General features: G+C 53.2%; 3 protein-coding genes across 7 annotated transcripts; all 3 read left to right on the plus strand.

The window, feature by feature from the left end:
- The first annotated feature begins 14,703 nt into the window (after nt 1-14,703).
- Nucleotides 14,704-57,405, plus strand: IREB2 (iron responsive element binding protein 2). The gene is made up of 22 exons (XM_044231650.1): nt 14,704-14,799; nt 16,280-16,369; nt 29,657-29,822; nt 31,117-31,254; nt 32,088-32,306; nt 34,703-34,772; nt 35,468-35,651; nt 36,423-36,562; nt 38,756-38,927; nt 40,720-40,820; nt 42,660-42,776; nt 44,164-44,323; nt 44,977-45,112; nt 46,145-46,229; nt 46,567-46,723; nt 47,226-47,350; nt 49,235-49,339; nt 49,436-49,578; nt 51,663-51,810; nt 51,897-52,019; nt 53,735-53,920; nt 54,628-57,405. The coding sequence occupies exons 1-22, from the start codon at nt 14,781-14,783 to the stop codon at nt 54,736-54,738; spliced, it is 2,895 nt and encodes a 964-aa protein (XP_044087585.1). The 5' UTR covers nt 14,704-14,780; the 3' UTR covers nt 54,739-57,405.
- Nucleotides 57,406-58,542: 1,137 nt separating this feature from the next.
- HYKK (hydroxylysine kinase) lies at nt 58,543-77,885 on the plus strand. 5 transcript variants are annotated; one of them, XM_044229656.1, is made up of 6 exons: nt 58,543-58,645; nt 59,781-59,911; nt 65,024-65,392; nt 65,879-66,018; nt 70,296-70,479; nt 77,392-77,885. In XM_044229656.1, the coding sequence occupies exons 3-6, from the start codon at nt 65,047-65,049 to the stop codon at nt 77,850-77,852; spliced, it is 1,131 nt and encodes a 376-aa protein (XP_044085591.1). In that variant the 5' UTR covers nt 58,543-58,645; nt 59,781-59,911; nt 65,024-65,046; the 3' UTR covers nt 77,853-77,885. The 5 variants fall into 5 exon arrangements, with proteins under 5 accessions (XP_044085591.1, XP_044085592.1, XP_044085590.1 ...); XM_044229657.1 differs by lacking the exon at nt 59,781-59,911; XM_044229655.1 differs by lacking the exons at nt 58,543-58,645; nt 59,781-59,911 and adding an exon at nt 61,094-61,205.
- A 3,874-nt stretch (nt 77,886-81,759) lies between these two features.
- PSMA4 (proteasome 20S subunit alpha 4) lies at nt 81,760-88,987 on the plus strand. The gene is made up of 9 exons (XM_044230453.1): nt 81,760-81,855; nt 83,423-83,448; nt 83,674-83,716; nt 84,512-84,674; nt 85,832-85,909; nt 86,217-86,305; nt 86,769-86,899; nt 87,386-87,509; nt 88,601-88,987. The coding sequence occupies exons 2-9, from the start codon at nt 83,446-83,448 to the stop codon at nt 88,753-88,755; spliced, it is 786 nt and encodes a 261-aa protein (XP_044086388.1). The 5' UTR covers nt 81,760-81,855; nt 83,423-83,445; the 3' UTR covers nt 88,756-88,987.
- Nucleotides 88,988-102,017: the final 13,030 nt, after the last annotated feature.

Raw genomic sequence — 102,017 nt, forward strand, 5'->3', positions numbered from 1 at the left:
TGGAGGGGAGCAACTCCAACCCTCCGTGCACAGAGGCCCAGGGAGGGCAAGGGATGTTCTCGGAGTCTTACAGTGACTGATGGCAGCTGGGGTGCCCCCACGTCTGGAAAGCCCAGGGCGGGGAATCAGGAGATGAGGGGCTGTGTATGGGCTCCAACGGCCGGGATTTAAGCCCAGTGTTGCCCCGGCTCGCCGTCTTCTGCTTCCTTACCCACGGAAACGGGCATCGTTACAACCACGTCAGGGGCTATGGGCGCCCGGCACGATGATGACGTGAAGCTCGCGCTGTCTCAGGCTTCCGCCCAGCACAGACCCAGTGATGAGTGTTGGGGTTTCACTGGGGACAGTGTCAGGCCCCCACAAACGCAGAACGCGACTCCTTCTGTCTGAGGGACCTTAAGATTGTCCCATCATTTAAACATCTTAAGTAGAGGCTCCCTGGTCAAAGGCAGAGGTTCGAGTCCGACGACCCTGAGAATCCTGGGTAAATTACACTCAAGAAAGCTGCTTTCCTAAAGACGGCCCGAGACGGGCGAGGTTGGAGACTCCTGCTGACAGACGGGCCTCACGCTGTGTGGGGAAGCTGGAGCCGCAGCACGCGGTGCGGAGGGCAGTTTGGACGAGTCATGAAACTTAGTGATGCAGCTGCCCCTGGGTCAGGCCATCGCTGCAGCAGTGGCCGGCGGTGCACTGGGGCCTCCAAGTGTGGCAGCCACCCTGGGCCGGGAGGGCGGGTCCTGTGCTACAAAACCTGCCGTGTGCCCCCGAGGGTGGGGTGTGGGTGAGGTGACCTCATAACCACTTCAGTACCTTCAGGGGAGACTCCCCCAGGCCTGCGGGGGCCGGGGGCTGGCAGCCAGTGTGCTCCAGGCTCGGGCTCCGGGTCCGGCAGACCCCCATGTCCGTCCCAGCTGTGCCACCGACTAGCTGCGTGGACACAAGTCATGTTGCTTCTTTGAGCTGCCGTTCCCTGGAGTTCACTGCAGAGGAGGCCTCCCGCCCTGAAGCACCGGTGAGAGGGGCCGTGAGGTCCCAGGAGGCGCCCGGCTCCGTGTCTGGTGCCCGGCTAGAGAGCACGGCCTGTGAGCAGCAAAGGTTTCCTCTTCTCCCATTTCTCTGTGACTCACTGTCCCTGTCTTTGTCCCTTCAGCCCTCCCCGCTTGCCGTCGTGGGTGCCGCACACTGGATGCCACGCCCCGCGCTGGTAGGAGCAAACCTCAGACACGGGACCGGAGGCATTGCTCACATCTCCACCGGAAGCTCCTGCCTGCCCGGCCCCCAGCCCTGCCTCCCTCCCTCCCTGCCTCCCAGGGCCTGCGGGGCTGCCTTGATTCTTGCCTTTGGCTCCTGGATTTCCCCCCCTTCCCTCCACGGCCCCCAGCCAACCCCCCAGTATGGCTTGGGTCTAACTCACAGCCGTGGTGTTGGCTTCTTTTCCCGGCTGGGGATGCGCCCCACACGGCCTCCCGTGTCGCCTCCAGAGAGGAGAGGGTAAATCACTCGCTACCTCCTCTAGGAGTATCAACGGCAATGAGCTTCTGACAAACAAAACGAAAAAAGCCCCAAACAAACCCCAACCAAAAACTGTTGCAAGAGAATTACAGATGCGCAGAAGGTTGGGAAAACAACACAGGGAGACTGTCTCCCCACCACCCAGCTTCTTCCTAGGGGCTGCTTGGCACCATGGCAGGACTCTTCCAATGTGTGACTCTCAGGGCGAGGACCTGGTAGGAAAGGGATGTTTAGAGGTTCATACTTGTCCTTGCAAATCTGCTCAATTTCCCCGAAAGGCCTGGTCTTTCTCTTCTCCTGGCTCAGTCACGGTCCAGAAAGTGCCCTTCACCAGCCACGACCCAGGCGAGCTCCAGTCAAGGCGGACTTTACCAGGAAGATCCTGGCTGTGCCCGCGTCCTCAGAAAGGCTGGAGAGAAGAGCCAGGACGAGGACCGGGGCGCCCAGACTCCCGGCCGGCCACTCAGGCGTTTCCCACGGTAAGGACGGGATGCTCGTGCCTTCTTTTCCTGTCTCTCCCCTCGTCTTGCAAGCGTTAGCCCGTTGTCCTGGCAAGAGCGGCTCCTCGCCCTCTGGCCAACACACGTGGCCATGCCCCACTGGACGGTCTGTTTCTCGGGGTCAAGCTCTCGGTGTCTGTATAGTTCATAATATTTACTCAGGGTAGGAGACCAAGATGTATTATGGATAAACAAATTCTGGGGCCAAAGGCAGTTAATTTATTTCACCAAACTCTCTGACAGTCCCACAAAACCAGAACGAGGGGGACCTGCCTCTTCTTTTCTGTCTGACTCCTCTTCTTAATGGCAGCGTCAACGTGGCTGCTGAGTGAATTGAGCTTTTAAAATCACGCACAGGGCTTTTAAGGACCCATGAACTTACAAATAACAGCTACACAAGGTTTTAATTAGCATGATGTGAGAAAAGTCATTGACCTGCAGGTGCCCTTCTCTGAAAGGTGGGTAATGAGCGGCCACCTGCTAGCTCCCTGGGCTGCTGGCTCCTTGATGAGGCGGCGGTGGGCGGCGGCCCAGTGCCGGGAGGACGGAGGAGGAAGCTGTCGAGATGCTGCCGGTCCTCACCAAGACCGAGACCCGCTTACCTCGACGCCCTCTGGCGACCAGATTCAAGCACTGTTTACCGTGGGTTCCAAGGGACTGGGCCTATGCTAAGACGCAGGAGAAGAGTGGCTATACTCTTCTCCCGTGGGAGGTGACGGTGGTCCCTGCCACTCCCTCTGCCCCGGCTTCTACGGCTGGATTTTGGGGCCAGGCAGTCCTCGGGGGTGACCGTCTGAAAGCCAAGTCGGTCACCCACCCTAAGACCTCTGACGTACGCCCGCAGGAGCTGGCTCATGCTGTTTGCCTCTGGAAAGCAGAGCGTGGAGGGGCGAGAGCCAGACGAGCACAGGTTTCAGCTCAACGGACAAGTGGACGTGCCCGTCCATGGTCGGGTAGCCACGTGCTGGACAGGTAGACGGGCCCGTGGTCGGGTGCACGTGCCGTGGTTGGGCGGCCGTGGGCTGGGCAGGCGTCTTCCCGAGGCAGAGCGCCCCGCCAGCAGAGAAAGCAGGTGTCGGTCTGGGTTCTTGGCTTACGGACCCGGAGTGTATCCCAGAAAAGAGCTGGTGGCGGCAGATGGGGCTTCGCCTCGGTTCCCCCTCTTCCTCGACGGTTGGGGATGGGGCCCTGGAGCCAGCTTAGCAGGGCTCAGATGGGCGTCCCCCCCATCGGAGGTGAGGAGGAGCCCGGTCTGCTGATCTTGCAGAAACGCCGGCGTCCAACCTCCACCTTCATGCATGTTAGGAAGCGAGCACATGGCAGTCGCTGGGGTGGACGGCAGCAGGCCCAGCACGGCTCTGGGTGTAGCTGCGGCTGCATCTTCTGACTGTGGTGGCATCCTGATTGTGAGGCTTGGACCATCATAGAAGCTTCCGGAGGGTAGCAGCCTCGGTGAGGTGCTGGAGCTGTGGCAGCTCCCCTGGGTCTCGGGCAGTCATTCCCGCTTCCACTGGAGCCTCCCTGGCTGGTCGGGAGGGGCGCGGAGACCCTCGAGAATCAGCTCACAGAACCGGGCCACCAGGGGAGCTGAAGGCGCGTGACCCCCAGGAGGCTGTACTCGCCACTAGCCCCCACTCCATTCTGTTCCAGCAAAACACACGCCCGTTTCTCCACAGAATCCAGTTCTGAGTCAGAGCTTCAGAGCTCAAATCACAGCCAAATACTGACCCGCCAGGGCGTCGTGTGAATGTGGTCATCGTGAGGCAGCCTCTGTGGTCCAGCCTCTGTGAGAGCCAGGCCACGGGGTTTACCACAGAATCGCTGACTTTCAGGTCGGGGAGATATGAGAGTGTGGACTAGTTCAGCCTTCAAAGATGGATGAACTTGGCTTGTTCGAGTCAGAGCCCAGATCACATCTGGTTAGAGGCAAACCCCAGGCGTACAGAAGTCTAGCTGGAGCCTGTGGGCCCGAGAGACTCCGCCGAAGGAATCCCTGCACTTGCCAGGAGCTCAGACCACACAGCCTGGTGTCCGGGGGTCCCTGATGCTTCCCTGAAAGGAAGGCATCTCGGGATTTGGAAAACCTCCTTCCTTTGAGTTCAGCTAACCAGGGTTCAAGTCCTAAGTCTGCCACCCGCGATCTGTGTGGCCTTGGGCGAGTCGTTCACCCTCTCTGAGCTGCAATTTCCTCCTGTGCGAACGTGGGAATCATGATGCCTGCCCAAGGGGTTTTCGTAGGGAGCAAGGAGTCCGAAGGGCTTAGCGCGGAGTGGGTATTCCGCAGGTCACGCCCTGTCTTCCCCGACACTTCGGCAGATGGCAGGCGGCGTTATTTCTGTGCCATATGAAGGTCGTGTTTCCTAAAAGAGCAAGAGGATGTGAGGCACGTGCGCGTTTGCTCGGAACACCACCCAGAGCTGCGCAGAAGCTCACACACGTCCCAGGGCCCTTCTCACCGCAGCCGCCTTCCAGCCAGATGTCCCGGATCAGCCAAGTCTGAGTGAGTCCCTCCAGCACGTGGGCTCTCTCCATGAAGAAGCAGGAGGAGGCCCGTCGGGACCTGTTGCAGGAGGCGCGCACTGGCTGAGACCCTCCCTGAGGGGTGTGGTCTCCAGCCCACCTGAAGCAGCCCACCGTTCTGAGGCTTTCTGGGGAGCAGGAGTTCTGCATGCTCTGTTCCCCCTTATTCTCTCAAGGGCGACAGGTGGTGGGGCTCTAAGGAGAGCGTTCGGCCGCGGGAATCCCTGGGGAGGTGGTGCTCCCCTATGCCCTTCCCTCTCTCTGGGCCTCAGCTGCTTTATCCAACCGGAGGGGCAGAAGCCAGCCAGCTCCCCCTCCCTCCCAGGGGGCTCAGACTGGGATCCTGAGGCTTAGGGTGGGCTTGACGCCTACTGGGGAAGACATCTGGTTCTCAGGAGGTGGCCTGCAAAGTTCTCTACGCAGTGGAGCTTCCGCCCTGTCCAAACAAGTCCTAACCCCTGAGGATCTCGGGAACCATACCCAGCAGTGGCTGCCTACATGAGGTGAGGTTCTAAAGTCAGCTGGTCCAGAGCTGGGTCCTCGGCTTCTCCGCCATCGTCGCTGGAGGGCCAAAGCCCGTGGCTGCCCCTGAAGCCATGTGGCCTGTCTCGCCCAAGCTTTCCCTCCAAACCGCCCGCCCCCCGGGGTTTCTGGGCACCAAGCACAGCGGGGCGGGCAGAGCCCCCAGCAGGAGCCCACAGGGACCCGCGGACGAGGCCCTGTGGCTGGCCAGCACCCCGCATCGGGCCGGACGGCACGCCATGGAAGGTGACCCAGCCTGCGGAGAAACCCTGACACGGGCCAGCTTCGCCTGCCTCTGACCCCTGAGAGCTCGTGAAGCCCCAGCCAGTGCAGTGTGGTTTCCTGGCAGCCCGCACCCTGTGCTGCTGTCCCCCGTGGGGCCCACTGGTCCCCACACCCGAATCTGCCCACCTTTGAGTCTTCTTCGCTGGAGGAAACCTCTCTAGTCGTGCCAGCGCACGAGGGACCGTAGTACCACATCTCTGGACCTCCGGTTCTCAGTCTGTGAAACAGAACTAAGGTTAGTTACCTTCCGTTATTTATCTGCGGTTCAGTTTGAATTGCGTGAAGACCACTAACGGTCACAGCGAAGTGCCTGGCCCTGTGCCTGAGCTATTGGGTCAACCCCAGATGTCACGGTGGGCTCGGCATAGACGTCATTTTCCCCAAGAGACTTTCTCGTCCCCCCAGCTGGGCCTCAGTGTTCCTCTGTGCTTCAGCGAGCACGGCAGGGGTGTCCACCCCAGGCTGGACCCCGTGAGGCAGAATAAGGCCCGCGGGCTTCCCCCGCAGGGATGTCCGTCCTAATCCCAGGACCCTGTGCGAACAGTACAGCCAGGGGGGATTAAGGCTGCAGAAGGAATGAAGGCTGCTAATCGTCCAGCCTTGGGAAAAGGAGATTATCCCGGATTATCCAACTGGTCCGGTAATCGCAAATCCCCTTCTAAGTGAGAGAGGGAGGTAGGAGAACCTGAGGTCCCGGGGACGCTGCCGCAGTGTGAGCACTGCAGATACTCGCAGCCCAGGCGGAGGAGTTAGAGCAGTCTGTGCAAACTGGAAAAGTCAAGGAAATGATTCTCCCCTCTTGCCCCCAGAGAGGAACGCAGCCCCGTGGACACCTCAGCTCTAGCCCTGAGCCTCGCATCAGAATTCTGACCTCACAGCAATGAGATAATACAACCGTGTTGTCTTAAGCCACTGGGTTTGTTCCAGTCACTATTGAGAACCAATCCGAGGGCCCCTGGGGGGCTCCGTGGGTTAAATCCTCTGCCTTCGGCTCAGGTCATGATCCCGGGGTCCTGGGATGGAGCCCCGCATCAGGCTCTCTGCTCGGCGGGGAGCCTGCTTCCTCCTCTCTCTCTGCCTGCCTCTCCGCCCGCTTGTGATCTCTGTCTGTCAAATAAATAAATAAAATCTTAAAAAAGAAAAGAAAACCAATCCAAGCCATCCAATGTACATTTGATGGTCTGTCATCGTTGTCCCTGTTATTGTCCTAACTTTATGACTGAGGAAACCACAGGTCAGAGCAGTTAGGTAATTTGCCCAAAATTGCACAGCTAGTACGTGCTATCATGTCTTTTGAGGCAAATTACCAAAAATGAACAAAAGCACAAATTGACTGGAGCTACAAAGGGGTTTATTGGCTCACAGAACTGAAAAAATTTTTTAGAAGTACTTGTGGAGAACAGGAAAGGTTTGATCCAGAAGCTAAAAGGATGACACCAAGGACCCCGTTTTCCTCTGCGTCTCCTCTCCGTTTTCCACACTCTTTGTTTTCTTCTCAGTTTCCCCACAGTGGCTGTCACAGCTCTGGGCCCACCATGGTGGTGGTGAAGTGGCTGCAGTAGCACCAGACATCACCACCTCATTCCCCACAGCTTCTGGAGGAGAAAGGAAAGCTTCCTTTTCTCAGCAAAAGTGTTGTTGTGCTTTGTTGCTTCTAATGATGCTTATTTCCAATTCTGGAGCCAAATTCCGAGTCCATTGGTGGACTTGTGCATAGGGAATGGGGAAGGGTCGAATTGACCAAAGGAAAGTCTTAGTCATTTGGGCAGAAGAAGGAGAAAATGGGTATCAAATGTCCACAGTGCCAGCTGAGAAAGATCCCGACCACAAAGTTTCTGAGTTCAAATGCTACTGCCTTCTGGTAACATTGTTTTCTGGCTCTGTGGACACATCGTCCGAGAGCCTGTGTCCTGCCTGGGCTCAGAGATAAGTCGGGAGCCGTCCTAACCTCCCATGCGTCCCCAGCCCCAGAGCGGGGCCAGGCTGAGGTCAGCCATCAGAGAAACGGGAGCTGTGCTTGGGCTCTTCTTCCCAGGAGGCTGGCCGCTCAGCTGCCCCTGCCTCGGGCTTAGTGAGGGAGCTGGCCCGACCCCATGCTTCTGAGAAAACAGAAGGACTTCAGCCGGGATAAGAAGTGGCTTGAATTTGAAGGGAGCGGCGTGCTTCCTGCAGCCAGAAATTCCTGAACTCGAGCTTCAGGGGTTTCCATGAAGCTGCGAGGGGTTCCGTGAGAAAAGCTGTCTCGCATGGAAGCGGTCTGGAGAGCTGTTAGTGGTTACGAATTTCCTTAACACCTAGAGTGACGTGCACTTTCCTCTTCAGTATTCTGGAAGGCGGCAGGTCTCAGCTCAACAGTTGTGGAACCAAATTAAAGTGTCCAAGTACCAAGCGTCCAAGAGGCAAGCATCTATCATGGGATTTTTGAATCCGAGTTGTGTTTTCAGATTCACTGGGGCAGCTTCCCATTTACTGAATTCCTGCAGAAAATTATCTTTTAAAGGATGAACTTCTTCATAATTCGAATCATTTATGCCTAACGTGTCCGTTATACAAATTTAGGGGTTCTTAGATGCACGGCCGGTTTCTGGCACTCCCTCACTCACCCATGCGCACATTCGATGAGACGTTTTGGAGCCGCTGCCACGTGCCGGGCCCTGCGCTGGGAGAGAGGGACGGAGGGTAAACACCTGCCCCTCAGTTCAGGGAATGAACAGACGAGACACCAAGAGTGAAAGCCCAGGGAGCCACGTGCTAGGAGGGGGGAGCCCAGGCAGCTAGGAGGGCAAGAAAGATGGAGCCCGAGGCCAGGGAGCAGGACCCTGCAGAGAGGACTCTCCACCACTCCGAGGCCGGCCGGGCGTCAGCAGCTGGGTGCGCCCGGGGCCCAGGTCATGGCTAGCTTGTGTCCGGGGAGACCCAGGCAGCCTCCGTTCCACACAGGAACAGTGTTGGGAAGGATGGGGCTTGTGTCGGGAGGTAGGACTGGACAGTAGGGGAGGATCAGGTCCGAAAGGGCCTCGGCTGCTGAGCGGGGAAATTCAGATTTTCACCTTGAAGGAAATGGGGGGGGGGCTCTGAAGGATTTTAAGCAGATGGGAAGAAGAATATCCTGGGGCCGTAACGGGGGGTCGGGACCATGGGGAGGGGTGGGCAGGGGGACCCGTTAGGAAATGACTACGAAGCTAAACCACACAAAAGTCGGGGGTCTCCCCAGCAGACACTCACCGTCTCACAGTTCTAGAGGCTGGACGGCTGACACCCAGGTGTGGACAGGGCTGCTTTCTTCAGGGGCCGGGAGGGACAACCTGCTCCTGCTCCCGCCTCCACTCCCCTAACTCGTCGCTGCATCGCCCCTATCTCGCATGCTCCCTGTGTGAGGCTCTGTTCTTCATGTGGCTTCCTTTCCTTTGTCCACATTCCTATTCTCGCTTCTAAGGACTCTGGTCCCCGGATTGGGACCCACCATACTCTGGTATGATCTCCTCTTAGCTAATTACACCTGCAATGACCCTATTTCCACACAAGGTCACATTCTGAGGTACCGGGGGTTAGGACCTCAACACGTGAAATTTGGAGGGACGCGATTTAGCCCATAATCGCCTTTTTTGAAATTTATGTTCTTCTGTCATTTTATCGATGGTAATTCTGAGTTTTCCCCTAGAAAAAAGATCTAATGATTTGAGGAATAGTAGCCTTTCCTATTTCTTTCCTATCTTATCACAGTTCCAAGGACACTGTTCTGTAAGCCTTCACTGACTTTGTAACCACTTGCTGGCAATAGGTAGGATTTTAGTGACTTTCTAAAAAAATCTAACATGTGCTCTAATCCTAACAGCTAAACGAAAAGAGTTACTTGCTTCAGGATACAATAGTCCCCTTTGATTTCATACTCCAGGTGGAGGCCAGCAGCGCCTACCTTACCTGCGATCAGACTCACCCGTCTTCCAAGGTGTTCTTGATTTTTTGAAGATATAGCATTTATTGTGAAACTATCAATAACCAAATAGCACACCCCGCCCCCCCGCGCCGACAGTAGCTTGGATGAACATGGCAGGACTCAGGGCTTAGCCACTAAGAGCCCATCCGGAGAAGATTCAGAGAGGCATGGGGGCCTCCGCCCCACCCCTCGTACTAAGTGAGCCTAGGGCACCCACAAAGCTATGGATGGGATAGCAGTTGCACCCCAGAGTCCCACGGACTCGAACTTAACCCCCGACCTGATTTTTGGAAAGACATGGCTTGGTTACCAAAAGGGAACTAAATGAAGTCAGGTGCCTCCTGGTGTGACGCTGTGAAGGGGACACACCATCACTTGTGCGGCATTCCTGCGAAAGCCGCGTCGTCTAAATTTCATCCCAAGAAATAGTGGGGCAAACCGAAACTTAAGCACACGCAGCAAACAGTGCGATCACATTCTTCAAGGCAGTCGGCGCCATAGAGGAAAATGAAAAGCTGAAGGACAGTTCCAGCTTACAGGAGACAAAAGACGCCGGCGTCTAAGTGCGATGCCTGATCCTGGATTGGATTCTGGATTGTTGAAGGAAGTTTCTAGAAAGGACAATATTGGGACAGTTGGCAAAATTTGAATATATGTTTTAAGTTAGGTAGTAGTGCTGTAGCCATGTTAAATTTCCTGAATTTGATCACGACGCTCTGGCTGTGTAAGAGATTTTCCTTGTTCTCAGGAGATACGTGGTGTAGTGTTTGGGGCTGAAGGGTTGTAACTTCAGTAATTTACTCTCAAATCATTCAGGAAGAGCTAGAATAAGAAATAATGAGGATGGGTGACTGCGCTCCGCGGTGCTGTACTATCACTTGAAGGTTGCTGAGACAGTAGATCTTAAAAGTTCTCACACAAAAAACATAACTATGTGAAGTGACAGACATCTTAATGAACTTTATTGTAGTAATCATTTCCAAATACGCATGTTTTCCCATCATCACGTTGTGCACTTTCAACTTCCACAGCGTTATGGCCAATTATACCTCAACCTGGAAAACAAACTAATAAATGTCCCCAAATATTGAGGGTCCCGTTATGCAGTGTGTAAACAGAGAGAAAGATAAAACAAATGTGGCAAAATGTCAACACTAAATAAATCTAGGTGGCAGGTATGAGAAAGCGTATTGTCATTTTCCCACAATTTTTGTTCCCTTGAACTTTTTTCCCAAAATAAAAAGTTTAATTGAAGAAAAAGAGACGGGCCCGCCTAGGGCACCCGTCTAAGGGCACCAGAGTATCACGAGGGTGAAAAATCCCAGCAGGAAGGGGACCTGAGACAAATGTATTGTGAGATCATCTCTTGGAAGAATGCGGATGTGGTTGGGGAAAATTGCTGGGACCTAGGCAGAGAGATGGAGTTCCCAAGGCTGACCTGTAGGATCAACAGGTGATTGCGGTCCGTGTGTGGCCTTTGGGGGAAGGTCCTCTGCTCTTCTTCTTGAACCTCCTCATCTCTCTTCTAAATAAAAACCAAATGCACATTTTCTAAGTGTTAAAAGGAGAACGAAATGATTAGCCTTTGTTTTTACTCTGGTGTGGCCAGATGGACACCCTCGAACAGGTCATTTTGTCCAGTGGGCAGGCTTTAAACTGGTACCCACTCTGCGCCCGGTGCTGTATTCGATGCTGGACACAGCATGGGTCCTCCCAGAGCGTAGAGTCTGCCAGTATGTGGCAGACACTGGGGGTTGCCAACCTCGCCGATGTTCTCTCGTCTTCCTTGCTAATAAAAACTCCAGTTTTGGGGGTGCCTGGTGGCTCAGTGGATTAACCATCTGCCTTTGGCTCAGGTGGTGATCCTGAGGTCCTGGGATCGAGCCCCACATCGGGCTCTCATTTCTGCGGGGAGACTTCTTCTCCCTCTGCCTACTGCTCATGCTTTCTCTCTCTGACAGATAAAATAAATAAAATCTTAAAAAAACAAAGTTCACAGAGCTCTAATTCACCCTTTTTAAACCTTTTTATTTTGTGATCTTTGTAGATTTAAATGCTGTTGTAAGAAGTAATAGAGAGCCTGTATCGCTCTGCACCCAGTCTTCCCCGATGTAACAAAGCACAGTAGCAAAGTAAGGACGTAGACATTGATACAATCTTTTCACCTTTCAGAGGCTGCTCTTTTGCCAGGCGTGTGTGTGTGTGTGTGTGTGTGTGTGTGTGTAGTTCTCTGTGATTTTACCACTCATGCGACCATGACCACAGTGAAGATACAGACCATTTCCAATGGTCCCTCCTGCTGCCCTTTCATGATCCCACCCACTTCCCTTCTAGGCTGCGCTCCGCCCTCCCTGAGCCCCTGGCCAGCCGCTCACCTGTTCTCCGTTTCTGTAATTTCCACATTTTCCAGAATGTTGTGCTAATAGAACCACACTGTATAGAACCTTTTAGAATTGGCTTTTTTCCCCTTCAATGTCCTTCCCTGGAGGTCCATCCGGTTGCTGTACTATTGGTTTCTCTCTTTTTATCGCTGAGCATCCTCCACCCTGAGGATGGGCCACAGTTCGGTTAACCCCATGCTTGTGCCACATTTGCCGCTTCACCCACTGAGCCACCCAGGCGGCTAAAGTTCTTAGATTTTTTATTTTATTTTTTTTAAAGGCAATAATGAGTCCAGCCCCAGGACACATGGCGATTGATCTAAGGTAGTGTTTCTCAGTGGAATCAAGACATTCAGAAAACAGGAGGGTGTTTTTGGTCGTTGCTGTAGTGTGGGAGCACTTTCGGCGCAGTTAACAAACGTCAGGCTGCCTGCACTCCACAGCGCACAGCTACACAGGAAAGAAGCAGACAAGCGCCCCCACCGGACACGCTGCCAGGTGTCTGGGTGCAGAACACACTCATAAATAGAAAAGCAATAACAACAGATTTGTTTACAATTATCTGCGCCTAAAACTTAACGCCATTTACGAATAAAAGTAATTTGGGTATGGTTTTAATGTACACTGAATTTTCCAGGTATGCAAATACCGTGTAGAAAGAGCAAAGCTTGTAATTTACTTTGTTTGGCACTTTACCAAGAATTGTTCACTATTTCAGAAAATCAAAAGCGACAACACTTCCAACATTGGAGTCATCAATACATTTATTACTCTCCCCCCATGGCCTGCATGATATCATGTATGTGCACTTATCATATATATGCCTTCATGATATATATTTATGCACTATATACTTCATCCTTATTTTGAAATGTCAAATGTAAATGAAAAAGCATTAAATATTGTGTTCTGTAAAGCCACTGTAAGTAGATGCTAGCATCTGAGACATCATTACGTCATGCAGTACAGACATGCCTGTGTCCTATATATTGTAACAGTATTTTCTAATCAGTTACTTTTGTCTTTGCTTTATATTACAGTTAGGGCATCATGTAGATTATTTTATTGTTTTGTGCAAGTTATCGGTGAATTTCATGCCAGGGTAGTAAAGGAGGCACTCCAAAATTACATGCCTTGAATGGGTGTTGGGTTTGATGGGTGGAGAAGGACTGATTTGATTTCTGGTCAAAGAGAGGTCTGGAGAGGATCTTCGGAAGTCACGTTGGTCAAAGGAGAGAGATGCTCTGGGGCGCCCAGCCGGCTCCAGGGCGCGTGGGACTCTTCATCTTGAGGTTGTGAATTTAAGTCCCAAGTTGGGCATGGAGACTACACTAAGAAACAGTACTAAGAAGAGAGAGGTGGTCTGCACCAGCTCCCCCCTGCTTTGGGAAGTTGTAGGACACCATTATGTTTCTGCATGACAGGGTCATTCTACAACCACGAGGTGACAGGATCCTTGATGGTGTGAGCGAACGGTGGCAGCGGCCCGGGGACAGCTCTTGTGGGTTTTGTCACGGGAGGTAATTACAGGTCTGTATTGGTTAAGCCACTGCTCCTTGGGTACTCTCCCATACACCTAACCGGAATGTGCGAAATACCGTAAATCTGCAATTGCAATCAAGTGTAATGAAGTGCGTTATCTACAATACAGGATAGGGAAGCATTTTTTTTTTTAATTTAGATTTTATTTATTTGAGAGAGAATAGGAGCAGGGTAAGAGACAGATGGAGGAGGAGGCTGTTGCCAAGGAAGGAGCCTGATGGGGGGTGGGGGTGCTCAGTCCCAGGACCTTGAGATCAAGACCTGAGCCAAAGGCAGACACTTAACCTACTGAGCCACCCAGGGGCGCGAGAGGGAAGCGTGTCTTCACTTTCCCAAAGACTTGGGGCTGGGAAAGGTCAGCAAATATTTCCCGTGGGAAACGCTATCCGGACTAGGGCCTGAGGAGGAGCCGGGGTTGGCCGGAGAGGGCCGAGGTTTTCACAGTGAGCGCGATGATTCTGTCCAGAGAGGTTCTCCGGAGAAGGGGGCACCCAGAGGTGTGAGGCAGCGGGCCCCGAAGGACTCGCGGAACCTGTGGGCTTGCTCGTGCATTGGAGCCGAGAGCGAGGCCCGAGGGGCTGGGTGCGGCTGGGTGGGTCTGATCGCCGCGGGGAAGTGGAGGCCGCAGTCCGCGGTGCCGGGCTCGTCTCAGCCCTGCAGCGCGGCGGGAGCAGGCGGTCCGGCTGGACGGGGCGGGGCGCAGACCGGGTCCGCACGGATCCCAGGACGACGCGCGGGTTTCGGGCTCGGGCCGCGGGTGCACCGTGCTGCCGCCCGCCCAGGCAGGCATCTGGGAAGGACTCCTGGGCCTGGGGGGACACGGGAGTGTCCTGGGGAGACGCTGGGTCCGGGGTGTCTGTGGACGTGGCGCCGGAGGACACGCCCGTCTCCGGGCTCCGGCGCCGCAGGCTGGGGAGCGGCACGAGCGTGGCCGGAGACCCAGGCGGGGCGGGGCGGGCCGGGGCTCGGGGCTCGGGGCGCAGCGCGGGGCCCTAGTGTCTCCCGACACCCCGACGCCGCGCGGCCGGCACAGCAAGCGCAGCCTCCGGGGCGGGAAGGGAAGAACCGGGCCATCGGCCGAGGCCGCGGAAGCTGCCGGGAGGCAAGGCCTGGGAACCGGCTCGGCCCGCGCCCGCGGACCCTCGGCAGCCGGGCTGTGGGAGATCGCGGGGCCCGGGGCTGGGGCGGAGCAACGCCGGGAAGCCGCGCCGAGGGTCCGGGGGTGGCGACGCGACTCCTCCGCAACTCTCCGCCCGAGCACCGCCCCCACCCCCAAGCACCGCCCCCTCCCCGAGCGCCCCGCCCCCCTCCCGAGCACCGCCCCCTCCCCCGAGCACCGCCCCCTCCCCCGAGCACCGCCCCGCGTCTTTCTTTGTTTCCTCGTCCGGAAATCTCGCGATAGCCGCGCGGGAAATCTCGCGAGCGCAGCCGCCCGGGCTCCACGGCTCTCGCGGTGTTTGCGCGAGACGGCCCCTTCCTGCTCCCCCGCCGGCCCGCCCGCCTTCCTCCCCTCTCCCCGCCCGGCCTCCCCCGCCTTCCCCCGCGGGCCCCTTCCGCGCAGGGATACTATGCTCTCCGAAGATGGACGCCCCCGGTGCAGGTCAGTGCCCGCTCGGCGCCGCGCGGCTCGCTCCCCTCGCCGGGGGTCGCTCGACCGGGGCTGGCGAGCTCGGGCCGCGCTCCCTGGGGGCCCCCCCGCCGCCTCGCCCGGGCCTGGGGCCTGCGCGGGGCCCGCCGCTGCTCGGCAGCCCTGCCGGGGGTCCCGCGGGCCCCTGGTGGGCCTCGCCGCCCGGCCCGAGCCCCTCCCTCTGCTGCGGGCTGCGGGCCGCGGTGGGGGCGGTCAGGGCCGGGCTCCGGGCAGCGGGCTCCCGGCGGTGCGTGCGGCGGGGGGTCTCCCCACCCTCCTGACCTCCCTGCCCCTCCTGCTCCCTCTGCCCCCTGCTCCGGGTCCTCTGCTCTTCTGCCCCCTGCCTCCCCTGCCCCCGGTCCCCTGCTCTTCCTGTCCCCCCCCCGCCCCCCTGCTTCTCCTGCCCGCTGCTCCCGGTCCTTTGCCTCCGGGCCCCTGGCCCCCTCCCCACGCCCCCGACTCTCTTGCCGCTCCTGCCCTTCCTACCGCCTGCCTCTGCTGTCGGCTCCCTGCCCTCTGCCGCCCCACTCCTGCCTCTGCTTCCCTCCCCCATGCGCTTCCTGCCCCTTGCTCCTCTGTCCCTCGGCCCCCCTTCCCCCCACCCCCAACGGGAGAGGGAACACTCGTGCTGTGTGAGGGGCTGTGCTCCTGTCTTCTCCCCTGGGCTCAGGGCGCTGCCCTCACGGAGGGTCCTGCCCACCCACAGCCATGAGTCTGCACAAAAGACCTGATCTGAAGGTGGTTCTCCACCCGCGCCCCCCCCCCCAGGACGTTGGGAGCCCTCCAGTGAGACCCCCAGGTTCATGCTGTGCAAAAGCAGAAAGACGTGGTCCCTTGGCGAGAATCTTGATTTACCCAGATATTTTCTAGCTTCAGTCTAAGACCAGTAGTCTTCCCTGCTCAGTTTTGTGTTTTGGTGCCCTTTTGATTTTGTCCACGTTGTTGAATGCTGTGTAAAAATCTGTCTTTCGGTTATTTTTAAAAAAATCAATCCTTCTGACAGTTGTCAGGTTTTCAGCTTGTTCTGTCTGTACTTCGCGTTATTTAAGGACTTGTCTTCCTAAAAGGCCTGTACATCATTTAAATCATTCTTGTTTTTCCTTCCCTGGTATTCTTTGTTACCACATTTCAGGAGTTAGTTATTTTACCTGTTTTTGTTTGTCAGGAGTCATAATTTGAGCTGTGTTGCCCAATACCACGGATCCTGGTCATGTGTGATTCAATTTAAATTAATAAAAATTAAATTTTAAAATTCACTTCTTCCGTGACTATAGCCACATTTCAAGTGTTCAGTAGCCATGTGTGTCCTGTGGCTGTCCTGGACAGCGCAAGTAGAGAGCATTTGCAGCACTGCAAAAAATTCTTTTGGACAAAGTGGGTTTTTCAGTTATTTTTCATTTTAAATTAAAGTACTTTGTAGCTGTTTTTAATGAAAGTGTAATTTTTTTTTCAGGATATGCTTTTGAATACCTTATTGAAACACTGAATGACAGTTCACGTAAGAAGTTCTTCAATGTAGCTAGACTTGGAGGCACCAAGTATGGTAATGTTGCTTAATTTGGGGAGGGTTGTTTAGTTTGTAATAATAAAAATACATTTGTTAAGCTGAACTGAGGAAATGTTAAATTACTCTCACCATGTTGTAACAGGCAAACCTACAGTAACCTCTAACAATTTAAAATCTCCCCTCAGGACAACTTTTGGTTGAGGGTGCACGTCCATCCCTTTACTTCTCATTTAAAAATGTAAGTTAATTTAGCCATGATTTTTTTCCATGAAGAAACGAGTGCAGTTTAAAAACAACAACAAAAAAACCTGATGCTATTCTACACCTCTTACATGCATGCTTTACCTTTTCAAGAGAACAGAGCCCAGGATTCTTTACCTGTCCTACGTGGGTAGGAGTCGGCAACGGGCGCCCTCATCGGAGTGGTGTTCTGGGGCTGCGCATGCTGTGTCCTGGCCTGTGCGCCCTTTGGGCAGCCCTTTCACTGAGATCTCAGGAGAGTGATCTTGGCTCAACCCTAGGGAATTGGATGGAAGTCTTGACTTTATTGACAGTTGAGCACCTGAACCAGCCAATGAAGGGAACACCTGTTTGGAAGAGTGATTTTTGTTTGTGTGGATTTTCCGGGGAAACTACTAGGAAAATAAATGCCAAATCTATTGCAGTGCATATTGGAGGGAGCTTTTCTTTTCATCTTTTTTCTTGTACTATTTAATTGAGGTTACTTCTGTGGTTTTTCTGTAGATTTTGATGTATTTAAATATTCTAGTCTGCCACTAGTTTTTCTTGTACATTGTGAGAAAATTTCAATATTTTGTAGAAGAAAGCTGTCTTAGAAATAGGTTGCTTTTATAAAAAAGAGGTCGTTTTTACCTTCCATGTTCAGGTGCCAGCATTTATATTGAGAGAGGTAGGTTGTTTCTGTAAGTGCCGCATGTCTTTAATTCACAGGAATTTCATCCTTTTCACCAACGATGAGTTCCTGTTAGTTTTGAAAAGGGAGCACCTCAATTGCTTATACATAAGAAAGACTTTTTATTTCGCTCTACTTCCTTGTAATACCTAGTGATGCTGTCCCGGAAGATTCTTAATCCATATTTTATAGCTTAATAAATACTAGAAGAACATATGTGCAGATAGTTTAGAAATTGGGTGTAAGTTCTTCCAGTGGATCATTTGTGGAGATGTGCCCACTTGAAGGTGGCCTATATTTCTGAAAATCAGTAGGAAACTCAAAAATAATTAAAATGCACTAAGAATGGTTCATGATGTAAAAGCTAAATTTTCTCTGGAAAATAAGTTTTCATAGGCATCTAGAGATAACTGAGTTTCAGAGTATCCAGGGTTTTTATAACCATGGAAAATACGGTAATAACACAGCTGTAAATAGAAATGCTTTCAAAACAGAGATTTGGCTTTTATTTCCCTGGGATTAAAGCCCTGTTTTATTCATGGAGTGGTTATTATGAAAGGCTTATTAATAATTACGAGAGCAATTTTTTAGTAATTACTTGAGGGAATAAAGTTTGAAAGCAGAGCTGACTTGGAGAGAGGAGTAACTGGAGCAGCAGGTTGTTTGGCTTGTTTATCGTTAGAGCGGAGCGTGTGTGTCCCCTTCTGGAGAGACCACATCGAGTGTCCTCGCCGACCTACGCTCAGGGGGTGTCCTGTGCTCAGGGGGTGTTGCCTGGGGCCGGGCTTCGGGCCCCTGTGCTGGTGCCGGCCGGGTGGGGAGCCCGCTGTGGTGTGCTCCCTGCTAGCGGGGGAGAGTGTGCTCCGTCCTCTCCTGTCCCGGGGAGGACAGACAGACGGGATGAGCTCCTGGCAGCCCCCTGCTCGCGTGTCAGGAATGCTTGCGGCACAGGGACCTGAAAGGCTTCCGAATGACGACGTTAACAAATGCAGCAGGAATCCGGAGTTGGCAGACTGGGACTGTGGTCAACAGGGCCGGCCAGGACCAGGAGCCAGGCTTCTTGTTGTCTGTTTTGGTCTCATGCTTTTGGTGGCAGATCCTGGTGCACCTGCAGGCCCTGCCCAAGCTCTAGGCCGCTGGAAGGGGAGCAAGGGGAGAAGAGCCCCCGAGGGGCCCTGCACGTCCGCGGCCAGAGTGTCCGGAGGCCAGAGGACAGAGGGGGTAGCCTTCCGGCATTTAGGGGGGATGGCGCAGAGAGAAGCGCTTGCACAGTTGAGGAACAAACCAGTCTGGGCTCCTTCCCCGGATGCCTCCTCTTCCTCTGTCTTTCCATGGGGCACAAGACAAATCATTTGATTGCTGCTTTTTTATTGCTGTTTTATCTTTTTGCTTCCCAGGCTTGCCCTCATGGGATATTTACAGAAGTGGACACATTGTGCACATCGATTCCATTTTGGTCTTATACAACTTCACTTACAGCAAACGGCCTTTTTAGGGATCCAGAGCTGCCTGTGTGGCCTTGGAGTGCACAGACTGCGGCCTTGCAGATGTTGAGTAACTGTTCCTGTGAAAATAGTCCTATTTCCGAGGGGGGGCCAGCATTCTCCCAGGGAGTCAGAGCTGCTTTCTGTAGGAGTGAGGCCTCAAGCTGCCGGGGACCAGGGGATTCACAGAGGACAGTCCACACTTGGGGAGTTAGGTGCAGGGCAGGCCTCGAACGGGTGGAAGGGAAGGTGAGGAGGGCGGGGGAAGCCGTGGAGGGCTGCCGTCAGGAGGCCTGTTGTGGAGACTAGCTGTCCCTGAGCAGTGGGGCCCCTGCCGTCTGTCCTTCAGCTCCACCCAGCCGCCCTGTCTTCTCCCTCCCTGACCAGCAGAGCCAAGGCTGGGTTTTCCAAATCCTAACTTGAAGGCTCTGGAAAAAAGTCTTAAATTTTTAGAGGTGTTTTTACTGTTTATAAGGAATTAGAGGGGGGTTGAGAATTGCAGAAAGACCCCATTACAGGCAGTGCAGAAACAGTCTCGTTGTGTAAGTACAACTATACGTAAATGTGCTACTTTGAACAGAAACGCACGTGATGTGTGTTGGTTCATCACCTTTGCTTGTTTGTGCACTTGCTATCTTGTGAACATCTTTCCGTGTCCTGGAACGCTGGCATCCTGTGCCGTCTGGAGTCCGCTTGGTTCCTGAGTCCGGGAGCGTGAGTTCAGGTAGTGGGATACCTCGACTTCATGGCAGCCTCTGACGGCCGCACGGCCCATGTGGTGCACCATGGCCTCGCCCCTGGTGACACACTGCTGTTCTGTATGTGTGACCTTGCAATTTCAATGCGGGCTTGTCATTCTGTAGGGTTGGTAGGTTGGAGGTGTGCCGTTCTCCCTGCCCTCACCAACGTTTGTCTTTTCTACTTCTACTGTGTACTGTGTGTTCAGTCTTCACCCTTGACATAAGGAACAGAAACTTGGAGAAAATGTTGCAATCTCCAGACATCCGAAGACGCAGGCAGAAAGCACAGTCAGCGCTTGTGGGGACAGGGTTTCTAAGCCAGGGTTTCTAAGCCAGGGTTTCTAAGCTTGTCACTTGAAGGCTGCCTGGTGTCTGTCCCTTGGCCCTGCACCCATCTGTCTCTGCAGCCTGCTTCCTCATTTTGTGTAAGGCCCAGAGTAGCCACTGTTGGGTATGCTCTTACCATGGTCTTACATGGTCACTTAAGACTGGTTGTGGCCAGAAATGACTTTTTTGCCTGTTTCTTTAGCCTAGTTTGGCTGGGCTTGTAATGTGGTCTGTTGCTGGTTACCTTGCTAGGAGGGACAGAGTTCTGTGTTTTCCAATTGTGTCTCTGCCCTGGACTGGAGGCACAGTCCAGGTGGGCTGTAAGGTGGGTTAGCAATGAAAGAGTTCGCTTGGTGTGTTGACACAGTGCATTCCTTTCCAAGGGTTACGTTTACCTAATATGATTCTACTATTCCAGGTATGACCATAGACTCACTGACCCTTCACATTTTGTTCCAAGGTTCTGTTGATTTTATCTCTGCTTTTGTTGACGTTTTCCGTTCTAGATTCGGCCCTTTGGGTGGCCAAGAAGAGACACCCGCTACCTCAAACAAAGTAAGATTGTCATGCTGCTGAGCTCCCAGGCTGGTGAAATGTGGCTCGCTCTTCAGAAAAAGGGCCAGAATTGAGGAAGCTCTGTGTTTTCCCTCTCGAGGCTTCAGATTTTCTGTGCCCTCCACTGCACTGTAGCTCAGCCTCCTGCCTGCTGACTGTACGGGGTCCCCTGATGGCAGCCTCAGCCCCTGGCTTAGCTCTGAACACCTTGCTGGTTAAGTCTGCATACTTACTGATTGTAGATTCCTGGGAGAGGAATGTAATTGTCCTCCTGTATTTTCCCTCGTGAGGCTGTAATTGTCCTCCTGTATTTTCCCTCCGACCTGCCCAGGATTGGCTCTGGCTTCTGTGCTGTAGCCAGGGAGGTAATGGGACACAGAGGACTGTCCGTTCCATGGGTGGCTGTTTGCACAGGCTTCACAGAGGTGCGTCTCCTGGTTAGCAGCTGCTGCCATATGACAAACCCACCGGGAGAGAGTGGGGAGAGTGGGTGTTTCTGCACTCTCGTCAGTAACGGTACGGTTCTTCTTATCTTCTCTGCCTTTGTCAGTGGGGAAAAAAATCTGAAAGAAGCAGGAATTGGTTTTCTTTTTTTCTGTCTTTTTACATTCTATTTGTGGCAATATTTCTTTTTTTTTTAAACAGGTCACTTCTTTATTGGAAATCTATTCTATCTGGCTTGGTACTAGTTAGAGACAGAAATGAAACCTGGACTCTGATCTGATGTGGGCGTGAGTTAATCCTGTGGCCAGATCTGAGGGGGTTACGAGACCTTCTGGAACACTTTGTTAATCTTTTCTTCAGGCCCCTGGCCTTGACCTGCGTTTCTAGGTTCACTCTGTAGCTCCTCCAGCAGGTGCTTGCCCACGGTCCTGGCCCTGTCTCTCAGTCTGGACTCCAGAGCTGCCCTCCTTGGGGCTTTAGGCAAGCCTTGAGTGTTCGTGACTTTTACCACTTCCTTACCCTGGTGTGTCTTCCATCCCACTTATTGTCTCCGGGCCCAGCTCTCAGCCAGTTCATGTTGCTGTCTCCTTTGGGTAATTTCTGCACCTGTTTAAACGTGGAATTTTCATGTGTGCAAAATGAACAAAACCCTTTTACATGGTCTGCACATCTTCATAATATTGCTTTGTGGTGGGCAGAAAAGATGGTTTTATCTCCCCTTTTTACACATGGGAAAAATGATTCTAACAGTTAAGTAACTAGCCCAGCATCACATTATCTTGTAAATGAAATTTGTTCTTAGAGCCCTCTGTCTTCTGCTTGCAGACCAGTGCTCGATTTCCCTACTCCACACCATTGTTTCCCAGCTTGAGAGCGGGAGTCAGAGAGGTGCCGGCGTGGAGTACTGACTCTGTCCGTGCTGTAACCGGTTCTGTCACTGTCTGCTTAAACAAGGTCCCGCTACCTGTACCTTAACCATCTCCGTGGTGGAGGAGAATCTCGAACGTCCCACTGATCCTTAAGGGGGTGCTTGTGGACCGTTGGTGGAGGCTGCGTGCCCGTGCTTGCGGGGACCACGGACAGTGCCACCGCGACAAGTCGGCCATCCTGGTGGGGATGGTGGCATGTATGAAGGGGCAGAAGTGGGAGGCTGGTGTTGTAACATTTTTTCAAACTTATTTTAAGAAGCCAGAAATTTGGATTTTCATATGAAAAAGTTATGGTTTTTCCATGCTGGAAATTAAACTTAAAATGTTAAAACGCTATGGGACAAGCATAGTCTGCAGACCAGCAGTGTGATCCCCACACTAGGAGGTGAGCTGTACCGCCTGATTGCAGCAGCAGCCGGTTAGCCTTGAATGGGTGGCTCTGCGGTCCCTTGGGCCTGGTTGTGCTATGTCACATAGTAGACCTCAGCGTCTTTTCTCAGAGTCTGAGCCACCTGTGGGATCTTCCGCTAGTCGATCACAAGGATATCATTTGTTATCAGCTCATTTCAGAAGTGTGATAACACAAATTACCTACTTTTGCTAGTTTAAATTACCCATTTGTCATGGTTCCCATGTGTTGTTCATTACCTGTCCTTTAAGGATGGAATTCTAGGAACTTCTGGTTAGAAGAGGCAGAATTACCCAGTCTGCTTCTCTATTTGGTGCACAGGTCTCTCAGCAACACTGTTTAATTTGTTCAGTTGACAAATACTGGGTACTCAACGTTTCTGGCAAATGTGAGATGGCTGAGAGAGCATCTCTGTGCTCGAGAAAGCACACAGTGTAGTAGTGCGGACATGGTGGCGACTACGCAGGTACCGCGCTTTGTTACGACACAGCAGTCTGGGCCAATCAGGAGACGGGATGGGGGACTTTAATGTACATCATTATGAACCGTGATAGAAGAGCATTTGCATATGGTACTGTAGGGCTGATGGAGAGCACCCAAGGAGGGACCAGCTTGAAAAGGGTGCAGACCTCATTGGAGAAGGGCGGTTCAGCCCCAGGATACCCAGAAGTTTGCTGTGTGGCCATGCTGGAGCGGGCCTGGGGTTGCTGGGGCAGGTGGGAGGCCCCCCCCTGGAGTGCAGGCAAGGGACTTAGGGAAGCAGCAGCCAGCGCTGAGATTGAGCTGGCCGGGCAGTCACCCTTCAGGATGCCCAGGCCACATGGGGGCTCGCAGAGGAAGTCCAGAAGCTGGCAAGACACGGCTTTCTGCGCAGGAGTGTCTTGGTCCATGTACAAGCATGGGTGGAAGTCCTTCCGAGTGTGCGGCTCATTACGTGGAGGCTGGTTCTCAGGTTGGGTGGGCTGTTGTGACACTAACGTGTGTGTGTACTTTTTATGTGTTGCGTCATGAAGTGTGTGCACATCAGAAGATCTGAATAACTCAGCGAACCTTTATTCCTCGACGACCTTCAGTGAATGTAATGAGCAGATGATGGTGGGACGAGGTCACGAACAGACAGGCTTATTTTGTTTTGAGCGAGTATCTGCCAAGTACCTCTGGTTGAGTAAATGTGGTCTGTCCGTTCTTTCCAGTGGAAATGGTGTTCTTTGGGAGAAGTAGCTAATTTAGCTTCCAGTTCAAACCATCACACAAGTGTTTTCCTTAGGCATTCATACTCTGGTTTGAGAGACGGGCTATTGCACATACTGTCCATCTCATCGTCACACAGAAAATGAAGGTTTGATGTCAGTAGTTGAGACTTAACTAAAATGAACACCTTTTCTGCTTCATCACAGACGTTCTTAATGAGGCAGGTATTTTGTGCGAAAACGAGCAGGCGATGAGCATGAGGACAGGTTGGTCCCACTGCCTTGAGCTCTGCTGGGACGCCAGCTGTGCACCCACTGTTGTTCTGGTGCCATCAGTGCGTGTGTCAAAGGGGTGACAAAGCACATAATGTCTGAGTTGACTTTGCAGGTTCTGAAAAGAATTTTAGGGGCCTTCTGGAGTCCAGAGACCACTGGCATGGGGTAAGCATGGAGGCGGAAGGCAAGCAAGAGGATCTGGGTGAGAAATGCTGTGGTGGATGGGCAAGATTTGGGGGTAGCAATAGAAGTGGACAGATTCAAAAGATGTGTGACTGGTGTCAAGGACGCTGCCTAGTTGTGATGGCGTGCGCCTTGCGGGGGCGCTGCTGCTGGTCACTGAGCTAGGGGACACCAGAGGAGACGGTATGTGGGGTGGGCGGGGGATGTCACAGGGATCTGTTTAGGTACTGGCGAGTTTGGGAACACAGCTGTATTCAAAGACTGTGGTTCTGGAGCCCAGAAGACCCAGACTGTAAAGGACGGTTTTGAGATCATTGGTACAGTCTTTTGAGGCCACAGGAATGATGAAGACTCTTGAGGGGAGCAGTATGGTGAGAAAAGAAGTGAGCTAGCTGTGAAGTCTCAGGAACTCTGACGATTGAGGAGCAGGCAGAGGAGGCCTGGCTGGATCAGTCGGTAGAGCATGTGACTCTTGTTCTCAGGGTTGTGAGTTCAAGCTCCATGTTGGGCATAGAGCTTACTTTAAAAATCACAAAAATCAAGATAGGCAGAGGAGTAGAGGCTGGCTAGGAAGCCAAAACAGGGCTGCCAGAAAGTATTACGGACTCCAGCAAACTGGAGGTAGACGGGCGTAAAGGATCTTGAATTTTCCTCTCCTTGCAAGTTAACAAAGTAGCCGGACTTAGTTTCATAGGTGTGGGCAGTAGCTGGGCAGTAGCCGGGAGACTCGATCAGAGACAGTGGATGGTTTATTACCCACAGCAAAGCAGTACCGGCATTTCTGTCGGTTTCCCAGGCCCCCGTTTCTCCTGGTGAGTTTGAAGAGGGCCAGATAGTGCGTGTAACACGCACAGTGGTTGTGTTACAGGAAAGGAGCTCAGATTAAGGGGACCCAAATCTTTCATAATGGACGGTAGGTATGCTTGCCTTTTCTCGAGAAGGAGATGCTGTCCGTATCTTCAAGGCCCTTCACTGTATTAACTTTGAAGAATATTCTGGAACAAAGGCAGTTACTGTGCTTGCAGGTCATGCTGAACTGTGCGGTGGGAGACGGGGAACATGGTCTTCCACCGCCCATCTGAAGTGGCTGGTGAGGGCGCTGGGAGGAAAGAGCCTGACAAGGGCCGGAATGGCCGGCTCTCTTGGCGCGTGCAGAGGGGGGGTCACTGGGGTTTTAAGGCTAGAGATCAGGTTCGTGTCACGGACAGAACAGTGAGTGGAAGTCCGGAGAACGGACTTCGAGAAGAGGGTGATTCTCAGAAAACCTTGTCCCGAGCCTCAGAAGGAAGTCGCGGCCCTGCGCCTCTCCCTGGGGCTGGAGGCCGCCGCCCGGGGAGCCGGGGCAGGGCTGTGGCGGCGCGAGAGGCTGGCGGGCGACTCCGCGTCCTGCCAGGTGCCAGCAGCGGGGGAACGCCGAGCGCCTTCCGAGGTGGGCACTCGGTAGGGCCACCGCTGCCTTCTCAGATGGGGAAGGAGAGGCTCCCGGGCCGGGCTCGTGGGCGCCGGCGGAGGAGCAGGAGGTCGGGCGGTGTCTCGGGAGGGGAGCCGCGGTGTGGGGAGCGCGGGGAAGGCACAGAGAGGCCCTGCTGAGGCGGCTCCGTGTTCACGCTGGCCGCGGTGTCTCCGGGGTCGTGGGTTCCTTTTCCTCCCTCCTCCTCCACGGGTCAGCGCCGGGGAACCCGCAGTGACTGTCCCAGCCGCGGGCCGGCAGCCGACTGGGAGCCTCGCGCGCCGCCGTGGGGCGGCCGCTGGGGAAGGTGGGCGCGCGCTTGGCCGTGTGACCCCGCCGTGTGACCCGGGGCGTCCGTCGGAGCAGCCCGCCCAGCGACAGCGACAGCCAGCGCTGACTCGCGCGCAGACTCCGGAGGGGTGATCCCCGCGGCGCGGCCCCCCGGCCTCCGCGGGGCGGGGGTGGGCAGGGTGGGGGTGTGCGCTGCGCTGCTCTCCCGCAGGAGCAGGGCCTGAGCGCGGGCCCTCGCCGCGGCGTGGACGCGCTCGGGGAGGGTAGCCGGACGCCCCCGGGCCCCCAGCCGGAGACCGCAGGCGGCTTCCGGCGGTGGGGGCGGACGGGGAGCGCTGCTGCTCTGAATGCCCCCGGGGCGGGACGGGCCACGGGGCGGGGAGAGCGCCCAGACTGCTAACCCCTCGCAGGTCCCTTGCTATCCTTAGCGGCCTGGAGGGGGATCGCCGCGGGGTTCGCTCCTCGGTGAAGTGTCTGCCTCCGCCTCGCGTCGTGAGCCCAGGGCCTGGCGTCCGGACCGCGAGCGCGCCAGCGAGAGAGAGAATGGGCGCATGCGCGAAGCGGGGTGGGGAGGGCGGTGGGAGGTGCGGAGGCCTCGCGCCTCGCATTTGGCGGCGGGTGCTTATGGCTGAGCGAGCCACACGTGCGGCTTCGCGCGTCTCGGTGACTGGCCGGCCGGTTCCCGCCCACGCGCTCTTGCGTGCGATCCTGAACTTCCGGGGGATCCTGAAGTTCCGGGGGATCCTGAACTTCTGGGGGATCCTGAACTTCTGGGGGATCCTGAACTTCCGGGGGATCCTGAACTTCCGGGGGATCCTGAGCTTCTGGGGGATCCTGAACTTCCGGGGGATCCTGAACTTCTGGGGGACGGAGTTCAAAGCCCGCGGGACCACTAAGGTGATGACGGAAGCAGGAGCCCCGGCCCCGAAGAAGGCCGCGAGGCCCGGCAGAACCGGGTGGGGCGGCGCGTCTTCCGTCCCGCGTCCCCACGCGTGTCTCCGCCCCGCCTCGCTCCCGTGGCGCCCGCGCTGTCGGACGCCTTGCTGAGCCACTCGGGATGCCCGTGGCCAGAGCTCTCTCGGCTGGAAACGGTCCCCCTGGAGTTTGGGAGGCTTCGCTCCGTGGCCGCTCGGCTCCGCGCCGCTCCCCCCCGCAGGCCGGGCTGCCCCGCGTCCCGGTCGGCGCCTCCGGTCGCCCCCCCCCCCCCCGTGGGCGCCGTCGTGCCCGTGCTGTCGGCCAGAGCCTCTTGGTGGGGTTTGTCTCTGTCGTACTTGTGGCTGTGTGACGTCCTTTCGTTACTCTTCTCCGCGGGTCTCAGGAGCGAGCGGACAGAATTGCCCGGTTTGCCGTATTTTATTAGAAGTTTGAGTAAGTGCCTTTTGTGAAGATCTTTAAGCAAAAAATATTCGCGTCAGCGTGTTTCCAGACGGTTAACTTCGAGAAAGCCGGCCCGTGGGTTTGCGTCCGGGACAGTTTCCGTCCTCGGTTCGCCGCCCGCGGTTCGCCGCGTCGGGGCCGGGGCCGGGGCGCTGACCGCGGAGGCCGAGAGCTCGCGCCCGCGCCGGCTCTTACGGTCCCGGAGACTCGCGGCGCGGCTCGGCGCCTGCGGCCCGTGTTGCGGGCGAGAGCACGACCCGGCCTCGGCCGCTCTCGGGTCGCGCCTGTGGTGCGTGGCGGGGACAGGCGGTCAGTGCGGTGTGTGGCTGCGGGGCCTTTGGTCTCCTCACCTAGAACTTGGTCCGCCCTTAACTCCTGGGAGGTAGACGTCAGCCCCAGCCGCGCCGACGGAGTCCCGACCCACCTTGTGTTCGCTGGACGCGGCGGCCGGTGTGCGACGGGTGTGCGACGTGCGCGCCGCCCTTACCGCCGCGACAGTCAGCGGCGACTCCCCCGTGCCGTGGAACGCGGCCCGTGGTCAGACTTGCTGTCGCCTCCAGCGGTTCGCACAGGCCGGTGGCGACTCCGGCTCCGCGTCCCGGGCGGCCGGCGCGCGCCCCTCGCCGCTTTCTCGGTGCCGCTCTGGTGTCCGCGCAGCCCCGCGCTCGCTCGCTCCTCGGCGGGTCCTCTTCGTGCCGCGCTGCCCCGGGGGCGGGGGACGGGGGCGGGGGCGGCTGCCTCAGCGTGCGGGGTCCGCAGGTGCGTGTCCGCGAGGACCCCGCCGGCGGGCTCGGCTCTTCCCGTGCCTCCGAGCGGTGCCGTCTCTCCCGTCCGGGCGTCGGCGGCTCCGCGTCGGCTCCGCGCGGTCCCGTCTCGCCGAACGTTCCAGCGCCGCCCAAGGCCCTTTCCGTCGGGTCCCGCCTGCGGCAGATGCGAGCGACGCCTCCCTCCTCTGTCTCCCGCTTCCGCGCCTCTGTGAGGGGAACTTGCTCTTCGGGTCCTTGAAATGAGGAAGGACGAGGTTACGGACCGGTGTTTCCCGTGTGAGTCTCCAGGGTCCGGACTTGCTCGAGGAGCGGTGGCCGTCGCCGAAGGGGTTTCCAGCGTCCTCGCGGCCTAAGGGCTGCTGTGTTTGAAGCGTCAGCGACTCCGATGCTCCCGCGGACCCGCCGCGTTCCCGTCGGGTTCTGGCGCGGGATGGCCCAGAGGAGGGAGGGACTCGGGAACTCCGCGGGTTCCTCCCGTGGTTGGCGCCACAGCAGCTGGACAGGCCGGGCCGTACTGGCGGGTCGTCATCTTCGGGGCCTTTTCACGGAACAGCGCCGGGAACACGTTTTTAGAAGGAGAAAATGAATCACAAGTGTGTACCTATGATTCCAATTGAAATGGAGGGTTTTTTTGTTTTTAAGTTAGCTGCTCTGATTTTACGCTTTTGCATCATTACCCTTAAAAGCCCTGGTTTCCGGGGCGCCTGGGGGGCTCAGTGGGTTAAAGCCGCTGCCGTCAGCTCAGGTCGTGATCCCAGGGTCCCGGGATCGAGTCCCGCGTCCGGCTCTCTGCTCAGCGGGGAACCTGCTTCCCTCTCTCTCTCTGTCTGCCTCTCTGCCTGCTTGTGATCTCTGCCTGTCAAATAAATAATAAAATCTTAAAAAAAAAAATCCTGGTTTCTAGCCACAGTAACACAAGTGCTTTTTGCCTGCCTTCCCTCGTGTAGGGCAACTTCAGGCTGCACTCTCTGTGCTGATACCTGAACGTAGTTTTCTTTGTGGTACTTTTTGTCCTTTTTACATGTCTTGCTAGGGAGGTAATAGCCAAAATGTTGTGGGAGTAGATACGGACTTTTCAGTTTGTCCTTCCATTGTTCTTTCTGGAGACAAAACATATGTTGCTTTCCATTTAATACGTTTCTAATATTTTTAAAAGTTCTGGTAGTATCTTCAAGTAATATCTTAAAGATAGTAAAATTAAAATATGTATTTAATATATAACTTAAAACTTTATAATTGTTATACCATATGTGTGTTTTTATACTTTCTTAAATGCCTTTTCTTACTGAAATGGTAGGGCGCTGTGAACATTGTTTTGCACAGCGTTTTCTCAGAGTGGTATGTTCTGGAGACCATTCCTAACCGACATGCAGACATCTTCGTCCCTTTAGACAGCAGCGGCAGGGGCGGCTGTGTGGACCGCCAGGGCTCATGCAGCCGGGCCCGCACTGACTCAGTCTCAAATCTGGTGTGAGACGTGGGTGTGATTGAAAGCTTGAGGGCCTTGGAGTCTGTGTCTCTGATATACTTAAACGAGAACTCCAGGGTGAGTGACAATTAGCATGAAGTGATTTTGACTCCAATAAGCACCCTGATTTAAACTAACCACTTTCGATGGCAATCTTTAAAATTTATTGAAATTTATTACAGACTTCTGTACAGTTCAGGAATGTTTTCATTACTATATTTAATTCAGATTTTCTGTGTCTTCCCTGAATATTGAGTATTGGTCAGTCTCACGTGCCTATTTCAGAAATGTGCAGCTCTTTCACAAATGTTTAATCTGCTTTTTTAGCACCTTGACTGATATATGGGAAATTCAGATTTAAAGTGAACCTGGTATTAACATAAACGGTGTTTTCCTCTGTGTTTACTGCAACTGAGTAAACGGAGCATCCCTGTATTTATCTAAGTTTTTGCTCTTGCGATTTTTATAGTATGCAGTTAAGACTATTCCCCTATTAATAGTAATACTGTCTCTGACTCAGATGTTCTGCCTTACTCAATACGGGTCCTGTTGGAAGCTGCTGTGCGGAACTGTGATGGTTTTTTAATGAAAAAGGAAGATGTCATGAACATTTTAGACTGGAAAACCAAACAAAGCAATGTCGAAGTGCCCTTTTTTCCTGCCCGTGTTCTTCTTCAAGATTTTACGTGAGTGGTAGAGTGTTTCCTTCATAAAATTCAGAGTCCCTGGTGGTTGGCTCCGTTTGTAATTCTGAAGATTAGTCTATAAATTTAAAGAATTGTCCTGAGAAACAAACTGAGGGTTTTAGAGGTGGGGGGTGGGGGCTGGGTGAGCCGGGTGGTGGGTTTAAGGAGGGCACGGATCGCTTGGAGCATTGGGTGTAATATGCGGACAGTGAATCTTGGAGCACTGCATCAGAAACCAGTGATGTGCTGTACGCTTACTAATAGAACATAACAAGAACAGCTCTTTCTAAACTAAAGCAATTCAGTACAAGTGAGGTGCTTGTTTCTTGCACTCTTTATTGAAAACCTGCTTTTGCCGAACTCTCCCTCCTTGTTGTCTCCAGTGAGTGAGTGGGTTTCTCAGACTTAGGCAGACCCTCTCTGCGCAGCTGCTGTACTGTCCCTTTCGTCTCCCCCATCACAGGAGATGCCCGACTCCTCTCTTTCCCTCCTTCCTAATCCATTCTGTCCACAAGTTTTGTGGACTCTACCTCTGCGACATGTCCTGAGCCCACAGACCTCTTAGAGTTTTCCGCCCCTGTCCCAGTGCTGGCCCCGGTGCCCTCCCGGGACCGTTGCTCAACTGTTAGTGTCTCCAGCCAGTGCCCCTGCTTGCACTCTTACTGTCTGTGGTTGTCTTTTCACGGTAGATCATGTGACTTAATTAAAAATGTTAACCAGGGTCCTCTCATTTCCCCGTATGCCGGTGGACATCCATCACACTTAGAATAAAACCCTGAGTTAGCTAGATAAATAAGAGCCTCCCCCTCGCCCCTCAAATCTGGTTTGTACGCCACTCTCTTTACACCCCGTGTGCGTGCTGTGAGAGCACTTAAGATAGCATTCGGGGCCGCAGCTTGCCTGCTCACGCCTGTGTGTTCAGTGGGGCCACAGGTTTCTGGAGGCGGCTACATCTAGCCAGGAGCTCCGGGTCCTGAGAAGGCTCTGGGAGGGAGCGGGGATCTCATGAAGGTTAAGACAGGGAAAGAATTCCACAGACAGGTCTCTGGAAGTTTTCTTTTGCCTCTAAAAGTCCTCTCTTGTGTTATTTGTGGTGCTCAAGTTCTCAGAAACATTGATGCTGATTCTCATGAAACCAGGATACATGAACTTTGGATAACAAGTGCATAATCTAACACAAGTTTGAACTAGAAAGGGATACATTTAGATATAAAAATGAATCAGTGTATGTTAATTATTTGAGCATATGAAAGTACCATTTAGACCATAATTTTCATCATTTTTTATTTGTCAGTGGAATACCAGCAATGGTGGATTTTGCTGCTATGAGGGAGGCAGTAAAAATTCTTGGAGGTGACCCGAGAAAAGTTCACCCTGCCCGTCCGACGGATCTCACAGTTGACCATTCTTTACAGATCGACTTCAGTAAATGGTGAGTGAGCACAGATCTTTGTGGAGTCAGCTGTGCGGGGTAGCCGGCAGCCAGCCCCCTGGTTAGGGGAAAGGGGTTAGAGCCAGTTTGTGCCTGAGTGAAGGCTGTGGCGGTCAGTGCACACTGATCTAGAAGAAGAGCCTGTGAAGTTTATGTACTGATGAGTTTAACGGAGCCTCAGTTTAGAATGGTATTAGATTTCTGCTGCATTTTTGGTAAAAATGAGTGAGCCTAGAACCTGCTTTGTGGAGTGAATTCTTGTTCATTATCTTTTGTTTTTTTAACCTACGTGTCTTCAAGAGAGAATCTGAAGATAGGAGGGAGCCATGAATGTCTTTAATCGGTGGTAAAAACCACAGTGCTTACTAAAACTGTTTTTCCACATCCTCTATTTAAACGTCCCTGTGACCAAGTTCAGACTGGAGAAGACCTAGTTCTCCCTTTTGGCACAGACCAAGATGATTATCCCAGCCTGCAAGTCTTTTGCCCTCCAGATTAGTTAGCCCTGTGGCTCTGGGCTGCTTTTAAGTTGTTATATGGGAAAAAAACCCACTTGGGTGCTTGCTAAGCGTCATTTAAATTGTCCTGGAAGTACATGAAAATTATTTTCTTAGGCATGTAGAATTGTGTTTTCATCTCTGTAAATTTAAGTCACCTATTTCTGGTTTTTTTTTGTGATCTGGGACTCGCTTTTGAAACCCGAGTTAAATGCTATATTAACGTTTGAACATTTACTTAGTTCCAGATAACATTGCCATGTGTGTGTTTTTTGAGAAGCTAACTTTGTGTCACTTTTAAATGGTCGTATTCTGTTTCCTTTTCTGGAATGCTAGTGCAATACAGAATGCTCCGAATCCTGGAGGTGGCGACCTACAGAAAGCAGGAAAGCTCTCTCCGCTCCGAGCGCAGCCCAAGAAGCTTCCCTGTAGAGGCCAGACCACCTGCCGGGGACCGTGCGAGTCTGGAGAGCCGGGCCGAAACTCAGGAAGATTTTCTTCGCAGATTGAGAACACACCCATTCTCTGTCCTTTTCATTTGCAACCAGTGCCTGAGTATGGAATTTTAAAAAAAATAACTGACTAGTGCTGGGTTATTTTTCAATTACAGAAGTCCCACCTTTTCCCTTCCCCTCCTGGTTGCTCTGATGTAGGCTTCTCCCATCCCCAACGAGGCTGGTTGAGATGGTAGTGTCTGAATCCCACACCGATTTCTGTTCCATGGGAAGAAATTTCTTCAGATTTTCCTGTGATATATTTCATTTTTATGACTAACGTAGGCAGAAAAATGGGATCTCATCTTAAACTCTGAGTTTTTTGTTTTAGTGAATCTGTACCATTCACATGTTCTTTATTCATTCATATTGCTTTTATGAATTCCCTATAAAACTTTATAGTTTTAGCTTTTTTCTCCTACTAGAATTCTTGTTTTTTCCAGTTGCATGGAGAGCTTGATATTAAGAATATTATAATGGTAAAAAGCCACTTACCATTGCCTGTATGGTGCTATGGGAAGCAGTGAACCTGCCCAGGAAAGAATTCTCTTCTTGGGAGTTGGTAAAATTTGCCAATAAGTAGTTTAAAAAAAAAAAATTCTATACTTGAATTTTTGTATGCTATAAAGTTTCCAGATTCTGTTATTTTTAAGAATTATGTTGTTTACCCCGCTGTCTGTAGACTGGCAAAAGTTTTTTAAATTTAGTAAGAAAATGACCTACTTCTTCAAATTAAAAAAATGTAACACATGTGAAATTTAGGATAGCTAAGAATAATACCCATGCATATCTTATCCTGAGAGCCCATGATACATTAATTCATATGTCTGTAAACTGGTTCTTTCAGATTCTCTGTGGTTGTACAGTTGGGGGCTCGGTGTTTCTGGGAGGCCTCCGGTTGTAGTGACCTCACACGCTTTTCCGTTCTGGGAACTCAGTATAATGTGTGGGTTCCTCGGCATCAGATGAGGACAGTTTTATGTAAGCAGCCCTTGTTCCTGTGCCTAGCTGTCCTGTTGTTAGGTGCGTGTGGATGTTTGAGATGAGCATCCCTTCTTACGCAGAAATTAACTTCCTGGAAAGGTCTTACTGATTCAGACACCCTCGAGGGATTTTTTGGTTGCCTTCTCATGACCGGCAGGGTGTGAAGTGCGAAGATGGTGTATTTTTAATTAAAAATACAATCTGGTATAACATTTTCCCTCAGTTTTGACTCCAGATTACAAAGAATTTGGATGGGTTGGCCTGTGGTCTCTGTCTGTAGGGAGACAGTAGGTCTCTGTGGCGCCACAGGGCCTTGGTGCAGCATCAGGTATAGACCCAGACGAGGAATGGATAGGGAGGAAGTGGGCACCGGAAATCATTGCCAAGTTGAAAGTCGGGTTCTGAGCTTATGAACGAGGGACACTTCGTAGCGGTACAGGCTGTGGGATGTACAGTAATCAGACCAGCTCCCAGAGTCCTCAGGAAAATCTCAGTCGAGATGTGATGGGGCCTCGGGATCACTGAGCTGTGAATCAGTCACATAATCTTTGCGTTTTTAAAAAAAGTTGACGAGTGAACATCTGTAATGGTCTGGACCCTGGAGGACAGGTACAATTGAAGTTGTATTGATATCCTAGTCAACACTTGATCACCAGCTGGAAGGAAACAGCTTAAAACTGCTAGAAATCATTCTTTATTTTCATTTTTGTTTATTTTTAAAGATTTTATTTCTTTGAGAGAGAGAACAATAGGGGGAGGGGCAGAGGGAGAAGCAGCCTCCCTGCTGAGCAGAGCCCCATGTGGGGCTCAGTCCCAGGACCCTGAGATCATGACCTGAGCTGAAGGCAGAGGCTTAACCCACTGAGCCCTGCAGGCATCCCTAGAGATCATTTTTTAAATGTCCTTTAGATAAAAGTAGCTTCCCTAAAGTGGCATAGTTTACTGCTTGGTAGTGGATTGTTTTTATCTTAGTTTAAATAATGTATGTAAAATATGTTTATGATCCATGCAAAATAAACCGCCACTTACACAACAAATAGAACTTCCCATCTCGGGTGAGATGAACGCATTTTTGCTAGAGCTTTCTGCATGTGCGCAGTGAGGCTGTAACGCCACACACCAGGTGTGTGCTCGCTGACGCACTCGCTGCTGCCCGCCTCCTCCTCCTCCTCCTCCTCCTCGCAGAGGGGCCCGAGGACGGCTGCTGTGTTACTGATGGCTGCGGTCCGCTCGCACAGCAACGCAGGACAGTACGGTTTGCGGCTGGGGAAGGCAGAGCCGGAAGTAGCTGCCCTGTGTGCCCCTAAGAGCAGAGCTTCCTTGTTGCAAGGAAATCGCCGATGCCGAGAATCTAGTAAATTGCTGTTCTAAGAATTTTTAAAACGTGTTTGTGTGCTTAAGAACAAATACTTAGAAACAAGACAAGTTTTTTCTGTGATCCATACATTTATTGCCGGATCTTCTTCCTTTTAGACCTGAAACAGTGTTAAAAAACCAAGAAGTAGAATTTGGCAGAAATCGGGAGAGACTTCAATTTTTCAAGGTACACATGATTTGGGGGGAATTTTTATATTTTCATATTTTTTGTATTTTATATTGAAATTCACAGAATATTGATGTGTGGTATCTATGTCCTTTAAGGTAATGGTTTTTTTTTAAAGATTTTATTTGATTTATTTGACAGAGCGAGCAAAAGCAGGGAGAGCGAGAGAAGGAGAAGCAGACTCCCCACTGAGTAGGGAACCTGTTGTGGGGCTCGATCCCAGGAGCTTGGGATCGTGACCAGAGCTGAAGGCAGACGCTTAATGACTAAGCCACCCAGGCGCTCCTAAATGAGTAGATTTTAAATGCTTTGTGGCAGTAGGACCTTTTCTTCCTTCAGATAAAATCTCAGAAACCCCAGTATATAAAACAGAACGAAAGCAGGTGGCTGTAATTTGAGGTGTGGGGAGGCTTTGTGCTTGTCCCCCACTCCGTCCGAGAGTCCTTGGGGCACAGCTGAAAACCACCATTTATCTGGACTAGTCGAACATTTCCCTTTGACTTAATTTAGCTTTAATCTGCACGACGAGTGTATGTAGGGTCAGTGTCTGCATTTGTGTTCATGTGTCTCCTGTGAACTTGGACCATGTTGAACGTTGGTAAAGTGTTCTTAGTGTCAGTACTAACTCATATTTTGACTGTCAGCACCAACTGATACACTGACACTTGGATTTTTAAAATTTAAACATGATATAGTGGAGTTCAAGAGTTTTTAAGAACGTGGCTGTGATCCCTCCTGGAACCGGAACGGCCCATCAAGTCAACGTAGAGTATTTGTCGAGAGCGGTGTTTGAGGAAGATGACCTCCTCTTCCCAGACAGCGTGGTCGGCACAGATTCTCATATAACCATGGTGAACGGCCTGGGGATTCTGGGCTGGGGTAAGTCATCCACTCCGTACGTTTAGTTCGCGGGGGAGACGGTGTCAGGAACAGTGTGCGCAGTGTAGGGAGCCGGTCTTGACAGGCTCTTTGAGGCCGTTTCCTCACCTGCAGTCGCGGTGACAGAACGACTCCGGACCCGAGGGTGTGCGGACAGTGGGCCCCGCGCAGCACTGCCGTCGCGGAGTGGCCGAGGCGGACGTTGTGGTTACTCCCTGGTCCGAGTCCCGCGGGGCTTCTCCCGGCCTTCCTGAGGACTCCGGACCCTTACAACCTGCTGCCTCTGGCTGCTCCCACGCACGCGCCTGAAGACGAGTCGTTGACTCCCCCGAGTGGGACGTGCGTTCCCGCCTCCTGGCCCGGCCCAGGCTGTTCCTCCGGCGGAATGCGCCTGGTCGCTTACACGGCGTCAGGACTGCTGACTTCTTTGGTCTCCGCCGTCAGACGGAGCTTCCTGAGGTTCGCAGGTGCTGGGTTCTGTTTCGTGTGTGGAGCAGAGTCCAGACGCCAGATGCTGTTCCAGGGACCAGCATCACAGATGCCACATGTTCCCTGCCTTTAATAGAAAGTTGACACCGGTTTGCTTCAGCCCTGTGACTGGAGTCCTTCTTTTGGGGAGACGGAGTACATGATCACAGTCCAGAGTCCCGGCGGCTCTGAAGGGCGAGGCAGACAGGCGCCCAGGGCGTCTGAGAGCAGACGTTGCACCAAGAACACGCGCTCTTCCGCGTGCTGCGCTCACCGTCTTCTGTATCTTCTGTATCGCTCCAGGGGTCGGAGGCATTGAGACCGAAGCGGTCATGCTGGGTCTGCCCGTTTCCCTTACTCTGCCGGAGGTGGTCGGCTGCGAGTTGCTCGGCTCATCCAACCCTTTCGTCACGTCCATAGATGTCGTGCTTGGCATCACAAAGGTAATTGCGCCAACCGCGTGATAGGCGGGACGTTACGTGTGGGGCCCTGCGAGGGCAGGGTTGGGCTCTGCGCTGCCTCCTCTGCGCTCTGGCCGTCTTGGCCCTGGCCTCATAGTGACAGTCACAGGAGTAGCCGCAAACACAGAACCCTTCCTTGGCGCTGCTAAGGACAGAAATGCTGGCTGTGCCGGTGTTCATGTGACTTGTTGCCTCTTTCATTCCTCGCTACGAGCCTGGAAGGGTGCTAGTGACCGTCCCCAGTTCAGTTCTGAGAAAACAGAGACGCCCTCAGGTTGAATGACTTGGCGAGGGTCACCGGGCTGAGCCGTGACTGCTGGAACAGGACGCGTCCGAGCTCCCAGCCGTCAGGCTTGTTGGCCTCGTGGGTTAGAGGAACCTGTTAAGGAGAAGCAGCCGCATCTCTTTAATACCTAACTGAATCATTTGCCGTTAGAAACGATTACTCCCCTGGAGAACACGGACTGTAGAAGTGGACCGCTGTCAAGATTGCCTGTCGGCTGTTGGGACACTTGTAAAGGGTTATAGAAGAACGTAACCTGAACTTTTAAAATATTGGTACATGCTATTTAACACATGTACTTTGGAGTTTCCTAGTGAACAGTCATTTGTGAGTCTCCGTCCTAAATTTTTGATTTTCAGTTGCTTTAATGATTAAGTCCATTTTGTTCAATAAGCGAGTGTGGGAGCTGTCCTGCACACAGTGCCGGCTTGCGTCCTGGAGTCTGCACCTTTCTGGTTAGGTTATTGGTCTGAAGGCTTTCAGGATTCTCCGCAGGGAAAGAAAGGGTCCAGCTGCCCTGCAGACATTTCGCACAGAGCCTTCTGCCCTGAGACGTGGTGGCACCATGCAGAAGTCATGGGTGCAGTGTATGGGACCGAAAGAGAAGTTGACAGTTGCAGGATTATTCCTAAAGGAAAATGAGTATCTCAGAACGCTTTTGGAGAAATCTGTACTTTCCTTTGGGTAACCTGAGAAGTAATGCCACTTTTTAGACTTCTCTGGCTATGTTTTTTTGTAACAAGATTACATGTCAAGTTTTTTTTTTTAAGATTTTATTTATTTATTTGACAGAGATCACAGGTAGGCAGAGAGGCAGGCAGGGGGTGGGGTGGGAAGCAGGCTCCCTCCCAAGCAGACAGCCTGATGTAGGGCTCAGTCCCAAGACCCTGGGATCATGACAGCCCAAGGCAGAGGCTTAACCCAGTGAGCCACCCAGGCGCCCCTACATGTCTATTTTTAAATTTTGGCGTGTTGATACAGAACTTACGTCTATCACGTATGTTCACATTTATTATTTTCTCTCTTGAGATTCTGTTCTATTCATAGTCTTTTTGGATTAATCCCATATTATTTTTCTGAATGTGTATTGTGGCACCTCCTGAATTGTTGAAACAGTCTTTAGCTGAGTGTGTCTCATGTGCGCTGCTCTGGTCCTCAGAAACAACCATGAACATAGAGAAACGTCTTAGCCTTTTATACAAGCATGGCTTCAATGGCCCTTCGCCCCTCTGCACTGTCAGGACTAAATGGGACTCTTGGCTTGAACGTGGCTTCGCTCCAGGTTACCTCGCTAGGCATCTCCTGCCCCAGACTGAGCCGCGGTGTCATTAGGCGAGCCGCTGTTGGGGTTACTTGGTAATAACTCAGAAACGTGACTTTATGAGGACATGTGAGATCCTGTCAACATGACGTTTACCCAGAACAAATGATGCTGTAAACACTTGGATCAGGGTTGGTATTCGAAGAATTTTTGTAGCCAGTATGTATTTTATTTAAAAGCAGTTTCATCAGCTTGTTAGTGTTCTTTACTCTAAGGTGCCATCAGCGGTTAGTGCTGTTTCACGCCCAGAAAGAAGAAGGGCTGCCCGCTGACACACACATTGTTGTGTCTGACGTCTCCTCGATTTCAGAGACATTCGTGTGTGGATCTAGCCATTTCCAGCCCTTAGGCGCTTTCTCCCCTGTCCAGTGGTGACAATGGGTCAGTCTTCTGTGGATCCTTTATCTTAAAATACCTGCAAACCCAGAGGGAGTTGACGTTTGATAAAAACAAGAGACCCTCTTTCATGCAGTGTCACTGGTAGGGGTTAAAAACTAGGTCTTGTGCTTTTCCAAGAATCCACACCAGTCTTACTAACTTTGTGTGCGTTTCTGTGTTTCCCTTTATTTAGCACCTCAGGCAAGTAGGAGTGGCTGGAAAGTTTGTTGAGTTTTTTGGAAGTGGAGTTTCGCAGTTATCTATAGTGGATCGGACCACAATAGCAAACATGTGTCCAGAATATGGTGCTATCCTCAGCTTTTTCCCTGTTGACAATGTGACATTAAGACATTTAGAACACACAGGTAAGAAGATGAAAGATCAGTAGGGTAAATGTGTTTGCACGTCCAGTGTGTCTGTCTGAAATTTTTCCTAATGAACAACTACCCATGCTTGGTATTTAATATTCAGGAAATCACCTTATCTTGAAATAGTGGCTTTCAAATGAACTGCCTCAGATGTCTTTAAAGAGTGTTGTGCTCTCAAAACCCCGCCCCTCCCGTGTGACCCGTTCATTGTGATTTAGAGGGAGGACTCCCGCCACCTGTCAGGGCCTCACTTCTTGCAGGGAGGACGGCTGTCGCAGCCTTTGCGGCGGTCGGAACCGCGGGTTGGCGGGAGGCGGATGTGTGCATCCTCACGTGCTCACGGTGTCCCTGTAACAGGAGCAGAGGAGCCACCAGACAGAAGTGCCTGGGGACTGTGCTCTGTCTGAAGAGTAACACAGTTTTGTGAAAAAGGGCATAGGGTTCCAGGTTCCACATCTTTTCTGTAGCCTGATTGGCAGGAGGTTGGACCTTCCTGCAGTGACGGCTCAGTGTAGAAAGTAGCTGCACACCTCGGACGCGCTCCTGTACCCCTGCCCTGCCCACTTCCCGTGCTCCTGTACCCTGCCCTGCCCACTTCCCTTTGGTGAGCGACTGGTCTCCGAGCCAAGCTGGGCCGAGCTGCTAGTAGTCTCTGATCGTAAGTGCATTTGGGGGTGCAGTCCGGTAGTCTTCATCTGGGGGCCAGATTTTGTAAGTTAAAGGGTCATTTGGCAAAATGGACCGTTGGTCATTGGGAATGTTGGTAGGAACGGTTCTCATCAAGTGCGGAGCTTCCTTTCAAGGGGATTTGGTTGGTAGAGCATTGAGGGAGAGATGGCAGAGGTGCCGCCTCCCTTGCATGTCACTCTGGCTTGTGTATTAGTGATCTCTTCCTGTAACAAACTTTCCTGAAACGTCATGGCTTAAAACAGCAATGACCACCCGTGGCTGCATGGTGTCCGTGGCGATGATGTAGGTGGCACCATTGCACAGCTCGTCTCTGCTCCGTCATGTCCGCGGCCTCAACCGTGAGACCTGGCGCTAGGCCCCAGGGCCCTGGAGGTCGCTCACCCGTCAGTGGATGCTTAGCTGGGACTGTCCGCCACGTTTGCATGTGTCCTTTCTTACTCAGTGGCTTCTCCAGGGCGGGGTGACCGGGGAGAGCGAGCTCCAGCCAGACGGCCAGGGGTCCAAGAGCTGAGTCCATGGGGTCGATTCTGCCCCTTGACGGAGGGATGTCTTGTCACGCTGTAAGCACATACAGCTCGGGCGTGTCCTGTCCGGTCCTGCTGGAGAAACGGTCTGCCACCGCTGTGTGTCCCCGTGAGGCTTGCAGAGAGCTGCCCGTTGCTGACATCTAGATTCTTTGCTCTCCTGGAAGGTCGCGTTAGGCCTCTGGTTTTCTGCTCATGAGACTTCTTAAGCTTCATTCATGTTCTCATTTTGACCTTTATATTCACATTGGAAAGTAATGAGTGTCCTTCGTGGTGGGTGAAAATTATATTCAATGTTAGTGATTTATGTTCTGCAAACTCTAGGTTTTTTGTGTTTTCTAGAACTGACTCAGTATTTCTCAACTTGTCTCTGATTAACTTTTAAAGGGGGGCTACAAGTTTTCATGATGGACAGAATTTTTACTACTCTGGAGAGTATTATCAGTAATTTGTAAAGAACATATATGAATACTTAGTGCGCGGTGTCTGTTTCTTACTCATTGGAATTCAGCACCCTTACCCTCGTAGAGTTCAAAATTTCTTACTGTATTCTTGTCCTTGTTAATTCTTTCTAGGTTTTGACAAGGCCAAACTCGAGTCAATGGAAACATACCTTAAAGCTGTGAAACTGTTTCGACACGACCAGGATAGTTCAGGAGAACCCGCGTACTCCCAGGTGTGTGTGGGAGCGCTCCCCCGTGGCCGGCCGCCTGGGTGTGGACGCCAGCTCCGGGCCTGCACCTCCGCCGCCCCCGACCTCCTCCCCCATTGGCTCAGCTCTGGAGCGGGAGGCTGTTCTGAAGGGCGGACGTACGTTAGACACGAGGCGTTAGAGTGTCTCTGGGCACGCGGAAAGTGCTCCGTGAATGTCATTATCATCCAACCAGTTAGTGTTACGTGTGACTCTGCTGAGGTTTTATTGATTCAGTTCTCGTGATTTCCGTTAGTGAATTTTACAACATTTTATTAAGTCTCAGTTTTTAATATTCAGAACACAAAGTTGACTCTTACTCTCCCTGACCTTTTCCTGTGTTGTGATAAGAGCACCGGGACGTGCCTTTCTGTCCTGGTGCATCGGCACTGGTTAGCGTCCTCGTGTCGCAGAGATGTGTCATGAGAGGAATTTACGGTTATGTAAGATACTCTGTGATCTAGGCCGGTATCCACCTGTTGGAAATTTGTATTTTCAGGGAAGTTTGAATTTTCATGATCTTCCTTTTCTAGCACTGTGTCAAGTATCTCCAGCCACTGGGTATTGTCGAAGGTCTGGTTAACTGTTAGCTGTTTTCTTGGGGAGTCATTCTTTGCCCCAGCTGTCTGTCCTCACAGTATGCATCCCTGCCGGAACTGTATTTCTGTGCTCGCTTGCCTCTCCTCCCTCCAAGAAGGCAAGGAGGCTCCCGGGGGAAGAGCTGGTTGTGGTCTGTAGCTCTGGCCCCTGGAGCCGTGCCCGGCCTGCGGCACACAGGATGGGCAGGCAAGTGAGGCTGCACGGGTGTAGTGCAGACTGGTGTAACGCCCGCAGGACCGGAGTCAGTGTAGCCTTCGGGCACATCTCTAACTTGACTCCTCGTTTTCTGGTCCCTTCCAGCTCTTTATTTTAGTGCTTTGTCCACTTTGTAAAGATGGGGAAAGAAGAAGAAAAATGAAAACTCTCACATTGTATAATAAGAAGGAATAAATTTGCTTATTAAAGGCCTGACCAGATTAAAGAAATAAAACCGCAATCTACCAGGACATTGATTCCAAGACACACTCATTAAGATGCAAAGATGGGGGTTGACGGATCCATAAAGTGAAGCGGCAGCCTGGTGGGCATCTGCAGTCAGAGTCCCAGTCGACAGGACTGAAGTATCGGGAAGCCCGTAGCGGAGAGAAACTTCATCGGAACTGTTTATACCCACATAAAATGGACAGAGGAAAATGGTGGCAATGCCAGAAGAAATGCACAGAAACCTAGCTGGGAGGTTGGATTTTAAGATGGTTTTTTTAAAACGAAGGAATAAAAAGCCCAGGCCTTGCTGGAGGCTGGCCAGCTAGACACGTTGGAACCAGGAAGAGAAGGGTCCTTCTGCTGTGTCCCTCCAGCACCCTGTGTAGCCAGACTTAGTGCCACACACGCGGAAGAAGGAGCAGGGTTTCCTGAACCCACCTCAGTTGTCACAGACGAGGGACGGGTGACTTTGGAGCACAGGGGCAGTAGACTGACAGCCCTCACAGGCATCTGCTTTATCAGCAGGCATCTGTGACAACAGAGAAGAGAAATCAGGGGAACAGAATGCTCTGTGGACTGGATGGCTGGTGTTGGGGCAGTTTGCATGCTGATCTGCTCCTCTCAGATGAGCGAATGTTTGTATGTTTTGTTTCACAGATTAATTGGGATTGTTTCCAGGGTGTAGATCACCATTGCAGCAAATGTGGACGTATTTATTCTGCTTCAGGAAGTAGTGCTAAATTACAGTCTGTACCTAACAAATTCTCATTCTTTGCCTTCCTCTGCCTTCTCATTTCCTAGGTGATCCGGATTCATCTGAATTCAATAGTTGCATCTGTCAGTGGTCCGAAGAGACCTCAGGATAGAGTTGCTGTGACGGACATGAAGCGTGATTTCCAAGCTTGCTTGAATGAAAAGGCAGGTTACCTTTGTCAGTAATTACTGTGTGGAGTGATAGTGGGCGAATACTTCTTGTGCTGGGGGGCAGAGGGCAAGTACTTCTTGTGCTGAGTGATAGAGGGCGAGTACTTCTTGTGCTGAGTGATAGAGGGCGAGTACTTCTTGTGCTGAGTGATAGTGGGCGAGTACTTCTTGTCCTGAGTGATAGTGGGCGAGTACTTCTGGTGCTGAGTGATAGAGGGCGAGTACTTCTGGTGCCGAGTGATAGAGGGCAAGTACTTCTTGTGCCGAGTGATAGAGGGCGAGTACTTCTGGTGCCGAGTGATAGAGGGCGAGTACTTCTTGTGCCGAGTGATAGAGGGCGAGTACTTCTTGTGCTGGGGGGCAGAGGGCAAGTACTTCTTGTGCTGAGTGATAGAGGGCGAGTACTTCTGGTGCTGAGTGATAGAGGGCGAGTACTTCTGGTGCTGAGTGATAGAGGGCGAGTACTTCTTGTGCCGAGTGATAGAGGGCGAGTACTTCTTGTGCTGAGTGATAGAGGGTGAGTACTTGTGCTGAGTGATAGTGGGCGAGTACTTCTTGTGCTGAGTGATAGAGGGCAGCATGGGCCTAGACTCAGGCTGCTGCTGTGTTCTCGCATATGGGGCGCACCCTATTGGCCCCCGCACCCCTTCCTGTCTGAAGCTGGCAGTTGTTTGGTGCTGTCCCCAGGCCGCTGGGAGGGTCAGATGTGCGTCGTGCCTGGAGTCACAGTCGCCCAGTTTCAGGCGCTTGGTCACGGAGGGGTCTGCTAGGCTGCACTGTGGTCAACGTCTGACCACCCTGACCACCCGCGCCCACCCCCCCGCCGCCCCGATGAAGAGAGCGCTCTGCCCTCACACCCATATGGCTGCTGAATGTACCTAAACAACGCGCAGCCTCTTCGACTTTCAGGGTCTGTGTTTTCCGAGAATCATGGCTCAAATCGGAACACTTGCCCTCGTGAGAACTGGGGTCTGCGCTCTTTCCAGAGCCTCTCTCTGCAGTCTGTTTGCTGCTGCCGCCGCCGTCCTGCTGTACAGGAGGAAAACGGAGTGATGAGCACCGCGCTCCCGGCTCGCTCCCTGCCCCCTGCCTTCCGCACCCCAGTCCCCTCCCCGTCCCCGGAGCAGGGCCAGGATTGTGCCCTCTGTTGAGAGTCCCGGTCCGTGGGATCGAACAGACAGCCGCAGAGTCAGTAAGATCCGGGTCCTGGGGAGTGCAGAACACCAGCGGGCTTGCGTCGTGACTGTGCACATTCCTGCGCCGGCCGACTTAGGATGACCGCGTGTCGCGACCTTCAGCACCGCTCACACGTAGGCAGAGTTCCAGGTCTGTTACTCTGCACGTACCCAGAATGTCCGTGTTTGTGTGCATATTTGTGTAGGTGGGATTCAAAGGCTTCCAGATTGCAGCGGAGAAGCAGAAGGATAACGTCTCTATTCGTTATGAAGGAAGTGAGTACACCCTGTCTCACGGCTCTGTGGTCATGGCCGCGGTCACCAGCTGCACCAACAACTGTAACCCGTCCGTCATGCTCGCCGCAGGTAGGCTGTCCCTCACGGCCGTTCCTCCCCGTCCTGGGTGACGTGTACGCTCCTGCCACGCTTCTCTTGTTTCTTGGATCGTGCGTGGAGACTGGGGTCTGCGTTTGATATTGAGAGACAGTCGGAGAGTTTAATGGGGTCTCAAGGAGCCCGTGTTTGATTGAGGTTACTTGTTTTCGTTCCACAGAAGGTAAATGCTACGGTGTACGCGTCCGTCCGCTGTAGGTTACCTGCTTCCGTAAATCGAGAAGTAGTTCCTGATGGCTGAGCCCAGCGTACGCTGGAGCCCACCGAGAATACAAGGACAGAAGGGTTGTGACAGGGCTGTGTTGTACGGACGCGACACCGTCCATCGTGCAAGGTCCCGTCTGCTGTGTGGGATTGCCGTTAGGAAGGCGCTGGGAAGGGTGGTGACGCGCACTGTGCGTGTGCAAACTAGCAACACGGCGTGAGGCCGTGACGAGGCTGCGCCGACTTCTCAGTGTAAAGGCTAGTGTGTCCGTGTGATGCTGTGTGTGTTTGAAATGAAACCCATCCGCAGAGTAAAATGGACAAAATAGTGAGTGTGACGTGACGCGTTGGGCTTCAGCCCTTGCACGAGTTGGAGACGGAGCTCCAGGCGCTGCCCTAACGCATCCCTGTTGGCCACGCAGGTCTCCTGGCTAAGAAAGCCGTGGACGCCGGCCTGCAGGTTAAACCGTATATAAGGACGAGCCTGTCCCCAGGCAGCGGGATGGTCACACATTACCTCAGCTCCAGTGGCGTGTTACCGTACCTCAGTAAGCTCGGGTAAGTGGGGGGCGCTGCTGCGCTGTGCGTGCTGGGGTTCAGCAGCGACGGAAGCTCCTGTCGGAGGCTTTCCTGTGCCAAGAGAAGGCGGGAAGGTTGGCTTCGGTGTACTTGTCACCCCTCCACGGCCACACGGCCTGAGGCCTCAGCCCTCCCCCGCTGCAGCCGTTGGCGGGCAGATCCGAGGAGCAGGCAGCATGTTGGCCCCTGGGAGGTCGAGGTGTGGCCTCGTGTACGGATGTACAGACAGATGTGAGGACAGATGCACAGAAGGCGGGGCTCCGGGCAGTGGTGATTTTGGAGTTGTGGAGGTCAGTTGTCAGAAGGATCAAAATGTGACAGGCTGCATCATTAACAGGTTAAAGTGTCTTAATCGACACTTAGTGAGGTTACCGGGTTTGTCAAACACGGGTTCACTTGTCCCCAAGTTTTGTAGAAACTGACTTTCCCATTTCTCACGGACTCAGGAGAAGTCGCTGATGGCGGCTGCGCATGCTGCAGCCTGTTAACCTCAGTTCCTTTGCAAGACTGACAAATTACAAACAACTTTTGCTTTTAGAAGAGTAGCAGCAAGTGATGTTGAGAGCCTGTAATTTCTCAGATCCGCTGTCGGGGGCTTCTGTCGGGACTTCCTCTGCGGTTAGGGTTGGTCGGGAACGGAGAGCTCTGCTCGCATGGGCGACCCCAGCTCAGGGCCCTTCTGAGGCCTTGGCATCACTGTCACTGTCGTGTTAAACCCTGGGGGAAGCTCCGTGTCCGTAAAGGTCGTCTTGGCTGTGTTTGGGGAGATGTCCTGTGCCGCCTGCAGGTTTTGTGTGTCGGGTTTAGGCAACCCCATCCCCCTCAGGGATGCCCTGTCAGAGCTCTCGTGTTGAGTCCCGACCACAGGCCTGACGCCCAGCCAGACGGACCAGTGAGGGTTGACCCGCGCGTCCCGTGCGCGTCCGTGCACGGCAGCGGAAGACCAGGCCGGCCCTTCCTTGACAAGCGTTACGACGTTCTGCTCGATCACACGTGTTTTTCCAAATGCAGATTTGAAGTCGTTGGCTACGGATGCTCAACGTGTGTGGGGAACACAGCGCCCTTGTCGGAAGCAGTTCTCAGTGCCGTCAAACAGGTAAAGACGTGCGTGTCAGCAGGACGTCTAAACAGGTTTTCTTAGCTGTGTATTCTGTTGCTGAATGTGGGCACATTCATATTTCTGTAGTCCTTGCCCCTCTTGGCAAGAGTAAATCTTAAAACGATTGGAAGAATCATTTTTAGATCCTTGAAATAACCCCTGAATAAGGTAGTGAACTGATTTGTTCACAGGATTTGGTGGTTCCGTGTCTAATAACCGGTGGTCTGCTTTTCGTCGTCTTGCCCTCAGGTGTGGAATATCTGAGGCTGCGTGTATATGATTATCCAAACTTATACCGTTTCTTGAACGCGTATTTGTGTATTTTTTTTTTCAGGGTGATTTGGTTACTTGTGGAGTTTTATCCGGAAACAAGAACTTTGAAGGTCGTCTCTGTGATTGTGTCCGTGCCAATTACCTTGCCTCCCCACCCTTGGTGGTGGCTTACGCCATAGCGGGCACGGTGAACATAGACTTCCAGAGGGAGCCTCTAGGTATCTTTCTGTCATTACACAGGCAAACCCACGCGCTCAGCGCTCCAGAACTTGTTGTATTTCTGAGATGCTTCTTAGACCATCTATTCTTTGAATTATTTCAAGAAACCTTATCCTTTAGTTATTCATCTCTGTATTCATGTGAAGAATATAGATGTACAGGGGCTTCGTTTTTTTAGCTGCTTAGGCCTGCCGCAGTCTGGTGCTGGTTTCCTTGGTTTCTGGGACAGGTTTTTGAAAAGATGTGAATATCTTGAGGGAATTACCTTTTTTTTTTTTTTTTTAAAGATTTTGTTTATCTGAGAGAGAGAGCACCAGCAGGGGCAGAGGCAGGGGGACAAGCAGACTCCCCACCGAGCGGGGAGGCCGATGCGGGGTTCGACCCCAGGACTCCATGATCATGACCTGAGCCGAAGGCAGAGGCTTAACGCCCTGAGCCACCAGAGGCCCCTGGAAGGAATTACTTTTTATACTAACTTTGATGTCACAATGTTCTCTCCAGGCACTGACGCTACTGGCAAGAGTATTTACCTGCAGGACATCTGGCCCACCAGAGAGGAGGTCCAGCAGACAGAGGAAGAGCGCGTCACACCGTCCATGTTTAAAGCACTGAAAGAGAAAATGGAGGTAAGAGGCTCACGTATCTGAAGTACTTAAATAAAGGGCACTGTTGATCTCCTGTGTCTTTCTGAACTTCATAAAAATTAAAATCGCATTATTTTGATACAGTGTGTAATAAATGATACTCATGTTGTATTTGGAATCTGTAATAATCTAGGAGAACAGCTTAGGGTATTTAAAACCAATCTTAGGGGCACCTGGGTGGCTCAGCCGGTGAAGCGTCTGCCTTCAGCTCAGGTCATGATCCTCGGGGTCCTGGGATCGAGTCCCGCATCAGGCTCTCTGCTCGGCGGGAATCTGCTTCTCCCTCTGCCCCTTCCCCTGCTTGTGCTCTCTCGCTCGCTCCTTCTCTCAGATAAAATATTTAGGGGGGAAAAAAATGATCTTGAGGACTTATTAGAAATATGTAGCAAGCATCCGGAATGCGGGCAGAATTCATAGAAATAGCCCTTGTTTGTTATTCCCATTGAGATGGTTGAAAGTCCAGAAGTAAGCGCGAGCATGGCATGACCCTCCTGCCCCCGTCTCCCTACCTTACTTCCCCAGAGGCCGTCAGACACATCCCTTGCTCACGCATCTTTCCAGAGGTTTCTGTGCACCTAGGAGCAAATGCATTTATTTGCAGTTCCTGAAACAAAACTGAGAACATAGTATGAGGGTAGCAGAGGCATTCACTGAGCTAGTGTTTGTCGAGCGCCTGCTCCGTGCGGGGCTCTCTGCTCGATGTTTTGGGATATATCCATGAACGAAAACCAAACCCTGATGGGGAGAGGCAGGCAGTGGACTGTAGACAGAGTTGGGACGTCCGTTACACGACACACTGAGAAGTGGTAGGTGCTGTGGAGAACTGCAGAGCGGGTCGAGAGAGCCCATGACCTCAGTCTGAGGAGGAGATTTACAGAGGCTGTCGGGAGCAGGATGTGTGTCGAGCCCGGTTTTGCAGGAGGTAAAGAAGTTTCTGTACATCTGGACCAAGAGCAGGGCTTTCCAGGCAGAGGGAACGTATGAAGACCTCACACAGGGACCCACGTGGGGGCCGTGCCGGGAGCCAGTGTTGGGGAGACATAGGGATTGACGTCACAGAGGAGGTTTAGGCCGTGAGTACATAGAGTCCTGAAGGAAGGGACAGGGAGCCTCCTCGAGGCCGCACACAGAGGCGTGCTAGGCTCTGTCTCCACGTGGGGAGTGGGGGGAGCCTGGGCGGGAAGGACGGAAGCAGGGGCGCCTGGCCCGCGGGGTCGGTCGTGTGTGGGAGTCTTCGTCTCAGGGTCGTGAGCTTCAGCCCCACGCTGAGCGTGGAATCTATTTAAAATAAAATCTGAAAAATTAAATTCAAATAAAAGGACACACAGAGTCGGGCCAGTTGGTTTGAGCCGTTCTGTGTGCGAGGTGGCCGTGGCGTGGACTTGGGGTCTTGGTGGCGGTGTGGAACCGGGGTGAGACTCGGCGTGGAGTGTGAGGGAGGACCGTGTGGGGACGCGCACACTGACCTCAGGAGAGGGTTTTCTCTCAGCCGCGCTCCTGAAAGTGAGCAGTGCGGCCCACAGCACGACCTCTTTGTAGCCATGTGGATTGCCCTTCTAAGCCCTTGACCCTTTCATTGGATTTTTAAGTCTTTTATGTTCAGTTTATATTAAAACTTAATCTCAGTATATTCATGAAAATCTAGCGTGCTGGAGTCGGATGAGCAAATCTTGATTTATCTTGTCCTAACAATGTCCTAGTGTTCTAGAATGAGCTGTCTTCCTTTCCCAACGAAGAAGGCCTGTTTTGGGGTCCTTCTAATGTGAGGATTTTTTAATTCCCTTCATTGAACATTTTCACAAGCCTCTTTTTTCTGACTCCATTTTATCTTTTTCTTTTGTTCATCAACCAAACCCACGTTCACAGATGGGAAACAAGCGTTGGAATTCCCTGGAAGCCCCGGACTCAGTGCTGTTTCCTTGGGACTTGAAGTCTACGTACATCAGATGTCCGTCATTTTTTGATAAGCTTGTAAGTGTGGTTTCCCTCTTTGATCTTTTCGAGGTTGTTAGGAACTAAAAAAAACTTCAGGGAGGGTGAAAGCCTTTCACGGTTTCTACCTTGTAGACCAAAGAGCCAGGTGCCCTGCAGCCCATTGAAAACGCGCATGTCCTCCTCTTTCTGGGGGACGCGGTCACCACAGACCACATATCGCCCGCGGGGAGCATCGCCAGGAGCAGCGCCGCCGCCAAGTACTTGACGAACAGAGGGTAGGTGCACGGGGCCCCTGGTCACGCTCCCTGCCCGGTAAACTGTTCGACCCTTGAGCAGCATGAATGGGAACGGCTTGGACCCACCTACGCTTAGATTTGTTCTGATGAACACGGTCTAGGGCTGTAATTGTATTTTTCCTTCTTGTGACGTTCTCAGCATTTTCTTTTCTCTGGCTGACTTGTCAGAATAGAGGAGGTCACGTGTAGGACACAGAACAGGTGTTAGTTGACTGGAAGTTCTAGGTAAGCCTGGGTAAGCACAAGGGCATTCACTTCTGCGGAGTCCGAAGTTCCACCCAGATTGCCGACGGTGTGCCGGGTTGGCACCCGTACCCTGTGTCGGTTGGGGTTCGGCTGTACGGGCTGCTGTCACGGGGAGGTCTGGTCACTGCTGAATCTGCCATAGGCAGTGACTAGGGGACTTGTAGTACCTGCTTTTGCCTATAACTTTAGAAATGGAAATTGCTGTTTTACATTGAGCCCTTCGTAGATTGGAAACAAGATTTTTCTTTTCTTTTTCAATGCAACTTTATTGAAAAGTCAGCTTTGTTTGACCTAAGGTGAAGCCTGATGGTTCCTGCTGTCGTCGGAGGGCAGAATTTAAATGTGTAAACGTTTTGTGGACTACAGCGCACGTGCGTGAGACCAAGCTTGGTCTGTGTCCATCAGAAGATGATAATTTCCGCCTGTTGAGCCTAAAACTTAGAACATGATGTAAGCATGATTGATGTGGGAGTTAGAACGCCAAACCTAGAAAGCTCTGACCTCATCCTGCGTGACGGGTAGTGTGCAGTTGCTCTGTTACAGAGCTGCGTGGACAGCAGAGACGGACTTGGGGCGTTTTCCAAGTGCTGCCTTCCCACCGAGATCACTCCGGGCCCAGCGGCCTGGTCGCACGTGTGACAGTGCTGCCAGGCTCTGCTCACGATCGCGCCAGTGCTGTTGTGGAATTCGTGCTTGAATTTTTCTCTCTGGTTAACTGTAGTCTGGTATGAATTTAAAACCCTTTTTGGTAGAAGTTGCTAATAGGAGTTCCTTGTCTCATAACTTGATGAGCATAAATCTGTCACACACAAGGCTTTCATTTGTAGCGGTGAGAAAGTCTTTCTGGTCATGGTTTCCATCGTGGTCGTAACCTACCCGTGGTGGTTAGGGTGCCAGGGCACCTAACCGTGACCTAGCACCCGCCAGAAACAGTCCCCGCGCTCTCAAACGGGAATTGCCGTACGGGTTCTGACGTGGAGGACGGATCTCTTAGTTCTTATCAGTCAGGATGTGTTTGGGGCCCTTAAAACCCCTTTTCAGGCTTGTCCTCCTACGTTAAGCCGCTTAAACGTACAGGTTTAGAGCACTTACTGCCTTTGCGGAAAAGACCAAAGTAGAGACTGGTCAGCGTTGGTTCCTGGTTGTCGCTTGTGCTCGCTTGTTGGGCTCTCAGAGGTCGCGTGTGTTGCGACCAGGCCGGTGGTGACGAGCGCCCTCCCGCCCGGCTTACGGCGTCAGCCGCCATTCCTGGCGCGGGGACTCCTGGGGGCCAGGTCACCTCGCGCTGCGCTTTCCTGGTGGCGCTGAGTGAAAGAAATCGAAGGACGGTCCTGGTGTTGCATAGGGTTTTGGTAAAAGCCAAGGGGCCCGATGTGAATTTCTGGAAAGGGGTGGCAACTCTTCCCTTTATGCTGTTTCGACTGAGGAAAGGTTGCCTAGGGGCGCTCTGTCCTCGGGCGTCAGGGAAGCCCGCACAGACAACCAGTGCTTCTTGGAGGAATGATTGATTCCGTTATCGACTGGCTGTTGATGGGCAGAAATTGTGATTTTTTTTTTTTTCCTATCTAGGTAGTATTTTTTGAGTTCGTAAGTTTTAGAGAAATATGTTAAAATATGTTACCTGAGTTTGTTTCAGAATTGTCTCCTGGGGATAATTCCAGAAGAAAACAGGTGGCTGGGCATTCACTGTTTCCCCACGTTTGTGTGTGTGTGGAATTTCCCGTTATAAAGAGAGTACTTTTGAGTGAGTTGTAGGGTCCGGAAGCACGTGGAGGTTTTCTGTCTGAAATGAAACCAACTTCACGACTTCCTCACAGCCTTACTCCTCGCGAGTTCAACTCCTACGGGGCCCGCAGAGGCAACGACGCCGTGATGACAAGAGGCACGTTCGCAAATATCAAGCTGTTTAATAAGTTCCTCGGGAAACCTGCTCCCAAAACAATTCATTTCCCGTCGGGACAGACGGTAAGGCTGCGCACGGAGCGTTTGGGCAGCCGCTGCCTGGACCCGGGTTTGTGCTGAAGACGCTCCTGTTTGCTTTCGCTCCACAGCTTGACGTGTTCGAGGCGGCCGAGCTGTACCAGAAGGAAGGTGTCCCGCTGATCATCCTGGCAGGGAAGAAATACGGTTCCGGAAATTCCAGAGACTGGGCTGCCAAAGGGCCGTATCTGCTGGTACTGATGCTTCAATTTTATCTTCTTAAAATTGATGTTTAAATGTTTCCTTTTGTCAGTGACATTCTGTCAGAGTTTATATTGCTTGTTTGGATTTTTTATGCTGAATTGGAACTCATATTGGTGGGTCTTTTTTTTAGGGGATCACGTATAATGTTTGGTACTGATCTAGTTGCGTTCTAGTACTCTGGGTTAGATTTGATTTCTGTCGGTCCCACTTGAGGAAATCCGTACAGCGGAGGGAAAGGAGGCCCCAGTCTTAAACGACCCTCTGGAATGCTGATTCCGCTGCCCACTGAGAGTTTTACTTGCCCCCACCCCTGCCCTTCACTTTCTCTCTTGGGGGTTCATGGACTCAGAGGGGGGCCGAGGGATGGAGGTAATGGTTCCTGGCCACCTGCTGGGAAGGCACATCTCGCACCTGCGTCCTGGCTGACGTGGGGGCAGGTGCTACTGGGGAGGGTCGTCAGGACCCACGCTGTGTGCCCTCTGCCTGCGCTCGCTCAGGAGTGCTCGGAGCGGGCGGCCAGCACCCCTCCTAGCTGTGGTGACCGTGCACACTCCGCCCTCGCGGAGTCTCTGGTCACCCCTAGAACTGAGTGCTCAGAGGAGCTGCAGGAACAAGCCAGATTCTCTCGTCTTCTGAGATAGTAATTATCTCCGGAATATTAATTACAGGTACAGCTTCCCTTTTTTCTCGAATTTTGTCTAAAACAGACAAGTATGAGGCTTTGGTCCTAAGTCGTCTGTCTAGTTAGACACTGAAGCACCGTTGCAGGTTGGGGGTGTCGGCTGGGTTTTGTCCATCGATGGGCCTCATGTGGTCGCGCGGACGGGAGCCCTCCTCTCTGTCTGGGAGCGCCCAGGGGTCCGTGTCTGCACGAACTTCACGCGATGCGGACCTGCATTTCATGCTGGTTCCCGATGATGCCCTCCCCCGCCGCCTCTCCTGTGCCGGGCACCTCCCCGGTCCAGGGCATGCATTCTCTCCATTCACGTCGGGCCATGGCGCTCACAGGGCTGAGGACTGATTGCTGGGTGCTGACAGCGCGTCCCTCTCTTTCCACGCAGAGTAGAGACGCACACGGGGTACTTGAGCAGGTGCAGGGCCCGTGTGGCATGAAAACGGCAGGGCGGGCAGCGGGGGCAGATGGGGCTGGAGGAGAATGTCTGGGAAAGGCTCCGTAGGAGGACAGTAGGGACAGTTGAGAAACGTGGGTCTGGAGCCTCTCCGGCTTGTTTTCTCCAGAGAACAAGGATTTGCTGTTGCTCTGGTGTCACTCTGCGTTCACCCGATGGTTTCTGTCGTCGGATGTCTGCTCAGCGTCGCGTAGCTTCTCAATCTGTGTAGAACCCACGTCTCCTACTTCCTCCACCGCCGTGGGACGCACTTCTCTGTGTGCGTGTGGCAGGGCAAGGGAGAGGGCTGCTGAGCGTGTGTGTGGGTCTGCCAGCATCCCAGGCCCTCCCGAGCCCTGTTGGAGCCAGGTGTTGCTGGCCTCAGCCCTGCAGGGCGCAGGGGCAGGTAGAAGCAGCTGGGGAGCTGCCTGAAAACAGAAATCATCCGTAGTCCTCTGATACAGCACAGACCATAAGCTCTTGGGTTAAGAAGTTTTATAGAAGGGGCCACAAGCAGAATTTTTTCCCTTGAAAATGGTCTGATAAAGCAACTTTGAAGAGCTGACTGGAAGAAATAAAATGCACATTTGTTACAGGGTGTGAAAGCTGTTTTGGCTGAAAGTTACGAAAAAATTCACAAAGATCATTTGATTGGAATTGGCATAGCTCCACTGCAGTTCCTTCCGGGAGAGAATGCAGATTCCTTGGGCCTCACCGGCAGAGAAACGTATTCTCTAGCATTTCCCGAAGAGCTGTCTCCTGGAGTCACGTTAACCATGAAGGTATCTCTCGGATTCTCGTCTGTGGGTGTGTCCCGCGTGCTCAGCTGGGTGTAAACCGAGGAGAAAGGGTGCTCGTCAGCGGCACCCCTGCGCGAGTTAGTGCACGCGCGTTGTGGTCTGATTCCTGTGAAGCCGTGTTAATGCAGCTGGGAGCCTGAGGAGACGCAGAGCGGGTGACACTCGGTCCTGGGACCAGACAACGCGCGGGCTCCCCACTCGCGGGGCCGCGGCCTTTCCCTGGCTGCCCGCTGCTTCCGCGCTGATGGGATTTGAATGCAGCCCGCACACGTTTGCAGGGGAGGCCTCGGAGGAGCGCAGGGAAGGGTAGCCGGTGTCCACACACTGACCAGTCGGTACACAGTGGACAAGAGCACTGGGTGGGACTTCCCTGCCTGGTCAGAGTCGGCTGCCCTTGGCGGAGTGTCGTAGGTGATCCCGGACTTGCCGTTTAGAAAGGGGGAGGAAGGGGCGTCCGGCTCTTGATCTCCACTCGGGTCGTGATCTCAGGGTCGTGAGCTGGAGCCCTGCGTTGGGCTCTGCGCTGGGGGCGGAGGCTGGTCGAGAGGTCGTGGTGCTTAGATCTGGCGGGAGGAGGGCCTCGCAGAGTCTGGCAGGGGGCGGCGTGGGGCTTGGAGACAAAGGCTCCGAGCACGGGGGGCACTCAGGAGATGCTCCCGCTCACGTGAGCTGTTTCTGTTTGTTTCAAGACGAGCACTGGGAAAGTATTCAGCGTGATTGCTTCGTTTGACAATGACGTGGAGGTGGCGTTGTACAAACACGGAGGACTGTTAAACTTTGTGGCCCGAAAATTCTCATAGTCTCTACTCCACACGGACACCCTTTCAGAACTGGTAACTGCGAGTAAAGCCTTTCGTGCTGGACCCGGGGCTCCCTGCCTGCCGCTGCAGACGGTCCCGTGCGCTCACCGATCCCACCGCGGGTGTAAATGGTTATGAATCAACGTAGGGACTGAAATGAAATCTTTCTGATTTTAAATAATACACGAATGGTGCTATTAACAATGCTCAAATCAACGTGTGAGGTGTGCTGTGGGAGAGGCCCCTAAGTACGGGGGCATTTTATCAGACCATTTTGTAAATAAAGGCAGAATTTGAACTTGTGTTGAAGATTCTTACATGAATAACCTTCCTGAAGTTGTTTAAGTTTCGCACCTGTAAACTGTGTACTACTGTTTGTTGGTTTAAGACTAGCAGGTTGGAATCGAGAAGCCGGATTAGACTCTAAAATTGTGGAAGTTGGAATCTGATTTACAAAAGGACTTTCAGACCTGAGCTGGACATGGTCGACGTTCACAGTTCATAATAGAAGCTGGGGTGATCCTAGTGGCCGTCTAACTGTGGGGCCTCAACACTCCCCCAGACACAGTCCTCGTGTCCCGTTGGGCCCAGGTCCCTCCACACGCGGACACGGGGCTTGGGTGTGTGAACACACGTGTCCCATCGTGTGCAGTAATTTGCTCCCGTCAGCCTCAGATGGTGTCCTGGCAGTGGATTTGATGATTTTGCTCACTTGATGTGACACTGTTGCTTCCTATAACCTATTATTTTAGGTATCATTAACCAAAATTCCACTCTTTTCTAGTTGCTAAAGAGAACTGAATCATTAAATGCTTAAATGATTTCCTCTAGACTTTTAAATTATCCATCCTAAATTATGTGGTTGCTGCTCAACTCAAAGCATTTTTTAAATGTTAGTTATTTCTTAATTATTTAAAATTGGTTTTCTGTCATTTCGAATCCTTATTTTACTTGGGATGCATGATTCTATTAATTATGTTTTTGTTTTAACCAAAGTTGACTATCAGGATAAAACACGGAGATTGTCGCTGTCTGGAAACCCTACTTTCTCCACACACATGTCCGTTCACCGCAGCAAGTGTTCTGTCAACAAGATGTTTGGCAAATGTTAAGAAAAAGGTTGGGAAATTAATTCCAGAATGTCCCATGCCTTTTTTTCTAAATTAAGAAATTAAACTTAGCAGCCAAAGGGTTAGGTATAGAGATTTTCGTCCATGTGGATAGCTTCCTCTGACCCAGCCGGTCTGCGCGGCTTGGCCAGCCCACGTGGCGCAGGAGGGAGGACTGTGCTGCTGGATGGCAGCCGGAATCGCGGGCGCCGGGGGTGTGGATCGCTGACAGCTCTGCCCAGAAGCGCGCGCATGGGCTCTGTCTTCTGGAAGTTGTCTGCAAGTCTGTGTTCAGACAATCACGTGGACTGGAGTCTGAGAACATGATTTCCCTTCTTCTTTCAAATTTTTTGGACTCTTTTCTGTGGTACTTTCACGCTGTGTTTTTGATGTGTTGTTACGCCCGTGTATCTGTCCTGCGTATGTTTAATTCACATGAAAACATGAATCAGAAGAGTCGCGAGTTCCATGGTAACATCCCTGTCGCATGCTTGGCAGAGGTGGTGGCTCCAGACCGTGTGCCTGGGGACACGTCTGTGTCATCCGTGGCCGTGGGCGTCGGCTCCAAATAGCTAGGCCAGGAGGCTGGGCCCGTGCGGTCCCTGTCCCTGGTCCAGCACCAGGACATGCCGGCCTCTGGCTCCCGCACAACGGAGACAGTGGAGCAGAGCGCTCAGCCACGGCCGGCGTCAGAGAAGGAGTCCGGCTGTGCACCCTCGTGGGTGCCGTCCGCTCCCGCCTCGGGCCCAGCGCTCTGTGTGCAGAGACGGAACGTCTCTGGCTTTCATTTCGTTGACTCTGTCCAGGTCATTGGGTGTTGAAAAAGATGCACAGTATTGTGGAAAGGAAGTATAGCAGGCACATGAGTGAAGCAAGTGAGTTTTGTAATTGAGGGTACAACTTCAGAGGTGACCCCAACAGTAGCATTCTTCTCATCTTAAGAAAATGATGCCGCCCGCTGTGGCCGTGCCTGCTGCCTTCAGCATCACTGTCCCTGCACAAGGAGACGACCGGGGCTTCCGTCCCCCTGTGGAGTTGCAGCATGACAGCTGGGAGTGTCCATGGTGACAGTGGTCGTCGGTTTCTGACCGGGAGGGCATCCCCGTCGCCGCGGTTGTTCCACAGGAGGAGTGCGTCCGCCCTCTTGGTGGTGGGCGGTAGGACGTGGAGACGCGATGGGTCTGGCAGTTGTATGTGGCGGCAGTAAAAGACACCGGTCGTGGCCGGTAGGTGCAGGAGAGGTGCTCAGATACTGGATGTTGACTTGGAGGAATAAAGGCGGGAGCAGGTGGACTTGGGCTTTTTCCCCTGAAGTGTGATAGTGCCGATGTTTCTATCAACTTTACGAATAATATATGACTACGAAACCATGTATCTCAAGTAACTATAAATCATTGTCTATTATTTAAAGCCAACAAAACAGTGTAACAGTTTTAAGTTCAATAATGTTAAGTATTGTATAAAAATCTATTGGAGGCAAAGTTCAGTTCATGACAATTGTGTATATGTTATTGATGCTGTAAATTATTTTTAATAAAGCAAATTGTATTATCACATATCTCTTGCTATAAAATACTTTGTGGTGGATTGAAAATAAAACCCCGTAACTTAAAAAGAGATAGGACGGCATCCAGAAATTTCTCTTCACGGACACTTACGCACGTGTTGAGAGGTTAGTCATTCCCGACATGACTGCCAGAAAGAGCTGTGGTCATCCCCGTCCCCCTTGCTAGTCTGGGGCCAGTGGGAATGGAAGCCAGGGTGATTGTGGGCCCTTCGTCCCAGGTGGGGCAGTCCCGTTGGAAGGGTGGGCAGAGTCGAAATCCACGCAAGCAGTGTCCCAGCAGGTTCTCGGGTCCGTGGAATCCCATTTTACAGTTGAAAAGACTATGGTCTCACCCAAAGGAGGATCCCTGGTCCAGACGCTAGCCGGCTGGGCTGCCTTTACCTGAACATTCTTTAGATGGGGACGGTCTTCTGAGCCAGGCATTCCTGTCCTTAGCTGCGTTTGGTTAAATAGACTTCACGTCGTGCTAGAAATGTCACTTCTACAGTTACCTCCTTGTCGTGGTTCCCCCTCTTCTGTGAGTCTCGAAGCACCCTGGTGCACCCACACATTGCATTCCGGTTTAGTGAGGGAGCCGGTCCTTCCACAGCCGCGCTGCACGTCACGTCCGTTCCACGGTCTCCGTGTGCGGGCGATGTACGTTCCAGTCAGCGTCGGACTGAACTGGCCTCGTGTGTCAGCTTGTGTTACAGGAGGAAGTGGCTTTTTCTTGAGGAGGCAGGATGGAGACGCTGTGTTTTCCTGAGTCTCTCAACGTTGGGATCAGCTGCCACCTCCTGCTGGCCGCTCGTTAGTCGGCCCGAGCTGGCAGCCGGGCCGGGGGCCTCCGTTCTGGAGCAGTGTTGTGTGATGGAGAAGGAGCCGCCTTTGTGCCACTCTTAACAGCAACCTGAGCGAGCAGTGAAAGTTGTGAAAATTTGGTGATCATGGGGGCGCCTGGCTGGCTCAGTTGGAATAGGAGGCGCCTGGACCGCAGGGTCGCGAGTTCACATCCCGCATGCAGGGTAGAGATTAGGTAATCAACTTGAAGAGACTCTGCTATTCATCAACCAAGGCTGGTACAGTATTAAGAATTGTCTGAAGATTGCAGTTTCGTGTTCTGTGAAGTGTGTGTTCCGGAGGCTCGTGCTGGCGGGGCTGGAGAACAGCGGCGTCCAGGAAGTACCATCCGTCCCGACGTTTGGTTCCAGCTCTCACTTGAGGCCAGTTGGGGGTTTCAGTTACGAATGAGGTGGGCCACAGCCTATTTGTTTTGATCTGGTGTGAATTGTCTGATCCATTTTCCGAAACACCAGACTAAAAAAGCTTGTGTTTAGTGTGATTTCGAAATTGAAACAGCTCTTAAACCTGTCTGGTCCCTACAGAGTTTGCGTGTATGGTGACAAGGACGTCATCACTGAGTTTTGAGCCTTCTAAGCAGCCTGCAGGAGTTGCAGGAGCGCGCAGATGGGGCGTCCCGTGTCGCAGGCGAGCTCACTGGCTCAGCTGCAAGGGGTCCGGCTCCTTTTCCTACAGGGGTGCATCACTGAGCTCTGAGAGCCAGCGCTGTGTCCCAGGTGGCCAGGTGGGGACGGGAAACAACTCTTAATCCCACAGTGGTATGACCTTTCTTACCAGATTGGTGCTTTTTTCATTAGGATATCCAGTATTGGTGTTTTGAGGAGAAACCTAATTCAGCGTGTGCTACAAGCCTTAGAAAAGTTCATTCTCTTGGACTCAGTCCTGTGACTGAGCAGTGTCTCTTAAGGACATAATTAGAAAAGCTCAAAAGATGTGTGTGTGAGGGTGCTACTGAGGGCCGAGTTGAGCAGGCCGGCTCAAGGCTGGCTCAGTCCTAGAAGCACGGTACTCCCCTGCGGAGGGGCGGCCGTGGCTGGGGCCGGTGGCTGGGGCTGCTGCCCCCTGACCCATGCACCCCCCGCCTCCCACTCTCCCGTGGGGACCCCAGCAGAGGGGCGGCTGTGGATGGGGACGGGGTGCACGGCTGCAGCCCCCTCACCTGTGCCTCCTCGTTTTCCTGCCTCTCCCATCTCCAGCCCCTCTAAGTTGCAGCTTCACGCCGGGGGTAGAGATTACTTAAAAATGAAAGGGCAGGTTACCTAACAGTCTGTGTGAAGAAGGCACTGTGGGCGGAAAGGGGTGCTATGGACCTCCTAACCCTGCCTCTTCAGCTCACCATTTCCAAGCTCAGTCTACACCCCTCCCCTCCGCTGTCAGCGGGAGAAGAGCAGGGAGTAGAAAAACCCACCGCAGAGTGAAGTCGGGAGCCCTCCGGGCTACAGTAAACTGAAGGCCTTAAGAGGCCGGTAGGAGTCAGATTTGGGTTGTGGGAAATGGGAATGAAATTTGCTTTTGACACCCTGAAGGGATTTCCAGACAAGAAAACCCCCAGGACCTGAAAATACAGCCCTGCTCCTTGGAGATGAGAGCCCAGCAGAGAAGAACTACGCTGACCTAACCAGGAGGCCAGGTTGACAGGGGCCTGCGGAACCTCCAGGTGTCGGGGGTGGGGATGATGTGTGGGGGGTGCTGGACGGGGGGTGTGGGGGGTGCTGGACCTGCAGGGGGAGGGGCTGCTGTAACCGAGGTGTGTGTGTGACTGTTGTGTACCAGGAGGAGGGGCTGCTGTATCCACGGGGTCGTGTACCTGCAGGGGGAGGGGCTGCTGTATCGACGGGGGGTGGGGGGGGGGTCGTGTACCTGCAGGGGGAAGGGCTGCTGTATCCACGGGGGGTCGTGTACCTGCAGGGGGAGGGGCTGCTGTATCCACGGGGGGTCGTGTACCTGCAGGGGGAAGGGCTGCTGTATCCACGGGGGGTCGTGTACCTGCAGGGGGAAGGGCTGCTGTATCCACGGGGGGTCGTGTACCTGCAGGGGGAGGGGCTGCTGTATCCACGGGGGGTCCTGTACCTGCAGGGGGAGGGGCTGCTGTATCCACGGGGGGGGGGGGTCGTGTACCTGCAGGGGGAAGGGCTGCTGTATCCACGGGGGGTCGCGTACCTGCAGGGGGAGGGGCTGCTGTACCTGCGGGGGGTCATGTACCTGCAGGGGGAGGGGCTGCTGTATCCACGGGGGGGGGGGGTCGTGTACCTGCAGGGGGAGGGGCTGCTGTACCTGCGGGGGGTCGTGTACCTGCAGGGGGAGGGGCTGCTGTACCTGCGGGGGGTCATGTACCTGTAGGGAGACGAAGGGGCCCCGACAGAACCACGGACACCACGTCGTGGGTCAGCTCCGGCCCGCCGAGAAGTCCTGCCTGGCCCCCCCGACCCCGGGGACCCCCGCCCGGCGCGCACCCGGCGGTTTCCTGCAGTGGGGGTCTCCCCGGCCGCCCTGGCGCCCCCTGCCCCCGGGTGCTGCTCGGCCCGCGGGCCTGGGAGCGAGGGGCCGCTCGGAGGTGCGGCGGCCAGGCGCGGCGGGGGCGTGTGGGCCCAGCCGCCGCGGGGACTGCACGCAACTGCAGGGGCCCTTCTGCAGCGGGCGGGGCGGGGTCGCGAAGAGCCAATCAGAAACAAGAAGCCCAATTACGTGAAGATAGCGGATTCTGAGTGGAGGGACCACCGAGGTGGGGGCGGGGCAGGGCTGCGGAAAGCCAATCAGGAGCCGATCCTGCCGGCCGGGGCGGGTCGGCCGCAGCCCAGCCTCGCCCCCCCAGGACTGTACGCTGATTGGCGGCGCGGGTTAGCGAGGGGCCAATCAGAAGTCGGGGTTCGCGGGCTCTGGCTGCCTGGGGCCGCGGCAGGATCGAGAGCCGCCGGAGAGCCGTGTCGCCTCGGGATCACGGGTCGCTGCGGGTGAGCCGGCAGGGGAGAGCGGGGACCGCCCCGACAGCACTGGGGGTGCACCGGGGGGACTGTGGTGCGACTCTCCCGCAGTGGCCTGGGGACCGGGCGGAGGGGCGGCCGTGGGTGGGGCGGGGTCCGGGCCGCAGCCCCCTGACCCGTGCGCCCCGGCCCGCGACTCTCCCGTGGCGACCGGGCGGAGGGGCGGCCGTGGGTGGGGACGCGGTCCCGGGGCTGCAGCCCCCGACCCATGAGCCCCCACCTCCTTGTTTTCCTGCCTCTGGGGTCGCCAGCCCCTGCCCGGTCCTGGAGCACCCCACTCCCCTCCACTCCCCTCCACACCCCCTGCTGCAGCAGGAGGACCTCCAGAGCCCGCCGCCGCCCACTGTGGGGCCCTGGGCTGGGCACAGGGGTCACCGATGTTCCCTGGGCATGACCCCACTCTGCACCCGGCGAGGTCGGAGCAGGGGAATCGCGGGAAAAGGGCACTGTGCAGGGCGTCCTGAGTCGAGTCTAACCAGACTTTGTCCATCTGGCCGGGAGCGGGGAGAACCCAGAATAACTAACTGCGTTTCCACCAGGGTGTCTCAGCACAGTGCAGGGGTGAAAGTCCAGACCCCGGGGTGTGGGACAAAGTGTGTGGGATTCACGGGTCTCGCGCGGGGTTGGAGAACGTCTGCTCCCTGGATGCTTTCTCAGTCCCTTGGTAAAGCCCTCTGGCCTCGTGTAGCCCGACCTCCTCCGGGATTTGGATTCTCTTCCTTGTCCCTCCACACACCACGGACATCAGGGCACACACCACTGATGAACGTGTCTCTTTCCTTGTGCTCACTGACTTTGAGGAGCTGATGGTCGGTGCCGCTACTGTCATCGTCTGAGTCCTCGTGTACAAAGAAAGGCAATCTTCAGCTCGGAGAGAAAGAACCGTAGAAGCATAGGAAGTCAGAGCTGCCAGGGACTCTCAGGGTGGACCTGTCCAACCCCTACTTAGCAGAGATGTGACCAAGTGCGCCCTTTCCGAGGCTCAGCCGTGCTGCTGGGATTAATGAAGCTTTGTTTCTTGCAGCAACTTTCTGCCCTCGGGGTTTTGTACTGTGGTAACATACACTGGATCAGCCCAGCTCCTTTGCGTAGCACATCGTCTTTTGACGGCGAGAGCTGCCAACTCTGCTCCCCTCTCCTTCAGCGGCGCCGGCCCCGTTGGACGAAGGTCTGGGAACATTTTCTAGGCTGGAAGGGAGACAGGCCTTCTCCACTTGCCTCCTAGGTTCCTTTTCTCTTTAAGGGTTTGTGCTTCATATCAAATTCAGAATTACTCTGACATCCTTAACGCTTTAGGAGTTTAAAAACTGTGAATCCAATTCATGTTGGGTTTAAACCTTTCAAGTGTTTTGAACTTCAAGTATTCTTACTACTGGCCTTATATCAGTTTATCAACCTCCAGAAGGAATGTTAAAATTTTCTCTGAAGTCTTAAAGCCCAAATACAATGTGAAAGGATATGTTGTTTCCCACAAGTTTCAGGTGCAAGGATTATGTTTTGAAACACCATTCAGGCTTTGTCACAGCATCTTAGTGAACAAGCCTGGAAAGCAAATACGCTGGTCAGAAAGCGAACATGGAAAGTGATTGGCAAGAACGCCGAGACTGTGACAGGTGGTAGAAACTGGCCCGTGGCGGGAGCGGCTGGCTGCAGGCTTCTGAGGGGAGAGAAGGCACTTTGGAAAGAGGATCTATAGGAAGGCAGGGAGGGGGAGGAGAATGGCATTTTAGGCTAGTATTCTTTTTTTTTTTTTTTTAAGATTTTATTCATTTGACACAGAGAGAGAGCACAAGCAGGGGAGCAGTGGGCAGAAGGAGAAGCAGGCTCTCTGCTGAGCAAGGAGCCCGATGTGGGACTTGATCCCAGGACCCCAGGACCATGGCTTGAGCTGTGCACCCAGAAGTCCCTAGGCTAAAATTCTTGTCATCACTTGAGTCATCAGGCTTAGACTTGGGACTGTGGTGGGGAGGGTGTCCTATGGGAGAGCCCCAGTGTGCCTCTCTGAATTTTATCCCCGTCTCCTCACAGGAGTAAGGTGAGCTCTGGCTTTCATAGATCCGAAGTGATTAAACGTTCATGGGCATAGTGTGATCTGGGGAGCTCCGAGAAGGTCCTAAGGCCCCACCCTCAGCCCCTTGTCCTTGCCAGTCTCTCACAGGTACTTTTTTTTTTTAAGATTAAATTTACAAGGAGTGAGATCCACAGATCTTATCCTTAAGTTTCGGGTTCAGATGGATGTGTGTATCCGTGTAAACCAAGCAGCGTCGAGATCTAGACATGGCCCTCCAGAGAGCCCTCCGGAAGCTCTTCCAGTTTCTGTAGAGGAGAGCTCGCTCTTCTTGAGATGCTTCTTGTATGACGCCATCCCTTGAACCGCCATCAGGATCATGCCCTGAAATGCAGCCCGCCCGCAGATGTTACTCATTACCTACAGCTTAGTATGAAGGGGGCGTTGGAAGAAAGCTATTTTGGAAAAAGAGGGAAGTGAGGGTGCATGGAACTCAAACATTTGGTTCCTGAAGGCTGTTCAGAAGCCCTTCTCTGTGGTATCTGTGTCACGTAGATGCTTTTGAGGGATGCCAAGTGTGTGCAGTTTTTTTTAAAAAAAGATACTATTTATTAGACAGAGATCACAAGCAGGCAGAGAGGCAGGCAGGGAGAGAAGGCGAAGCAGGCTCCCCACTGAGCAGAGAGCCCGATGCAGGGCTCAATCCCAGGACCCTGAGATCATGACCTGAGCTGAAGGCAGAGGCTTAACCCACTGAGCCACCCAGGCGCCCCATCGTGTTTTTGTTTTTGTTTTTTTAAGTAAGCTCCATACCCAGTGTGAGATCAAGACGTAAGCTGAGATCAAGAGTCAGACACGTAACTCATGGAGCCTCCCAGGCACCCCTAGATTTTATTTTTAAGTAATCGCTGTACCCAGCATGGGGATCAAACTTACAACCCTGAGATCAGGAGTCACACGCTCTACGCCCTGAGCCAGCTGGGCAGCCTTGTGGAACTAACCATCATGTTTACTTCCAGCCCTTATTCTGCTTGGCTCTAGGAAAGTGATTCTTTGCAAGGTAAAGGTCAACTGAGTCCAGTGTTAATTCATATGCTTCAGGGGTGTGCTTAGTTCAGGGCTCTTTGGTGTTCTCAGTTTGGTACTTACTGCCTTGTGACTTGATGTCCTGAGCAGCTTCTGAGCATCGGACTGGGAGGGTGTTTGTGACCGTGAGCTGACATGCCTCGTGTCCCGGAGCGCCCTGGGGCTTCTGCGCGTGTCCTCCAGGGCTCACACCGTGCCTCGCACACCAGCCCATGGTTCTGGACTGGAAGTGTGCATGGTGAGCTGGACGGTGAGGTTATGATTCAGCGGAACTGGTGGGCAACAGAGTAAGATCCCTGGATCTGAACTTCTGTTTTAGCCCCAAGCTGTCCCCTCTGTCAAAGGGACGATACCATGGGTCCAGGGTCTCGGTGTGTCTCGGCAAAGGGCTCCTCGTGTCGCGGCCTCAGTCTCTCCGGGAAGACAGCTGCTGCGGGGAGTGGGCCAGGAATGGGACTAGGGCGTGCCAGGGGCTTTCCTCCCTCCTGTTTGCGAGGTGAGTGTGAAAGTGATCTATGATGCAAGGTTATTTATTCACCTGCCCAAACACCTCTTTCTTTATCCCGTTTACGAATTTAATTTTTCAGCTTTACGAGTGAAAATTAATAAAATGTATAGAATCAGGAGCGAGCAGCATGATGGGTCTTAAGAAAAATCACTCAAGTAAACGTGTTCATTGTGCATCCTCTTCTAGTTGGTCTGTTTTCCCGAGACGTAATGTCACACGGAGACCATCAGCAACCCCAGGCTCTTGCGAAACCGACTTTCAGTGACGCACAAGCCTCTGCGTTAGTGGAATCGGTATTTGGGTTAAAAGTTTCCAAGATCCGGCCACTTCCCAGCTATGATGACCAGAACTTTCACGTGTGCATTTCAAGTGCCAAAGACGCCTCAGATGCGCCGACGGAGTACGTCCTTAAGATAAGCAACGCCGAGTCCAGCAGGAGCCCGGAGCTGATTGAAGTGCAGAGCCACGTCAGCATGTTCCTGAGAGCCGCCGGCTTCCCGACGGCCTCCGTGCATCCCACTGCGGGAGGCCACCTCAGCTTTCTCGTGTCCGTAGGTAAGAGCCCGCCCGCTCGCCGTCACCGCATCCACGTATGTTACTGCATTTGAGCTCCAAGTAGAAACACTGGGAACGGTTAATGGCTCCGGGTATAGGCATGGGGGACGTACAGCCTCCCCAGAGTGGAGATCGGGGGCTCTGATTCACAGGATCTGCTGTAACTCTTCCCCTCAGAAAGGACTTGACGGGGGCACCTGGGGGCTCAGGTCGTGTTCCCAGGGTCTTGATCTCGGGGTCACAGGTGACCTGGGGCACCCCGCTTCCCAGTCCTGCACGTCCTCTGAATCCTGGGGCCACCGAGCTGTCATGTGTGCGTGGCTGGCTCTGAGACCCTCAGGTCTGTCCACCCGTCCCGTGGAACCCGTGAAGCCTGTGTGTTGCTCCTTTCCTGTGACGTCTGTGGTTCTCCTGGTCGTAACGACCGAGCAGGACAGCCCCGGCCATCTCCCTGAGTCGTGACGGCATGTGCTTGCGTCCATGCAGATGGCAGCTCTGGAGTCGCAGGCTACCTGCTGAGGCTGCTGTCCTACCTCCCGGGGACGCCTGTGGCCGAGATCCCCAGCAGCCCCCCGCTGCTGTACGAGGTCGGGAGGCTCGCCGGCAAACTGGATGAGACCCTGCAGGTAGGACGTGGGGCTTTGCTTGCTTCTAGGACCTGCGTATTTGTTGAGTTGTGGTCTGTTTCAGTTAACAAACCCAGGGCCAGACTCCCCTTCTCCTGGTGCCGCCTGTGGGCTGTTAGGAGGGCGAGGGCCGCTGCTATGGGCACTTCTTGACCGCGAGGCCTCTTTCCGCCAGCCCTGCGCCTCGCGGGAGTGTGGGCAGGATCGCCTGCGTTTCCAGGCGGCCCCTACACTCTTGGTGCCGCTCCCGGAAGACTGTCCGTATTTGCGGAGTGGGCCCCACACTGTCCGGCCAGCGAGCGAGCTGCCGCGGGAGCCGGAGGCCTGGGCGGACGTGTGTCCGTGTGGTGGTGGAAACGGTACTGTGGACGACGAGTGTGCCCTGCAGCCGCCCAAGCTCGTGTGTACGTGCCCCTCGGCCGTGCCCGGCTCCGGGAGAAGAGGACAATGTGCTGGGGGCGGGGGGGGGGGGGCACGCACGCTCAGAGGTGGTCTGCGCTGCGTGGTCTGCAAGAGGAAAACACTACCAGGACCCCCCGCTGAGTCCCGCTCATGCCACAGGCCACGCGCCTCTGTGGCCCGGCCTCCCCGCCCCCACCATGACTGTCCCACTCACCACAGTTGCCTCCCTGTGGTCAGGCTCCTTCTCCGATTTACTCTTTGTGCCGATTCAGAGTTACTTTCTACAACTACAAATGCAACCACGGAGCCTGTCAGCGGCTTCTCGCTGCTTCGATGTGGAGGCCAAGGTCCCCATGGGAGGCCCCGTGTGCCCCGTCCTGCCTGCGTCCCCACAGGGCCTCCATCCGTCTGTCCGTCTGTCTCCCCATCAGTCCTCGTGGATCCCCGACGGGCCACTCTGTCTCACGCAGCTTCATGTGCGTCTTCGCACGTGCCACTTTCCGAGCCACCGGGATCCTTGCCCCTGCAGCCAGACTCCCACGCGTCCTTCAGGTCGTGGCTCGGGCGCTGCCCTCCGGGAAATGCCGCTGGACCCCTCTCTTCCCGAGCTGCGCATAAACGATCCCTCCCTCCTCTTGCGACTTCTGAACTCCGACCTCCTGTCGCAGGCCTCACGGAGCAGCGTCCCGGCCACCTACGCCCCGTAACAGACCATCTCCAAACTGACGCCTTCCGACGTGGATTTATTTCTCATGTGTCTGTGGGTCGGGGTGTGGATGGGGCCACACGTGCAGCCGCACTCAGCGGGGTCTTGGCCGGGGGCTCTGTGGGTCTCCTCCACGTGGGCTCTCGTCCCCAGGACGGCCCCCCATCCTCACAAGGCAGCTGGTTGCCAAGAGAACAAGATGGGGACAAAATTGGAGACGGAGGCTGGTCAGATTATGAGATACATTGTCGTGTACGACACGAAAAGGTTTAGGGAGCTTGGAGGGCTTTTACTTTTACTTCCTGAGTTTTTTTTCTTAGTTTAAATTAAGATGTGACGTATTATTGGCTTCAGAGGTAGAGGTCAGGGATTCATCAGTCGCATGGGACGGCCACGCTCGTCACCTCATGTGCCCTCGCCTGGAGGGTCTTCAAACGGGCACAGATCGCGACATTGCGGCACTCCGTGGACCAGTGCGGCGGACAGGCTGGCAGAGAGCCCGAGTGGGCGGAGCGTGTCTCGGAAGCGAAGGAAGCATCAGAGAGAGGCTGGCTGAGGGCCGGAACCCACGGAAGGTTCAAGATACATGTTGGAGACGGAGCCGGCCGGATTTGGTGATTGATTTAATGTTCTGCGATGGGACACCGAGGGGCTGAGGAAGACACGGGCTCTGACATGTGAGCTGGGACCCGGCGCCGCACACAGGACAGCAGTCTCCCCCGACGTCGGTCACGAGGGAGCCCTGTGCCGCTGGGGAAAGCTCGCCAGCCTCCGCGGACCTCACACTGTGCCCCCTCATGGCTCCCGGGGTCAGCCCGCCCACGGTGTCCTTTCCTGTGGCTGCTGCTTTAGAAGAGTCACCGGAGCCTTAGCGGGCGCTCAGTGAGAGAAGGGCTGGGGCACCTAGCCGTGGGACGGAGGAGGCTCCCATGTCCTCTCTCCCAGAGCCCCTGGGGCTGAGCGGGAGACTTCCTGTGTGCCTTCTGTCCCCGTGTGCCGTGCAGGCGTGTCGTAGGCCGGGGAGGTGAGGTCTGGCTGGTTTTCCCGTCTGACAGCCTGTGCCCCTCCCCTGGGATGTTTGCCTTTAACATAGTCATGCCGTGGCCCCTGAACTCGGGCTCGGACGCCCAGGAGCCAGAGCTGTGACGCTCACGCTCGGCGAACCTGTCCGGGCGCCCGTTAGGTGTGAGGTCTTTATTCCTTCTGTTCTTTCCGGTCTTCGTTCGTCAAGTGACTGTGCGGCTGGGGTTGGCACTCGGACTCTACTGCGAAGGAAGCAGATCTGCAGTACTAAGCGGAAGAGCCTGTTGAGACCCTGCTGTGTCTGACCTTGGGGCCAGGTCCTGTCCCGCTCCTCCTGCTGGAGCCCGGGCCCTCTCCCTTGGGGTGCGTGGCCGGCAGCACCCTGTTTTAGGAGCCGGCCCAGAGCCTCCCCGGGTGGACCATGGCTCCGTCTCTTGTGCTCTTTACAACGGAAAGGAAGAAGAAGGCCCGGTCAACTTCCAGTGGTCCCGAACAGGGTCAGCGTTCCTTCTCTCCTGTACCTCGTCCACTCACACCTGCAGTCCTGTCCCCCAGGGGCTTCTAGCAGTGTTGTCACGCCGAACGTTCCTGTGACCGGGCGTGGTCCTTGGCACGTCACACCATCAGGAGGGTCCGACCACGTCCCGTGAGGGTAACTGGGCACTGGCGAGCTTGACTCTGCCAGGAGGACACTCTGGGGGGCAGCCGGTCAGGTGGGAGACGGCCCAACGTCATCACTGGAACCAGGGCCGGGGACACGGGGCAGAGACAGCTCAGCTCAGCACCAGGAAGCCCGCAGAGCCGCTTGAAACGCCGCAGAGCACCCCCGTGAGAGGTGCTCTGACCGAGGCTACTTAGCAAGTCTGTGTTGGTGACAGTGTAGCCTGGGGGGTCCAAACTCCAGGCCTCGAGAGTGGATGGCAAAATCCACTAAGAGGAATGTTTTTAAAGAAGTAGAATAAGGGACGCCTGGGTGGCTCAGTTGGTTGGACGACTGCCTCCGGCTCAGGGCGTGATCCTGGAGTCCCAGGATCGAGTCCCGCATCGGGCTCCCAGCTCCATGGGGAGTCTGCTTCGCTCTCTGACCTTCTCCTCGCTCATGCTCTCTCTCACTGTCTCTCTCTCTCAAATAAATAAATAAAATCTTTAAAAAAAAAAAAAGAAGTAGAATAAAATCCCAAACCCAGCATACGTTCCATGGGCTGGTCCACGTGCTGCTGACGGAGGCCTGTCTCCTGGGCTGCCCTCGACCCGTCTGTCTCGCTTGAGACGTCACGCCCAACAGACGGAAGGCCCTCAGCGTCCCCTCAGCCGCGAGTAGTGACTTCCCTCGTTATCCTGGACTCGGTTTCCCCTTCTGTGCAGTGATGGGCAGAGCTGTTTCGAACTCCATATAGAGTGGCCCAAGGCTAAAGGCCCTGGAATTCTAGAATTTTCTATCCTGGGAACATTCATTTATTCAGCAACTGTTGCTGGAGCCGCGTGTTCTGTGAGCCGGGCACCGTGGTAGGTGCGGGAATGTGGAGTGAGCAGACGGACCAACCCGGGGTGCGGCCCTTGCAGGAGCTTCCGTTCCCGTGAGGCTGGAGAGTAAGGCCAGAGGGTGAGCTCCGGAGAGCGGTAGCTGCACGTGCTGTGGGCTCCGGGGAAGACATCAGCGCGGGAGGGGCAGGCAGGACCGGAGGGGGCTGACGTTTCGGGTGCAGTGGCCGGGGGGCCTCCCACAGAAGGGGCTGGTGGACGTTCACGGCCTGGCCGCGTGTCCGGGGGAGCAGCGAACACAGAGGCCGTGAGGTGGGGGTGTGCGCGTGCGGTCCTGCCCCCCGGGAGGCTGCAGGAGAGTCCGTGAGCATCGTAGAAGGTGAGGTCAGACAGGTCACGGCGGGGGGCAGGCCGTCGGGGTCAGCAGACTTCTTTCTCCCGCCGGGGCTCCAGGAAGTCCCCCTCAGCTGCGGGTGACGTAGGGACGTGCCCTCAGAACGACGCCTCCTGTCCGCTGTGGCCGTGTGCGGTTAGCGGAGCGTGTCGGTGAGCGCGGGCGCCGCGGCCCCTTGCGCCGAGCCTGGGAGGACGGTCTCTCGCCCACCAGCCTCCCTCCTGGCCGCGCTCCCTGTCCAGCCTCTCAGGTTCCTTGTCTTCCGTTTAGAAATTCCGTCACCCGAAGTTAAGTCATCTTCGTCGGGAGAACTTCATTTGGAATCTGAAGAACGTCCCCCTTCTGGAGAAGTACCTGGACGCCGTGGGCCAGAGCGGAAAGCGGGAGATGGTCGGGCAGGTCATCCAGCTGTTCAAGGACGAGGTCCTGACCAAACTATGTCACTTCCGAGAGTGTGAGTACCCCGGTCGGGGAAGTGTGTTCCTTGCTGTCTACGCTGGCACGTTGAGAGCCTCAGAAGAGCGGGGACAAACGACTCAGTTCCACCAAGTCTCAAAGGGTGGCCGAGCTTGCTCCTGCTGCTTTAAAGAACAGTACTGCTGCCTCCCTTCAAACTGCCACATTTGAGATCAGCTCAGCACCAGCTTACGTGATCACACCTTCCCCGCCCTACTGAATTCGCACTCACTACCTACGGGTTCATAAATGAGGGGCTGTGACATGCTGCGTGTTTTCCACTGTTAGATGGTGTCAGACGGTCTTCAAGTTCTGCAACCTGCTTTTCTCGGTCCGACTGATCATTTCCTACGGGTAGTTCTAGCTCATTTCGCCCACTGTTGGACTGAGTAGTGTCCCTGACTACTCAGGTGTGCACCACCGTTTATTTCAACGTACTGTGCTATTTTGAGTCTCTTCTCTTGTCGATGGAATTTGAGGTTGGTTTTTGTTGTTGTTTCTGTCGTGGGGTTCTGGTGAGCACGCTAGTGCGTACCTCCTTATGGAAGTGGGCGACAGTTTCTCCAGGTAGAAGCAGCCTTTGACGGGGCATGAAGCACGGGTCAGAGGACCAGGCAGGAAGGGGCGCTTGCAGCAAGCCTGATGAAGGCAGCAGCCTCCCTCCTGCCTCTGCTTTCAGTAGGGCCCAGCGCTGGCTGCCGTCACAGGTATGGAGACGAGGTGGGGGGCTTCCTACGGTTCTGGAGGCTGGAAATGTGAGGTCCAGGTACCAGCACGCTCCGTTTCTTTCCCAGGCCCAGCCACCTTCTCTCCACGTCCTCGCGTGGTGGACAGAGAGTGCTGGGCTTCCCCTCGGTGTCTCTTCTTAGAAGGGCACGAATCCCTCCATGAGGGCCCCACCCTCATGGTGCATCTAAACCCCATTACCTCCCAAAGACCCCCAGCTCCAAACACCACCACGCTGGTCGGTGGGCTTCAACGTGTCGGCTGTGGGGGGCCGTCACAACTCCATCCGCAGCATTTACTTTGTGTAAACATAGTGCAAGGCCGTAGCATAAAAGCAGAGTTGACTCCCCCATCAGACTGGCACCCTCCGCTCAGCTTCAGGCCATGAAAATGGTATCCGCCATTCACTCGCTGATCTCGCCGAAAACCTGGGAGTTGGCAGCCTTGACTTTGTTCTTTGTCACACGCTTCACACGCGCTCGAATTCTCCCGGTTCCAGCTTCACTTTCCCACCTTTACTGCTCCGCAGGTCCTCACGACCCTCACTTCTCGTCTGTGCTCCCGGGTGCGCGGCCCCACGCGTACTGAGGTAGGACTGCTGGGCTATAGGACAGGTCTACGTGCCGCGTGACGAGACGCTGGCACACGGCTTTTCGGGGTGCCTGTGCTGCTGTTAGCAGAGGCTGCGCGTGTCCACCGCTCCCCACCCATGGTGTCCTCACAGTCTGACCCTCGCCAGTCCCGTAGGAAACAGCGATTCCTTCGGTTTTGCTCTGCAGTTCCCCATGTATTGGCCATTTTGATAAACTCTTTCATGAAGTGCCCCGTCAAGTTTTTAGTCAGTTTTTCAACTGGGATTTCCTTCTCTTTGATTTTAGAGGTTCCAGATAGTTCCTGGATACAGTTCCTTCATTGGTTATATGTGTTGCAAATATTTTGTTCCATTCTGCCTTTTCGCTTTCTCTATGATGTGTTTTGATCAACGGTCCAGAATTTCTTGGTTTCAGGTATATCCGTCTTCTGCTCCTTGGTTAGTGTTTAGTGCCTTGGGCAGACATTTTCCCCTACCTTGTGGTCCCGAAGATATTCTCCTGCATTATCTTACTAAAGCGTTACAGGTTTTCCGCTTCATTATATAAACTGTCTGAAATTTCTATATAAACTGTCTGAAATTTATATATGGTGTAAATTTTTCTTGTGGTTGGTAACTTTTTCACCAGCATTTATTAAAAAGCCATCTTTTCTCGCTTGGCTTCACTGTACCACCTCTGCTATAAACCAGATGCCTGGGGGCTCTCTGTGCCTGTTCCCTTTGCCCGTCTCTGCTCCCTCACCACACTGTGTGTCAGCTCGGCAGGGTTATGCTGCAGTGACAAGCGGCCCGTAGGGTACTGGGTACTGTGCACTGTGGTAGCAGAGCTACTTCTGACTCCAGCGGCCTGTCCAGCGTGGACTGTCTTGGGTTCTGCTCTGCGGACTCTCATGCTGGGACCGAGATGCGTGGGACAGAGTGCTGCTGTAGCTGGGGAAGGGGAAGCTGGACACGGTACGTGTCTCTTGCATCTCTGCCCTGAAGTGATGTCACTTCTGTTCAGTTCAAAGGGCCAGAAAGTCGCCTGGCCATACACAACTTCTTGAGGAGCAGAGAAGTGCAATCCAGCATGTGCCTGGAGGGAACGTAGCTGGAATATTTGTGGGCGTTTCTAAAGATTACCACACTATCTTAATTTTTTAACTTTTAAGGTCTTGTAGCAGGTAGAACGTGGCCACCTTCTGTGGCTAAGAACACCTTCTTGTTCTCTCGTAAGAGGGTCTTGGCTATTTTGGGTTCTTTTTACTTTAAGTACGTATCAATTTTGGAATCAGCGTGTCATATTTTTACAAATTTTTGTTAAGATTTTAGTTAGGTTTGGATGGAATCTCCATATAAATTTGGAGGAAATAGGTAGGATAGCTTATTTACACTTGTTTATGTTACACTTTGAAGAGCAAGGAATCTAATCATGGACATTGGCCCGTCTCTGCACTTACAGAGATCTGTAGAAGATGGTTCTTAGTCCCTTCTGGTGTGGATTTCTCCTGTAGCTGCGCTGTGGGTGGGGAGCACGGGTCCCGTCGGCGCTGCCCGGGAGAGCTTCTTCACTGGTGGTAGTGTCTGTGTCCGCGTGGTCCGTCGCAGTAGCTTCTAGCCGCCACGGAGCAGCTGCAGTGGGGCTGGTACCACTAAGGAGCCAGAGCCTCGTTTTATTTGATCTGAACGACTGTGAATGACGTCACACGGCCAACGACTACCGTGTGGGACAGAGCAGCTTTACGTGACTTCAGGACTCCCAAACTTGCTAAGATTTACTCGATGAAGCAGCATTTGGTAAATTTAAAAAAATGGTCCATGTGTGCTGAAAAAGAAAGTGTGTTCTGTGGTTGTTGGGTGCAGTTATGTATATGTTAGTCGGTCAAGCTCACCACCCTGTTGTCTAAATTCTCTATTTACGGATATTTTTATCTGTGTGTTCTAACAATTATTGACAAGTGTATTTTACGTCTCTCACTGTGATTGTGGATTTCCTGTACTTTTTGTGTATCTCTGTCAAAGTGTGCTTTGTGTGTTTTCAGGCAACGTGCACATAAAATTAGGATTGTTACCTTACTAGCGAACTGAAGCTTTCGTCGATACAGTTTCTCTCTTTACTCTTTGTTTCCTTTGCCTCAGTGTCCGCTCCCTGGGATACCGTACAGTTGTGCGATCCTGTCCTGTACTCTCGCCTCTGTCTGTCTGTTCCAGTTCTTTCTTTTCTTCTACTCCTCTTCTTTTGACGTCATCGTTTTGGAGGTCATTCTTTTCGTGACTGTATTTCTTTCTGTCCAGAAGTTTGGGAGCTGTACGCTGTCATATAAGACCCTGACTCATCAAAGTGTAATGTGATCCCAGACAACATAGGGACCTAAAGATACCTTGAGTGCATTTATGTCTGTCCTGGCTTATAAGCCACTGATTTGGTAAGCGTGGTGAACATACCTGGGGCCTCCAGGAGACAACGCTCCTGTTGTTTCATAGTCAGGTTTGTTTACATTTACTTGTGTGTTGGTTTCCTCTCCTCCAGCCTCTCCTCCTGCCTGGCCTCATTCTGTTCCCACCTAGAACACATCCCCTAGCATGTTTTCCAGTCGGGTTCTCTAACGGTGAACTCTCTGGTGTCACCTGTCTGAAAATGCTTTTGTTTTCTCTTCATCCTTGAAGGATATTTTCACAGCTTATAGGACTCTAGGTTTGGGGGTTTTGGGATTTTAGGTTCCACTCTCTCCTAGCTTCTCCATTCCCGCTGAGAGGTCAACTCTCGGTCTGCAGCCTTTGAAGACCACCTGCCTTTTCCCCTTTGGGGTTCTTGTAGAATGTTCTCTTTTTCGTAAATGATTTTTTTCTTAATATGCTTGGGTTTCTCAAACCTGTATATGGATATTGTCTTTCATCAGTTGTGGGAGCTTCTTACCCAGCCCCATTCTCTTTCCTCCTTTTGGGCTCCCGTTAAGTTCATGTTCAGTCTTCTCACTGAGTATCCTCTGTGTCCCTTCTCGTGTGTGTGTGTGTGTTTCGTATTTTTCTGTGCCTATGCTGTATTTTAGATATTTCTCTACCATGTCCTCTAGTTTATCAATTCTTTCTTATGTGTAGTCTGTTATGGCCACCCACTGCATTCTTCTCTCATATATTTTCCAGTTTTAGAAGTTCTTTTTCTTTTTAAGATTTTTATTTCTTTATTTGACAGACAGAGATCACAAATAGGCAGAGAGAGAGGGGTGGGGGGAAGCAGGCTCCCCGCTGAGCAGAGAGCCCGGTGTGGGCAGGATCCCAGGACCCTGAGATCATGACCTGAGCTGAAGGCAGAGGCTTTAACCCACTGAGCCACTCAGGCACCCCTAGAAGGTCTTTTTTAATTTAAAAGTGTTTTACATTATTTTTTGTTCCCATATAGTTACCATACAGTGTCGCATTAGTTCAGCTGTATGATACACTGATGCACCATTGCCACGTATGACTCAGCGCTCATCACCGTAAGCACACTTGTCAGCCCCTATCACCTGCCTCCTAGAAGTTCTTCCGGTTATTCTTCTAGAGTCACTACCCGTGTCCAGAGAACATACTGTATATCAGCACACAAAGAAATCAGGCACCATGAGCAAGAGCCAAAAGAAGCTCATTTGAGGGGCCTCTGGCCGGCTGAGTCCATAGAACACGTGACTCTTGATCTCAGGGTGGGGAGTTCAAGCCCCATGTTGGGTGTAGAAAGGACTTAAAAAACAAAAAATCTTAAAAAAAGAAACTAACTCAAAACTGAACCGAAGACTCTGGTAACCAGAATGACTGCTCTGTCCTCCTGCCTCTCTGGACCCGGCCATGGGAGCAGTGAGGTGAGAGACTTGCCATCCTTTTGTGAGTTCGGATGGTTTTCCCTTTCACGTCACGTCACGTCACGGCCTTTCATGTCGTGTGGTGAGCCTTCTCCTGCACCCAGCAGGCAGCACGTCCAGTTCCTGTCCCGCTAAGGGGTAAAGCACATTGCCGACCTGGAACACCGTCCACAGACCTGAGGCTGCGCTCCTGCTCACTGCATTTCTGTTCTGTGTTTTAGTATGTAAGTCCATCTTGTTCTTGAGGTTGGCTCTATCTTTATTTTCTCTTCTTATTTTCGTCATTACTATGTATATTATACACAGGAGGCTTATCAGAGAACGAACTCACTCTGCCATCTTGATCAGAATGCCTTCTCTTTCTTTAATTCTCGAATTCAACAACTTTTGTCATTCTCCCCCCAGGCATTGAATAGCTCTATCATTTTCTGATAGGCCAGCGGACAAGGGATAGAAGTAGTAAAATGCTTGCGGAAGTACAGATTGCATGCTTGAAGTAACGTAACTCAGTGGTTCTAAAATCCCATTTGATTGCATAAGATGTACCACTCCTTTACCTCTGAGGAGGAGGAAACCTTGCCAGTGAGACTGGGACACGGCGTCCAATGCATCATGCGTCCCAGTTTCACAGATGTGCAGTTCGGAATCTGTGGTTTACAAAAATGTTCATTGTTTCTGCACGTCACCCACTGGGCTAAATTACTTAAGCACGAGTTACGCGATCCCAAGTCACCTAGAAGAAATCGGCATCGTACTCAGGAAGGGATGTTACTTTCTATCACGCACTTACTGGAAAGTATGTGACTCACCGCTTCATGCTCCTGGACGTCCCTGTGTCTCCCTAATCCTTAGCCAGGGTTTTAAATCAGAATTTCTCAGACTGTTCCTGAGAAAAGACAAGTGTGGTTTTTCCCCAGCGCCTGCTGCGTGGTCCTGCTCTTCGTGACTGGGTCACACCCTGCACCGCACAGGACTGACTGTGGGAGTCCAGTAACACCAAGCTGGTCTGTATTCTTAATGACATGCACGATCACACTCTTAGATGACAAATTGCTATAAACACTCTCAGTCTTTTCTAAACATTCTCAATGTCTGTTTTTATCTCATACACACTAGTAAGAGTTTGTGGACCATCAGTGACCACAGACCCCCACTTCGACTGGTACTGACTTGAGATATCTGTGTCTAATCTAGTAATCAAAGGGCTGAGAGAACTCACAATTATTTGTCATCAGAGTTCTTTTTTTTTTTTTTTAGAAATCCTAGGTTAAAATAAAGACACAGCTGGCCCATTCTAGGACTCTTGGCTTTTTCTTCTTATTATTTTTCCTTTTTAAAAGATTTATTTTTTAAGCCCTCTCTACGTCCAACACGGGGCTTGAATTCACAACCCCAAAATCAAGAGTTGTACACTCCACTGATGAGTCAGCCAGTCTCCGTTAGGACCCTTTGTTTCGTACAATAATGTGAACGTACGTATATTCCTTTTGAACACTCTCCGTTCATTCTGCCAGCAGTCAGAACCGGGTGTTTGCCCCGGCCAGCCTGCATCCTCTAGCCTCGTACTGATCAGAAGTAAAGCAAATACAACCACTAAAATTAACTGCTTTTTTTTTCCCTTTCAGAGAAAATTCTTTTATTTCAGGCAAAATAGGGTTTGACTCTCCCTCTGGACTGCTTGTCACAGCTGAGTGGCGATGCCCCAGGAACAGGAAACGGGCAGAGAAGGAGCTGGGGAATTTCATGTTTGCCCGTGGCTTGATTTTTCTCCTTGTAGGTGTCAATCATGGAGATCTCAATGACCATAATATTTTAGTGGAGCCCAGCAAGTCAGCCTTTGGTGATGCCGTGTACCACGTGTCTGGCATTCTGGACTTCGGTGACATGAGCTACGGCTACTACGTGTTCGAAGTGGCCATCACCATCATGTACATGATGATTGAGAGCAAGAGTCCGCTGCACGTGGGAGGTCACGTCCTTGCAGGCTTTGAGAGCATCATCCCGCTGACACCCGTGGAGAGGAGCGCCTTGTTTCTGCTCGTGTGCGGACGCTTTTGCCAGTCCTTGGTCATCGCGGCACACTCTTGCCAGCTACACCCAGAGAACAAGGACTATCTCATGATCACTGCGAAAACAGGCTGGAGGCGCTTGCAAGAGATGCTTGATGTGGGCCGGAAGGCTGTGGAGGAAATCTGGTTTGAAACTGCCAGGTCCTATGACTCGGGGGTCTCCATGTGACCAGGGAACCTTCATGTGAGCTCCGATCGTGGAAAACCCAAGGCGACCAAATCAAATTCTATGAAGGTTTTTCCTGCTCGGTGAGAAATGAACTCACGGAACAGACCAGCCTGTGGAACCACGAAGGCCTTCAAGCGATCTCGGGACCGTTATTTACGTTGTATGCAAGTGCCCGCGAGCAGGTGCGTCCCTCTGGGGTCCAGCTGGCCTCGTGGGTAGAACATGCAGAAGGGTGATTTTTGACTCAGATCATCTCTCAAGGACTGTCCAGCCCTGAGCTCAGTGACTGTGCTGAATTTTAAAAGGAACACATGTGTATGGATAGATTCACGTATTTTAAATAATTGGGTGTAACACAGGGACCTGGTTAACATAGCCCCAGTTCCGTGAAGCCTCCTCCCGTCCCCCCGCTTTGCTGAAACCCCGCTGTGCTCTGTCTTCGTTGCGGCACGTCACTTGGTGTCGTGGATTATGGCCATCACATGGGAGCTCTTGGAGGGCAGAGACTACATCAAACTATTTTTTTCTCTTGTCCCTTTTTTAATACAGCGCTTTCCTCATGGTTTCAAAAGATGTTTGCAAAATGACCATATGCTATGAGAAAGGTCTGAGACTAAGAGGCAGCAGTGTTCGTAAGGAGAAGGGTTCACGTGCTTGAGAGGGCAGCAGTTGAAACTGGGCCTGGATGGTACTGGACCTGCCCAGAAGCCAACGGAGACCTCCGGGCAAGGCCGCCGACTCCTGAGTGAGGGGCCCGAACATCACTTCGTTTTCAGCTTGAGACTAAGAGGGTCTCTCAGCAGATACTGCAAAATTGCTCTCCTTTGTGGTCCTTTTCATATGAACATGTGATGTCTGCAAACCGCAGCTCCCTGCACACTGACGTGCATGATACCACGGTCTCCTTCGCTGATTTCTCTTCATGTCTTCCTTCGTGCAATTCAGTAAATGGCTTTACTTATTCTTGTGGGTTTGTCCGTTCTCCAGGAGATCTCAAGTCTCTAGGCCTGGCCATTCAGGCTTGTCTTTTTCCGTGTATGTGAACAGCCTTCACTTCTCCGTCTGTGGAGTGGACTCATGAGACGAAATTCAGGTGTGGTTGGTAGGGATTTATGATGAATAACAAAGACACTCCTCTTACTCTACCAGTCAGGGAATTACAAGGGTTTTAGAGCAGAAGGAAACCCAAACCTGTATTTATTATATCACAGTATTTTACATGCATTGTCTCATTTAATCTCCACAACAAACCCACGAGGGAAGTAGTGCTGTGATTAATCCCCATTTTCTTACAGAAGAATTTGCTTACAGAGCCAGGGTCCCAGTCCTCCCTTCTCTAACCCACCGTGCATGCACATGTGAACACATCTGTGTTAGAATCCAACGAGATCATTCACATGAAAACACTTATGCTTCTGAAATTTAAGGCATTGTATATATTTTTTATAAAGATTTCATCATTATTTTTAAAAAGTAACCTCTACCCCCAACTTGAGGCTTGAGCTCTCAACCCCAACATCAAACCGACTGAGCCAGCCAGGCGCCCCCATTGTTTTTTTTTTTTTTTTTTTTTTAATCTAGCTTGACCATTCTGGAAATTGGGGACCAGAAAAAGGAACGGAATTGTGGATTTCACTCCCAGACCACTGTTCATTCTCTTGAACCATGAAACTCTACCGATCTCCTTAATTGCTCCTGCAAACATGGGTTCTCCTTCACCGAGTTCCTAATGCAGATGTTGCTGGCCATGATCTTGATGTTTAAGTATGTACGGGCTTGCATTGATAGTGTACTACTTGGTGTCTGTGCTTGCTTATCTCCAGTCAGTTCCCTGTAGTTTTAAACTCTGGTGGAACAGGGCTGCCTGGCGGGCTGTCGGTGGAGCCTGTGACTCTTGATCTTGGGGTCATGAGTTTGAGCCCCACATTGGATGTAGAAATTTTTTTAAAAAATAGATAAACTTAAAAAAAAAACAACAACCATATCTTTGATGGCATAAATCGAATAGTATTCATTTTCTGTTGTTAGCTCCATGCCAGGCCCCTGGCACACCCTCAATAAACTGCTGGAATAAATGCATTTCTACAAGAGCCAGTCCCTGGTCCTTTCATCCACGGAGGGGAAAACCCAGTTCTAGATTTGGGGATCAATATGCACAGCACATATGCACAGCAAAGACTCTGCTCTTGCTCTTTCTGTCCAGGCTCTTATCCCCTCCAGGCTACAGGAGCACCTTACTTTCTGGTATTCTTATCCTTCATCTCTCCAACCTAGCTCCATCCTTTTAGAGACAGATTAAAAACTGTATCTGCATATTGCCGTGTGACAATTTAACCAAAAACTTGGTGGCTCAAGTCTCAGTCATTAGCATCTCATGGATTCTGCAGATAGAAACTCGGCACCAGGGCGGCTGGTCTCTGCTCCCCGAATGCTTGGGCCTCTGTGATCTTGGGACTGGGGGAAATTCAGCGACTGAGGATATCAGCAGTAAACGTCACTCACGTATCTGGCAGGGGATGCTGGGACCTCGTCTAGGCTGGCGGCAGAACACCTCTCCACGTTCTAAGAACGAGCATCCCAAGGGGACAAGACCGCAACCTATCATGTTTTATGACCGACCGCTGGAAGTCACAGCAGAAGACTTCTGCCGTAGTCACAGGCCCAGGGGATTCAAGGCGAGGGGACACGGGACCTCGGAATGGGCAGCATCCGTACCACACTGTAAAAGGAACATGTGAGGCCTCATCATCCTAAAGCATCGCTTTAATGCTGTGACCTACAGGGAAAAAGCTCTGGCGTTGGAGGCGTCTCCGAATCTGCCTGGCGTGTCTCCTCCTTCCCTTCCTCTGTTGTCTCCTTCATTCCGCTCAGACTCAGCTGCTCTGTCCCCCAAACTGATCAGACTCGTTCTCCTTCTGCTCTTTTGTCTCACCAGCTTTCTTCCGTCGACCTGACCTTCTGCCTCTCACTTGGGCCTGAGAACGCATAGTGAGCCACCCGCGTGGGGCCCTGTGCCGGTTTGCCTGGCTCACCTCCTCCTGTGCCGGGAAGCAGGAGCGACAGCAGGAGCGACAGCAGGAGCCTCACACTCGGCTCATTCCCAGGCTGCCTCCTCTTCAGAGTCCAGTCCCCCAGGAGTAATTTTCCATCCACCTGAAGAGCCCGGAGCCCCTGCCCTCCGGGGCTCTCCTTGGAGGGGACTGTAAGCCCATGCCTCCGTTTAACCCAGATCTGGCCAACCGCGCGGCCCAGCGCAAGTTAGCGCGCCAGCAGGAGGTGGGGGACCGCAGGGCGGGAGCCGCCGGGAGCAGGGCGGAGGGCGGGCACCGGACCGACGGCGGGCACCGGACCGACGGCAGACGGGGTGGGCCGAGCCGAGCGCTGTGCGCGCTGCTGGTCGGGGTGGCCCTAACCCGGGCGGGCCGAGCGGGGAAGCGGCTGGGGCCAGGGTGGGCCCCGCGGGGTGCGTGAGCCCGTCGCGGCCCGCTCCGTGTGCCCGCAGCGAGAGCGGAGACCGCAGGCGAGACGCAGCGCACCGGCCGAGCTCGGGGCCGGCCCCGCGGAGCAGCGCACGGGCGCGCACGGCCGCACGCGGAGTGTCGGGGACGCGGCCGAGGAAGGGCCCGGGGCCGGCACCGGTCACGGGGTCCGCGCGGAGGACGGCCCCTTCCGGAGCACAGCGTCCTCGCCCGGGGCCCTTCCGACCCGAAGGTGCGTGGCCACGGGGGGCGCGGGGCGCGGGGGGCTCCCGGCGCCGCCCCGGCACAGACCCCGGGCCTTCGCGGCGCCGAGCGCAAGGAGAAGCCGGAGGCCCCGGCGCTCCCGCCGCCGCCGCCAGCTCGGCCCCGCCCCCGGACTTCCGGGCCAGCGGCGGCCCCGCCCCCGTGCTCTGCGCACGCGCCGGCGCCATATTGACAGCGGCTGCTCGGCCGTGGCGGTGGCGGCCGGTGTTCTTCCTCGTGAGGCGTCTCGGTGGACGTCTCCGCTCTTCCGTGTCCCGCTGGTGAGCTTTTGCCCCTGGGCACCCGCGGAAGGGTGGCTGCCGTCCCCGCGGCCGGGGCTCGTGGACCCCGCGGCAGAGCCGTCTGGGCCTGCGGCCGGCACCAAGGCGCCCAGGGTGCCATGACTCTGCACCCGCTTCCTCGGCGACGGGCCGGCGGTCGCGGGGCTCGGCTGCGGCGCGTCTGGGTCGGGGCCGGGGCCGGCGTCCGAGCTAGGATCTAGCGCTCTCGTCGGGACCGGGGTCCAAGCTTGGAGCTAGAGCGCGCGTCGGGGCGGGGGCGGGGGCTCGAGCTGGGATCTAGCGCGCGGGTCGGGCCCGGGTCTGGAGTCCCAGCTTGGATCTAGAGCGCACGTCGGGGCCGGGCCGGGTCGGGGGCCGGGTCGGGAGCCGAGGCCGGGGCCGGGGCCGGGGTTCGAGCTGGGATCTAGCGCGCGGGTCGGGTCGGGGTCCAAGCTTGGACCTAGTGCGCACGTCGGGGCGGGGCTGGGGTCTGAGCTGGGATCTAGTGCTTGCGTCCCAGTTGGGGATTGGGCTCGGCATCCAGCGAGCTCTGCCCGGTCGGGACTGGGGTGGGGGGTTGGTGCACTCTGGGGCTGGGGCCAGGGTGGGGGTTGCACAGGTGGGATGGGGGCGTCACTTGGGAGGGTGGGTATCCGAAAGTTGCCCTGCTGGAAGTGCACCGGAGGTGCGCAGCGGGGCTTGTGCTCCGGGCTGTCCTTCCCTTTCCCGTGCTGACTGGTGTACAGCCTCCTAACTGGTTACCTTTCCTCAGCTACAGTGATCTTCCTAAATGTCATCCAATTCCTGTGGCTCTGGGCCACAGTCTTGCCGTGAGCCCCATTGCCCGAGAGAGAACATTTGCAGTTTTTACTTGGGTTGGGGGGCTTTGAGGGCTGGCTTGGATCTCTAGCTTCTCTCTCTAAGCTTGCTTCTCAATTTCTGGGATTTAGGAGAATGGGCTTTGCAGTCTGAAGTTTAGCATTTACACTAAATTGCACTGAGCCCCATTGTTGGCTTCTGCAGGAATAGCAGGATCACCAGCCCTACCTCCTCTAGGTTGGGACTCCACATCGTCCTGGAGAAAGAAAGCCTCAGCCTCTTCACTCGGCATTCGAGGCTCGCGCGCGTCGGTGTGCATGCTTAGCTCTCTAGCACCTTCCGGTTTATTTTAAGTTTAGCAGTTTGTCTCTCACCATTCAGCAGGCCTTCTCCTCTGCCTGGGTGCTCTCCCCGTCTCCCCGGGTCCTTCCTCTTAGGCCCAGTGGTTCCCAGCCTTATTTGTGTCTCCCATGTCTAACTTGAACTCACTTATTTTTATTTTTATTTTTGGTAATTGTTTCTCAAAAAACAATGGTGTCTGCCTGCCTCACCTGAGTACCAGATTGTAAGCTCTGCAGGGAAGGGAGTGCAGTTCCCGGTTTTGGGATTCCAGCATCTGGCCTTGTGCTTGCGTTGCGGATGTTAGATGATGAAGGGAGTGAACAAAACAGATTTTTCTTTTTAAGTCAGGAAATGCTCCTTAAATTGCAAGTTTCATTTTAATAATGATCTTACTTTATTCTTACAGGAATTACGTGACGTCCAGAAAACATGGTGAGTTGCTACGCGTGCCTGTGAGCTGTTGCCTGACAAATGCTGTTGCTTGTGCCTCTAGACTAGCAGGAGGGAAGGGGACGGAAGGTAGAAGAGCTGCAACGGGGTCTTCTTCCCTGTCAGCCCCTCCTGCACACTGAGCTGTGCACGCCAGGGTGTTTCATAAGGTGGTTCGGGGACTGACTTCTGCTGCGCAGGACTCACTTGCCTGTTTTTCCTTTGCAGTCTCGAAGATATGACTCCAGGACAACCATATTTTCTCCAGAAGGTAAAATCGAAACTGGTTAAGCCATCTCAAATTACAAAATGTCTGTGGGGCGCCTGGGTGGCTCAGTTGGTTAAGCAACCGCCTTCGGCTCAGGTCATGGTCCCGGAGTCCTAGGATCGAGTCCCGCATCGGGCTCCCAGCTCCATGGGGAGTCTGCTTCTCCCTCTGACCTTCCCGCCTCTCCTGCTCTCTCTCACTGTCTCTCTCTCTCAAATAAATAAATAAATAAATAAATAAGTCTTTAGAGTTTGAACTAAAATGGGGGGAGAGGGTCCAATGGACTTTTTTTTTCTTTTTTTAAAGATTTTATTTATTTATTTGGCAGGCAGAGACCACAAGTAGGCAGAGAGGCAGGCGGAGAGAGAGGGGAAGCAGGCTCCCTGCTGAGCAGAGAGCCCGATGTGGGGCTCGATCCCAGGACCCTGAGACCATGACCTGAGCCAAAGGCAGAGGCTTTAACCCACTGAGCCCCCCAGGCGCACCAGACTTTTTTTTTTTTTTTTTTAAGTTTTATTATATAAGTAATGTCTGCACCCCACATGGGTCTCAAACCCACGACCCTGAGATCAGGAGTCCCATGCTCTACTGACTGAGCCAGCCAGGCACCCCTATGTAGGAACTTTTTTTTTAATCCTTTGCTAAGTTCATCTTTTTTGCACTTTGGGCTGATTCTGGCCACCAGGTTGGTTGGTGCCTCATCAAGGGTGAAAGTGAGGCTCTTGTGTGTGTCCTGCCAGTGATGTGACTGAGTGCTGGGGGCCGCGCTGCTGGGCACTCACTGCTGGTGTCTTGTAGGTCGCCTGTACCAGGTGGAGTACGCCATGGAAGCTATTGGGCACGCAGGCACCTGCTTGGGGATTCTAGCGAACGATGGTGTTTTGCTTGCAGCAGAGAGACGCAACATCCACAAGCTTCTTGATGAAGTCTTTTTTTCTGAAAAAATTTATAAACTGAATGAGTAAGTGAGATCTTAGGGAACGGTGGTGTGTTAAGTGTCTCACTTTCTCATGCAGTGATATTGCACACATGTTGGGAGAGCTATTCTTTGTGTCATGGTAGAATTGAAGAGAACGGTTTTTACCTCTGAGAATTTCTGCTTTTAATTTATCTTGTCGAAACCTCCTCAAGCCCCAGACCTCGTGTTACCCTCTTGAAGCGCAGAGTCAAGCCTTGTGTGGGGAACCGGAGTTATGTAGGACTCGGGCTTGGTAGTCCCACAGATTTGGGTGCATTTAGAAGCTGTGTGACCCTACACCGATTATTTAACGTCTCTGGGTCTCAGCCTACTGGAGTAGTTACGGCAGTTTAGTGAAATGGAATAAACACAGACAAACCAGCACAGCGTGCAACTTGAAGCAGGCCCTCCACGCATTGCTCAGAGTGGCTGCTCTGGAATTCTGTGGAATTGCACGGACTCTTACCAAACCACAGGCCTCCCGGAGGTGTGGGGACAGTTCAGCTGAGCCCCGTACCCTCGGTGACGATGCGGTGTGTGGGACTTGGCAGCTGGCAGCGAGCAGGGCTTGCTGATTGGTCCGTCTCCTCAGGGGTGGGCCAGGTGATCGCTGCTCCTGGGCTTCTCTGATGGGCTTGTCCGAAGGAGTGCTGTCCCCTCTACAGTGTCACTGTCTCAGGCTTGCCAGGCAGGACAGAGGCTCTCGAGTCTGTGGGAGAGCCAGGGCAGACCAGGAGACGAGGGCAAAGGTACAACTGTCCCCTTCATGTGAGCCTAGCCCTGGGCTTCTAGGCAGCCTTAGAAAAGGCCCTTCCCGTGGGTGCCCTCCCCTTCACCTCCATCAGGCCAGGCCTCAGGAGGGAGGAGGGCACAGAGCAGCCTGTCTCCCTATCTGGTAAAACCTCTCTTGCCTTTGTTGATGAGTCTTGGGATTTACTTTATCTTCTTCATGGTATTCCCTTGCCTGTTCACAGGGTGGTGATGGTAAATACATCAGTTGGGGGATTCATGAGTGCATTTGTTTAGTTTTAATGTGGAATGACATCGGGTTGAAAGTCTGTAAAGACTTCTATCAGTGGCTTTGGAGCAAGGGTGGTGCGTTTCTGACCGAACTCGCAGACCTCTCCCTGCTTACTGATCCCTGTCTTCCTTTTCTCAAGGGACATGGCCTGCAGCGTGGCAGGGATCACTTCCGACGCGAACGTTCTCACTAATGAGCTGCGGCTCATTGCTCAAAGGTATGCTTGTAGATAGCATCGGTGCAGGTACCTGCATTAGTGGCCGTATTTTAAGGAGGAGTCATTTGTGCAAAGGTCCGAGTCATTAAAAAATGTATTCCTGGAAAATTCAAGTTTTCTCAGACTATGGTTTTAACATGTTGCTTCCTCTAAGCATATCCCAGTGCAGCCATGCTCTCTCCTTCCCTCTTGGAATCACACGTAACTGTCTCTGTGGCACAGATGTATTTCCAGAGGGTGTATTGTTTGCTTAGAGTGTATCTGTGTTTTAGAGAAAACTGTTCATAAGCCAGTTTCTTTGTCGCAGGTATTTGTTACAGTACCAGGAGCCGATTCCTTGTGAGCAGCTGGTCACAGCGCTGTGTGACATCAAACAAGCATATACACAGTTTGGAGGTACTGAGTTTTTTGAACATTGTATTCCAGAGTTAAACCATTTTAGGAACAATTACCTTTTTGAGATGCTAAAAAGAAATTGAAAATGAAATAAAACACTTTGCATAAATTCCTGCTTCGTGAATTAAGTGGCTTCCGCTGTGTAGATTGTCGTATGTTTTATTAATAGACTGCTGGAAGGCCATAATGCCATTTTCAAATCTGGAAACAAACTGCTTTCTGCATAATAATGAAATTCAGCACCAGTCTTCTGTGTCTCTATTCCTCTTCCTGGCTGTGCCCAAATCCTAGAGACAAAAGTGGCATTTTGGCTGGCACTTATCTGTGATGCTCAGAAAACAAAGCAGTTTTTGAATGCTTCAGTCCTCAGAGAGGCTGTGGTCCCCCTCCTGGGCTCAGGGAACCATAGCGATCCCGGATTCAGATTGCTGACATGTTTGGCTGTTTGCTGTTGCTGTTAAAGGAAAACGTCCCTTTGGTGTTTCGTTGCTCTACATCGGCTGGGACAAGCACTACGGCTTTCAGCTCTACCAGAGCGACCCCAGTGGGAACTACGGAGGATGGAAAGCCACGTGCATTGGGAACAACAGTGCTGTGAGTACTTTGGCGCTGCAGTGAAATTGAGCAAAAGATCTAAGAACCACCACAATTTTCCAGTGGCCGTGAGTACAGACTATTCTAAAATAGCTGCCGCAACCCTGACGTGACAGCAGAGCATCTTTGATCCTGCTGATGAGGAGCTCGCAAGCACCGCTGATACTCCCGGGACTTCCCGTCTACCTTTGTAACGAAAGGAAACGCCAGGTTCAGTGAGAAGTGGAAACAGACATAGTTATTTTTCATATCCTAGTTCTCAGACCCCTTGACTGCTATCACGGACCCCTTGCAGGCCTGGGGAGGTCCAGGTTCCAGACCCCCTTGTCACCCCACCCCGTCTCCCCCCTCCCTGCCATTAGGGTTGTGCGTCTTGGTTATAGTGCCCACAGCGATTCAGTCGTTTCTCCTCTGACCAATCCGTATTCCAAAAAAGTGCAGGAATTTAAAGGAAATTCTTTGTTGATTCTCCTTTACGTCTTACAGGCAGCTGTGTCAATGTTAAAACAAGACTACAAAGAAGGAGAAATGACTTTGAAGTCCGCACTTGCTTTAGCTATCAAAGTCCTCAATAAGACCATGGACGTGAGTAAACTGTCAGCTGAAAAAGGTAATTGCTGTTCACTCCTAACCGGCTCACTTGAGTGCGAGAAGCCGTTGAGCGGCTCCTGTGTTCACCCTGACATGTCCGAGTTCGTTGACGCCGCAGCCTTAAGGAATTGAGCGGCGTTAGACCTGTTTCCTAAGCGAGGATGCTAAGCCTTCGTGAGGTTCGGTGCCTTGACCGTAGTCCCACACTGGGTTCCGAGCGTGAGGGCTCGGGTCTGAATGTTCTGTGTTCCTGGTTAGAGATCTGAGTTGTGCTTTTAGTTCTTAACTGACCAGTTTCTCGACAGTCTGCTCTGTGTGTGTACGGACGATAACGTGCACGTACTTACGTGCTCATCCGCGTGGTGTGTGTCTGAGGGATGACATTCGCACGAATTGGGGTACCCTCTCTTTAAATCCACTGATCTCTTCTGTTTCCCATGTTTGCAGTTTTAAGTAATAAAGTAAACTTTATTTAGTTTAGCTCTGCGATCATATAAAACTATTTCTATATAAGGTTTTCAAAAATTAGGGTCAGTTAATGGAACAATTTAGTTTAGGATACTTGGGCCCCTGGTGTTCCTTAGAAAATGCAGTCGACTTGCAGACGGTCCTGTCGTGTACTTCTCCCTAATTTCAGGGAGGCAGTACCCCGTTTCCCCTGCTCAAAAAACTCCTTCTCCTTTGGTGTCAGTTTACTTTTCTTGTCTGTGGCATGGAAGCTGCTTTTCATGGCTTCGTTCTGAAGAGCTTTCCAGAGTCCATGACAAAGGCATGGGATTACTGGTTAGAGACTCTGTGCCTTCAGGGGCTCCGTGGAGGACACGGAGGCTCCCGCTGGTGTCGCAGCTAATGGCAGGCCAGCTAGAGCAAGAGGTCGGTGTGCTCTTTGAAGGAAAGTGACAGACTGGCGAGTCGGAGGTCGGGATTGGTGAGGGACCTGTCGGTAGGGGCGTGTGTGTGTGTCGCTGGGATCCGGACAGGAGGGAAGGTATTGTTTGCTGTGGGAGCGGCCGGGAGTCGGCGTCGGGCTGGGCCTGGGCTCCGGGGGAGCTGGGACTGTGAGCCGTGTGCCGGGGGCATCTGCCTGTAACCGCGTGTGCTCCCTTGCAGTGGAGATCGCCACCCTGACAAGAGAGAACGGGAAGACGGTCATCAGAGTCCTCAAACAGAAGGAGGTGGAGCAGTTGATCAAAAATCACGAGGAGGAGGAAGCGAAAGCCGAGCGGGAGAAGAAAGAAAAAGAGCAGAAGGAGAAGGATAAATAGGAGGACCCAGGGGTTTCGTAGCTCTCGTGGGGTCACTTCAGGGCCCTCGCTGTCCTCCTTCCCACCCCGAGAAAGCCCTCGCTTGTTTGCGCCTGTGTGGGGAGACAAGGGTGGCACCAGCTGCGTCGGGTCCTCGCCGCCTCTGTCCACTTGAATCCTGCGACGCGATGGACTGCCGGTCGTGGACGCCCTCGCCCCTCCTTGTTTTGGGTAATAAAACTTGGAAAGAATGGCTGAGGCGAAGGAAGAGAGTGTCTGTGGCAGGAGTCGCGACGGCCCCGGGGTCAGCAGAGGCCGTGGTCTGCCCGTGAGCTAGGTGCCCTGTGGCGTCCATGCACGGGGACAGCTGACGCGTGCTGACTGCATAAATGGGAAGGGGGGCATGGCGCAGTCGGGGTTTCCTTTGCTGTTGTCCCCCTTCCACTGGGAGCGGAACAGAGAGTCTTTGTCTAGGTGTCTGCGGGGTAGAATCCAGGGACACAGGGCCCCGTGCTGTCCCTGGTGTGGATGGGTTCATACTGGACTGGAAGTGTGTGCATACGCCTGCGTGAACATGCACGTCTGTGAGGAGTTAGCGACGTGTGGAAGATGTGACTGAGTGAAACCCCGCATACCCACCACCCCACTTTGCCAACAGCAGTTTCCAAGTGCCCTGTGGGAAGGGTCCCCCGCAGTGTCCCTTTCCCATGTCCTCCTGTCTGCGAGGCTTACACCCTGGAATCCCGCCCCTGCTCTTCTCACAGAGGCTCTGTCCACAGGGATGGGTCTGAGGACGAAGGCAAGGGCTGAGCTGGACTGGAGCCAGTGGGGGTGGGCAAGGCAAGGTGAGGGTCCTGACACTGGGACAGGCTGCCCAGAGCCCGCGCTGAGATGCAAAGGCAGCAGTGGAAGAGAAGAACCAAAGAGGGGACAGTTTACACCGACCAGAGGCAGCCCCACTGCTGAGTCCAGCTGTCCTTGTGATGGAGCCCCCTTTGCCAGAAGCTCCAGAGCTGCGTTCCCCTGACTGTGGCCCCGGCCGGCCCCCCTGCACCCCACAGCCCGGGTGTGGGAGACACCAGAGCTCCCCGGGGACTTCTCGGGCTTGAGGGCCCATGAGAAGCACATGCCGAGCTTGTTAGAACACGCAGGGCCCCAGCCAGTAGGTGTGGGCCCCAGGGGCGGTGTGTGCCAGCCCCACTACTGGCCTTCCTGCCAAGGGCTGTTCCCAAGACCCTCGGACATAGTGTTCTGTTGTTGTTTATTTTAAGATTTTGTTTGTTTGACAGAGGCACAAGCAGGGGAGCAGTAGGCAGTGGGAGATGGAGAAGCAGGCTCCCCACTGAGCAGAGAGCCCGATTTGGGGCTCGATCCCAAGACCCCAGGATCATGACCTAAGTCGAAGGCGGATGCTTAACCCACTGAGCCACTGAGTTTAGGTGGGATCACCAATAGCACAAAGATGGGAAAAATAGGCACAAAATAGACCAAAAGGGTGCTGGTGGTGCTCAGGCTGAAATGAGGCAGGGTTCCACTCCGAAGCTGGCTGGGCCCGTCCACACGTGGGACCGTCCACGGGGACCGCCAAGGTCCCGCCCGTGCTGGCTTGGGGTGACAGGCAAATCTGCAGACGCAGAATCTAAGTGGTGATGGTCGGCTCCGTGGGGTCATGTGGTCCCACATGATCTCGCTCTGCCCAGAAGGGGAGGTAGATGGAGAAGGAGCTGCCTGTCTCCAGACCAGACCAGACCCAGGGTGCAGGCGTTGGCCACGAGAGCCTCTCGTGCCGGCCGGTCGGTCTGTCCTCGACACGGCAGCCAGAGCAGTTCCCAGTACAGGCCGTGGCTGGGCCGCCCTTCCGCACGGGGACAGCCGCTTCACTCTGGGTCACAAGGGGCCCCACGGCTCCTTCCCTCCACCAGCTGCTCATCTGAATGAGCTGCTTGTTTCTTGAAATAACCGAGCCTCTTCCACGCCAGGGCCTTTGTGCCTGCCCGTCCGTCTGCCTTGAGACTACTCTGCCCTGGGAGTGTCTGCATTGCCCACCCTCCCCCTGGCCCCCTGCCCATGTTCAGTCTCCCCTTGTTTGGGCCATGTCCCCAAAAGGAGCAGCCACCCCCCTGCACACGCCTCCTCCCTTTCCCTGTGGCCATGTTTCTCCAAGCCCTCACCCTCTGGCACATGTGCTTACTGTCCAGAGCTGGGACTCACACAGCTGTGTCCCAGCACTGAGAACAGAGAGGGGCACATATTAGGCCTCAGATACTAAGGACTGAGGGAACAGTGGTCCTTGATATGCCGGAGTGAAATCCTGAAATCCCGGCCTTCCAGTCCAGGTAGTAGAACTGGAGGGTTTTCTGTGTCCTGACCGCCCCTTGAGTACTTTCCTAACGTTAAGAGAACCGCAGAGGCCAGGGTCCTAGCACATTTTCCTGCAACATCCAGAACAAAGATTCAGGACTCCAACCTAATGATGGGAAAATCTCAACATACCTTTTTAAAAAAAAAATTAAAAAAATATATATGTATTTAAGGATTTTATCTATTTGACAGAGTGAGCATGAGCTGGGGAAGGCAGAGGGAGAAGCAGCCTCCCTGCTGAACAGGGAGCCTGAGGTGGGGCTCGATCCCAGGACTGTGGGATCATGACCCAAGCAGAAGGCAGATGCCTAACCGACTGAGTTGCCCAGGCGCCTGTATGGTTTGTTTTTTGTTTTGTTTCTTGTTTTGGTTTTGAGTCCTCTCTGCACCCAATATGGGGTTTTGAACTCACAATTCAGAGAGAAGAGTCACATACCCACTGACTGAGCCAGCCAGATGCCGCTGGCCCTTTTGTTGAAATAATTTCATGCTGGGGAGAAACGGAAACCCGGGGGTGGGGTAGGGGCTGCCCTAACTGGTTTTTCCCTTGCTCCAAGGCTACATCCAGCCTAGATTCTCCCCAGCCCCATTCTGCTCTGTGGCGGCTTCATGGCTCCGGGCTGCAGGGTGTTGCTGATGCGTCCCGAACGTAGCTCAGCAGTCCTCACCTGAACACAGGCTCTTGCCGTCAGGGCATGGCCGGGGCAGGAGCACTGACAGATAGAAGCAGGAACCAAGGAGCTAACAGGCTGAAATCTGGGGTTGATTTCCTTCGGGCGAGTTACAAATCATGTTTTAAAAAATGACTCATGTTTAGGTGTTCTTGTGTATAATTTTACTTCTGGAGGTTTTTTTAATCAGAAAATAAGCAAGACTCAAATTTCTGCTGTCTAGCACTTCGAAAGGTCCACGAAAGCAGTGCAAAAATGTTCCACATTCTGGAGAAAAAAAACAACCCAGAAAGTAGATTCATTTCTGTTCCTATTTGCCATGTTGCTGGTAATTTGGGGTGATGGCAGTCTGTGGCTGAGTAAGACATGTTCCCGGTTATTACTGTGCCGGAAGGGCAGGGCTGTAATCTACTCGCTAATGCGGACACGTGCTGGACCCCGGTGGCCGCGAGCTGCTCGGGAGAGGGCCTGGCAGCGGGACAGCCTCCCGTATTTATGGACCGGCTGTAGCTGAGCAGAGCTGGAGCCCAGCTCTCAGGGGACAGGAGAGGAGGCTGCAGATGTGCAGAGACAAGACAGCTTTGCTGATCGGTAGCCTGTGCTCTGCGCCATGCAGGATCCACAGGGAGTCTTTATTTTTTAAATTTCTTTTCATGATTTATTTATTTGAGAGAGAGCGACAGCATGGGGGGGCTGGCGGAGAAAGAGGGAGAAGCAGACTCCCCGCTGAGAAGGGATTTCCCGTGCGGGGCTTGATCCCAGGACCCTGAGATCACAACCTGAGCCAAAATGGAGAGTCGGACGCTCCCGCAGCTGAGCGCCCCAGGCAGCCCAGATTTTTGAGTGAATGAGGGAAATGAGTACACCCTAGCTCGAGTCCAGCCGCCGGCTCAGATGGGAGGAGACAGGGTGGAGAGGCGGCAGAAATGGAAGGAAGGATGAGGGTCTCGGTGCTGAAGAGAAGAGAGGGGGGAAGCTCCCCGGGGGCTGCTGACTCGGCCCGGCCCGCAGCTAAAAGGCAGGAAGAACAGGCGTGGGGCCTCAGAGGCGTAGTCGGGGCAGCCTCTGACCCTTGGTTTCGGCTCAGGACATGCCCGCACGGTTGTGGGATGGAGCCCCACGTCGGGCTCCGTGCTCAGGGCGGAGTCGGCTTCAGATTCTCCCCGCCTCTCCGCTCGTGCCCGCATTCTCTCAAATAAATAAAACTCTTAAAAAGCCTCACGAACCACCCCTAAAATTTTCTAACCTTTTTTTGTTGTTTTGGCCTCGTAGGGAGGAACTTGGTGACATCACCTATGAACCCATGAACCCACATCACACGCTTTCCGCCCTTTCTCTTCCAGATCCTCTACATTCGCGTTCTCTTGGGCTCTGCCTGCCCATCTCCTTGCCCGGCTTCCTGCCACGGCCCTTAGGAAAGTCATTCCTGAGCTCGTTGCCATCCGCATCCCGGGTCTTCTCATCCTAGCACTTACATTTTTGTTTTTAATGCCGATAATGGGAGGCTTTTTGTGTTTTTGTAGGCAAAGCTGTGATTTACATTTCTTGTTGTTGGTACGACACATGTAAAGATACTCCACCCCCGCCGCCAAAGTATGTAAATGTTCGGTACACTTGGAAAAGGTACAGCACCCTGCAGCGTTTTCAACAACAGGCAAACTACGGAAGCAGCCAGAACAGATGACGTGCTGTGTACACGCAATGGAACATGACGCACACACCAGAAAGAACGGATACGTCCCGTTTGCCACGACACGGACGGAACTCGAGAGTGTGAAGCCAAGTGAAACAAATCAGAGAGACAACCGGCGTGTGGTCTCTGTCACATGTGGAATTGAAGAAGCAAAATAAACAAAAAAGAAAAACCAAGAAACAGACTCTTAACTGCCGAGTAGTTGGTAGTATGCTGCTGGGAGCCGGAGGGGAGGCGGTGGGGGTCGGGGACACGGGCTGGGGATGGAGGGGGCACTTGAGATGAGGATGGCGGGTGCACGGAGGCGTCGAATCACCGTACTGTGCACCTGACCGTAATGTTACCCTGCATGTGAGCTCTGACGGAATCACAGGTTTTTAAAAAGTATATGGACATTCTTCTAGTAAATTTGTAGTTTTACTGTACACAATTTAAAAAATGGAATTGGTAAAAATATAAAAATAAAAAATTTAATGGGTATCTATTGTTAAAAGTCAGGATTTCAATTAGCGATGCCCCCTTAATTCTGCCATTCACACTAATGTTCTTGAATGAATTCAGAATCAGATACAACGAAATGGTGACGTTTTCTCTGTAAGGGCTTTGTGGCGACATTACGCACCACCCAGTCCCCCAGGACACGCACACGTGGTGGCTTTAGTTGGTCTCCACGGCTGTGCCGCCCACACCACGGTTTAGAACGCTTTCATTCTCCCAAACAGAAACCCCGCGCACTCGGCCGCCACCCCAGCTCCCCTGGCCCCGGGCACCCGCCAGTTGGCTCTGCGTCCACGCAGATTTGCCCGCCAGGGACGTGTCCCAGAGTGCGGTCAGCAAGCTGTGTGACCGGCGTCTCACCGAGGGTCATGTCGCGGTTTGCCGCAGCCCAGCGCGGTTGGCAGGTCACAGCTTACAGGAGGAGCCGTAACGCAGGAGAGACGCCCGCATGGGGCCGCACTATGCGCTGGACGCAGCGTGGTCTCCGTTCGGGGTGTCGTGGCTGGCGCTGCTGCGGACACGCACGCCCACACGCTGGGTGGACTTGGGCTTCCGTTTCTCGGGCGTATCCCCAGGTGGAAGTGCTGGGTCACGTCTTGTTTAATTTTTAATCCACCTTCGTGCCAGACAATCACACGAGTGACTCGGGTTGTAAAAGGGTCTACTTTCTCCTAAAGAGACCAGGACAAGAGAGCGTGTGGACTCCTGAGTGAATGTCTGTGAGTCAGTCAGTTTCCGTTGAAATAGGGCTCGCGGTTGGAGAGGACTTTGGATTCCTTTCATGTTGGCAGCCTCTGTACCTAGCGCTAGGAAAGGCCGAGTCTTTGATTCTATACCCAGGCACCTTATATAATATTCTCTGAAAAATTCCAAATCATACAGAATAGGAGAATCCAGGATAAATGTCTCCTGGGTCCTGAACAATCCAGTAACTTACTTTTTCTGATTATAAAGCAGCATGTGCTCACTTTGCAAAATACACAACCGATTAAATGAAAAATCGCCTGTACAGTCTTGCTCAGAGCTGGCCACCGTGCATGTCCCTCCCTGGGCCAGATGCTGAGTATGTCTAATGGTAGACTGCAGCAAATTACAGGCCATTCGTTGAAAAATAGTTTCAAAGAAGACATTAAAATAGGTATTTCCCCTTCTCGTTGCTTCCCGAAGGATTTTGAAGCCTTAGAAAACCCTTTCTCTGTAGGACAGAGCAGAGACGATCATTTCTGGAGCAGACGGTCTGCGACAGCGACTTCATGTCTGCTGTGTCTGACAGTCACCTCGTGAAACCTTCCTTACAAGTACAGCCCCCGTTGCCGAGGGCCTTGGATATGCTCGGCGACTCAGAGGCATCTTTCTGTTCTCTGGCTGAGGAAAGCAAGGCTCAGAGAAGTGTGTGAGGTGTGCCCGTCCCCGGGTCTGCCACCTCTGTCCCGTGTGGGCTGTCCTGCCCTCCTTGGGGCCTCCAACACCTGTCCCCCTGCATGCATGGCTCCCTACCAGGGAGTTTCAGGCTTTTATTGGGACGCTCATGAGGCTTGACCCCTCGCACCCCTCGTGGGCACGGCGCTTCCAAGGCCCTGGGAACGACACGCTGTTACGTGGTCCTACGATCCTGTGTGCTCAGAGTGAGGTCTTGGAGCTGCGGCTGCTAAGTCCCACTGTCAGGTCCCGCTTCCCCTCCTCTCGAAGGTCCTCGGAGGGGTCTGGCTGCACCGTGAGGTGATCGTTGATCCTCCCAGAGTAGAAATGGCTTCCCGGGCATTTCCTGCCAAGCTCTCTCCAGCTCAGCCAGTGCCCGACGGGAAGGTGTGGGAACAGAAGCTGCGTGAGCCCATGACGGCATCTGGCACGGTGCCAGTCGCTGGAAGAGCAGCAGGGCTCGGCGGGGATGGTGTCGGAAGCCCGTCTCCAGACGTGCAGAATTACAGGCTGAGGATTCGGCCCTCACCGCCAAAAAAGCGGGAGAGAAAGTCTTCCACAGATGGATCCATTCAGCCAACCCTGCCTTTCTAGGTACGGCAATATATGTTCACTTTTAAAAAATGAGTAGTTTGTTGAGTCTTTTGAAATTCTAATTAAATTATGAGGACCCCCACCCAAATAATAGAAGAATCTTTACTATAAACCTGTTGCCTCTTTCCGCTGTCCCTAGGAGAAAGTCTGTGCTCTCCCTCCCGGCCTCACCCTGTTCCCCCGTCTTGACGCCTCTTTCTCACGAAGCTCTCTGGTCCCGTAGAGCCGCACATGAGCTGCCCCCCCTTATCTGGACCGCCGGCCTCCCCATGCTGTGACTGGTACTTTCCCTGTCTCCCACCTCAGACCCCCCCCCAGGAAGGCATTTTCTGGCGCCCCCACCACTTTCTATAGATTTCCTCAAGAGTTCTTAGCAACTGCTGTAACTGTCTTGTTTGTTCTCTGCCTTCCTCTCTAGGCTGTAAGTCCTGCCCCGTTTGCTGTGTCGTCCCAGGAACTGGGCCTATGGTGGGTTCTCTAGTTTTTGTTGAACGAATGGCTGAGATGTGACAGAAGGAATTCAAACTTGCGTTTATTTGACACCAAAGACCAAAGGCCGAGTACCTCCCAGTAGGCCCCCATCTTGCTGTTTTCCAGTTCGTTACCCCACAGAACACTGGGGAGAGCGGACGTGTATCCCAAGTCCCACAGGCAAGCTCAGCCCTGGTTCCCTGATGACAAGGAGAGGACACGCAGCCTAGGATCAGGATGTCCTTTGGCGCGCAGAGCGTCTCAAGCATTCTTCAGTGTGCAAGTGACTGAAAACACCTGAAATTAATCAGGCGTGTTCTAGAAGAGCAAGGAAAGATCTCGTCTCGGGGGCACAGCTGTGGAGCCGGACGTTCCCAATGATTTCCCGTCGTCAGAGACCTGGCTCAGGTGGCCTGGAATTAGGTTAAAGATAATCAATTCTCTGGGACAATCAATGTCATCTATTACTCGAACCCTCAGAGGGAACTCTTTGTGTTGCCGAAAGATACCCATCCGGTCACGCTTCTCGGCCATAAAACACTCGGCATCAGTCACGATTGCACAGGAACTGAAGCTGGGGGAGGACTTGCTAAGTCAGTTCAGGTGGGTAATGAGCAGGTTCCCAAACGAACGCCCGAGTGTGGTGTCTTCTTACCCTCCCTTCCCTAAAAGCATTATGCGGTCGTGTACAAATCACAAATGAAATCTATTTAATTTTGAATTTTCTTGTGTGCTTTTTGTGAGTTTCAGAATTTCATAACACCCCTTGATTGGAGTGGGAACAATGAAATTGGCAATCGTTAAATTCAATTCTGGGACGGCAGTCCTGCTGCTGGGTGTGTAGCCACAAATTTTTGGAGCATCTGTGGTCTATACCTGTGGTATAATTTGTCCTTTGAACTTACTTCGGATGCGTGGGGCAGTGTCTATGAATATCTCTCAGTTCCAGAATAGAAAGTGAGTGATGTCCAGGTTGTGTGTTTGATAAAAATACTTAAATTCTACCTTTTGCACAGAATTAAGCACTTACGATCGTGTCTTGCAGACATCAAAATGGGGCTTAATGTCTTTTATAAATCTACACCACTGGGCCATCGGTGAACAGGTCACTTAATGCAGTACAATTTATACTAGGTTGTGTTTACTTAGTACAAATGTTGAGCTTTGCATAGCGAGTAATTGCAAATCTGGTGAAGAAATGTATAGAAATCCATATTCGTCCTTTTTTTTTAACCATAGAAATCTCTATGCTTTAGCAGCTTTATTTATTTTTTTTAAAGATTTTATTTATTTATTTGACAGACAGAGATCACAAGTAGGCAGAGAGGCGAGCAGAGAGCTCCATGTGGGGCTCAATCCTGGGACCCTGAGATCATGACCCGAGCCGAAGACAGAGGCTTTAACCCACTGAGCCACTCAGGCACCCGTAGCAGCTTTATCGAGATAGCAAAAACACGTGTGTCTAGGAAGTGTGCGCGTGGCAACAGGATCACCACACTCGAGCTAATTAACTCACCTACAACCTCCACGGAACTACCACTGCTGTGTTGGGATTTGGTTCAGATCTCTCCGTGTGTATTGTTTCTGTTTGTTTTAAAATAAAAATTCTTTCATGATGTGCTTCCTTACTCCTGGATGTAAAAGCTCTGGACGTTTCCGGGGCAGGGGCTTTTCAGGGGAAAACGTATCTTTATTTGTAAGAAGAGCTTATGTTTGTCCAGATAACATTGTAATTCACTCTGTTTTGTGAATTGCCATTTCCTTGTCCACTTGTGTTTTTCTTCTGGTCATTGGGTCTACGACGTTGTGGCATAGAAATGCTATTATTAGGGGCACCTGGGTGGCTCAGTGGGTTAAGCCTCTGCCTTCAGCTCGGGTCGTGGTCCCTGGGTCCTGGGATCGAGCCCTCTGTCGGGCTCTCTGCTCAGCGGGGAATCTGCGTCCCTTCCCCTCTCTCTCTGCCTGCCTCTCTGCCTACTTGTGACCTCTCTGTCAAATAAATAGATAAAATCTTAAAAAAAAAAAAAAAAGAACTGCTATTATTAAACTCTCCGGACACAGCTCAGATATGTATATGGTTTATATTTTTGTGATCTGTGATTTTATGCACTTCTACTTAGCTATTACAGTGTAATAAAAATATGGCCAACTAATTTTCTTTCTTGAAGCTTTATACATGAAAATATGTCTGCCCTTTTACATTTTGATTAGTCATTGAAATCGCCCCTGAAAAAAGGAACTTTTAGTCTTATATCATTTCTCTTGAAGGATGAATTTTAATACCCTATCAATATTGGCTTTTTTTTCTTTAATCTGTGAAAACGTATTTAATTTCAGCAGTAAAATTGACAGCATCCATTTTTATCTTTAATTAACTTTTCAGTTTGGCTTTCATTTTAAAGGCTCACAGCAGAATTTATCACCAAACTACAATGGAAATGCTGAATGGGAGATTTGAGAATCTGCCCAGCTCTGCGTTTGGCTCAGCTGACCCCATTACAAGGCAGGAAGTGCACAACAAGGTCGGTACGCAGGACGCTACCTTGGGTCACCCCACTGCCAGACGGCCGTGGTTATCGGACTTCTGACCGCCCCCCCCACCCCCATGCTCTTTGGCTGCAAAGCACCAGTTTCCCTTTGCTTAAGGCCTCTGTAGGTGAGCACATCAGAGAATAACTACCCCATAGAGGATGGCCCCTTTTGCCTCCCGACGACAGGCTAGTGGCGGAGCCTGCCTCCAGGTTGTAAGGCACCACTTAGAAAATAAAATAGGACGAAATCAGAGAGAGAGAGAGAGACAAACCACAAGAGAGGATTGCTGGAGGTGGGGGCTGGGGTAGCAGGGGTTTGGGCATTTGAGGAGGGCACGGGAGGTGATGAGTGCTAGGAGTTATACCAACTGGTGAATCCCTGACCTCTGCCTCTGAAACCAATAATACACTGTATGTTAATTAACTGAATTTAAATTAAAAAAAAAAAAAGATTGGGGTGGGGCCCACAGAGCGCCTTTATTCAGAATGGTGGTCTCTGAGGCCTGGGTTTGAGTCCCCGCTCACCATCTTCGGCTCGCTAGCTCTGAGATCTGGGGCAGACTCCCCAGCATTCACGCATTCACCCAGCAAACGGTCTGAGCCTCGACCGGAGCTCCAAACGCCGGGCGCAGCCAGGTGAGCGACGCCGACACAGCTGCTGCCTTTGGGAGCAAATGTCCTACGGGAGGGACCGCATACTGAGGGGCGTGCATCCCACAGACTGTGACATGTGCTGAGGGGAGGGTGCAGAGGGAGAGGAGGACCCGACCACAGGGCTAGTTTGTCTCTCAGGAGGTGACAGGAATCGGACACCCCAGGGGAGGTGGCGTAAGAGAGAAAGGGCAGGCACCTGAACACCAGAACACCGGGAAGGCAGGTGCAAGGGGGAGGGGTGAGGCTGGCGCTAGCGAGGGCGGCCGGGCTACTCCGAGGGCCCTGGCACGGACTGGGGCTTTGGCTTTCCACCTTCAGACGATCACTCAGGCTGTGCTCTGCAGAATGTGCTGGGGCGCGCCGGGCAGCAGGCTAAGCTGGAGATGCCTGCAGCCGTGGGAGGGAGGAACAGGGGTGGATTCAAGGACCAGTCAGGTGATGAGCCAGGAAGGGGCGTTGGATGTGCCCAGCGAGGTGGGGGTGGGGGGACCTGAGCATGCCGTGTTTAGTTGGAGTAAGTCGCTGCATGGTGGTGCCACGGACTGAGCTGGGAAGAACGAGAGGCCAGGCTGGCCTGGGACTTCCTAAGTGCCTGGTGCAAGTGACCCAGGGGGACACACTGCGGCTCCGAGGTGAGATCAGCACCTGCGTGTGCATCTGCTCATGTCAGTACGTGGGAGACCCTCCATGCCCACCATCACAGAGTGTGGGCAGAAGAGCAGGGACCTGCGGAGAGAACGGAGGACAGGGCAGCTCGGGGTTGACACGACACTGCCCTTGTTGGAGAGCTTGAGATCACGTGGGCTTGTGTATTTAAAGAGTGCGTGGATCATGACAGCCCCCCACTCCTTAGCAAGGTTAACGTGGTGGTGATTAAGTTCCACTTTCTGTGGCAGGGCACTGACTGGCTGGTGGGTAGTTTCTAGGCCTGGGAGCTCATTATCTAGGAGAGGACACAAGATTGAGAGAGAAAAAGAGGGAAAGTAGGAGAGCAAGAGACAAGTGTTCTGGGTCCTGAGAGAAGGGAGGCGGCTAAGGCTGGGCGGCACCAGGCTGTGCTTCATGGTGTGAGCAGCATTTGAGGGGGTCCTGAAGCAATGGTGGATGGGGATACTCCAAGAAGGGGTGGAGGAGGGTGGCCGCAGGCAGGGATGTGGGGCGAGAACCCCACTCTGGTCAGAGGGCAGTGTGTCTGGGATGCAGATCTGACGACGCCTAGTACCAGAGTCAGGTGTGGCACCGCAGCCAGCAACTGAGAGTGACGGGCGTACCCTTCCAGAAAAGCCATCCAAGATGCACACTTTATGTTCCATAATTATTTGCTTGGATTTTAAAGTGCCCAACAAACTTCTCACTATGCCTTTCACGTACAAGCAATCACAACGAGTGGTACTTTCCCCAGACTATGTCCATCACCGCTATTCTCGTGGTTATTGATAGAACTCCCGGGAGAGGTCCGGGAGTTGCAATCATGCTTGCCGATGGGGCTGATGCCACCCAGGTTTCCCCTTGAAAGGTCCTGTGCCCTCCCGCCATGATTCAGCCGCTGCTTCCAGTCCCCTAGCTGTGAAGGTGCAGTAACACTTGCCTTGCTCAGATGCTGTTCCGGTCAGCTGTGTGAGACTCTATGCGCCCCATCTGCTGAGCGGAGTGAACAGAAGTGTGCAGCGAAGGGACCACACACACTTTCCTTCCAGTGCAGGAGTGTCAGTGGGGACTCACCCGACCCCTCTCTGTGGCCCCAGCAGAGCAGCAGCATTGGGCTTTGTTTCCATGCTCCTGGCTGGACTTAGACGGAGGGGAGAAATCTACCTGAACTTAACCATTTTAACATTCTTTACAACCAGGTTTTTTTTTATCAGGCTTTCTGGGTCTGGAGCTTGGTGTGAAATTCCTGCTCATGAGGAGTCTTAGAGGTGTGAAAAATCAGCGAAACGCTCTGCCACACAAGTTTAAAGTCAGTTCGCCTGAACCTCTTCAGCCAAACGAAGCTTTCTAATCAATTATGACCAGAGAATGAAATGTAGGGTCGGGAGGGATCGCAGATGGCACACCAGCAGTCTGCCGGGGCCAGTGGCTGCATTTCTGTTGCGCGGAGTCATCAGTCTTTACAGATGCTCCTGGCCGGGGACACGGGGGGGGGGGGGGCACAGCTTACAGACGCTCATGGTCCGGCACACGGTGGGGGGGTGCATCGCTTACAGACGCTCATGGTCCGGCACACGGAGGGGGGGGGCATCGCTTACAGACGCTCATGGTCCGGCACACGGCGGGGGGTGCATCGCTTACAGACGCTCATGGTCCGGCACACGGGGGGGGGCACAGCTTACAGACGCTCATGGTCCGGCACACGGCGGGGGGGGACACACGGGGGGCACCGCTTACAGACGC

This window comes from Neovison vison, chromosome 13 (assembly GCF_020171115.1).
Source record: "Neovison vison isolate M4711 chromosome 13, ASM_NN_V1, whole genome shotgun sequence".
Classification (NCBI taxonomy): Eukaryota; Metazoa; Chordata; class Mammalia; order Carnivora; family Mustelidae; genus Neogale; species Neogale vison.

Excerpts from the sequence above, each read along its gene's own strand:
- IREB2 (XM_044231650.1), top strand. Across the intron at positions 46,230-46,566 it reads TTCTCAGTGCCGTCAAACAG|GGTGATTTGGTTACTTGTGG; the intron begins GTAAAGACGTGC and ends TTTTTTTTTCAG. Across the intron at positions 49,340-49,435 it reads CGTCATTTTTTGATAAGCTT|ACCAAAGAGCCAGGTGCCCT; the intron begins GTAAGTGTGGTT and ends TCTACCTTGTAG.
- HYKK (XM_044229656.1), top strand. The coding sequence starts at position 65,047 with ATGTCACACGGAGACCATCAGCAACCCCAGGCTCTTGCGAAACCGACT. Across the intron at positions 66,019-70,295 it reads AACTGGATGAGACCCTGCAG|AAATTCCGTCACCCGAAGTT; the intron begins GTAGGACGTGGG and ends TCTTCCGTTTAG. Across the intron at positions 70,480-77,391 it reads ACTATGTCACTTCCGAGAGT|GTGTCAATCATGGAGATCTC; the intron begins GTGAGTACCCCG and ends TTCTCCTTGTAG.
- PSMA4 (XM_044230453.1), top strand. Across the intron at positions 83,717-84,511 it reads AACCATATTTTCTCCAGAAG|GTCGCCTGTACCAGGTGGAG; the intron begins GTAAAATCGAAA and ends GGTGTCTTGTAG. Across the intron at positions 87,510-88,600 it reads TAAACTGTCAGCTGAAAAAG|TGGAGATCGCCACCCTGACA; the intron begins GTAATTGCTGTT and ends GCTCCCTTGCAG.